This window comes from Lutjanus erythropterus, chromosome 10 (assembly GCF_056507025.1).
Source record: "Lutjanus erythropterus isolate fLutEry1 chromosome 10, fLutEry1.hap2, whole genome shotgun sequence".
NCBI lineage: Eukaryota > Metazoa > Chordata > Actinopteri > Lutjaniformes > Lutjanidae > Lutjanus > Lutjanus erythropterus.
Genome location: NC_139326.1, coordinates 12,634,597 through 12,767,279, shown reverse-complemented (window position 1 = coordinate 12,767,279; position 132,683 = coordinate 12,634,597). Strand labels below are relative to the sequence as shown.

Sequence of the window (132,683 nt, the reverse complement as noted above, 5' to 3'; positions counted from 1 at the left end):
ACTTTTTTGCACTTGAGAGCTCTCCTCCTTGTTTCTATTATTTGCACAGACTTGTTGGTGAAGTTGTTTTCCGGTGATTTTCATGGATTTTTTAATAATTCCGAAAATAATAACTAGGTTTTTGAGTCAACACAAACAATGCAGTGGATATCGTTTCCACTCCTCTGGAGATTCTTGCGGGGCTCGATGTGATTTTGGGCCCCTGCTGGATCGATTAGCCTCCGGTCGCTTCATTACAATACAGCCCAGTGTTGAGGACAGAGACAGCAGCTCTGTTATCAGTCTGTCTCATGATCTGCAGGTGCAGCAGCAGCAAAACACCCAGAACCACAGTGAGACTGCAGCTCTCTTCACCCTCACATGTGACTTCAATTTGATCTTTTAGTTTGATTGCAGTTAAGGCAGCAACTCTTTATTTCTATATTGATTAATCTGCCACATATTTTAATTAATCGATTAATTTGGAGCTGTAGTGCTAACTATTATAAGAATTGCTTGATTGATTAATTATTTTTAGTTTTCAAACTTGAATATTTTCTGGTTTCTTTAGTCCTCTAAATAAATATCTTTGGCTTGTGGACAAAACAAGACATTTAAGTTTTGTGAAAGAGTGATCAAGGTTTTTATGGACCAAACAACTAATAGATTATTTGAGAAAACGATTGACAGATTAAAAGATAATTAAAAGAAGCTCACCCTGGAGTACACGTCTACGTCATCGCAGCAAGTAGAGCTGCAACTATAGACAATTAACAGAGTAGTCAATAGAAAGAAAATTAGTTGTCAGACGTTTGCAGCTTTTCTTTTTCATTAATGATAGTAAATAAAAAGTCTTTGGACCGTTGTTTGGACAAAAGAAGCATTCTGAAGACATTGCTGTAGGCCTTACAAAATTATAATGAACATTTTTCACAGTTTTTTGAGACTAAACGATAATTGAGTAATTGTGAAAATAACCAGATTAATTGATAATTAGGATAATTGCTGGTTGCAGCCATTAGAGGAGTCAGACTGCTGGAGGTTGGACTTTTTTTTAGATACTTAATTGTTTAGTGGCTCTTGAACAAAGATACTGTGGGAGACACACATTTTCTCATCCCAGTGGCAGATACAATCACTTTTAGTTTTAAGGAAAAAAGGAAAAAAAACATTTTTGTTGTATTGTTGTTTAAGTCACAGTTGATGTGAGAATATTTCCAATTTCAAAATTTAAATAGCTTTCAAAATGTCTTATAATTTTCTTTTAGGTGCAATTCATGTCTGCAGTATTTTATGAAGCGTTTTGAATGTCTTCAGATTCCGATTCAGGATTCAGTTTTATAATTTAAAATGTAAATGCACATCAACCGGTTCGGGACCCTTAATGACTGAACAGCAGCCGTTCAAATCACAAAAACCTCCTGATGTTTATACTGTGTTGTGATTGTGTGATCATTTATATAATTTTCTTAGCCTCGGCAGATGTTACGTAAGTGTAATTGGGGTGCCGGTGGATGAGAAAAACTTGATATTTAATTTCTATTTTTGGTCAGAGCTTCCTCGTGATGAACACACAGAGCGTCTGTTCAGTGCAGATTGTTCAAACACGCTGTACCTTTCTGGAAGTCTGTGCAGAGTTCAGTGATTCACTGAGGCTGTGATCAAAATAAAATCAAAACCCCGTGTGATAACAGCCAAATATTTAACCGAGACAATAAGGTGTTTTGTTCGTTTCAGCGTTAGAGGAGACAAAGCGGGCAGTGTTTCTGCTGCAGCTGATCTCATTTGAAACGGACTGTAAAAGTTTTCTGCTGCCATCTAGTGGTTCAGTTAATCTACTGAAATGACAGTGAGGAGCCTCGTGCCACTCTCTCCTTTATTATGACCACTTTTCACTTTTTCTGCCGGTTTCATTTTCTTTCTTTTTTGTTTTTCTTTCCCTTCTCTATGCCATCTTCCCCTCCATTTCATCTTTCCCACTATCTTCTTTTTCTTACTCCTTCCTCTTTACTGCCTCATTACTCTATTCTCTGTTTTGTTTGTCCTGTCTTCCTCCTTATTGGTTCTCATAATTTTCCCTTTTCCTCTTAAACTCTAATTTCAACTACAGCTACTGTACAAAAAAGAGAATGGCAAGAGAGAGTGGGCTATAGGAAGAGAGGAGGAGCAGTGGAAGATTTTGAAGCAAATGAGAAAAAAGGAAAAGAAATGAGAAGGTAGAAAGAAAGGAAACTTTGTAACTGGTGCTGTAATCTCTAGTACTGTAGAGCCACCAGCAGAGGACGCTGTGGTCACACATTAAAACTCAACACCCGCCTGCATTTTCAGACCCTGTGTTTGTGGATTTGTTGAAGCTCAGATGGAAAGAAGGATGAAAGGATCAGCTACTTGCAGCTCTGCAGACAGAGAATAGTAAAAAGCTCTAAAACCCCGAACAATCTCTGTTCTTACCTCTTTTCAAGCCACAGACTAAAGTTTTAGCCTACTGAGTATGACTATATTTCATACATTTTTAAGGTTACCAACATGTCCCAGTGTTTTAGTCTGTTAACATATAATATAGAATAAACGTATTATTACAGAGGTGTAGTGATTGTTGTACTTTACAGTAAGTCACATACTGTGATAGAACAACGTGAATGTAAAGCTCTTTGTCACAACTAAGTGGAGAAAACTAACACTGTCCGTCCGTATAAATATCAGTGAGTCAATATTATTGGCCCAGAATTGGCCGATAATCAGAATCAGCATATATGTTGATGTGTGTATGATTTTTTTTTTTTTTTTACATGTAGCTTAAATTAATAGCAAGTAATGAGAAATGTTCACTGAATGAGTTGGTGTCTGTTTATGAGTCATAAGAAATCTAATCTATGTTCACCCAATATGTTAACAGATCACAGAATGGTGTGTCCTCAGTTTAGTCATGAAATAAAATAAGTCAACAAATATTTGTTCTCAAAATTCGGAGATGCACTTTTGTGTATTCTGGTGCAGGGATATTGATTCAGGTACCACTGGAGGTAACCCAGAAAGTCTTGCTGTCAGAACTGCTTTAATTCTTCATGGCATAGATTCAACAGTGTGCTGGAAACATTCCTCAGAGATTTTGGTCCGTAATGACATCGTATTGATCAGGCATTTGCTGCAGATTTGTCAGCTGCACATCCATGATGTGAATCTCCTGTTCCACCACATCCTAAAGGTGCTCTGTTGAACTGAGATCTGGTGACTGTGGATGCCGTTGGAGTACAGTGAACTCATTGTCGGTTCAAGAAACCAGTCTGAGATGATTTGAGCTTTGTGACATGTTGCGTTATCCCACTGGAAGTAGCCATCAGAAGATGGGTACACTGTGGTCATAAATGATGGACATGGTCGGCAACAATGCTCAGGTAGACTGTGGTGTTTAAGCAATGCTTAGTTAGTACTAAGAGGCCCAAAGTGTGCCAAGAAAATATCCCCCGCACCATCAGCCTGAACTGTTGATACAAGGCAGGATGCATCCATGCTTTTGTGTTGATTATCCCAAATTCTGACCCTAACCACCTGAATGTCGCAGCAGAAATCAAGACTCATCAGACCAGACAACGTTTTATCCAATCTTCAATTATCTATTATGATTTTCTTGAGCCTGTGTGAATTGTAGCCTCAGTTTCCTGTTCTTAGCTGACTGGAGTGGCACTTGGTGTGGTCTTCTGCTGCTGGAAGCACATCTGCTTCAAGGTTTGACGTGTTGTGCGTTCAGAGATGGTCTTCTGTGTACCTCGAGTTACTGTTGCCTTTCTATCATCCTGAACCAGGCTGGCCGTTCTCCTCTGACCTCTGGCATCAACGAGATATTTCCGCCCAGAGAACTGCCGCTCCCTGGATATCTTCTCCTTTTCAGATCATTCTCTGTAAACCCCAGAGATGGTTTTCTGTGAAAATCCCAGTAGATCAGCAGTTTATGAATTACTCGGACCAGCCCATCTGGCGCCAACAACCATGTCACGTTCAAAGTCACTTAAATCACCTTTCTTCCCCATTCTGATGCTCGGTTTGAACTTCAGCAGGTCGTCTTGACCGTGTCTACATGCTGCCATGTGATTGGCTGATTAGATGTTAGCATTAACGAGCAGCTGAACAGTTGTACCTAATGAAGTGGCCGGTGACTGTATGTCTGTCAGCTAACGTTAGCAAACTTTACCTAGATATAACTGTTTAACTGACTAATTATGAAGCTAACTGATGTGCAGTCAGGTTCTAACTCACTTATACTGCTGTTGCCTATACAACTTCTGCCTTATTTTACATCAAATGTGAAAAGACTATGAAAAATGAGCTCAATAAAACATGAAAAAACCTACTAAATCACCACACAGTGCCATACAGCTGGTTTCCTTTTTATTTTTTTACCCATGCCTCTCAAACAGCCTGAGTCAGCCACTGTACTCCTGCTATTAATAAAAATAATGATCAGGTTATATCATCATAAATGTAAAAGCTAAATGTAAACCCGTTTCTCTTATAAGTCTCCATCTCCACAGTGCGATTGTCCTTCAGTCTCTGGGTTGATGTCAGGTGTGTGTTGTGTTGGTGTGAGAAGGTGCAGCTGAAGTGTGTCTACACTGCGTTACATCATGGTCCTGAGTGCTGATATAAGATGACAAACTGCCATCAGTGAGGGCGGCATGTGCCCATGTTGCGTAATCCAACACCTTCTGGCTCCTCTCTCACCGCTAAAAATACCAGCGGGATCTGGACCTCCATCTGATACCATCCTTGCTGTCGGCACTCGCATGCGTCTGCCTCACAAAACACAAAACATCCTTATCAGTGATTTCATCGAACGCAGGGGCGTCGTAATGTCTGAGTTATTTCCAAAACACAGAGAAACAACTCTGCCAACAGGGTGAGAGAACTTCGTTTACTTGTTACACTCGGACAGGATCTTTACGACCGGCCCCGGATCAAGAAGATGCTTCTTGAAATAAGAGATTTTGAAACGGCTTTTCCCTCAGAGTTCATCGTGAAGGTTCATGTCAGTTCACAGTCTGCGGGCTTGGTGAGATCTGATGCTGCCAAACTGTAGGGTACCATTGTGGGTCAGCAGTATGACACTTTCTTTTTCTTTGATAGTGGTTTTAAGAAGCAGCAGCAGGACCGCTGACTGATCAGCGCTTGATGTAAACAGCAGTATATCCAGCCTGGACACTGTCCAGATGCTTCAGTCACTTTCAGCACAGTTACAAACCTTAGAAAGAGCTTGTTTCTGTCAACACTACAACACTAGATAACATGAAAATGACAGCAGTTGCCTGTTTTTAAAGTACTGCAATTTAATTTTCTGGATTAAAAACTCTTATTAGTGTTGCAGGAAAAGTTAATTATGTTGGGAAATTAGCTTATTTGCTGCATGTTGGTGAGAGGACGCTTCTCTCATCAACATTAAATATGAAGCTATCACCAATAGGCTAATCTAGAATAGCTTGGCGCTGACCAAAGGTAATAAAATCCAGTAATTCATTGGTTCCAGCAAATAAATAGAAATAGTAAAACAGCAAGGTGTCGTATTATGTATATTAAGCTCATAAAATGGAGTGTAAAGGCTTTTGTTGGTGTTAAACAAAGGCAGCAGTTTAAACTTTTCATGCTGAACTAAGTTAGCAGGCTTCTGGCTCTGAGATAAGAAATGCAACATCAAATATGTGAAAGCCTGTAAATAATTTCTAGATGGAAACACACCAATAAAAATGGAAAAAAAGAAAAAAAAAGACAATTCATTTTTGTGCTTTTTGTATATGTTAAACAAAAAAGATATAACTTGTTAATTAGTGGATGTTAGATGTGCTGGTAGATGAATGTTGAAATACTTATTACCTTTGGCTTCCTGTTTCCTCCTGTTGTGTAGCCTTTATTCGAAGCTAAAACTTGAAGAGCTACATGTTTACTTATATCTTATAACTTATATCTTATATATAGAACAGCATTAAAAATGGTTGCACATACACTTGCAGATTTGACCAAAAATGTTAAAAATAAATATGTTTAATTTAAAATAGATTGAAGCGCAGTCAGTTGAAGTATTGTTGAGCAGCCCTAATTGAAAAATTATGGTGCAGTAAGGCTTAAAGTTTATGATATTTATTTTTTAGAAGTATGCAAAAGAACACTTGCAGGATTACATTAACTGTCTGTCTGAACAAAATAAGCAGGATGCAAAATGAAAGGAAAGCATGTGACCACACAGGAAGAAATACATGGTGGAAAACCCACACAGAGCCTAAAGAAGAAAGCCAGGGTTAACAAATATAGTTTGATAACCACCATTGTGATAACTGTTATCTTTGACTGGGGTTTTGGGTTTTGTTGAGCCCGCTCGTGCAAAGAAAGCCTGGCTGTGTTGAGCTTCCTTCGGCGTGCAGCCCTCCGGACCTCGCTGAGGTCTTTATCTGGACCTGAACAACTGTTATTCAGTCATATGTGACTAACATGTGAGTCAAGAGCCAGAAAAAAAAAGAATAGTCAGGCTGAACAAGTCACTGCTGTCAGAGAAATGAAAGTTTATTTAATACATGTAAATAAATGTTTTGGTCAAACACCAACAGGGAAAAACATCATAAACTGGATGTTAGTCGTACAAGTGGCACTAATTTGACCCAGTGGAAAATTAGACTGTGTTTAGGCTCCTGTGTTATGGTGTTCAAACTGCTGTGCATATCACAACACCGAGGTGAGATTTGGAGAGTCTCAGAGGGGATCTGGACACCAAATAAGCTTCCTGCAGAGTTACAAACAGCCTTCCTACACATTTTCTTTCTCATGAAGTGCCTCGGCTTTTCATATAAGCAGCTGGTTTAAATGTCTTGTTTTGGGCTGTTTGATTTGATTCGCTCAGTGTGTAATCGGACGTTTCTTTCACTCTCTTTTTGTTCACTCAGATGTAATTAGCTCTGCGGCAGTCGAGTGTGACTGGAGGAACCCTGGGCCTGATGAAAAGGGGCTTAGTTACAAGCCGCACACACATTTCTCAGACTTCTTTCATGCTGCCTCTGTTCCTGTCACACATTTAGTTTTAATTGTAAAGTCTTGAATGAGCGATGACCAATCAGAAAAGCGTTTCTGATTTCACACAGTTAGGACAAGAATCCTGGTTTTATTTGCAGAACCAGACAGACGTATCAGAAAACTGCTGAGCTGCACAGAACTATTAGTATGGAAGTTCAGACGACACTGAGTGAGACCGAAAAAGATTTAAGACTCAGAAGCTTGGAGAAAGAATAAAGACAGGCGGACCGGAAGTGGTGTCTTTAGATTTTAGGAAGCAGTAAAGTTTCTTCGGCTCACAATCTTCAAACTTCCTCGCTCTCTCAGTTAAGGCTGGACGATATGATGATCACATCATGGAGGAGGGATGGTACAGATGTTCTGTGTTATCGGTTATTTAAGATGGTTGTATGATTGCAGATTGTTTCAAAATAGATAACTAGATCTTTTGGGCCTAATCACAGTGAACATGAACTTCAGCTTTAACTTTGGTTGTTGTATTGATGGAGTGAATGTACTTGGTTTATTTGAGTATTTCCATTTTATGCTACTTAATACTTCTACTGAAGTTTGGAGACAAATATTGTACTTTTTATTCCACTATATTTATTTCAAAGCTTTAGTCAGAAGTTCCTTTACTGATTTAGATTATTAATACAAACTATAACTAATAAATTATGGTAGCCTATTTCATTATAGATTGAACTGCCCTTTAGTATAAAGTAAAGCAGCATGATAGTGGCAAAAATTCTAATCAAGATTATTTTGGTCAATATCGAGGTCATGATTATTAAACAAGATCACTCCGTGACTGTGACATGATGTATTTATTGAACTTAAAGGTGAAATATGTAGGACCTTAGCATTCAGAATGAGTCCTGCAGTCCCAATAGCACATTGGAGCCATAGACGGCATCTTAAATAGATTGAAGTGAGTTGTTCAGCCTGCTGCCTCCTCCCCGGTCTTTAGGAGGCTCAGGCAGTTTGGCTGCAGACTGCAAGGACACAACTGTGAAGACTTGCTCAAGACAAACGCAACATTATACTTTGACAATGATGGGTCCTATGTTGATCAGATGTTTATATGTTTATATGCTCAGTTTAACCTTTATAAACATTTACTCCTTCAAAAAGATTGTTTGAGTCATAGCAAATCATTAATAGACTCATTTAGCAAACATTCAACCTTAATGTTAACTCTAATAAATGTGAAACGGGCAAACAATAAAAGATGTCCTGGATAATTAGAATTAGTTTAGCATGTGCCCTTAATCTCTGATGTTATGATTTAGTACAGTAAATGTATATTACATATTTCTCCAAATGACTTTGGATTTCCTTGTACTTTTTCGTCTCCCTGTCCCTGTTATGCTGTGGACCTCTTGTTTAACCTGAGTTTAAATGTCACAATAATCGTTTTGTCTCAGTTATCTTAATCTTTGGAAGCCAAATGTAATTGAAAATAAAATTTGATTAATCACCCAGCAATAATGTAGCGTAATTAAAATTAGCCCCACCTTTATCAGCCACAATGTGATTTAGACATTAATGCATCCATGATTATAATCTAAATATATTCATGATGCTTGCCTCTATTCTGTTTTGGCATCACATGCAAAATGTCAGGCTGCTTCCCGTTGTGCCGTCATCTTTTTCATCTGTGTCCTGATGACACCCCTTTACCATGTTCACATTCTCAATTTAATACCGATGCCTCGATGTGACCTACATAAACACACGGGGCTGTGAGCGAGAAGATCAGATGAAATGAGCCGGGGTTTGATTTTCCCAGGCAAAGGAGCAGGAGGAGATTTTTCTTAAGATAATTTTATTTTTGACATTATATTTTGTGGTTATGGGGGTGGAAACACCATTACTCTCGTTCACAGGGGCCTCCAAATTCAACAAAATATGAAAGTTCCTTGCAGCCACTTAATCAATACGATCTGTCTGCTGAGAGGTGGATGAGAGCAGATCATAAAAACTGAGCCCAAAGTAAAAGTGAATTTGTCTTGTGTGCTCTGCTTGCATAAATTAGAGCTGCAACCTGAGCTGTACTTTTGTTGTTAATGAGCGTCCATACAGTTAGAGGCCAGGTTACAACCTAATAACACAAACCACTTCATGTCTTTGATATTATTCACATCTCCAATTTTTAAACAAATATAGAAGCTTACACTCAGCAGAAAAAAAGGATGCATACTGTTACTTACTAAACCTATACTCTCTTGAACTTTGTGATTTCTGGCGCTGTTAATCTTCTGCAGAAGCAATAACATTTGGTTTTATATTCTACCAGAGACATCCATCAACACTTAAACAGTACAGGATTATTACATAAATATTTAAAACATCCACAGTGGAATTCACATTCTGTCAAGTCATACAGTACAGAAGCTTTATTTATTATTTATTTCTTCATTTGTTTGTGTGCGTGTCACATAATCAGATTAAGTTTGCATTCCCGTGGGTTTTTTTGTGGTTTGAATGTTCCTGAGTTGAATATTGCTTCAGACACTTGTGCTTCCCAGTCAGGCTGCGGTGAGGAATAATGCACCAAAAACATCTTAATCCGATACCACTTCATAAAACTTTCTCATTTCTTTAAATCATATCTCGTCTCAGGGTAAATACACTTCTGTCAGGGGCTGTTGCACAGTGTTGTTGCTAATGGGACTGGTGTTGGAGCTCATTTAAGTTAATTGTTTTTCAGCAGTTTCTTGGCAATTAGGATTCGATTTGATAAATTATCCTAAAGGAAAGTTCCACATTTATCCCAGGCTTTTAGAGCATTCATTAATTTTTCATGTTGTTGTTTAATGCAGTTAATGTCAGGTTTGTCTTAGCAACAGCTGGGAAAATCTGAAACGTCCTGCACACTGTCCTGTGAATTTTTATTCAGAGGGATTCTTTCTTTGTCATACTGAGGTTTTCTGTCTAAATAAATATCTACTACTATAAAGAAAAACAAATGCCTTGTCAGTTTAACCAATATAAATTGTCATCCAACTACAGTTCACATTAGCAATAATCATACTGTGAATGTGCTCTTAAAGCACCATGGGAGCTGTAGTTCTTGAGTGCTGACAGAGAAGGATGCGTCAGTCCCATGCTCAGCATCAGCACTGGTCGGATACTGGCCAGCAGCTCTGTGTACAGTAAATGTTTGCACAGGCAGAACTGAATTTTGTTGCGTTAGCATTTTCTTCTCATTGTTTCTACAAACTGTCCGACTAAAAAATGTTAATGTAAAGCATTAGCATTGCAGAGAAATGTCTTAGCCCAGTTTGATGAGGGAATTTATGATTACTGAACATGGCAAGGCTGTAAATGTAAATGCAGGTAAATGAGGGATTAAGTGTTACAAGAGATTGTATAACTGTGTCAACTGATTTATCTATCCAGTTTGTACAGGGATATCCATCCCTTTAATCTCTCTGGGTGTATCAGACTGTGGCCAGTGTTGCAAAAACACAATGTGCAGGATTTGCTCTGTGACAATATTAGTGTCATGATTTTTTCATCCATGTGATGAAGTTCCTCAACTTGTCAGGCTGTCGATAAGAGTCGCCAAAAACATTCATAAACAGTTTCTCAATGTATTTTTTATAATATTTAGTAAAGTGCAATATGTATCGATATTGCGAATAAAGTACATATAAATATGTAGATAAAGGCTTTAATCCAGAAATGAAAAATACATGTTTCTTGATGAGCATAGATGATGACTAGTTTCTAAAACCCTGCAACTTTTCTTTAATTATCTACAAACATTTCAACCACCTTTTAGCTTGAGAGTCTTTAAAACGAAGAGGAGTCCACTCGTGACCCCTCATCAATAAATAATAAACATAATTGTGTAGAAAGATGTATTCTCATTCCTTTTTGTGTTAATGATTTGTCCTATGACCTCTTGTGGGTGCCCCTGCCCCCGGCTTGGGAACCATCGATTTAAAAGACCAGTGTGTAGGATTTAGAGGCATGTAGTGGCGACGCTGTAGATTGCAACCAGCTACATGCCACTCACCTCACCCTCCCCTTCCAAGAGTGTAGAAGAACCATTGTGTTGTGAAACTCAGATCAAACTGTTAATCAAACATGGATCAAGATTCTATTACTGCGCTGGTTATTTCTCACCTCAGATGTTTCCAAAATGTATTTTTGTGTACGGTTTAGCTGTAATCAGAGAAGCTTTGTGGCCATTATTTCCTATTGAGTGGATGAACCAAAACCAAGCATCACTCAAAGATCCAAAAAAACAAGACCGCAACCCATAATGCAAAACTTGAGGCTTCAAAATGGTACTCCACAAACCAGTGGTTGACGTCACGAATCTGGAGAAAAGCCATATCTAGAGCCAGCGTGTGGTTTGTGCATTCTGAGCTCCTGTAGAAACATGGTGGCCTGCGTGGAAGAGCAGCTCTGTAGACATAAATAACTCAGTCTAAGGTGACAAAACACAATGATTCCAGTTTTCAGGTGATTATACACTAATGAAAACATACATATTATATTTCTGTTTTTGCCATATTCTGACAATAAACCCCTGTAAATCTTACACACTGGTCCTTTAAACTGAAAACCCAACACGTGTGTAACAGCACAATTTCAGAGCTCATTAGTTGATCAACAAATCATTAAAACATGGTACAGTCGAATTGCATCTGATATTCTATATCTTGGTGCCTTGAAATGGAAAATTACTACTTAGTCTACATGTATTAATGTTTAAATAGGGATTATATACCATCAACATACCAATACAGTGTTATAGACAGTTTGTAAAATGTATTGAACTCTGAATATTTATAGATAACATATCTGAGAGTGCTTTAAATATAAAGCTACTTCAGTCACTATTTACATTCAGAGATATATTATAAATATGTTTCTCTACCCACTGTTGGGTTTTACATATTCAAACATATTAACATGTTTATATATTTATATATATATATGTATATTCAAAACTCACATACATCCATATATACAGATAGTAAATATCATATTTACATACAGTAGGTCACATTGTTGTGAATGTGCCGGTGCTGATGGTCTGTTTGACTTCAGCAGCTTGACTGATAAACCGTTTCAGACTCCAGTCGAGTTGCTTTGGAACACGTTGAGATTCCCGAAGGCAGGAGAAGTATTGCTTTGTGTTATATTGACATTTTCTGAGTGCGCCGGGTCAGACTCGGCTGCGGCCTCTTCTTCACTAAAACCCGACCTGCGCTTGACAGAGTGATGCCCGAGGTGTTTTCTCCTCCATATTGCTTTCAATATTGCTGCTGTGTCTCGTGTGGAGGGAGAAACCCGGGGAAGCAGCGCCGCAGTAATTGAGAGGCGCTGACAGAGTTTAATAAGGGTGAGGGATTAAACAGGAGGTCGAGGCTGCTGCCGAGGCCGTTCTGCGTACATCGGCGGGGTCAGAAAAGATCCTGAGGACCCAGGTGGATGATGATAGGTGTGGCTATGGTCTGCGGCTGGTAATAGGCACTGTCGATGTACAGGCCGCCTACAGACAGGAGACAGGAGCGACCGGGGTTAACAGGAACAGAAATAACCATTAGCACATATTATAGATCCTCTGAAGTGATACACATGAATGGATGTGGGAAGTGCTTTAACCACATGATCACATAAAACTGGTTTGAAGACAAAGATGCAGATTATATAATCTGTCGTAGCTGTTGTTATTGTTGTAGCCGTTCTCACGAGGCTTAAAGTTTCTAGCAGCTCCCAGGACTCTTAAAGCTCCAGGGAAATAAGACGATTCAGTGCAGTCTGTCACATTTATTGACCCCCTTATCAAGGACTGTAAAGTTGTTTCTCGCTACTAAAGCCTCGAGCACAGCTGAAATCTGCGTGTTCAGATTTGCAAAAAAGTTATAAACTGTTAATAGCAGCTGTCAATGTGTCAAACAGCCTGGAGCAGCTTTAACTTCCAGTTTATTACAACCCAAGGCTTATTGTCAGGGTCTTGGCCATTGCTTACATAAATTGACTGTTTGCTAAGACCTTAGTTACTGTTGCTATGCCTGTCAAACCTTCTGTGATGAAAATGGCAGTTTGGGAAGCTGAAATTCAGCGTACCTTTTGAAACAATGGGTGCATGATTTCAGCTGGCAAAAGCAGCCATAAATGAGAAACTGCATTCAAATGCACACTGATTTTACACTGTTATTCTCAATATGACAGTATTCTAAATTTGATCAGGGTCATGTAAACAGCATATTTGGTCTGGATACTCTGAATTAGGCCTCACTCCCAATGTAGCATTTTCTTTAGATGTGGGATACACCGATATTATTCAGGTATCATTCAACAGTTTGTATAGCCGTGGTAGAGGAAGGAGAACCAGCCTGAGGCTGCATGTCCCTGGGAAGGAGTCATCACTAGTTGATGATTTATGGCCTTGGAAGTAATGCTTGGTTACTCCTGAAGTTAGTGAACCAAGGCATGATAACAGAACGGATTAACACACAGTTCAATCCATTCCTTACTTTAGTATTGAATTTCTGGTTTTAAAAAACAAAACACACACTGTGGGTCAATGCTAATTGCTGTTTGCTTATTTGAAGACCAAAGTGAGAATGAAAAGCCTGTAACAGTCAAGCACTGATAGGAAAACTACAGTAAATACAGTAGGTTGAAACTCAGGAAGTGGGTCTATACACATTGATGGATAAGTTTACCATTTGCTTTTGTTTTTCTGTTGCTAACCTTTTTTTGTGTCTCTAATTTCTATTAGAGATGCTGTTTACACTCCCAGACCTCAGCCGTTAACTGGGTGAGTACAATGTTATTATTATTTTTGAACATTCAAAGCTTGAAACATGAACATAATATTCCAGTAGTAATAAACGGGAACAATCCCTGAAGAAGATTCATGTATCCACTGAGACCACTCAGTGGTTATATGAGGTTAAAGTATTTTTATGTTTCTGATAAAAGAGGAAAGTAGAAATCACTTTACATTAAAACAGCTTACCCAGAGTAATTACATGGTCTAATAATGTAAAATACTACTTGATGAATCATTATGAAACTTTTACGAAACACAAATTACTCAGCTGTTGACAAAAATATTCATTTATTTAAACAGAGTATAACCTACAAACAGGTCAAAATAAAATCTCTCTCTGAAAAGAAAGTATTTTAACTCAACACAAAATGGCTCAACAGCTCAAATACTCAACAATAACTGTAAACTCGGACATTCAATATCCAAACAAAAGGAAAAATGTTTCTCAGTGCAACCAATTACTGTAAACCTGATTTTTTTTTTTTTATCTCCACAGAAAATTAAAACATCAATAGAAAACAGTGAAATTAAAATACAAAACAGAATTCAGAAACGAGAGATTCTTAGAGGAATAAATAACCTTCTGACAAAGCAGCTCTCTGATCAATTACATTTTGTCTACATCTTATATCATTTTTTTTTATTTGTGTATCATTCCCACAGCAGCTGTTTCTTACAGCTGCAGTTTCAGTTCATTTATTAAACTCCCTACAATGAATATTAAGTAGTGAGCACATTTTTTAATGACAATATACTGCGTTTCCATTCTTCCCTACAGTAACTGGTTTTATTTTGCTATGGAAGATGGTTAGTTCCCTACACTGTATATGTTGTGTGGTAGGAGTTTTTTTTTTTTTTTTTAAGTTCTCTACAGTGGCTGTTTATTTAGTTGCTGCAGTATATGTTTAATTCCATACTAAATATTTAGTGGCTGGTGTAAGGTTAGCAGTTTCTTTAGTTCCCTACAGAAGATATTTAGTTCCCTCGTTTGCTGCACAGTGTATTTAGTAGTCTTCTGTTTGGTAGGTGTTTCTTTAGCTCCAAACAAAGTATGTTTACTTCCTTACAATGGATATATGGTAGTTGGTGTGCTGTTTGTGATTTCTTTAGTTCCCTACATAAGATGTTTAACTGTTTACAGTGGGTTTTAGTTAGTTCCTGAGATCAGATACTTTGTTTATTTGATGTTTTTGAACATTTAGTCAACCACTGTAGGGAACTGTGGGGGAACTTTAATTCGAACAGGGGATGTTTGGCTCCTTATAGTGGATATTAATTTAGTTTTCAACACTAAATTTCTCTTAGTTAACTAGTTAGGAGCTTTTTTGCTCCCTACAAAGGCTGTTTTCTTCTTCATTGCTATAGTAAATATTCAGTTAGTTGCCTATAGTGACTGTTTATTTAATCAGTTCATCATGGTGGACATTTAGTTTAGGGAACTTAATATCGTGTCATTTCTTAAATGTTTGGTTCCTTTTTATGGTTATTTATTTAAGTTTGCATATTGGATATCTGTAGTTGGTGCACTTAATTTCCCAACAGTGCCCGTGTATTTAGTTTGCTTACTTCGTTATGGTTGATGTTTGGTTAGTTCCCCTAAAGAGGATATTTATGATCTTACAGGAGATATTTAGTGGTCTGAGTTGATCTTTTTTATACTTCCCCAGAATAGCGAATTATTTTTAGGTTCATAAAATAACATACAATGTTTACTTAGTTCACTTACTTTGGTATGTGGTGTGTTTCCTATGGTGGGCGATTAATTGTTCCCCAGAGAGAATTTTAATTTAGTACCCTACAGTAGATGTTTAGCTCCCCGCTGTGTAATATTTACCTGACCAGTCTTTCACACACTGCAGCTCACTAAATGCTGAACTCAGTTTTTCATTGCATAATGGTTCAATGATCAAAGAGCTTATTTGTCAAACTGTGTTCACACACACAGCAGTAAAAGTGCCACACAAATTCCTAAAGGCCAATTTAATCTAGCTGGTTTCTAGTGTAGCGCAGAGGGAACACGCTCGCTGTACAACAACGGTACTGCATGAGCTGAAGCTGACTGGGGATTCTGGTCAAACGTTTGTGGACTCCAGTGTTGGTTTTTGAAGCTTGTGTTGTAAACAGACATTTAAAAAGTCAGAAGAGAACTTGAACAAGTGATTTCCTATGTAGTGGGTGGGGTGGGGTGAGGTGAGGTGAAGGTGGGTCCTAATAGGGGTAGAGGTGGGTGACGGGGTATGTTGTGGGGACTCTGATGACTGGGACAACTACTGAGGGCATTCTGGAGGGAAAACCTGAGGAAGAGCAAAAAAGAAAAAGAAAGAACTCAAATGTTGGGATGTAGTGATGAACAAATCAAATGGATGGATTACTGATCAGAGAGAGTGACTGTGAGTTTACCGTAGGGAGGGAGGGCGCCTGCAGGGCTGTAACCATAAGGAGCACCAAAACCTATGAGGGAAACGAGAGAGTGCAATTAATGCACAGAAAACATGAACTGTGATAATGTATCTGGATGCATTTATAAGAATCAGACGATCCATCATCCACAACTTTTGTAATTTCAAGGTCCTCATTACCTCAGCCAAGAAATGTCTGTTTTCAGTCCTGTTTGTTTCTCATAAAGCCAGAAAACAAGTGATTATTTTTTAACACCTTTTAACTTGAACTATGTATTTTAATTCAGATAGTGAGTTCTGCATATTTTTCGCAGTTAAATAACATTTAAGGAAATATACAGTCTTTGGGAAGCTCTGCTGTTTTTTTTTGTTCAAAAACAAAATTTTAATTAGATTAATTTTAGGGTTGCAAGTTGATGCTTATTTTCCTAATCTAATTGTTCTTTTAATAATTGTTTATGTTATAAAATGCTTATGCTAATTAATTTTCCAAGACATTTATCAAGCAAAAAATATCAAACAGGCTCAGTTAAAACATGTTAACGTAGACTCTCCTAAAATTGTAGCAGATAAATGTTTGTTTTGGGGTCATCCAAAGTGTCTTTCACTGATACTGATTTGACAGAAAGAAAGAAATGTTGCCACGACTTATACTTGTACAGAAACAGAAACCTTGTCTTTTAAGAAATAGTTCAACGTTTTGGAAACTGCATGTTTTGCCTTCTAGCATAGAGTTACATGAGAAGACAAGTGCCACTCTCATGTCTCTGTCTGTTTATTCTCAGCCACCAGTTTGCTCAGCTTAAGACCAGCAAAGGGAAAACTGCTCCTTTAGGAAATAATCTGGCTCATAAACCCCCCCCAAAATGGCAAATTGTCTTTTTTTTTTCTTACATCTTTGCACAGATTAAACAAGAGCAAGCTGGTAGCAGAACCAGGCTAACTGTTTCCCCTGTTTCGAATATTAGTGCTAAGCTAACAGGCTCTTATCTGTATCTTTGTATTTACTGTACAGACATAAAATAGTGTTAATTCTCTCAACAAATTAGTGTATTTGTGTAAACTCTTGCTTTAACACTTGCTTAAACTGCAACCCAACCAAAATAAAAAGTTCTCCTCCACCAAAAATTATTGTTCCTACTGTTCAATGTTTGAGCTTCACTGTGCAGAATGAAGAAAGTTGGACACACAAGTCGTCCAGCACTTACATTTTTAAAATTGTCTAATCATATATTCAGAATTTTTCAGTGATGGAGAAGTAGTAGCTATCACTGAAAAGATTCTAGCAAGATAATTGATTTTTCATTCTAAGAACATATCAGATACAGATTATTATTCAAAGTAGAGCAATTTAAATGCATGTGAAAACATGTCTAAACAGGATCTTTAACCAGTAACCCAACATTTCTTCTTTGTAAAATACAGCCTTGAGGTTGCACATGTAGAGCCTTCTGATTATTTTTCTAAATAATAAATTCAGTAGATTTTGGATCGCTGATACCATAAATAATACCTGAACCTGAAATCAAAACCACAGTAAATCTTTCATTATTAAACATTTGTTGTTTCAGTATTTATATGTTAATTAATTTGACTTAAAATGGAAAAGAAGTTCAAACTTATTTTGGAATGAACTACAACATTTTAGTGGTTCTCTTTCCTCCTTTTCTTATAAATCATGTAAAACAGAAAGCAGATTTTTCTGATGTCAAATTGCAGCTGTGTGAAACGTGTGCAGGTAGTTTGTCATGGACTCACCTGGGGGGATGTACCCATGCGTGGGTGGGGTGCTGATGTATGGCGCTCTGGGGATGACGGGGACTCGTGGAGGTCTGGCAGCGAGGGCCGGGAGGGTCAGCACCGAGGCTACGGGTCGCTTTGGCTACACAAACACACACACAAAGTACACATCAGTGCTGCAACATGACGCTGGATCAATTCAGACGGACTATCGCAGCATTATAATTACTCACAGGAGGGTTGGGCCGTTTCTTCTTGTTGGTTGTAGATTTGGCGCCAGAGAACAGGCTGTTCAGGGCGGCTAATGCTGCGCTGGCTTTAGCTACTTTCTTATTGGGACCCGTTCCCCGAAAGACCTGCTTGTCCACCTCCACCTGTCACAACACACAAAGAGGAAGATGTCCTCTGATATAGGTTTATATTGTTTTATAAAGATTCTGCTGCGTTGTTTTTGTCTTACAAAATCGTACATACATAATTCAAACATTTAAGGCTAATGACAATTTATGCCAATTTTTTGCACATGGCTAGCTACTTTTATTTTATCTTATTAAAGAAGTAAAGCAGAAGCACTTTAAGTTAGAAGGAAAAACGAATTTTATACAAAATGCTGCAAACATCAGATTTATTATTTAATAAAGAACCTTTTTTTCCCCCAAGTTGTCGATTTTCTTTGTTTTTTAATAGCATAACAAATATCCTATCATGGACATTTTATTGGGATATTATTGTACTAATGTTATTTCTTTGTCTTTATGTTTGTAGCAGGACTGAAATATTTAATAGATGCAAAGAATTAGAGCTAAAAATGATAATCAATTAGTTGATTGTCAAGAAATTAAAGGAACATTCTGTTTTTCCAGCCTCTAAATTTGAGCATTTTCTGCTTTTCTTTATCTTATCTGACAGTAATTACTATTTTTGGGTGTTAGACTGTTGAACGGACTAAACCATCAACTTTTACAACATGATATTTTCAAATTCTTTCATGTCTTTTTATGCTACTACTGATGGTGCTACGTTTGTCCACTGATTTAAAAATGCAGGACTTTCTAGATACAAATATGAAAATGAAAATCTTAATTTTGATTCCTTGTTAATAAAGTTTTGCCATCTTCTTTGTCTATTCCATCACTGTTGGTATCACTGTTCATGCAAACTATTTTGTTTATTAAAAAAAAACTGGAAACCAAAATGTTTGTCTTGACATTTTTCCTTATGACTGTAACAGAGAAATAATCTCCAGAGGAAGCAAGCTCCTGGTCTCTAATAATGCCAACGCATTTAGGTTGGAAATCATAACAATACATTTGTAGTGCCCAAACTACACGTAAGGAATGTGATTCAGATTGATTTCACTGGATAAAACTGGTTTCATGTTCAGTTGTCTTTCTGGCATTTTCAAGATGCGTGAAGATGTTTTGATATGCAGGAAGCACCGAGGTGCCAAACATCAAACACGTTCCTGCTCTCATCAATTCCTAATAAGACCCTCTGAAAGGAAGACAGAAAATCTATGAAATCTAGTGTGTGTGTGTGTGTGTGTGTGTGTGTGTGTTGGTACCTCTATGATGAAGCGTTTGTCGTAGCTGCTGCCGCTCTCTGATATCAGCTCGTATTTGAGGCCACGGCGTTTCTCATTCAGCTCCATTACAGGGTTTTTTCCTCCCGCCGTCAGGATCGGACCTGGAGCTCTGGACTACAGACAGACAGAGAGAAGATAGTCTTAATTTTGGTTTATATTCCTAAATGTATTAAAGTGCTCATGCTTCCTTAAAGTAAGACAGGATGTCCTAGCACTGATAAATCATGTATCCAGTCTGCTCATTGTCGACAGAAAAAAACCCCCCAGAGAATACTGTTGAAACTGAATACAACCAAATTAATTTAAACTATTAACTGACAGGTACTCATACAACCAAGAATAAATATCACAATATTTTTACTCTCATAACAAATGTATGTGTGTTGTAAGTACAAGTCTACATTTGAAGTGAAGCCCACCTGCAGAGACTGACACAGATAGATAATTTGGTACCACTTTAAAATAAGGCTACCATTAGTTATTAATTAGGTTGTAAACACTTTATAAATCATTAATAGCTTTTACAACACTTTAGATAAAAAGGGCAACAGTGACCTTAGATCGCTTACTCTGTCTTCTCCATCAGCAGAACGTATACCTGTCAGCTTCATCACATATGTTAATAATTATAATTCTAACCACTGTGAGTATAACCTAAAGGTAAAATAAATTGCATTTGGCATCAAACAAACATGCTGCATGCAAAGACGCTTGTTTTTTAACATAACCACAAACATTTGAATACAGAGCCATTAAATTTGGTTATTAAAGGAGCAGTGTAAAGGATTTAGTCCCATCTCTCTGACGTGTCTCATGAAAGGCACAAAAAGTCGTCTCCAAAGTCACTGTTTGGTCTGTCTGTTCTGGGCTACTGTAAAAACATGGCAGGACAAAATGGAAGAGGATCCATGCCCTCTGTAAAGGTCTCATTCTCACAACGAAAAACACAACAACTCTTATTTTCAGGTGATCATACACTTAAGAAAACATACTTATGAATATAATATTCCATTTCTGCCACATTCTGCCAAAATGTGTAAGACACACACTGTATTTCTTGTTACTTGCAGGCTGACAAGTTGAACAATACAAATAAATCTAAAGAGCTGCTGCAAAGGAGTCAAAAAAAAAAAAAAAAATCTGCTGCACAGTTTTGTTTGTTATGCTCTGGGTCTTCATTCTTGTTAATAACTCAACCTTTTAGGTCTCTAAAAATCTCTTCAAATAAAATCATCTGAAAGGGAAAAATCACTTTTTGAACCTCACACATACCCATTATTTATAGAAATGCAATCTGGTCTGACGTTCTCACATCTGAAGCGGACAGAGCTTTTGAAGCTTAATATAATGAGTCTGTTTTAAATCTTTTTATTTGAAATCCTTTGAAATTTATCTTTACTGTGTCTATCAGTATGCTGTTTATTACTTTTTGTTTAACCAAACATACCAACAAGAGAAGGATTTATCAGCTTGTGAAAGTCAGAGGCATTCATTTTACTAGCAAAAGCTCTGAGTATTCAGTGATTCCTGCAGAAGTGTATTGATTCTCAAGCTGGAAAAACCTCATAAACATGACAATATTACATTTTAAGGCAGGAACTTTCGTCCAAAGTGCATTTCATTGTCTGTAGGAACAAGAGCTTAATCATTCAAGCATCTATGTATTTGAGGAGAATTGACTGAAACACAGGCAGATGACTTCATTTGAGGGTTTGCGGCTTGTTTTTTTGAGGCAGGGTGACGCTTCAGCTAAAGAATTTTTAATGAACCTCACTGAAGTGTTCTTGTGATACGTGAGGAATCTCTGTCACATCACAGGTTGGTGACACTGATATTTCATAAAAGGCCAGTGTCCGTCTGTGCACCAGTCTAGTCTCATGTGTACGTGTTAATATTCCCAGTGTGTGCATGTGTGTGTGTGTGCACTCCCCACCTCCTGTGTGTCTGTGGAGGAGGTGATGGAGGTGGAGCTGGAGCTGGAGGACATCCTGTCGTTCTTGCCTTCGCCATCTGACTTCTCGTCAGCGCTCAGCGAGTCCATGTCTCCGTCGCCGCCGAGCACGAAGCCGAGAGCCTGCAGTGCCTGAGGAGGGAACAACACATTCGACACAAGACGACAAAAACACACACAGCGTTCAGACCTATTTCATTACATCTCAGTACACATTTTAACAGGCCAGTTTCTGTTGCACTGAGGCTGGCAAACTTTCTCTAATGGAAATGATTCACACTTTCATCATCTGAGGCTGAGCTGTCCTTGAGCAAGGCAGCGAATGGCTTAACAGCTGCTGCAGTGAGGCTGCAAAGTGGCCATCAACAACAACAACAACAACAACACAGAGACTGTCTGTACTGGGCGGCTCTGACGTGTGAATGTGTAACTCAATGAATAAATGTGTGTGACAAAGAGAAAGTGTGAGGAGCAGTCAAACTTCACAAGTTCAATAAAAGCTTTGTCACAAAAAGAACATTCTCTCGTTTCAGTTCAGCTGTTTCTTTGTCCAAGTTAGCATTCAAGTTTTTCCATCATCTGCCACCTTCAAGTACAGAATGAGAGTGACAAACGACAGTAAAAGGCAGAGTGAAATAACTGCTACACTTTTAACCCTTTGGTCCCTCGCCTTGTTTCTGCTTCCTTCAGTCTCAGGCTCTCAGCTGTTACTACACATCTTAGCCAGGTGTGTTACACATTTTCACTGTTGGCTGGGCTATTTAGAAATACCATCATATGTCAGATGAGTTTTTATGTACATATATGTTTGTCAATATCAGTGTATGAATGCATATACGATATAGAACCTGACCAATATATGCTGCCTGACATATGCATTTTGTTTTAACAGATCATGCAGATTATTTTTTATTATTTAGCTTTATAGGCAGCATTCTGTGCACATTTTATAATTTTTCTTAATCAGGTTCAATATATACATATATATTCAGCTCTATTTGTAGGTTTTCTTTTATAGTTATTTGTAATTATAAAGAATATCAGTGAAAGTTTACTGTTTCAGTGGCCTGACATCATTGTGGTCAATAGTGTTTATTGTTAAACTGTAAAATCTTTTGCCTCCATGTCTTTGTCACACATGTTAACCACTGTTGAGGGATCATTGAAGAAATTGTGTGTCCATGAATATATTCTACATACTGGATATTAGATCCTGTTTAAAGAATATTGGCTGATATATAGACAATGGGATGTTACTCCCTGATATTGGTATTTGCCCCAGAAATATGTCAGCCTAAGATAGAAGAAGAAAAAACAAAACTAATTTTATTTGTCATCATTTTGTCACTTCAATTGTTTTTTCTTATTTTCATTTGTTATGACGATCCTCTGAGCTGTGCCACTTTAGTTTCCATCATGCTTTGAGTGATGCAAATGTGAAGTGTATTGTTCTTAGCTGAGTCTGAGCTTGTCGCTGTAGTCAGTGTTACACCGATTATACGGTAACAGATAACGTTCTTTAAAATAGAACTAAAACCCATTTAGTTGGTTTTTGCATATCAGTGCCCAAAACTTATTATAAAATCTGAAATTCTGCAGTAATGAAACAGCCTGTTCTGTACAGCAGCAGCAGCAGAGCTGCTTGTGAAGTGACAGGAGTAAGGTGAGTCCACCAACCAGATGATGGTGACGGATTTGGTGTCAAGGTGAAACACAATACTTTGGATGTAATCCAGCACTAATAGGGAACCTGATAACCTTAAAGAGGCAATCTGTATACTTTTTCTGATGTAGGTGGCAGCATCTGGACGTACCACCTCTAATCTACACTCACATTCAAGCACAGCACAACAGTGAGGCTCCCTGAATAAGCCCTGCAGCAAAAGCTCAAGCAGAGAGGCCACAATATTAAGGATCAAAGTAAGTGCTCTCTAGATACTGAGTGTCAACAATTATCTTGTGATGTAAAATGTCCGGTTTAATCTGTAACATCTATGTTACCAGGAAGGAAATTTCCTCACAGTGGCCCCAGTTCCCCACTACATCCTAACTCTATGTATGTACTAATTACTACTCATTGTACTGTACTGTATTGGAAGTTATTGTACAAGAATCAACACACTTAAGTGTTTTATACTAATAAACAAAGCTGGAGCACCAGAATGACCACCATTTTTCCCTTGTGCATTAAAAATAAAATCCAATTAAAATATACCAATGAAAAGTACTCAAACAGCCATGCTAGCAGCCCTATGAGGCTGTACCAAAGCTAAATGCTAACATCAGCATGCTAACATGCTCACAATGACAATATGAACATGAATCTGGCTCAAAGTCAATACCATAACACTTCACTTTTATTTCTGCTGTTCATGGACACTATTGTCTCATGACACACAAATTAAATGAAGGAGCTACTCCACATTTAAATAAATTGTCAGTGGTGGAATGGTTCTGGCTGTGATCACTTCAAGAAGACTAAGCTGTGCAGATTTTGATGCAAATCTGTCTTGGAGTTTACAAATATTACATTTTTATTAATGACATTTGGATTTTTCTCCTGCTAGGTTATTAAGCTGCAACTCCCAGATTGATTTTTTTTATGCAACAGTTGAAATTAATAAGGAATGAATACCTTGAGGGCTACTTGGAGCTTGGCGGTTCTCTTGGAGTTGCCGGTGGCCTGGTAGGTGGTTCCCTGGATGTCTACAGACATGGTGAAGACCGGAGCATGCACTGGGCCGGACTGGGACAAGAGGCGGTACTGAAGGCCCGGGTGGATCTGATTCAGACGCATCAAAGCGTTCATGGGGTGGTTTGGATCCGTCATCCTCCAATCCAGGACTGAAAGAGGAGAGATGTAAATATTAGCTGGATATTTTTTAAACATTTAAGTTTACAAGAACCGAAAACATTTATTATCATCATGTTACACAAACAGGTCGACTGTCACAGAGCCACTGTGCAAGGCAGTTGCTGCAGGTTGTGGGTGGGGATTGAGCAGGGCTGTTGTTATTTGTAATGCCCTGTAACTATTACAAAATTTCAATAAAAATTTAAATAAAAAACAACAATTACACACAGGAATCTGAAGGACAGTAATACTCATTATTAAGAGAAACTCCTCACAGTGATATTCTAGCAGAGTTGATGAGAAATGTACAAATTAAAGAAACAATCCGGGCAAAAGATGTCTGTTACCATGTATGTGCTTTTACATTTTAGCTCCGTTTTTTTTTTTCTACAGTTCCAGGCCACCATTGACTGCCATTCATTTCTGCACAATATGAAAATCATTAAGTGCCTCCATGCTAACAAGGTAATCAAGAGTCAGGTGAATATAATGCATGCAGACAGGAAAACAACGCCTGAAGTATAAGACGGGGAGATTTTTTGACAGGTGATGCTCATTAAACAAACGCAGAGGAACATTATGATGAAGCCTGTCTCAAGATCTCTGTCAGTGTGTCAGGAGAGCTTGTTTGTGACTAGTTTAACATTTTTCATTTGCAAAACACTGTAACACATGTAAAAGTTAAAGAAAACATGCAGATTATATTCATAATATTTCTATAAAATAATGTTCAACTTGACTTGTTAGTTACTGATTTCCTCAATATTATTAATGGATGATATAAATGAATTTTCATATGAGGGCATTTAAGTTACATCAGGTTCAATGGGGGCATGATTAAAAAAGTTTGAGAACCGCTAGTATAAAACGGAAATACTAAAGGAAAGTACAAGCAAGAAAAATATACTTTTGTTAATTTTCATCCATCTGCATCCATCTGTCAGTTTTACTTTATTATTAAATGGGAAATGCAGAGCAAGTCTTTGCTGTTACCTAAATATCAACCAAATAACTAATCCCAAACCATAAATACTACATCTCTTTACAGGAAATGATGATAAATGAATGGCAGACAAAATAACAACACTGTGTCAAACTACTGAAGGTTAAAAGAATCAAAAACAAGAACGCTTGAGGTAAACAAGCAAATAAGACTTGAAGTCCTGAGGAGAAATAATCGATCTGAGTGAGTTAGACAAATTATTCCAGTCTGACGGTTCTTTAAAGAAAAAGGGAGACTTTTTCAGTTGAAGGATTGTAGGCACAATAAGACAGGATGTGTTTTTAATGTTACAACCATCTCAGCTCTACATATTACAGCTTGTGCTGACAAACTGACTTTCAGAGCGAAGAAAATACACTTAAAACCTGAAAACATGTGCTGAGCTCTTGTGCACGGACAGCATTAAAGGTCAACCTCCATCAATAAAATAAGACTAATAAGTAATAAGACAGAGCGCTCACTTCCCTCATGAATACAGAACCACGACGTCTCAGAAGCCTTTTCATTGGCTGAGCTCGCTTCACTGCTAATAACCAACTGATGAGACTGAGATGACTGACACTAGCCCTGATGTCGGAGACACTTCACACCTCCACATTGACAAGAGACGACGAGAGCTCTCTTCTTCCCCAGAGCTCCTGAGCAGTAATATTTCACAGATGAATTGAAAATGAAACCGTGACATCTGGTGACATCTATTATAACAAAACTGCAGACAGTCTCCATAATAAACATTTTTTTTTCGCCTGCTTTAAGTCCAACTTTGTCCACTGTGTTTTCAAGATACAAAAGATTTGTTTTACTTTGCTCAGTCTGAAAACACTCTGGAATAACAACAAGACAAACTGAATTAGAATTAGACTTGATGGACCGCCATGGACAGTCATAACCTTCAGTATTACTGTTTTATACAGAAATACCTCTTGCGCACTGCACTTGATAAACTTGATTTCTGTTTTCGCTTTCAAGTCAAGAGAGGTCAGATGTTTCATAAGGCTTCTGCTGCTCTGAGGTTCGAAGCTATTGGGCATCAGATTCTTCTGAAGGTTTTATGATACCTTATTTTTTTTAGATTTATCGTCAAACTGATCAGTATGATTATTTAAGAGGAACTCGATACAGTGGCTCCAAGCAACAACAAGAGGTTGCTGCTGAAAAATCCTGTATTAATGTCAGTATGCTGCACGTAGCACCTCAGTATTTACTAACTGTAACAGAATTTGATGTTTTAGACGAAAAGAAACCAAACAGAAGCAGGGTTAAAACACTATATTTCCAAAAGTATATGGACAGCGTACAGCCAGCACCTTAAGTTCTTTTCATGTCACCTTTCTTGTTTTTAATGAAGATCGAATGCACTCATTAGAAATCATGGTAATATGTAATACTACATGATGTATGGTAATATAGCCCTCTTTTTGAGACCTTACAAATACAGATCATTAAATAACATGCTGAATTTCATGCATGCATGCTAAATTTCTGCAAGGTTTGTGGAGTTCAAAGGAAGGCCTACGTGCCTCCAACGGATTCCAGATTCAGACCACATGAGTTTTTTTTTTGTCTGATGGATACTGTGTCAGATTAGGGGACTGTACTCATACATTCTTGCTGTTACTTTGCTAGATAGAAATTACAAAGGACACAGCAAGAGACATCCCTGACCAATCACAGTTTGCTGTCTTTCATGACCTGCATGATTTCATTGGGACTGATTTCTGGTAACAAGAATGTAAACAAGAACAAACAATGACTTCTGAAGTGATGTATGCTTGTGCTCTGATAAGCCTAAAAAAAAGAAAAAAAACCTGTAATCTTTCCTTTACAGTTCTACCTCACAGCACCAACATCATTCTACTTTCACTTTGCCGTGTTTACAGTTGAAGAGCACTCTGTGCCGCTATAGGTCAAAGTCACTTAATATGTTGTGGAAGAAAAAAAAAAACATCTGTTGAGATTTTGCAACGTGTCCCAGATGCAGCGTTGGTTGTCGTCCACAATGATTCACTACATGGGATAAAACCATGAATAGAAAGACCATTTTTGTTTCTGATGCCCTGCGTCTGTCAGTTTGGACTGATTGTTGTGCTGATGTTGTATCATCTGACCTCTGCATAAATGAGACAAACTGACTATTAACAAATATCTAATGAGATTATTTAAAAGCTTTAGTATTTCAAAGCTCAATTTAAGTTAATGGTTTACAGTCATGGACTTAATTTCTACAAGTCCATCATTGATTGAAGACAGACTTGATGACATTGGACTGGGTGATAATTTAGTTTGTTTTCTTTTAGTTTTAGCAATTTTGCCAAAGTCTGTCACACTGTGTGACAATGTACGACCATCATATTTTTTATTTTTATTATTAACAGAGAAACAACATAGTTGTGAATGCGTTGGTTTTTAACATATCAATAAAGATAATGCTGTGACAATCATTACAACATTAATTCTTTCCACATGTCCACCCGCAGATGTCACCTTCTGTATAACAGGTGTCACTGAGAGAGCACTTCATGCTTTTGAAGCTTCTACCTGCTCTCATCTTTTGTCCTGCAGTCACTGTGTGTAATGACTGTGAGCCTCTGACAGGCACTTAAGCCTGAAGGGTGGTTCACTATGAATATGGATGGAGACGCTGTGCAAGAAGATGAATGTGAAGGTGCTGATGGACAGGTGCTGGGACGAAGAGAGGGGGAGGTGTTAATGCACTCTGTGTGTGGTGTGTGTGTGTCCGTACAGCAACATGTGTGTGTCTGTTCGTGGTAGGAGGTAGCTAGATAATTGCGTGGCAGCAGCCTGCAGTATTAATCCCTCTCTATCTCTGCTTCCCATCACTGGAACTGGAAGCAGATGAGAGTTGCCGGGTACGATCGTCCCAGTGAGGGCCAATTTAATTACTGTGACGCCAACTGACAGGACAGAGAGACACCCAGAGAGAGAGACAGAGGAGTAAGAAGCGTGGAGGCTGTAGTCATCAGTGGAAGGACTGCTTAGTTGTCTTTTAGAGTATTATTTTTTATTCTGGGTGTTTGGGGAGATCTAACGCAGGAATTGTACTCCAGCGTAGACCAAGACAACCCTTTAGTGGAAGAAGTCTGTCAAAAATGAATTATAGACCTGATCATTTGTATTAGGAACGTGAGCTAACCTTGATATGACCAAACTTAGACGCCTACTGGGCAAGTTTGAGCTGAACAGCTCCAATAGCCAGATGTGCTGTGCATGCTGGGATGTAAATGATTGAAATCAGTGTCGCCAGCAGCTAGCCAGGGAGTGGATCGAGGTCTGACCTGGACTAGCATAGAAATACATTCCCATCTAGAGATCTGAGCAGATGGGAGCTCCTTTAGGCTCTGTTGCTTGCACTGCTCCTGTTGGATCTGTCTGTGACTTTTGCCACTATCGATCATAGTAATTTAACTGAATGTCTTAAAAAGTGTCTTTGTTTCTTATCTGTCAAGAATGTCACTCTGTGTAGAAATCAGGAATTATTAATCAGCACTGCTGCTCCACAGTGTTCAGGCCCTTACTATTTTCCATTTATATGCTACCATGTGGTCATATCATTTATCATTTATTCATGTTCATGTAATGACAACAATCAATTAAGCCATCCTCACATGTGCATTGCAGATATTTATCTGCTCCCATCTTGTACCACTCTCAAACATTACTAGCCCCTGCAGAAACCTGAATGTAATCTTTAATAACCACCTCAACTCTGACCAGTATATTAATCATCCATCCAAAAATTAGGTCAATTTAATCTACTAAGAACTCTCCAGATTCAAAAAGCTGAAGCCAGACTCATAACCAGGTTCGACAGGAGAGAACACATTAGACCAATTTTAAAATCACTTCACTGGCTCCCTTTCCATCTCAGATTCTAAAATTTTAATGATGAGCTCGTAGAGGGTTAGCTCCAGAATATACAGCTGATCTCCTGACCCCCTACAAGTCTAAATGCAACCTGAGATCCTCTGGTATGTCACTTCTGGTCAGCCCTCGTCAAACCATGAAACTACAGGTGAACGGCCCCTCAGTGGCGAAATGTTCTGATGGAAGAGATCAGGGACGCGAACACTTTGTCTTCCAGTCACTTTTAAAATCTCATTATGTTAGACTTGCTTTTTGTTGATTTTACTGTTTGATTTTATTGATTTTACCATTATTGATTTCACTTTTTTATTATCTTTCATTATATCTTATTAATGCTCTTATTGTCCCTTTTTAAAATTGTATGTAAAGTGCTTTGTAAATTATTTTTAATGTACTTCTAATAAAGTTTTTATTGTTCTTTTCGTGTTTACCGTAGACACATCTAACCAATGAGTGGATGTATTTCTATGTGAAAAGAAAGCTAGTTCACCAACTCATCCACTGATTCAGATCACAGCAAACCAACACCAGGTTTGAAAACACATGAAATGAATAAAGCTGTTCTGGTATACAGAAAAAATTAGAAAGTGAAACAGCAGAACAGAGCAGTCAGGGGTCCATATGCAACGCTGCATAAATCACAACTTGACAGCACCACATGACGTTGTGTCAGCTGAGAAATATGACGATATGACAACAGCAGAGTTAAGAAATCTGGATCAAGACACTGCCACAACACAGAGTCGGGACTAATGACAGTGCCACACTTCACAGAGGGCTGCCGCTGATTGAAAACTAGTGTACGGAGCCCCTGAAGGGTCATGGTGGGAGATGAACTACTTCTTTGCTCCCTTGCATTAAGTTCTGAGTTCATTCTGGTCCACAGTAAGTGGACCATCACAGAACAGGTAACTGTGTTGATCCTGTCCAGTTATGAACACAGTTTAGGGAAACACTCTGCAAATACTACAGAAAGAAAAGACGACGTGACGCATTCCATGATGCATTTATTGCTCATGACTCCTTTCAAAAGGCAGAGCTCAGACAGTACAATATATAATGTACAGCTACTGGCTGTGTGCACAGCTGCAGCTGCTCTGCTGGGCTGTGCTGGGTGAAGTTGTGCAGATGACTAATGCTTGGACCACTGCTGCATTTGTGGCTGCATCTACGATGCTGTGGATATGGCCACAGAAGCTTTACTGTGGTTATTATTTACTGCTCCTATTGTCATTAGCCAAGAAAGCATTACAAAGGGTCAGCGACCAAGTCTGCTACACAATATTATGTCATAATACAGCTCAGCCTCTGTGAATGAGAAACAATACAAAACATTACTGAGTAATGCCAAATAATGTGGGGGAAGGCAAAACTAGATCAGAAAACAAATTCCCACTGTGACCTGTGGGAGGTTGGTAGACATACAATCCTTTATCATATAGATATGAATATATAGAATGTTACCTCACAATATTTATCTTGTTATTTATCTTGTTTATTCTTCTTGTATCATTTTAGTTTTGCTTTTTATCCTTTCATTCACGTTTTAACCTTTATCTTGTTTTCTATTGCTGTTGTTGTTTCTGCAACACTTTTGACATTCTCTGATTTCTTATTTTTGCTCTCCCTTTTCCCTTGTTCGACTGCCAGTCAACATGAAGGGCTGCAGAAACGCTGAAAATTTTATGTGAGTTTGGTTGATTGGTTCTGAACTGCAGAGCTGCAGCTGTTAAGTGACACTTTAGTATCTCTATAGTGCAGCAACCTGCAAGATTCTGTTCATATTTAGCTGATGATCACTGAACTTTCAGGGCACTCAGTGAAGCCATTTTGCTGATTTGTGGGGAAAAAAGATGCAGACGTGTCGAGGACAGAATTGAAAGTTTTCTAGACATCTAAAGTGACATAACATCAATGTTTCAACATCAATAACTGTACTTCAGTCTATAGCAGGACCTGTCAAATAAAATATACTGCTCCTCAAGCAAACTTAAAGTGTTTAAAATAACTTTACTTTGCAACAGAGTGCAGCTCCTCTACTCATCTTTTTAGCTGCAAATCACCAAGCTTACAGGGCAAATACAGAGCCAGTGTTAACCTTCAACATTTCCTTCTTTAGAACACACCTGCACCTTGTTCCTGATGATATACAGTGCTACAAATATTATTGCTATGGGAGTAGTAGTGTTTACATAACAACACATGATTATATTACTTATATCACTATGTAATAATATAATAATAATCATATAAAGAAACTGGGGTGGCACAGTGGTTATCACTGTTGCCTCACAGCACGAAGGCTCTGAGTTCAAATCCCCCAGCTGTACTTGTGTCTATGTGTAAGTTAATGTACATATATATATTATGAATGTATATTTTACTTATATTTCATACCTGTTGCGGGTAGAGGAAAAAAAAATTTACTCTTAGATGCAGCTCAACTTTCTCTTGAAAGACTAAAAATCAATGCAACCTTCAAAACACCCAACTCTCACAATTATATGCGCCTGCAACAGTTTTAAAAGACCAGGCAGTATGTTCCCTGTAAATTATGTCTAAGTTAATTATGGATCATAACAAATACAATATGTTTTAAAAGCAGCACATAGCCATTTTGATGCATCACACATTGATAATTGTTTTATAATCGCATCGTAGCCCTCAAAATCAGAATTGAATTGAACTGAAGATTCTCTTCTCATCTTTTATCTGTGATTTTTAAGCAGATTTCTGGATGTTTATTCGTGATGGACTTCAGATATGCTCATATATCACTGAAAGAGTAAGTCACACTGACTCTAAAAATAAGCGCATCATGTCTGTGTGTTCAGGTTTGATTGAGTTAGACTGAACTGCAGCAGCTGCTGACTGTGTTGGCTATCGGCCAAATCTGCAGACAAAATAGAGGACATGACTACTTTCCAGGTTTCAGAACACTTTTATCTCTTTTGTATATATTATAATGTATGTCTTATCTTTTCAAACTGACAAGAATCAAAATTTCATTTGACAACACATTTAGCTGACTAAGCCTCCCTGTTACGCCTGATAAAGACGTGGATGGCTGAAAAACACGGCTCTGAACTTAAATCTCACTGACATTAAGATGTGACACACAGACCTTTTCTAACTTGAACACAGGAGCAGATTAATTCCTGATAACTTCACTGAAGACTCGACTCCGGAAGCTTCCTATCCTTCTTTTTTTCTCTCACACTAAGCTACTTGGAAATCAGATTACTTCACACATTTTTCAGCTTCGAGGAAACGTTTCACTTAAAAGCCGCTGCCACCGCAGCCCCTTGAAGAATTTTAACTTCTTTTTGAACCTGTTTCATGCAGCAGGGTGATACGGTGAGATACAGCGATACAGGCTGAGCTGGTGACAATTCAATGCACTGAACTGGATTCTTATTATGATCTAGTGAAGATATGAGACATGACTGCTGAATTTCAAACGCCGGCCTACAATGGATCTCATTCAGGCAAGGTCAGGGTTCTTTCTCTCCTTTGATACAGAGAGATTGAAGTGAATACGGTCTGACTGCAGGATGTCATTTTTTAACCTGACAGGCCATTTTGATCCTCCTCAAACACAGCCCCTGATTTCTAAGAAAAGCTCAGCTTCACTGCTCACTTATTTCAGCTCCGTTGATTCACTTCTCCACCTTTTAGACAAAATCTGTCAGAAAGCACCTTGTTTATGGTCTACTATAGTTTACAGTTGTCCAGCACACACACACACACGGAGAACAAAAGATACTTTTGTCTTTGTCATTAGCTACAACTGAGTGACAAAGTCCTGAATCAATATCCACTTATCTGCTCTTAAGAGATAAACACTTAGTTTCCCCATGGGGAGTCAGTCTCAACCTGGTGACGATATGAACAATATGGTTTCTAATATCTGCCTGAAACACAATATTTTGTTCTTACATAAAAAATATTTGGACATTTCCATACAGAATTCACAGTTTTCAATCTTATCATGGCAGAGAGGCATTTTAAAAAAGCATTTAGAGCATAAGGGGACATAAACTGGGTTATGGAGTAGAGTCCAAACAAACCTAGTCATCGTTCAGACCGACAGGGTCAGACTGCTGACAGCTGCAACAGCTGCATCTTATCAGTTGCATCTTATTCATTTACAACACATCGTGTATACTGTAACTGCTTTGTTTATGCTATTAGTGATAGTGAAAAAAGGCCAAATGTCTCATTTCAAGAGGCAGTCAACTGTAGATCCATAACTAGAAGAGTACACTCAGGAGAGTGTAGATCTCTGCCAGGCAACAGATGGTGAAGCACCTACTGCAGAGACTTTAATAAACTGTTTCTGTATAGTATAATGTCAGTGTTCTTTAAGATGAATAGAATAGTTAACCTGACACGTCAGACGGTTTGTTACACAGAACAATCTGGGAAGTTGTCATTAGAAACTGTCTGGAAATGAGCAGGCACTTTAAAAAAACACTTGTCTTATTCAGCGTTTCCCTACATCAAGTGTCTTGGAAGGGTGAAAAGGAGGAGGGGGGAGGGAGATACATGATAAGCAGCATGACCAGAAAACTAAAAATAAACAACAAAATGGTTGCTTATATTAAGTCTCATCTGTCTGACCACTGAATGAATGAGCAAGGAGTCATTTATTAACTAACGGTATGTGTAATCTGTAATGTCGACCAAAGTTTGCCTGGTGTATCACAACCACAACTAATACGTTTACCAAAAAAGGCATTTCATTACATTACATTATTGAATATTTAGAAACAACCACTGCCTTAAAACCAAGAAGCCACCAATATTAACATGACCCCGCATACATCGCTCTGAGCAAAAATAAGATTTCACACAAGCAGTTGTTGATCACTTGTGGCCCCTCGCTAAGAAGAGTGAGTCAGTAGTCAACTTTTCACTTTGCTTAAGACACAAGTCAGCAAGTGTTAGTGGCATTTAGTAGTTTTTTGTTTTTTTTTAAAAAAAAACAGAATCAACTAAAACAGGGTAGTTGTGATATTATGAAGTGCTGAGGGCAGCTCTGCCGGCAGGTTTTTCTTTTTAAACCATGTGTCTTGGTCATGAACTTATAATCTGTAATTCTGCAGAACTTCGCTCCACTTTCCTGCAGGGCTTTTTCTCCACCAATTCACTCTCTCTTGATCTCTCTTTCTCCTGCATTACCCATTTTTTCCTCAACACTGCTTGGCTACGTGCACCACATGCACTGACTGAATGATGCAAACGTGCAACCAATCACGTGTGATGACAGGCAGAGATACAGGTGGGGGTGACTGTAGCTGCCCTGTGCTGTTTTTGCTTTGATTTACACAATAATTAGCATTCTTAACGCTGGCCTGACACTCTAGGCTGATTCTCCCAGTGGTCCTGATGGCCAATCCAAGCCAGCAGACTGACAAAACTCCACCTCTTTCTATTTCTTCCACTGTGTGAACACAATCTGGCAATAAAATGCAGCTTTGTTGTGTAAAAAGTGTAAGAATTGCAGCAATGCAATACAACACGATCCAACATACTACACTTGCAAATCAAATATGTGAAAGTGCATGTTCCTTAGGACTTTTTAACATCAACAAGGTAATTCTGCTGTTCGTCACCATCATCTAGAGGAGAATAAAATAAGTGCTGCAATAAAAACTTTCCAGAGCGGTAAAATCATGTTTCACAGTTTTATAATATCCATTGACAAAATGGACTTCCTGGATCGTACTTTATTATCTCAACCCTCGCAGCCCGCCTGTGAGCTGACACTAGATCACAGAAAGTTGGTCTTACATTTTGTACAATAGCAAAGTCATACAGTTATTGAATTTCTTCTCTTTGCATTTGTGACTCAGTTCTCCCTCCCACCATCCAAAAAAACCCCACTCAAATTGCAAAGGTGAAGGTATTTAGAGCTGCCACCATAACTGTGTTACTGCACTAGATCAGCGGGGAAGACTCAAAACAAAACTATTAACTTCACTAGGATAAACAAACAAACAAAAACACTGTATTGGCTTTAGAGCTGCAACAATAAGTCAATTAACTGACTGAAAGAAAATTAAGCAAAAATGCCAAACACTTGGTAGTTCCAACTTTTTAAATGTAAGGATTTCTTTGTAACTTATGGTAGTAAATGAAAAGCCTTTGGGTTTTGAAGTCTTGATTGGACAAAAGAAGCAATCTGAAGACGTCATTTTGGGCTCTGGAAAACTATGATGAGTATTTATCATGATTAATTGATTTATTGTGAAAATCATCAGATTATTGTTAATGAATATAATCATTAGTTGCAGACCTATTTGGCTTTACCATTGGTGCAACTGAGTGATCACTGTGTAACTGGAATAATCCAGGTCTCATTTCTATTCAACATAATTGAAATTAGACTGATTCTGTACTCTGATCACAGCATATACAGTAATCTGAGGTCACTATCGGCTACATATATTGTCTGTCTTTGGTTATTTGTAGTCTAACAAATACCACTGTAGTGTTTCAGAGAGAGAGGGAATTTGGATCATCTGAGCTAAATGTGCTTCTTTGAAACAAGCAAGCCGATGGTCAAAGTCACCTTTCATCCTTTTGATGAAGTCTCTGTCATCTGACCCGACATCCTCCCGAAGCCTCTTCTGACAGCCGCCTGCAGAGCAGAAACAAACAGACTGATCACCTGGAACATCAGGCAGACTGAGACAGAGGACACACATGTCATACAAACATGTAATTATTATCTATATTAGGAATGTATCTAGACAGAGGAGTTGCACAAGCTGCTTCACAGGGCGACACAGAAAGAAGAAAAGTAGAATATAGTGTGGAGATAAAAATAGGAAACCAAATACAGAAACACTTGGAATCATATAGATGAAAACAGAAATTCTGCACATAAACACACACAGACTAAACAGCTTGCAGACAAACACAGATTCATATGAAAACACACACACACACAACTGAACACACACCTTCTAACAGCCTTGGTGAGGGCTTGCTGGCGGGGAGAGGATCCATATTCAAGACCTTGTAAAGCTGTCCAAAGGCTAGGAGGCGTAACGCATGCTGAAAACACACACAAACACACACAAACCAGACAGAATAGGGGCACACATCACTGTATTGGTAGAGCAGCAGAACTCTGCACTCGGAGGAGAACAGGCAGCAACGATACCATTTATTCTCCGATCAATGGGCTTTAATTATCGGGGAAACTTGTGCGAACCGCCCAACGTTTGTGTAAACCAACTAATTCTGTTGGGAGAAACTTCATGCATTATAGAGGCAGGGAATAAACACTCAGTCGGCACAAACAAAGGAGGAAAAGAAAGAGAAAGGAAAATATTCCCAAACTGGCAGGAAGGCAGAAACAGAAAAAGAGAGTGAGGAAAAGACGAATTTTCTCAAGACTGCCTACATTTTCCGCCTGGGGGCAGACTTTGTTGTTCCGTGTGCTGTGTGTAACAGTGGCAGCAACAGCGGCGGCGGCAGCGTGAGCAGCAGCAGCAGTAGTAGTAGTGTTGGTGTGGGTGTGAACGGGGAAGACTGTTCCCACGCTCATTAGGTGGCTAATTAGGCTGCCAGTTCGTCAAGCCTCCGCAGCACTGAGGGGCTGCTTATCAGAGGTCAGAGTCCGGGCTTCTGTGGCCGCTCAGCTATTTATAGTGCTGACGTGAGCTTGGGGCTTCACCAGGGTGGCTGAGGACTCACTTTAAATAACCCTCCTTCAATCAGAGGAACACGGGGGAAGCGTTGCTCATCTGATTTCCTGGAAGAAATGCTGACTTTGGTGCAGTGGGTGGCGTGAAAGTACACCCCAGTGGGATGTTTCGCAGTCTCACGAGTCGCACGGCTGAGGCCGAGTTGTTCTTTCTCGGTGCAGCTCATGATTACGCTCAGTTAAGTAAGCTGCGTCTGCGGCTGGTTTTATAGCAGGAAAACAAGGAGGAAAGTTTCATCGTGCTCTGAGGGGGAAGATGTTAAGACAACATCCGAAGCAGCAGCTCAAATGAAAGACTTGCTATCTTGCAAATTAAGTCAAAAGTACGTCTCAAATCAGAACATCTGAGGTTTCACTGCATCAATTCACCTCTAGGGAGAAACGCTGCTTCTAAACTACTCCTTTAATGGTTTGGACTATAAAGATCCCTCAAAATACTTAAAAATCCCCAACTTGGCTTTAAACTTCAAATCACCCAAGAACTCTCTAAATGATTTTCCACACAGAGTGAATCTGTGTTTTCACAAGTCACTCTGTTGTTTATTAAAGATTGCACAGCCATTTAAATGTTTGATCCTAGACTGGGTGAAATTTAGGGAGTCTTTATCACTTTTGGGACCAGTAAAGACCTGGGCGGCTGTGGCCCAGGGGTGAGAGACAAGGGCCTGTTAATGGACGCTTTTAATGGTCGTGCTCCTGGAGCCGACAGGATAATGTTCAAGGGAAATGCTCCAATCTTCCTTAAAAGCTTCTGTCAAAGTGCCCTTGAGCAAGGAATTAAACCTTTAACTGGTCCAGCGGGAGACAAGTTAATGAAAAACAAAAGTGTCTCATAAACTGCCAGAACACACCATCTCTCTGAAACAGGTAAAAATAATAAATAAAAGAACAGAAACAGACAAAAACTTTTGCAGGTGGTTTGAATTCTTTCGAGTAATCATCAAGAGAAGGTTTTACTTCAACCCTCTGAGCTGTTCTTGCTAAATTGAGCCTAGGGTACATTTTATTGTGGAATATTGAATATATTACACATCAACATTTAAAACACACCAGTACCTGGGTGTCTTAACTCAATATTTTTTTGGCACTGGGAAAGAAAACATTCTTCAGGCAGTTTTAGGCACAGCAGAGCAAGGAAAGAAGTTACCTTAACAGCCTTAAAGGTACAATATATGACATTCAGCCTAACAAGATGCCAGCAAACAACTATTTGCTATGTAAAGGTATAGTGGAGTAACAGCATCCTGAGACAGAATGAAGTCACACTCCCTCTGTGTGTGTCTTAGCTTAACAGTACACTGAAATATGTTTTGGAAAACTTTTTAGGTGAGAAATAGGCAACGCAGTCAGATAATCTTGATTCATATTTTCTCAGCAGTGTCTAGTTTGACAGTCTGGGGGTTTTGTGAACAGAGTGTGTTCAGAAGTGGTTTATTTATTTATTTTTTTACTTTTCCTTATTTTTTTCAGTCTGCCTCCATCAAAGTGAGCAAACCTGACGTACACAATTACCTTACTGCATCTTCAGGTTTTGTATTTCAGACATCTTTTTATATAATTAAGACACTTCATCTTGCTGTTTTGGTGATCCATCTTTATTATAAACGTATTACATTACACGTCTCTATTTTGATTGCTGTTTGTGAGAGTTTACCACGAGCGGAGAGAAGTAGAAAGCAGGTCGGTCTTAACTCCACTTTCCAAGTTATTTTATGCTGTTTACAAAGTTCATTATTAGAAAGTACATCAGCTCATTTTATGTGAATTAATGTAAAATCACCCTCTGCTTCCAGCAGTTTTTGGAATGGACAGACTGTTATACCAAAGTCAATTCTAAACGCAGGTGTTTTATGGTAGGGTCACATTTTTTCACAGTAAAAAACTTTCATTACACCATCACTAAGACACTTTTTTTGATTTACTTTGATCTACAGGCCCATTTGGCAGACATGTAACTTCCTCAGTAATCATTCATTGACTAACTTGTGATGAAGACACTCATACTGACTGGCTTTTACAGGGCTTGTTTTCACTCAAAGGGGTTGTGGTCATTTTCAAGCCACAGACGTGACATATGGTTGCTCTCATCCATGATTCATTGAGTATGTGGCGCCCCTCCCACTGTCTTGGAGTCTAGCTGGCCAACCACAGTAGCCAAGTGGTTGACAGTGGACGGTCATCAGCTATTTAAGCTCATCTGGGCCCTTGGACTAAATAAACTGGCCTATGCTTTCTTCCTCCCATCTGTTCCAACGGCTGACATCCACCCTGCATTACTTTCTTTTGGTTTGCACCTTCAGCACCACATCAACCACATATCCATGCACTGCTGTCATTGCTGATCTGCAGGCTGCTTTGTTCATTTGAGTTAGTCAGTTTTAATAAATTACTTGTTTTCAGTAAAACCTTTGCATAGACTCGCTTCTTGTAATATTTCATGAGTCAGTTTGTGACAGTAAATTGAGAAAAGAATAAGCAGAATAACTAAAAATGAAACAAATCATGAGAAACTGTAGAAACGCTGTATAATGAAACACTGGTGAGGCAAATGCTTATAGCATCAAGAAAATCTGATTCAGTTATTTCTAGATTAAGACTTCCATCATTGCAGATGAAGAAGACACTGACAGCAGTAAAAGAGGCTGATGGGTAAAGTGAGCTGACCTGTGCGCTGTCTGTGATGGCGTCAGCCTGCTGTGCGCTGAGGTCAGACAGGACGTCTGTGGGTTCCCTCTCACAGGGGTCATGAACTCCTGGACCTCCTGTAAAGTGAAACCACATTAATGTTTCTAAAGCAGGTTCTGAGTCAGACAGACAGCAACATATACTTTGAACTCAGCTTAACCTTCACTAGACAGGAAAACACACAGAGAAATAATTTACTGACTCCTACTGTGTACAGTCTGACAGCAGCAGTCAATGTTTCAGAGGCATTGAAGGAACATCCTACCGTTTTTAATGCTGAGGGAAGCCCTGAACTACATTTATAAAAAATCCAATCACATTACTACAAAGGCTAACTGGCTGCTCTGCACTGATCAAACGTGGGAGCTGAAGGTTTTTCAGGTAAAAGATTAGAAAAGAGAGAGCGGCGCAGGAAAAAATAAATCTCTGAACATTGTTCTATTTACTAGAGCTGGATAGGAAACATTATTCACACAGCCTTCTCGAGAATAAAAAGGAAATCTCAGAGGATATACTCCAACACCAACTTTTACTGAATGAAATGCAAGTAAAAGTTGAATTAAACCATTAATAATGTTGCTGTTGATCCACTGGGAGTCTCTGAAGGAGCCCTGGGGGAATCTGCACCCCAATTTGGAAACCATTAATGCACTGTAGACAAGTACAAGTGTAGGTGAAACTACACTGCATCATTGTTGACACCCCAGGCCATGAATCTTTAGTACACCCTGTGCGTGCGTGATGAGGTAGCAGTCGAACACCGGGGTTATCCTAAAACACATTCATTAAAGATTTTTCCAAATGATTCTCTGGAGAATAAGAACGCAGTTTCTGTGCATGTTGGCTTGTTAGTTTAATTGCCTTACCTTGTTTTCAGTTCCTGGGCTGGTTCCTGTTTTTTTTAACATGACTTACATTCTTTTTATTTGTTATCAGGATATATGAGCAGTGCAAAGTGAAAGTGGAGCAGAGACGCCTGGAAGTTTTTCTTTAAGACTTCAGCAGTGATTGATAACTGCTACTGCTCGACTTCAGTCATATCATTCTTGACATGTGCAAGTTGAATCTGTTTATGCAAGTGTTATTATAGAAAACATTCTACCTTCTACAGAAGATGCACTAATTAATAAGTCAATACTTGGTCAAATTACAATCCTACATTTCCCCAAATCCAACTACACGATTTCTCATTTTTTTCCAACGTTGATCTTCAAGTGACCTTGCTGCTTTCAATTTGACTGTCTAACTGTAATTTCATTTTGCAGCTCGCTCTGTGCGGAGAGCCTGATTACTGGATTCATTCACTGTGGTCGACTCTTAACCACTTACGACTCACATATATTAATTTCTGGCAGAAAGAATTTAATCACTAACATGATTAAAACTGTTGAATGTATCAAACAGAGGTCATATCATACATTGCCTACATGAGAAACCTGTTCTTGTATCACAATACTGACTAATTTCCACAGTAGTTAATGCTCTAATAAAAACAATCTTTTTATGACTACTTTTTTACCTCATGAGCCCTTGTCAGGAGAGAATACTGTAAAATACATGATTTCCACTGCCAATTACATCCACCATATAAAAATTTATGACTCAAACTAAAACCAAACTTGACTGTGCCTTCAGCATCTCTCCTTGAAAAGAACGTTCCTCAAAAAGCCTCTCGACAAGAGTCAATGTGGTTAAAAAGATCTGGATGGCTTGTAGCAGTAAGCCTGGCACCTCATATTCCCATGGCGCTCCAAACAAGACCTCCTGAGGGTCATCGATAGAGGCCTTCTTCAAGAATAGATGGCTGGTTCACTATTTCACATTCATATAAAACCAAATCCACAAGACTTCTGATTCAGCCTGATACTGTTTTACAGCACATTAAAGAGATCGTTCAGATTATTTGAAGTGGGGTAATATTTTGAATATTTTTACTGCTTTGTTTTGCCATCAAACAGCCTTTTCTGAACCTCCATTATTTTAGGCAAATATCACTCTCTCTACAACAACCAAACTAAATGCAGCATGCACTTGAACTGATGCTGATTTTTTTAGGTGGACCTTTTTGAATGGCTATAATACCTTTGTTGCTAACACTGTTCACAGTAGTACATTGCTAAGCATCCATGCTGCTGCCCGTCATCTATTGTAGCTAAGACACTGACGAAAGATAAGTACTGCATACAACCCTGCGTGAAATGATCTGAACTATCCCTTTAAGCTTGCAGATGGAGTCTGACTACTACAGTACAATACTCTGATACTCTCAGTGACTTCTAATAGAGAGCTGGGGATGCCCTCAACAGTCCTCCAGCTCTGCTTCCTCAGGACTTCCTCAAGTTGTCAAACTGACCAACATTATTTCAAGTCCTGGTCAGAAGTTCACCTCCAGGGTTGAGGATGCCCTGTGCAAAGCCCCGCCTCCCCTTCTAGACTCATCTGACAATTTGCCAGAACCTCTTTGAGGTCAACTGTTCAAATCTGACTGCTGAATTGTTTTTCCACTCTATGTCTTCTAGCCATAAACAGCGTGTTCCCAAAACTGACAGTACAGAGGTTTACGACAACAAAGAGATTTCACTCTGTCAGTTCAGTGAGTTTAAAACTTATCTGGAACTTCTATTTCTGTTTTTGCTCTGGTTCATCACTGAGGAAGATCCATACGACTTGGGATAGTTGTGATTTTTTTTTAATCTTAACAGGAACAATTTTCAACTTGAGCAATTTTTGAGATTTTGTGCTTCTGAACATGTTCACCAAAATCGTTCTCCAAAAACAATGTTAAACTACATGATCTGTAGCCTTGACTTTTGAAATGAAGGGGGAAAATGTGAATGCAAACAACAAACAGAGCTTGGAGGTTGCTGTGAAGGACTGATCACTGACCTGGCAGGAGAATCCCTGAGGCGATGCACTCCATGACGCGACGCAGGGCCTCACCTGGACCCAGCGGCCGGTTGCAGGTGGCTATGGCCTTTTCACAGATCAGCTCCAGAGGCTGCAGAGGGCAGACAGAGAGAGGACACTCAATACAGCAGAGACAAAATCAATTACAGTCATGATTCTGGGCCTGACACATGCACACCCTGCACATACAAACCAGGTCTGAGATATAAACTTATAAAACTCCTGTCACCCTTCTACTAAATATCATTGAGATCCCTGTGCAACAAGCCATTCTGATTCTGTGGCCGTCACCTACCCATCCTTTGAGAGGCTGCCACCCGGGCAGTCTGTTGCACATGTCTCTGAAAATCCTCAAGACGATGACGCAGGACTTGAGATCTGTGACTCTGGCCTGAGGGGACAGACAGACAAAACTTAGTGACAGCATGAGGAGCATTTCAACAAGACAGCAGTCTGGCTGAGCAGCACAAAGCTCCAAAAATATGTGCCCATGACACTTTCAAGGCTCTAAGATATAAGATCTGCAGCACTTGAAGAGGCATTTCACAACCCCTGAAATGTCAATATGCTGCTAATACCATTGTGAGGGACTGAGTTTGATATTTAACTTGATAATATTCAATTCTGTGACAAAAATTGTATCTGCTGGCTGAAATTCTATTAAGTTTAGCCTCTGAGGAGTGTAAACATGCAGTCTGGAATAACTAAAGTGATACTCCATCCAAATATACTGGTTCCAAGAACAGAATATTGATTTTTTTTTCACTAAAGATAATGAACAACCTTTGATGGTGAAGTTTTGTCTGTTACACTTAAGTAAAACAGTTCCAACATCAATTCACTTTATTTGTAGGTTCTTTTGCACTATTCTCACCAGAGAGTTTAATACAGGCAACTCCTGAGGGAACCAGAGCTGCAACGATTAGTGGATCAAAAACAGAACATTAGTTGACAACTATTTTGACAGTCATTTTTCAAGCAAAGTGTGTTTATTCCAGCCTCTTAAATGTCAGGATTTCCTTTGTCATTATGATAGTAAATTAAAGTCTTTAGGTTTTGGACTGTTGGTGGGACAAAAGATGCAAATTAATGACATCACTTTGTGCTCTGGGAAATTGTGATCTGCATTTCTCACCTTTTTTTTAATATATTTAATAGACTTAACAGTTAATTGTGAAAATAATCGGCAGATAAATTGAAAATTGAAATAAACACTAGATGCAGGAGCACTATGACCTGCAAGGTGAAGGTCACATGGCTGATATCTAGCATATTAACTGCCAGATAACCACTGTGTGTGAACTGTGATTACTGTAACTCTTATCTTACAGACCACACTAGTTGTGGGTTTGACAATGTTGTTTGTGGGTTTTTATTCAAAAATGTAACAATGGATAATTTTTAGTTAGAATTAATCAGCAGAAGTGATGTTTGTCGTCTTTTTACTACAGCAGCATTGAGCTGCTCCCTCTTCACTATCTGATGATGAACAGAAGTCATTTGCTGGGTGACAGAAACAAACAAAAGAATTTGAGAGAAATCCTGTGATAAGAAATGTGGTTTTTAAAATTGGATTGACTAGAATGCTTGCATGAATATTCATATGAAGATATAAAATCATATCTTGGAGGGAAGTGACTTGCTGCAAATCTTTATTTAGTTCATTTCCCTCACAATCAGTGTTTTTCATTTGAACATTTTTGACAGTCTCCCATGAAATTTAATCACACTCATACAGTTTGATCTATTCTGTTTTATTTACCAAAAACTCGAGCAGTCTTTCTCAGACACTTGATGTTTTTTTCATGTATGCTGCTGTTCTGTATGAGGATTTCATTTGTGATGTACAGTACAGTATGAAATGCATATATGAATGCCCCCGTTACTCTCTCCCTTAAGTCGTCGCCTCCTGTAGTCAACTGTGAAATGCTTTAAGTAGATTTTTGTGCCAGTTTCTTCAGGCGTCCTAGACATTTATTGCACTTGTATTCTTATTCTATGCCTCAAACTAGTGAAAATAGTTCTTTCTAAAGCTATAGGAGTGGTATTATAGGGATGACCTCATGTGACAAATGTTTCACTGGACATCTCTGCATGTAGTAAAATTGATATAAGTATATGGAATAATAAAACCTGTTGAAATCTCTGGTAAACAAGATGCAATGAATTTACTTTTTCTTGTTCTGGAAATGCTTCACAAAGCTCATCTCAAGGTTCTACTAAAGCTAAAAGGATGTACTTGAGGGGAATAGCAAATTACGCTGGAGATTATTGACATTTCAATTCGCACAGAATGACTATTCACAACAATAAAGTAGGTAATTTTATTCAGGTGCTTTCATTTAAACCTTCCAGACATGGTGGACGGCGGCTGAGACGAACGTCACTAATTGTATCTGCAGTTATTACAGAGCAGTGGAGGTCCTCAGGTCATATTAGCCCTGTGTGAATAAGATGAAACTGAGTCCTCCTTGAACGGCTTCACCTTTAGTCCACAGTGCACCCCCCCACTCTGATATCACTTGGCATTCAGCTCTCCTTCCCCGAGGGAAGCCGCTCGCTGCTTCACCTGACCTTGACTCTCATCTCCCTCCTGCCTCCTCGGGAGCGGAACAACTCTCACTTCAGTCAGGACGACAGAGTTGCAACTCATCTGAAACCTGATTTAGTGAGGAATCTCTTCGTGACCTTCAGAGTTACATCTCACTCTGTCAAGTTTTTCTTTTACTTGCACTGAAAAATAACATTTCTGTTTCCATGCTGGCTTTTCTTTCCCTAATATTTCTTTAAAAATTCAAGATAGCTTAATTCTAATTCTCTTCCTACCCTCTTGATGCACCAGTTAATGTGGTTTGTCTGCCTAATTACTGGATAGTGATACTTTCTGACAATTATGTCAGTGCACTGTTGGTCTCATTAGTCAAGTTTCCATCCAAATGTAGCAAACATTTTAACTGAATTTTCTGAAAATCTGCCAAAGAAATTCTAATTAATGCCACTACTGTTTTGCAAATATTAGGAGTTGAGCATGTTGTGATAAACAGTCGGGTTCCATTAAATCATTGCAGAAGAAGAGGACGCAACACGATGAATTAATTAGAAGTGCTCAAGTCAAACTTCAGACAAACAAAAACCATGTGGAAAACGTGATGGAAATATGGCATTTGTTTGCTTCATGTATTAATCTGAGGAAGGTTAGTCTCTTCATTGATCAGATTTTGTTTGCTGGAATATTTCATCTCTTCTGCAGATATTTATTAAGTCACATGCTTCATGGACATCATGATTTATTTGCTCAGTCCGTTTCCACTGCACCATGTGACATTTATTTTTGATATTTTGACTTTTGTTTTCAAATTTCTCCTGCTGCCACATATTTAACTGCAAAATTGAAAATGTACAACCAGGTGGAGGGAAATGCACTTATTGTGAGCTATTCCAACAGTGACATCTATGTACTACAAAAACTGTAAAATACATTTTGGAGGAATTATGGTTGATGTCTGGATTATGCTCAGTAGCAATGTCTTTCTTTCTTTGTATCTTTCAGACATTTTAGGGAAGTGGTGGAGGTGGATGGTGATACTGGAGATCAGGATTCACACCCTGAATAGAGTGCTGTTATGTTTGGGATACTGAAATACACAGTTCACTAATATTAAACCAAGACCTCAAATCTTCCCCCCAGTGTGCAGATTTAATGGCATCCAGCAGTGAGCTTCCAGATTGCAAGATTACAAACACGTCATCTTGCATCTCTCATCTCTCGATGGCTGCGAAACTTGTGCAAAACATGAAAGGCTGTATCTAGGGCCAGCTTTGGTTTGTCCGTTCTGGACTATTAAGGTAACATTGTGCTGCAACATGGCATTTTCTGTGGGAGAGGCTCCACACCCTCTGCCTCATTCTAAAGTACCAGAAACACAGTTATTATTATCAGGTGATTATACACTAATGGAAACATACTTATGGGTATATATTCATAGAATATGGCAGAAATGGGCTTTAATATTCATAAGTCATCAGTGGCTCTCAAATAGGGGTCTGTGGCACAGAAAAGTACCTTTATAGAAAATGGTTGTACACTTAGATTTGACAGAAAAGCCTCTGCTCTTTGAAGTGAGGGAGCTGTCTGAGAACCTGAGCTGCAACAAAAGACCTAACACATAAAAAAGGAAGTTTGAGATGATGGGAGGAGCTGAAGCAGAAACAGTGTTAGCATGAGTGTATCAGCAGAGTAGAGTGGCAAGAGTTAGGTCATAATGTCTGTGCTATACATTTGTATGAATATATCTGGATGTTACAGGCCACACAGCTGTGAATGAGCCAATCATTGTGTAACATGTATGAAACAGCTGCTGCCAATCAGCTGATACAAAAGCAGCCTCAGTGCTCTGCCTATGCTTCATTAAAATCATGTCTTTATTATGTTGATAAAAACCAGAATCAGAGTGGCATTATGTTTCCTTCAGAACATATTTGCAGATTAAAGTATACAAATGTCCTTTTCAGAGACATGGTTGAATATTCAGGGTAAGACTGGCTGCCAGAGTGTAAAGACACTGAGAGTGATTGTGTCATCAGCACAGCTGTTCTCACCTGGAACCATTTGGCGTGTCGGAGCGACGCCAGCGCATCCTGGCACTTCTGCCTGTCCAGGACATCCTCCTCCGCTTCCTTCTCCTCGTCCTGCTGCCTCTCCTTGTTGTCGTCCTGATGGCCCTCCTCTGGAGAGAGGAGAGAGGATGAGACAGGACAGACTGAGCGTGACTACGCTGACCTCCCACACTCGCACACAGACACACAGGCAGCAGGGTTGGACGACTAATTATTAGGCAAACCCACTGATCTGACCGAATGAGCTGGGAGGGGGGGGAAATTTGAGAGATTCCGTGATTTTTCTGGGAGAGGGGGTTTTCTCATGCACAAGGCAGGATCTTTCATAACATTGACAGGAGGAACCGGAGTAGACGTGAGCGCATGCGTCTTGCTGCCCGGCCGGAGTCTCACTCTAGATGCAGATCAGTGGCTGAAGGCGATGGAACACGCCAGATTAGTGTGTTATCAATTACGGCGCAGGACGAAAATGAGAGCATGGCAACGACTCAGGACCAAAAGCCAGATTAAAGATTAAATTAACACTTTGGAACAAGGAGACGTTTGTAAAATACTGGCTCAGGAATGCCTGAGATATTGGGGAAAGGCAGGGAACAGTGCAGACACATTAGCTATTCTACTTGAAGAGAAAAGGAAGTCATCAAAAAGGCAGCTTGCTCTGCAGTTTTCTGGGGCGCCATGCTAGTATTTTCACTCTTGCGGGGTCGGTCAGATGTTTATGTTTGACTGAAACAGTCTCTCCACACCGGGTTCCTGTGGGGAGCACTCCTGCCATGACTGGAGGCCGAGCCATGGGAGAACGACAGCAGAAGAAGAGTGACAGCAGATGACAACGACAACATAAACATCTGAGAGTGAGAACGCCACCCTGGAAAGAAAGTGAAGGCTGTTTGTTCTCGGGAGCAGCTAAGGGGTGCCCACTGTGGGACAGTCAAGCAGACGAACAAAAGGGGGAACAGACTGCAGACCACACTGCAGAGCTCACAGGTTATCAGTGATCTCATCCAGGAAATCTCAGATAGTGACTTCTCTGCAACTTTACACATTATCTTTACTCTTCGGCTTGCCAAGGTGCAAATATTAAATCTTGATAAATGTCCCATCATGGTGGAATCAGTCTCATTACGGTTCAAAGATCTCTTCCAATGAGCAATAGCCAGCAGAGATTAAATCATGGCTATTTTCTACAAAGCTGACAGTAATGCTGACACAGAGCATTATAAAAAGCTCTTGCTCGTAGGGAGGAGGTTACACTGTAGTCTCTAATTCCAAATATACGCAGTATTCAAAGTCCAATTTATCCGTCTGCGTGTGATTCATCAGCAGTAATGTGAGCTGAGGAGCGGTGTGTGTGGTTTAGCAGTCTGTTGCTGTAGAGACCGCAGTGAAAGCTGAACAGGATGGAAGAGGTGGAAGACAAACGAAGGAGCTGATGAGAGACACAGGGTTCGTCCCGTGTCACTCCTCCTCCAAGACCAAGGACTGAGGACCTTCATGGTCTGCCCCAGGGGACTTCAGGGTAATTTAATGTACCACTCTGACAGGAAATCTGGAGCTAATGGCGTGATTTGTCAAAGTAAACTTTTTTAATCCAGCACTTTTAGGAACACTTCCACAGTTTTGCTTGCTCGGTGCACCTGGAGACCGGAAAACAAATGAATTTGGGAACTGAAGTGAAACCCGACAGAAGCCATTAAATTACTTTTCCCTCTTAAAAATACTTTGTGGCAAGAAACTAAAAACACTAAGAAGTATAGAAGTGGTTCTTGATCGCCAGTGGCTCTAATGTTGCCAAGGTTTTTGGACTGATGCAATCTAAAGACGCACTCATGAAAATGTAAGGCTAAATAATTTTCTTGTGCTGTCATACCTTACATTCTGGACCGGACTCAACTTTTCAATACAACAAATATTAGGCTGAGCTGAGTTGGAGGTGCGTTTACAAACAATTGTGAAAATTCTACCTTTAAAATCTGAACTAATAATTTAATTTTACAGTAGAATTTTAAATGTTATTTCAAAAAGCATTTCAAAGGTTACGTATTAATTCCATTTATTCAACTTAATTCAATAGGGACAACACACAGTGCATATATTACTACAAATATATCAGTAGTCCCTGAGTGAAGGCCACCTCAAATGGGCAGGTTAATGCAGTAAAAACTAGGAAATGCAAAGGACAACTTTAGTTTATTTTAATAGATTAATCATTTGTGTAGCCTTTAACATGTCAGAATATAGTGAAAAATACCAAATATCAAAATTCCAGAACTCAAAAAAGCTTCTTCCTATTTTTAAACATCAGTTTAAAATTCAAAGATCCTGAACTACCAACACTACAAACCTGAGAACCATAGCATTTATCACATTTGAGATGCAGGAGTCAGTGAATGTTACCCTCCTTTCCATCCCCTAATCAAATATTTACTTCGTTCGGCTGATACATAGGCGTGGTTCAGCAGCTGAGCATCTGATCTTTATTTGGGTGAGAGTAGGATTTCAATGGCAGCTTAAAGGTACGTTAGGTCAGGGTTAGAGTGGTGTCACCTGTCAGAGAGTGCTCAGTAGATTTATGACACCACAGTCTGATACCCACTGCACGACCTAATAATGATACAGCACTGTGGGTCAAAACATCATTTATCATCAATACTGGACTTCCACAGGAATGCTCGCCCAACGTTTGACACATTTCACTATGTGTATTGTATGTAAACGTAAATGATTGCGGCTACTTTTTCTATTGCAGTAATTGTTTTTAATAATAATGATAATACTTTAAGCCCTAATTTTCTTGTTTACTTACTTCTACTCTCTGCTATCACATTCAATCTCGCAATTAATGTGTCTCCCGCTTTGACATCTAGTTCCCATTTTCTGATTAGCTTTCATCTAGAGATGATTCTCTTTAATTTAAACACGTATATGCAGAGTGCCACCTACAAATTAAATTAGATCCCATTCAGAGCGGCAGCAGGACTCAGTCATTCAACACCGAATTATTCTGGTGGCATACTCAAAACTCCATAGAAATAATAGTCTGTGGGGCTAAAAATACACGCGTTCCTTCACTTTAGAGGCTTGTATCTTGTATGATTGATATCCTGGTATGCAGATGAATGGTGGAAGCTGTTTCCCAGAGGCAGGCCATGAAGGAAAACCATCACTCACAGGTCAAGACCACATAACAGATAAGGACAACCCCCACTAAATTCTCCCTGACATCAGCTTAGGGGAATTTTGATTAGTGACCAGGACATCAGATTAATTCAATTAACACCGTTTTTACAACATGAAATTATGGGATGTCATTCTGAGCCAATAAAAATTCATCAGCCCCTGTAATTAAAGCAAAAGAAGCACAGATCTGTCCATGGGCTGCTGGTTGATGTTGTCATTTTGTCCTTTTAGTCTACGTGCTCGGTAGAAGACATGGACCAGAATTTCATGGTGACCCAGAGAGAAGTCCAGTCAACAGAGGAAGGGGGGAGGAGGGGGGGTAGAGGAGCATGTCTAAGGCAGAAAGTGAGTGGGTTGGTTTGATTTGGTTGTCGGGGAAGCCCCTTGTACCCGGGGTTTCCTGCTGCTGGGTGGGGGGGGCGCCTCGTCAGCAGCGGGGCCGCAGAGAAGTGTCAATCCACACAGCGCGCTGACCTGCGGAGCTACGGCAACAAAACCAACAGTCAGTGAGCAGAGGCCAGCTACAGGAGGTACACTCTAAAAACCAGGGGTCATCTAAGAGCCAAGGGGAACCAGGTACATGTTACTCAACAGAAATATTCCTGAATGGGTTCCTTGAAGAACCGTCAAATATGAGATGTTAAGTAACAAAGATGGGGTTGGGTTTTGAAAATACACAGCATAAACTGATGAACGTACAAGGACTGAAATTTTGTTAATAAAGTGAGTGAAGTGTCTGACAGTTGTTTTGTTTTTCCACACTCGGGTGTGCAAGATCTTTGCAGTAATTGTGATATGATAGATATGAAAATTTAACTGGGAGATTCCAACTTCTGATACTAATGTCAAGGGATCAACTGATCAGTGGTGTAAGAAGTATCCAGATACTTTACTAAAATGATAGTACTAATACCAGACTTACCAGAAAAATGCTACATTCAAATAATTTCTTAAGAAAAAGCATGTAAATATCATTAATGAAAATTGAAAGTAAAAATACTAGTAGCTAAGTTTACATGAATAATATTTCAGCAATCTGATTCAAATCATTCTGATTAGAAATTCCAACTTAACTGTTTACATGGCTGCTAAATAAAGTGATCTCATTAAACATGTGTGCTTACATGCCAAAAAGAATTAATCAGAATATAACTGTCTTGACATGTGCAAACTGGAGCAGCAAAAGAAGAAATGGTTCCCGCTGCCAACCGTCAGTGAACAAACAAGTTGGTCATTCTCAAGTTGGACCCACATAATATCCTGGGAATAATATTAGTGGGAACAATATTATTGTCTAGAAATCTTTTAAAGTTTCTAACAGAAAAGTTGTAACTGCTACTGACAAACACTTCTGGTTTACTACTGCCATGTTCCCGTTTGTGACACATCACCTACTCTCACATGGGGCAGACACACGGAGAAAGAATATATTTATCCCAACCAGACAGAAACGATTAGAATAAGGGTTTACATGGTTATTATTTTCCTAGATTATCAAAGGTTACACCACCCCTCTCAATACAATTAAAAATTCATTCCAATACCGGAAGATCGGCTCAGTCTCCGATTTAGGTGTTTAGATTAACCACTTTTATTCTGATTCTGCTGTTATTCTCATTACTTAGGGTCCATGTAAATGCAGCTGGTGCTAATTATTATGATGCTTTGATTTATGTTACAGCTGCATTCATGTGTCTGTTACATTTTACTGCTGTAGATGCTTAAGGTTGAGCTCATTTTAACAACTTTATACTGCTGTGTAGTTTAATCTACAGCAATGCATCATATTCTATAAGGTCTGAGATGTTTGTAGCGTCCTGTCCAGTGAGAATCACATATCTTTTAAGACATTAACAAGACAATGTACCAAGTTACATTTTGGAATTGGCATTTATCATTTCAGCCGGTGACAGTAACATTCAGCAATGGCTAATAATGAGGGGCCTGCTACCTGAATGTTTAATACATTTGTCTCTCTACTGAAAAAACATTCAATAAGAGATTCATTACCCTCTGCTCTTGGTGCATGCAGATATTTTGCCAACCAGGAACTGGATCTTAAATGGAACCGGATATTAGATCCACACCCTGAGCAGAGAGTTAATAAACCCTAAATAAAGGGATTCTTCTGGGAACCATCTAGAAGAACCCCTGAGGCTACAATCTTAATAAGCTGTTTACATTCTTCTGTTTTTTTTGAGTGTAGGAAACATTGTTAGGATCATCGGCTCTGGTTTTGTTTGTGTGTTTCCAGCAGCGTGTGAGGGACAGTCTGTGTTTATGGGATTTCACACTAAAACAAACCAGGGTGAGACAAAAAAAAAAAGACACTGTCCTTGTTTGTGCTGACAGGATGTTGAACCTGAAGGAAAAATGGGTTTCTCCTTGCACTCGACAGCTGTGCTCTGGATGCTTCTCTCCTGTTTGGCACAATTCATTTTTCTACCTTTCGTGATGGCTCGACTCAATCTTTCCCACTGGGAGCGGGACCACAATGAGACTCGCTGTTCCATAATGGCAGCTCTTCACTTCTGACTCTGCCTTTCATTCATTTTTAATTTCATTCCCATTCGTGTGAGAAAGCAAACACAGTCGAAAAACTGTACGGGCACCTGACAGAATGGAGAGTTTCCCATCAATGTTTGTTGAATTGAGGTGATTTTTTAACAGCTACTGAGATAATTTGTCTTTAGAGGAAGTGGAACTATTTCACTTGAACAACCGTCTCTTGCTCTTCAGTGATTAATTCCATAAAATAAATAAATTTCTGGCCTAAAATTATGTTTGTTTGTAATCTGTCTGGTCAAAACGAACAACTTACCCACTCTGATTTTTGGGTTGCTGAATCCTTTCACGTCAGATGCAGGATGATGCAAGAGGACACCTGAGACAGACATCTCCTTTTTCACCAATCCCAACCCAACACATCCCCTGCGGAAATCATCCTGCACCGGCCATCTGCTATTTCCACCACACTTGACCCAGATCCATATCATCCCTTCTCCTTTTTCTCCTCTTTGCCTCTCAGCTTTCAGTCCTCTCAGTGTATCATCCTCCCCAATTTTCCCCAAATTATCTCCCATGTCAAGCTCAGGTGTCATCTGACTTTTATACCTTTACATTCCAGTATGACCCTCCCCCCTCTTCCTCACCCTCTTCCTCTCTCTCGGCCCTCTGTTGTCATATAAAGGTCAAATAAAAACGGGGCACACATCTTTCTAAACAGGAGGCATGTAAAGGGAGTGGGAAAGGGCGTTGGGACATACCTTCTTCTGTGGTGCTCTGTGGTTCCTCTCTCATGGCTAAGGAGGAGAGGGTGATCTTCAGCATGAGTTGGGGGTCTTTGGTGTTGCAGACCCGGATGGCTGCCTCAGGCACGCATGACTGCACCTCGTATTTGTCCTCCGTCATTGTCTGCAAGGCAGGGCTGCACGATTAATTAAAAATCGAATATCACAGTGGTAACATTGACTCCTGTTGTTTATAAAGAACCAGGTGCTGCAGTACTACTTTGTTGGAGGATTTGTTTAAGGCATGCTCTCTGAACAAGGTCTTGGAGTGTGCAGAATCACTACATTACATGTATAACACTTCTGTAAATCAATTCTCAAGTTTGCAGAATATTTCCCTACACTGAGGGGCATTTGGGAGTGTTGCATAAAGCCTCTTACAAGTGTTTGTACCAAGGCTTTTCACAGTACTTACTGCCATATATACACAGCACGTGTGCATTTCAGCTACCGTGATTATGCTTCACATCATCTTAAACAGCATCGTTGTCAGTGTTGGCTCACTTCTCCAAAATGGACAATAAAGAGAATACAAAAAGGCAAAGAAAGCCAATCTCTGGAGAAAATGAGAATGTTGTTATCCTCAAAGAATAAAGGAAGCTAAAGCACATAATCCAAAGTAAATTCAACCCAGCCATAACAAATATGCACAAGCATATTTGTCAGTGTTAATGCGAGAAATCTTGCTGTGAAAAAAACAGTAGATGAAGTAATGAAGAAATATGTAAATATTACTATGACAGCAAGAAGGGAGAAACACCGACAGGACAACGACTGTTAATATATGAGACAGTTGAAGTTGCTGGTGCAAACTGATGCTCAAATCTATACTGTCTAACAAGTTACTAACATTGCTCATAGTGTGCCAGAAAAATGAGGCTTGGTATTTTCTCCTCTTCCTCTTCAATCACGATAAACTCAGCTACTGTACCACAATTTATTTCACTGTTAAGGGTAGCTGGTAGCTTTTAGCAATGCATCAGTCAATGCATAAAAGTCGGTTGAACACCCTTTAAGAAATGCTTACGGTAATTTTAAACAGATAATTTTTTCTAGGGAAAATGAAAATTTAAGGTCAACCTTGGCCAAGTGGTTCTATGCAACTGGCCTTTATTTGAAGCAGGCTTATAGTCAGACCTGTAACATTTCAGTATCACATCTAACACGTCTGAATTTTGTCAGACTGACATAAAGGCTGCAGCTGAACAACAGAAAATGTGCAGAGAGGCATTAAAAGCAGATCTCGTCCACCTGATTAAGGTCACTGTCATAATTTTACTTAGTAGACACTGTCTAAGATCATTATTTAAAGTTTCACATGAGCATCATAGCTCTTTTTGGAAATGTCCTGACGTATTTAAATACAGCCACTAGGAAAAATGTTGTTAAAAAAAAAAAGTAACCTGTGCAGACAGAATGACAGAAAGCATCACTTTAACACATAGATGAAGTCATCAATGTTACATATTTCATGTTTGCAAAGGGCGTCTAGAGACAGGCCTTTTTTCTTAATGTTGCTCATTTTAAAAGGTATATTTCATCATATTTTAGTTAAAAACCTGCCTGTTCCTGACCCTCTTTAAGTTATTGGTTGTTTGATGCTGTTTGTCATTGATGTAAACTCAGTACTTGCTTGATGTTTACTTGCTTTCTTGATAAATTCAGGATAATGTGTATTTCCACAGCACTAACTCCACTAGTATCCTCTCAGTCACTCACTATTCTGTTGCTCTGGGTTTATTTACGATTTCTACTGCTGGTTTTTGTTTGCTGTTAAATTACCGACAATGAAACACTTCCTGTACATGTGTTTCATGATAAAAGCCTTCCAGGCGTTCAAAGAATAATCCCTCCCTTTCATGGTGAAATTTTAATATGAGTGTTGGGTTCAGTATCTTAAAGTTATAATACTTGAAATTTTCATAAAATCAAGCCCCATTTTACTCCCCCCATAGTACTGATGGAATTCTATTATTCAGATACTGACTTTTATTTGTGACTTTACTGGATTCGCACATATTAATGATATTTGGGTGCTGAGATGACTAAAGTAGGAATAAATACATAATTTGACTTGAAAACATTTTTTGTCAATACCAAACAGGCCTATTGAAGCAACAAAAGTCACAAATAGCTGTGTTTACATGCAGCTTTTCTCCACATTTCATTCACAGTTTCTACTCCTGTTGTTTTTGCGAGCAAATTCCCAGCACGCCAAACTATCTTGTTTTTCCTCAAGATTTGTGTTACCTCCAGTGGCATGTTTTCAAGTGCATTCTCTCTATCTCGTCTCTGTGAGAAATGACCCCATCCATCACCCCCTCTGCCTGTCAATCTCTCCCAGTTTGGCCCAGGAAATGAGAGCTTCAAATGGTTTCCTCCATTGATGATGAAGCACGCACGACAGCTATGTCAGGTAATTAACTGAGATGGGGGCACAGGAAGCACAGTTAGGCTCTGTATGACGGCACTGCTTTGTTAGCAAGCAGATGCTTGGGGGAAGGGGGGGCTAGACTACGTGGAAACCCAACTGAAGGGTAGAGATCTTTTGATAGAATTATTTGTACAGCTCTTTGGCTCAGAATTTGGGATGTTAAAAACACACAAAACTCTCAAGGTTGCTGGGATGCGTAATTTCCAATTGAAACAGTGAGTCAGTGCTGTAAAGAGACAAGTTCCCAGTGGTCAGAAGTTGGGGTGTGAAGATTATGCTGCATCTCACGGAGGCAGAGTGGCAGAGATAAATCAAGCATATCCTCAGTAGCACAGGCCACTTCCTTTTCATATCATATCCACCTCAAGTCATATCCTGTGCATCCCCCTTTCCCATTGAATAAAAAATAATCCTTTCATCTGGTTTACGAATAAAAAAAACATTTTCTCCCTGAGAAATGATTTATTTAGCCCTAAAACATCTCTGTAATACATGATTATTCTGGAGACAGGAGAGTGTTTTGATCCATTCAGGCTTAAACTTTTCTTTACTGGTTTGTGCTGTTAATAATTTAAACTTGTTCTCTTGTCACACAACTCTGGGTTAGAGGGTGACTTCATGACTATCTTTATTGAAGTGATATTTTTTAATTATAGTGTGTTGAAATATTAATAAAACAGGATGTTTGCGGTTGTTTTGTTGGGGATAAAATAGCAGTAAATCAGTGGTATTTTTGCAGTGGTTATCATTTCATTACTAAGGCTAATTAAGCTAATGCTAGGAGACCTGACTGCTTGTGATAATCATGAGTGTCATTTCAAGAGTGCACTCTTTACTCTGTAACCGCTGGTGTTCTGGAGTAATGGCAGCTGTTAATGACAAAATGCAGGGACAAGGACACAGACTTTAGACACTTGCTGATATGGAGGTGGCTCAATATTCAAAATTCACTTGAGAGGATAATTGTGTGACTCCAGTCCATGTCATGGTGTGTCATTAGTATTCAGCTGGTAGGAGCCAATGTGTTTACATATATCACTTCTCCCCGTGTGGTCACATACTTTCATCATCTCTCCTGCTCATTTTGTTCAGACACACATAAGTTAAAGGTTTAATCTTGTTAGTGTCCTTTCACATTCTTATAAAACTAAATATTCTTAAAACAATTCTGAGTGTCAACTAGCTCTTATTGCTCAAAATATGTTTAAACTGAATAATATTTATTTTTAACCATGTTTGACAAACCTGCAAGCCAATAAGCAACATTTTTTTTTAAACGGTTCTGTTTTAAAAATAAACATTTGGCTGTGTACCATCCTGTTTAGCCATACAGTCAGACAGACCCCAGTGAGAAAACATGCCTGAGTTAATTCTGATATCTGTGTATTTTAGGTTGAAAGCATAAAACGTGCATTTCAAATGAATAAGATGTTTATACTTTGACATAAAATCATGACAAAAGGAGACATTCAGTATGTTGCTGCCATTAGACTGTATGTATGTGATGCAGGGGGTTTCTATCAGTAAGTTCTGGTAAACATTGTGATTGGGGCTATCATGCCATATTATCCTGTGAATATCTGAAGGAATATATTTTGTACCGATTCCAAAACATCTATTTACTCTCATTTTACAGGGAATGCAAAAGCATAGTATATCACTACAATGTGTAAAAACGTAGTGTTGTTCTGTTGTCCAACAATGTAATCTAATCTCAAAGGCTCATTTGTCATTTGTTTCCCATCTCACCCATCACTAATGAAAACACACCCACATATTCCAGCTGACAGAGGATGATTTTGTTTAATGCTTTACAGGTTTCTTTTACCCTCTGGTATTTCTAACTGCATGTAAAAATACACAGAGGCAACACTGATCGGTATGAGTCAAATTATGTTTGTTAGTGTCTGCACTCCTTTATGACCAAATTAAATGTCTCAATGTATATAATGCTACACTCTGAATGTTTTATACTGTTTACAATATGAACTCTATGTATTCAAAATAAATAATGTACAATGTAATATACTGTCACAGCTTTGCAAAGTCTGTACTATTTGTATTATTGGCAACACTTAATTTGAAGGAGTGTGCATAAGACTTGTTTATTATTCAGTCATTTGAGTCATTCATAATGCATAGTTTAAATTGTTTTAGATGTCTTATGTCTTATTACTTTATTATCAAACTTTGCTTAGCTTTATGTTATAACAATACATTATGCTGTCATATGTAGTTGGTTTTGACTTTATAAATGTGTCGTGAATAATTCCTTTGACCTCAACTACAGTGGTACCATTTGGAGATGTCATAAAAATGTCATTATGAGGCTTGTCATAGCAAAGACATCTCAAACTATGTCAACTTTGAATTTAAAAACTACATAACTGACTGAACGACAGAAAATAACAGTCTTTGCCATTCATAAAGACTCCTTCAGGTACGTGACAGGTGTTAAGACATGGTTATGACAGTCTTATACACACCCCTTCAAATTCAGCGTCCCCGATTATTATTAGTATCGTCAAGACGTGCTCCACTTTGGGGTGTCAGCATGTCTTTTCTCCAATGTCACCAGATAAACTCTTTTATCATGCACACAAAGAACTTTTCCTTGTTCTCTGTGGACAAGTGTTTCCACTGAAGCCTGGATTACAAAGATGCTTTTTTTAAAAGCCTCCCCACCCCAAGGTTGTTTCCTCAGCTGTGCTTTCATGGCTCATTTTGGATGCACCGTGCTCAACACTGCAGTGCTGGAGGTGTGGCTGAGTGTACCTGGATCTGCAGGGGGAGGTTGGCGCTGATGGTGTACAGCAGCAGTTTGGTGGGTTTCTCCCGGCACATCAGCACCAGTTCCAGGTCCATGTCCCCTTTGATCAGCAGGCCTTTGGCCACGAGACCGACACGTGTCACCCCGCACAGCACCGGTGTGCCGTCCGGCCTGAGGGCAGGTGGATGACAGCCAGCGTCAGTCTCTCACAGCCATACAGAGGTGGTAACACACAAATATAACCTGAAAATGGGTTCTCAGCTCTTACTGCAGTTAAGAGTATTTCAAAATGTAACCCTTCTATTTTCACTATTTCACAATCATTAAATGACAGATTAGTTTGGATTTTTTTTCAAGTCAGTCTTGATACAAGATTATTGGCTACTGCAGTAATTTCTTCTCTACTGAGATTTCTTCCCAATACACATACAATGTAAGAAAAAGATGACAAAAACACATTTTAATGTTTGGCTGAACCTAATTCTGTGCTTCAGTGATGTGAACTACACTCAGTTGAAATCAACAGAGTCTCTTCATCCTGGTGGTCATGTGAAGGTTAAGAGTTCATGTTCTCAGGAAGAAACCCACATGTGACCACCTGGAGGTATTTTTCAGCTGCATAACAGCAAGGAAACTCCACAAAAACACACATAGGAAGTTTGGTATCAAAAGGACTATAAGTTTGGGAGACGTACCCGCTAACTGAAACTGCTGTTAGTGATCTAACAAAGTAAAGGTAATATATCCTTGTTGTCCATCCGGCTGCTATTGTAGCAGGACATGATTCCACCTTAAAGGGTTGGTTCACCCAAATTATTAAGAAGATATTTTCACTCTTTTACCTATAGTAGCACTCCACTCAATACAATGGAGGTATATTGAATTTCTCTTGTGGTGCTCTAAGTATTATTATACATTTTATATGTGTAAGTAACTAAGAAAATCTACTCAAGTACTTAATCGCAAATTTGAGGCACTGTACTGTGAGTACAATTGGCATGTCTATACCACTGCATCTTATGCAGGAAATATTTTATTTTGACACCCTATTTGTACTAAAGCACCCAAGTAATTCTTCCACCTCTGGATAAAACACCGACCTCACTGTCAGCAGTTGTCACTACTTTCTAGAGAAGTAGAGTTAGACTCGTGAAGCCTGGGGACAGTGTGTTCTGTCGACAAAGAGGATATTCCTGGGACAGTAAGTTGCTGTTTGCTCATTTTTCACTGCTTTGTGCATTACAAACAAAATTGTTTTCCCCTCCACCGTTGTTCAGTCAGTGCCTGTGATCCACGGGTACAGTCTGTGCTGTCAAGAGTTTTGGCCTGCTCATGGATGTCTTTGCTGACCCTCGAGGACACGGGCAGAGACAAAATGCCCCTTGTGGACCATCATACGCAAATGGATGCTCGAAATATAGTTTGATCTTAAGGGAATATATTTGTTTGTAGTCTTGGTAAACTGACCCTTTATTTGAGCTAGCTCTTAAGACATTCTGGATATGAATTCAACTTATCTAAAGACATAACACTTGATGCATTCCTACATAACAAAATAATCTACTTTTCTTTTTCTGTCCTGGTTGTTTTATTTGTATGAAATCTGCTGGGCACTGTATCTCCATATACAGTAGATGCTTTGTTAACACAGAACCTGTGTGTGGATGTTCAGGCCACGAGCCAAATGTTGAGAATTTATGACTGTTTGTTGAGCTTGTTTAATCATCCAATCATCACACGTATCCGCCCGATGAAGATTTACAGCAGAACACATTTTTTATGGGAGAAAAGATCTGGCACTGTGCTGAGGAAACGGCTGAAGGTACAAAAATACACTGGAACAGGCAATAAATTTTCTTCATCTTATGCTCTGAAAACACACCCATTTAGCAGCCTGATGTAACACAACTGTGTGTATGAAAATATAGTAGTATGATGAAAGCAGGGGTGTTCTCAGGACAGAACAGGGTTAAATCATCACAGGAAAAACATTTCAACACCCCTTACAACACAAACTCACACAGCAGGACATACTTTGTTTCAGCAGCATCTCTCTCTGTATTGTCCCCAGCCTCATTATTGGTGGAAGTCTTCCCTGAGGATTTGCTGAGGTCATCCATCCAATCAGAGACTTTCTTGAGGGCTCCCTCCACGGTGGACACCAGTGTCTGGACGGCCTCCAGTTCCTCCGGTGTCGGATAGATGCTGGCATGCTTGGCCATGACATGGCGGTCATCGTTTGCGAACGATCGGAACGACCTCTGGGTTCAGGTGAGAGGAAAGAGAGACATAATCATTTTTATTTTAGACATGTTTTCATTTCAGCTGATGCTCAAATACACTATGAATCATACAGAGTGAGCATGTGGACATTCGAGGACATTCAGAGAAGACACATGTACACTGATGGACTTAAATGGGACTCTGTAGGAATCTAACCTGTGGCCTTTACAACGTATGACCTTTGAGATGGTCTATTTGCTTAATCGTTACCATTAATCAGCATAAATATCATGTTGTATCATGAATGTTGTTGATCGTTAAATGGTCAGTGAGCAAATACTGACTTAAATGAAAAGAGCCTCCTGTTTTTTATGTTGAAATGCCTAAAAACCTAATTTCAAATTAAGTATTTCTTTACAACATCAAATATTTTGGCACTAAAACTAGCTCATAAGTCTATGAGAAGTTACATGTAGGTCAGAGGACTCCTAAGTCTGTAAGAATTGCTCACAGTCAGTCACATGTTGAAGTCTATTTTATCACCTGCCTACCTGATGTCATAGCTGCTACAAATGTCTTATGTTTAAAATGCTATTTCTACAACCACATTAGCATTTCCAGATCATTTTCAGAGAGACCTCTAACCGCACTGAAACACCTAAACAATGGCAAAGGGGCTAAATTTCTTATCTGGCACATTTTATTTTATTTTATGCTCTTGGTTGAAAAACATCAAATCATAATTCTGTGGTCCTGATGTTGCCTGAATAAAATCAACATAAATACAGGTTAAAGACACTGCACAACTTCACAGCCCCTGTGCTGGGCAGGCTCAAATCAATGTTTTGCAAATGCTTGATTTTACCCGTACACACTAAGATAGCATTTTAAGATGTATGCACTCCAGAGGTTGTTTTGGAAAAACGTATTATTATAGGGCGAGAAAAACTGCTTTGGTGTGAATGGAGGATCAAACTAAAGAGAAAATTACATGTTTTTAAACTCAGCCAGGTCATGGAGGATATATACTCTAGCATATTTTTTGGCCTGGAACTGTTCCACTGTTTCATGCTTTGGGCCCCTTAGTTCCAGTGAAGGGAAACCTTAATGCTACAGCACAATATTTTAGACAACAGTGTTTATGTCTTTATGTCAGCAGCTTATGTTTGTCCTGGTCTTGTTTTGCCTCTGTGCAGAAAGCCAGCTACATAAAGGTAGGTTCTTTGGAAACATGTTTAACAATTGATGAGATCTTTTGTCGTCCACATACTTTTGGCCACATAGTTAGCGTTCTAATTTCCTACATATGCATGATTATCTATTTTTCAATGGATATTTCACATACATTCAGCTGATTTTTTTCCCCCATTTTGTCTGCTTTAAAGCAGCACGTTCAGTGACCATGACTTTAAGGTCATCAATACTGAACGACTGGAGGACTGGTTTTATCATCATCTAACACCATCATCAAAGTACAGCTCGCTCTGCGTGATCACAGAGAAACTAATCTCGGTTTGTTGACAGTTAACTTCCTGGAGGAAGCAGATGGAATCCAGAACAAAATAGATTTCTTTGAATGTGAATACGCTGCTTTTAAAATCAACGCCTGGTGTTGTTTTCCTCAACATCCTCCTCAGACGTTCTGGTGCAAACGCAGGAGCATGTTTTCGGTGTCAGAAACGCTCGTCACAGTCTGTACGATGACAGCAACACCTGAAGCGACCTGCGCTGCTGCCAATCTCTACGTGGCCTAGATACAGCGTACCGTTACTTAACATTAACATTTATGACATGTACTTAGGGATACAGCCCCTCTCTCTGAGGGGAGAGGAAGAAAAAAAACGGCTGATGTGCAAAATTAGCTCGCTGCCCGTTTTTACAAGCCTGAGTGCGTGCGTCCGTCCGTCCGCCGGCCGAGCATCACGACAGGCTTTCAGTCCAAGGTCAAACTGCTATCTCTCTCAATCATCTCTTCCTCTTCAACTCCAATTCTCTCTTTCCCCCTTTTCTCCTCTCCTCCATCTCTCCCCGCCTGCAGCGCGTAAGCACACCCTCATTACGGTGAGTTATTTATGATGGTGCTTTAATAATTCATGGCCACAAGTCTCTGGGGCTTGTGCTGGAGTTGCGAGGGTCATTCATCACGACCTAGCTAATCTCTCGCTGAACTGCCGGGGGCATTCGAGGCTGTGTAGCGGCAAGTGTGGGCAGCGTCAACAACCATAACACAGAAACGTACACACAAACATTAACAAGATCTAAATGAAAGATTAAGACTTTCACTGCCTCAGCGCTGATTCTGGATCCCAGCCCGACCCGGCACCAGGCCGCTTTTCCTTTTATTTGTTACCTACAAGACAGCTGGGAGTTCAGGCTCACACCGCAATTAGAGGATAATGACATTCACTGCTTTAATTAATTGCATTGCTGAGTTTGTCAGTGAATGCCATTTACTTAAATCTGACACAGACGTCAGAAATGATTCCTTTAACATTTTGTTTTCCGCGTCAGATCACTGGAGAGGACGACGTCTGACACATACAGGTTTTCATGGTGTGAAAGCAGCCTTGTTTAGATTATATGTTAAGGTTACTGAGCATCTGTGAGGGCAACAGATAAACAGCACACATAAAGAGATTATTGAATCATTCTATGTGTCCATGAAAAAATGTTGTACATTATGAGAGAGGATACTATTTGATAAAATTCCAAAATATTCACTTCTGAGTCCATCCAGGATTCTGCACACCTTCTTTTGGGATTACTGCAGCCTAAATGCTTGATTTTACAGCAGCTTTTCTAAAAAAAAACAAAACAAAACAAAACTGTGATGTGTGTTGCAATGTAATGACAGCCGGGCCAAGTGAAAATTGCAAAAAAAGAAAAAAAGATTTTTTGGGGGGTGGGGGTTGGTTTGGTACAATTTCTTAAAAATCGAAGGCAACTTTTTCCAGTGAGAATAAAACTGCACTCTGTCCTGAATAACATTACCAAACACAATACGCCTTATTTGTAAATGAAAAAAAAAACCTTCTTCACGGTCATCTTTCTGGAGCTCAAACTCAGCCCAAATAACAAACGAAAAAAAAAAAAGAATTCTAAAATATTAAAGTGCACAGAGCATTGATAATGTCAATAACAATGACAAACCTTGTTTTCTTTTCAGTAAGCATGACAAAATAAAAAATAGAAATCCAAAAAAAAAAAAAAAAATAATTAAAAGACTGAGTCACTTTATTCAGACGTGTGCCATTTGTGTGAGGGAGTGCTATGATTGGTGGAATTTATGGTAGGTTACACAACTTTGCAAAAAAAAAAAAGAAATTTGCAGCAATTGGACAAAATTTTAAGGTTGTGCAGAAATTTGCATTACTTGTTGTGACTGCAACACTGCAATTTCCTGCAGGGACTGACTTGTTGTCTGCCAAGAAAGGTAAAATATTTTTTTCTATCCAAAAAAGGCTCCAGATACAGTTTTTCTCCTTTTTGATGGATGTAGGTATGTCCTGGACAGTGCCACCTCTGAAGGTTTTTTGGACGTGTCTATCCCATTTCATCTGCTTATGTATATATTAAGTTGTATCCTTTGTATACGTGTGAAAAAATAAATAATATCATAATATTTGATGATACTTTTCAGAAGATTATGTAAAAGCTCTCAACATTCACTAAATATTCAACATTTTTCCAAATGACTTTTAAATGAATTATTCTGCTTCCACTTTTGCTCTGGTTTTCACTCATGAGATGTCCCCACTGCTGAAAAGGACTTTTCAGTGGGTTAGAACTACTTTTTTCACTTGTTTGTCAAACACACAGTTTCTTACATGACAATATTTTAATAATGACAACATCCAATTAATCTGACTAATCTTGGTCAGAAGCCCAGCAACATTTTTAATATTAAGAACAACTTTATTGTGAGATATTCATCAAGGCCATCATAAAACACATTAACATGGTAACACATCAGTGTGTTGTATGATGATTGTGGTGAAGGCTACGAGCTGAAACATCAAAATAAAGTTTTATTTGTGTCTGAAGTTTTGACCTCCTCAAACTTTTCCTGTCTCCCTGCACTTTAGAAGTCAGATAGACCAATTATTGGACAACTGATTTATCTGGCTAATCATCTGGCACGTTGAGATAATCAGCATCAGCAGATGTCTGCACTCCCAAGGCTGATAGTCAAAAAATGTCTACAGACACATCTGCAAGCAGCATCATCAGTGTGGCTGCTGTGCAATGATGTTAACGCTCCCTCTTGTGAGCTTTGAGAAAGTAGTCAACTCTCACGCATCCTGCTGTAAACGTTTGTCTAAGTTTCCTCAGTCACCCTTGTCTTCTCTAAATGTTAACAAATTTCTCCCAACCAAAATAAAAGCAAATCTGAAACATTTACAGGCTAGTGTTAAATATTTATTATCTTACAATATATAGAATAAAGCAGTTGAATGTTGCTTCTGATATACTGTTCCCTGCTCTCCCTTTAATACCAGTCACGTTCTGAAAGCTGCAGCATAAAATAATGTTCCGTTTTCATTAAATAACAATTCCATTTAAATCATCTTGTCTCTGCGTATGATAACCATGTATATTAAATTATAATGTGCATAATGTAATTATACTAGACATTTCTTTTTTCTGATAATGTCATTATATATCAGCCATCAGCCTCCGCGCTCTCTAAGCCAGCCACTGAAAAACCCATATCAGTCGAGTAGGTGAAATATCTAATCTGCTTTTGGTCTTTGTTGATTGAAAGTCCAGAACCTGAGGCTAAGAAACAAATACAGTTACCCATCAGACATTAAACAACCTGAGGAAAGTTACTGTCCTTATTGATCATGGTAACATTCCAAAATCGCATTTTTACATATTGGCTTCAGTGTTTGTAAAAGTCACAGTTCTCATACCATGACAACTACGGTGTAATGTTCACACAGTGGACTTTTAGGATTCATCAAATTCAAAGACAACTTTGAGACTAAATGATGCAGGCCATGTTGCTGTAGGCATCACTCTACCTGTTTTGAAACAGTCTCCCTCAGCTGAAAACCCGACAGAAGCTTTAAATCAAACTTGGTTGGGATATTTTCAGACCTTGTGTCTGTTGCCAAAACTTCTCATTCAAATTCTTAGGCAATTGTCTTTGTTGTGATGAACTGGGACCCAATACTAAAAAAAAAAGGTGCTTCAGCGCACGGCTTGTTATCCTGCTGCTTGAAACAGTCCAATATGACAACAATTCATTGTTTTGTTTGACAAAAAAAAACCAAACTCTAAAGCTGCCGGTGCACTCCAACCTCCATCATCCTGGGCGGGTACCCAAACAAAAGCGATGGCTTTAAAAAGAAACAACCGCCAAAACAACATTTTCAGCGGTTAAGAGAACACCATCACCAGCAAACTATGAATCATTTTATGCTACTCATTCAGGTGTATTTCTACCTCTTCCTAGGAACTTACTTGTTGTGTCTACTTCCACTAAGGTTGTTTATCTGATGTGATCAGTGAATGATCAGGGTATATGGGTGGATACGGGCATTCAACAGCCGGCTGGCAACATATCAAATATAACTTAGTTTGGTGTCTATTAATGGGCAAAAATACACACAACATAAACAAAGTGTAGACATGCACAGGATTCTCACCATGTCCAGGCAGTGGGGGGGTCGTGGGAGGGGTCTAGGTGAGGACCAGGGTCCTGTCACTCGGCCTCTTCATGCAGTCAAACTTCTCTCAGCTGTTAGTCTCTCAGTCAGAGTCTCACTGTAGAAAGAAAAAAAAAAACAACTCAGGGGAAAAAAAGGTAAACTCCAACTTTCAGAAAATTTGTAACCTTGCATTTCTCAACAAACATACACATATGTACATTTGTTCCCTTGGTGACTTTAATCTTTGTATTTGTACTATTTGTTGCGTATAATGTGGGTGATCCAGGATTTAAAGCTTATTCTAAGCTGCTCTGAATAAACATCAGCTAAATGCTAAAAACGTGGGGCTGCATTATCAAGGCTAAAATGATAATCCCAAATGTCAGATTTACAACCATTGTGCTTCATATTTCACAACTATTAATCATGAACATTTTTCTGTCTACATTTTCACTCAACATCAGTAAAACTAAAGTGGATGCAAAACGCTTGAAATACTATATTTTGGCTCAGATGGGCTTCATCAGAGAGAAGCTGCTAACGAGGTTCCGGCTCACAACTGGAGCTCTAGTTCATCCTACAGGTGTTAGATGTCAGGGCTCTGTGCAGGCCAGTCAAGTTCTACCACACCAAACCGGGAAAACCATTTCTTTATGGAGTTGGCTTTGTACCCAGGGACACACGACATGTTGGGACAGGAAAGGGACTGCAACTCCAAACTGCTGAACATAAAGTGTAAAATATAATATTATCTTAATATCATTGTGTGTTGTAGAACCATTAAGATTTACCTTCAATGGAATTATGGAGCCCTGTCCAAATCATAAAATAAAACCCCCAGACCAGAATTATGAAGAATACATTAAATTAATGAATCCATTAGTTCTGAAACATTTACTCAAAAACCTATGAAAGATTTGCTCTTTTAATATCAAATTAAATATCTTTGGACTTTGATATTCTGATGAAAGAAGCAATTTTAAGACCTCACCTTGGGCTCTGGGGACCTGTGATTTTGACATTTTGCAGACTAAAGAATTAAACAAATGATCAATAATTACGTACAGATTAATCAGCAACAAAAATAATCATTATTTGCAGCTTTATCCACTGTTTGTTATCTACAGGCTCAGACTTTTCAACAGCTGGATCAAAATAAATGCAGCAGAACTAGATAGATCATCTGTTTGTATTCTGGCGCCTACTTTTCCCACAATGCAACATGACATTTTTAAGCTGAAGAATCAGGTTATGCTAGTAGTAGCTAATGTGTTGTGTGGTCTGGTCAGCTCTTCCACACCCCAAGATTTTTTTCAGTTTCAAACTTGCAGTCTTAGACTCAGCTGACAGTGAGGAGTGACATCAGATCTGACACAGCTCCCTCTGAAGTCAGCTTTGGACTTCCCAAGGACCAGAAAGAGACTAGTGTGTGGATTTCCCCTTTGATCATGAATCGGTTAAACAGCTGTAATAACTCCAAACGTCATTATTGTTTTCATATTCAGTTTGTTCACCCAACAAAAGTAATCCTGATGATCTTAGAACACCAATTTGAAACTGTCTGTCACATCTGACCAAAATTTTCCAAAATACAATATTCAACAGTTTATGCAGGGTTAATTTTGGGGTCATTTACAAATCATCTGACCCCTGATTTATTTATACTCAGTAAACTTTCCCTTTGCTGCTCGTATTAATGTGGCTCCATAACCATGTGTCACATCAGTGTAAGTCATTCAGACATATTTATCTGACAACTGTTCATGTTCTTCTGTGATAAGTTTCACTGAACAGATGCTTTATGTTTAATGTGGGACAGTTCAAAAACTTGCTGCTTAAACTGATTAAAAATAAACCAGTCTTTAAACAATACACTATTTGAAAAAACACTTTGATTCTGACGCTGCTGTGAAATTGTTTGAACATTATCTGACCACAGACTTATACACACTAACACATTAATTAAATTACGCAGCATATATTCTCACTATATTTAATACATTAGATGAAGCTGCTTTGCCCACGCGGTCAGATGCTAATGAGATGTGAGCCTGAGCCTGTGGTGTAACCATGTGGTGGTGGAGGAGGAGAGAGCCAGCAGCGCTGCTGTGTACCGTCCCGGGGGAACCTGTGGGGTCGAGCTGAGCGTCAATTAGATTCTCCGTCACCTTGACCTTGTTTTCAATGACGGAGCAGAGCAGGCTGGCTGACGGTGGTCACTGCTACGGTTCTGCCTTTATTCGCTGCAAGTCTTATCTGTGCTGTTTGCAGAATCGTTTTAACCATCCAGTAAGATAAACACGGGGAGCAAATGTTTGAAGAGAAATATCAGGAAAAGGATGTTGATCAATACGGAACAACAATTACTGGGCCGGCTGTAGAGATTTTTTTGCCTTTCAGAGCCCCACGTTCCCACTCCTGCCCTGTTTTGGAACAAAAACTCCCCAAACAGCGGAACTTCAAAGCATTTACAACTGCTCAATAATGGAGGACGTTGCTACGTGTGAGAGACCAGGAACACAACACATGAATGCTAACAAGCCTTTTTCTGACACTGAAAACGAAGGGAGAGAAAAGGCAGAGCTGTGTTTCTGCCACAGTATTCAGTTTGATGATACATCACGTCTTCACGCCACATCTTTGCTGTATCTCTGCTTTAATCTGGTTCACATGTCTGATGAGAAGATGTGACTTAACTGAGGCTTAATGACAAGCTGCAGACAGGAAGAGAACGGAGAGATGAAGGTGGGGGGGTTGCAACTACTTTGTGTGATGACCCTTATAGATTATTTTACTTGCACACAAATGTAAGTGACAAGTTTAGATACAAAATAGTTCAGAAATTCAAAATTCAGACCTTGCACTCGTTGCTATCAGATTAGATATAGATTAGATAATACATTAATCCAGAAATATTCCTCAGGATATTCCACAGGAGATCCTATAAAACATGCAACAAGCTGAAAATGCAATCAGTGAAATATCACTGGTGCTATGATAAATAAAGAAATGTCAGCATTTCAAAATTTAGTTCAGCAAAAAAATCACCAAAACAGCACTGCCTGAGATGTGTGTGACTGAGTTGCACCAAGATTAAAACTTCTAATATGGAAAATGAGCAAAATTCAAAAGCCTGTCATCCATGTAATGATTTTCATTTTAATGAATATTCATTCAATCCTCACGTTGCGTATAAATCCGTACTTCTGCACAGCATGCCAACTAAAGACTGACCAGGGGCCAGTGTGCCTGCACAGGTCCAAAGGTGAGCCGCAGATTTCATGCTAACTGGGAACCTGGGCTGAAATTTTACAATTTCATGTGTTTTAGATTTTTATTCTCCGGAAAGTTGAGTCTCATTCACAGGCTGTCAAACACCAACATTCTGGGTTGGCAACTCAGGTCAAGGCACCAACCCAAATCCCATGTATTTCACTACCTGCATATGAGACTCAACAATCAACTGTTTTTCTTCACCATCGCTTATAGCAGCTTTAAACAGGAAGAAGACATGTGAGTCCATGTAGGGAGGGGTAGGGGTGCTGCTAGGGGATTGCCACATCACTGAACAGGTTTTTCTTTTGACACCAATTCCTTGTGAAGGCACAGACACATGACGTTGTCCTGCTGATGGGAGTGTCAGATCACAAAACAATTTTACGTGTCGTTCTAGAGGGCGTGGACGAAGGTGATGAAGGTATTTTGCCATAGAATTTGGAAGATTTGTTGGAAGAACAACATGTAAATCAGCCAGCAGATTAAGCTACAACCGAATCAATTCCTATTTTAAGCATAGTGGGAGCAAATACACAATGACCTTTCAGCTCATTGATGCCTTTTTCACTTGTCTGTGTTCCCTGATTAAAACAGAAACTCAAATAATTGAATTATAAGAGCATTCTGATACAGTTGGGTGCGCAGACTGAACTCGCTGTTTTGTCAAATCTTTATGATGCGCTATGCAAGTGGTCGAACTTGTAATGAGATCCAAAAATCCAACATAGGCCAAAAATTCAGCAGTTATGTGCAAACAAGCAAGACATGAATGACAGGGAGAGCAGCAGAAAGTTATACAGGAAGACATAATTACAGCCGGAGGAGACATTGAGTGCTGGAACAGCAATCATTTCAGCCAAAATGCCAGTGAATACTGAAACACATGGCACAAGGACAACAGGACCTATAGTATCATCCATGGCTGTATATTACTGCATACAGTATTCTGCTGCACTTTTAATAAATTCCCCATGTGGGCTCATTTTCTAATAACCTTTCATCTCCCTGAAGAGGGGAGGCGATTAAACTAAGATAATTAAGAATACAGCAATGACTTTTTAAGGACGTTGACGGGGCTGCAGTAGCAGCAGATGGTGAGCTCAGCATGTGACAAAAAGACAATGCTGATTAAAAAAAAAAAAACAGTCCAGAGAGTGAGAACACATACGCAAGGATGTTTTTTTTTCCCTCTGAATAAAAATAGACTTTCTACACAATTCTCAAGAGTCATCCTGACATGCTTTTACTTAAATAAAAGCCAATACAGTGAATGATGAAAAAACCGGGTGCTTTGAAGGCATCTACTCCCCATAAGTGAAGTTTATTTGCATAGTCCTTAATCACAGTTACAGTCTCAAAGGGCTTCACAACGCCCACATTATGAGACAATAAATGAAAACGACATACTCCAACCTCAGATGTTCAGTGAGAACAAAAACCCTGCGAGAGCTTTTCATTTTATTTCACCAAACAACAATTAACATCATTAAACTCCAGTCGAAGACAAATGTTTGCAACAATTAAGCCATGAGAGCAAAATTAGCTTCACCACAGTTTAGTGACTTGTTACAAATGTACTGCTTTGTTGTGCGAGCAGTACAAATGAGCTTAGTTGGTTATGAAGAACTGGTTATTTATAACTGTAGAGGAACAGAGCTGGGAAGGGCAGGAAGGGTTTTCAAATTCCTCCATTTACATAATGAATTAAACTATTGTGTCATTTGAAATGTTTTCATACTGTTGCCAGTATGACTTAATCTGAGTTTTTAAATATTGAGTGTCAGCCAACAACCACGATATGAGATTTGTTTCTATATTTTTTCCCAAAATACAGCTGCTTAGTGCATACATAGGTTACAGTAAGTCTACATTCAGAAAATGTAATAAATTAAAGCAAATGAAATCTGTTTTACCACCCAGGTAAATTAAATTAGTTAAAGGGTAACTGGCATTATTTTAATCTGGACCCTATTTCCCCATGTTTTTGTGTCCAAATAACTAATGAATGAAAACAATTTTTGAAATTGGTCCAGTATTAGAGGACAGTGCTGCAGCTGGCAGAAGCAAAACTGACAACAAGGAGCAACTACAACGTAACCCCTCTGGGCAGCTTTAAGTCCACTAAAAGTGCTTGTTTTTGCCAATGACAGGCCCAGATTGTTCCTCTGGGTGTCTGACAACATTATGAAAATAGATCGCTGCAGAGAGAGATCTTGTTTAAAGAGTAAGATACATTTTGTTTAATCAGGAGCAGCTGTTTTATTGCTCTTGGCAAACTAACTAGACTCCCAATCTTCATTTAAACTCAACAGAAACAAAATAAAACTCAAAAAGTTTACTGCAGCAATCATTGCAGTCAGTCACTGGTTTGTTTACATCTACTTCCACACATGATCACTTGAAATCACGTCCCGCGAGATGCCGCAAAATCTCACAGCACTGTGTTCCCTCTAGTACATAATATAATAATAATAGCTGTAATCTGGAGCACATTTGGAGAAAATGTATAAGTTATTTAATAGTCAGAGTAAATTAATTTTACAAGAAAAGTTGCACAAATGTTTGTGAATGCTGTCAATTACAGTTCTTAGACTGAAAATTGCAATCAGCCAAAATCAGAATTGGCGGGTCAAAACCCTTAAAAAAAAAAAAACAGAAATCTGTATCGGCCAAGAAAGTTGGAATCAGTACATCTCTATCAAATTTAAATAAAACTGTCACAAGAAAGTGGGATGCAATACACAATCAAGCAGATTCTGTACAGATATTTGATATTAGCTATGTGAGTTTCCATTCTGTATGACTTCTGAATATGGCTGTATACTGACTGAAACAAATACCTGCAGGGGAAGTAAAAATAAAAAGTAAATCTACTCTTGGACAGAAGGCTGGAGGTTCGCAGTACAACTGGCATTCTGTAAACCAACGTAAGAGATTGCCAGTATTGCAAGAGCAACAGAGCGTCTACAAAGGTATGAATGATTCTTTCAGATCAACAAACAACAATAAAAACACTACTTTTGACTTGAGCCACAGATAGCTCATCATATCTTTTAAATCTGACTGAAATTCAAATGTTAAATTCCCTCTGACAGCCTTGACTGTGATGTTCTCAGGACACTAGTGGTTGTTAGTTCTGCTCGCAGTGGGACTCAGTGTGGAATAAGGCTATAACACCACCAGAGTCAGAGGTCAGACTGCAGTCTTGCTAAAAATGCAACCGCTCGTGCTGCTTTAATGCACTCTGGACAAAAACATCCACCAAATGGCTGTACGCTGCCACTCCAAAGCATCATATCCTCAGGTATTCTCTCCCTAATGCCTCCTCCAGCCTCTCCTGTCCCGAGCCTCCATTTTGAGGAAGGTTAGATGAACCCAGGGAGGGTATTATTCTAGGGCTGTGTTTATTTAGGTCGTTTTCACTGCGGGGAACTTTTATGAGCAGGCTTTTATGTTCACACAAGACTTCAAATAATGCCCTGTGCAATCCTGAGCTTGCACCAGGCAGGATGAGAAGTGGAAAAAAACCAAAACCCTTGTTCTTTCATACAAAGCTTGTGTGACTAACATTTGATCTGACAACAAAAGGCAATACAGATTCTCTCATAATAATCCAAGTGCTGCGGATCACACATTTTTCAACACTTAGGAGTTTTGCTCCGGAATGATGTGACCAAACTAAAAGTGCTCCAACTGTTTATAACTGATGAAACACAAAATCATAATAAATTGGTAGGATTATATAAAAAACAAAACTTGTAAATAGGACAGTAGGTAAGCAGAGATCCTCTTCCAACAGACAATACAGAATGACCTTCAGGTAATGAGATCTTCTTTTCCCAAAATGGACACACATTTTTGTAAATTATCTAATTTATTTGCAGCATGATGCTGCCTCGCCTTACACATTAAGGCTCTACACGGTGATGTGCAGAAATATGAACGATGGATTTTATGAATGTTAACAGCAGTGAATGTATTTCATTGTGTGTGCAGATTGCAGCAAATTAGATTCAGGATGTGTGTCACATTTCTGCAGAGCCAGAATATGATGTGTGGAGTTCAGTGTAGATGAGGTACCATGTGAGAGTATAATGACACTTAAGATGGATTTTCTTTTGGCCTGAACCACAGTTAAGAAGTTTTGTTTGCAGCACTTCTGTAATCCTCTGATGAGGTTCATTACATTATTTGATAGACAATTTTGTCCATAGCAGCACATTGGAGGAGAAATTTGGAGACCAGAGTCTTGCTCAAGGACGCTTCCACTGGTGGACAGGAAGACGCAGGGACTGAATAATTGACCTGCTCCTGAACCGATAGGGCAAGTGCCCAGGGGCCTCTGTATCATGATGACAACAATGAGTCAGATAACCGTGGGAATATTGACAACAGTAAGGCAGAGTATGAAAGTTAGACTAACGTCACCTTAGCTACGGCGTTAAAGTTAACTGCTATAAAACATGGATAATAAACAGTGGCCTACAATCTGCCTTCCCTAATGTATATGTAGCCTTGAGGAAGTTTCACACTTTGCCAGTGACATACTGTGAAGGGAAGTGCTCATTTCAAGATTTTGCACCCAGGGGCCTCTGCATTCTTAATCTGTGCTTGCCTGCTCTACCACCTGAGCTGCTGCTTCTGCCTAAATACAAGGAAACCAAGGTGGAGACATTCTTTCTTATTCTTTGCTGAAAAATCAGCACCTGACACATTGTTAAACACTGGACTGTTAAGGACATCTACTGAGAAAACCCCAAATCACAAGCTTGTCCTGGAGGATTTTACGTCTTCTATCCTTAGACCCTTGATAAAAAAAAAGAAAAACAACAAGATCATTTGTTTACCTCTGTGAAAGGAAACTAATTAGATGCCTGCAACACATTATATGCAACTGCTGGCCAGTTGCAGGACCAGTAAACTGGGTATGGTACATGAGGCTGTGCTTAAGTATACAGAGAATGTGTTCACATGTGACCACACTCTTTTTTTCACAACCAACATTTCACCCCAAACTCAAACCATTTCTTGTTCTGTCTTAAGCACACTACCAGTCTATGTACAGTTAAATTGGGAACTTTTATGGCGTTAGAGGTCAAGGATGTGAAGGTAGGTCAGGAACATAAGAACTACTCCTTGTGCACTTAATTTCAAGAGCAATGTGAGTCCTGACCTGCTAACCTGACCCGCTCTCTCTGGCTTTCTTCTGATGTGTGGGAGCTCACACCAGCACTGCAGAACTGTGAGCGGATCATAATGCATTTCAGTGCAGGTACTGTAACCCTGAACATTATGACTCCTCACGGCGGAGCAACATATTTCATCGGTTGCACAAATTCTCTGTGATCTCCTTGCAGAGCCGGAGATGTCTGACTCTGCTGCAGAGCCAATAAAACTGACTACAAACGTTATATAAGTGAGCCACAGCTGGCAGGGGGTGGGCTGCAGAGGAAACAACACTCAGCAACATGGACACACATCTCAGACAAGAAGGCTGGTACTCATAGGGACATGGTTATCTTTACTTTGAAAAATTTGTTAGACAGCATGCTCTGATTTTACAGCCTGATCCTCAGCAGCAGCTGAGGAGTGGATGGCACTGGGTTAAAATCTGAGCCGGGCTGAAGTGTACCTTTCTGTGACTAGAATGTGAAAAAAGGGAATTTAGTCTTGCATTACATTTTCTATTTTCATCAGATTATCTAAATAAAAAAAGCACAGATGCTTAAGTTCTGACATTATTAGCATGTCAAGCAGCATTCAAAAGAGGGGTCAAGGTTGAGAGCTATTTCTGAAAAACAAGTGTTGAATTAAATAACAGCCAGAAAAAAAGGACACTGCTAAAATGATGAATATGTGCCAGTAAGATGTGATTTAGTTGAGGAAAAAATCCTAAAAATATTCCTGTATGTTTGAGGTGAGTGTAAATAATGTGTGAAAAGTCATCAAAATAAGTTAGGGTGTTAATTAACATCTGCTTGTCTCTTTAAAGTTTCTTAGATCCATGACAGAGCTGATGCAACATCTTCATTAAGGAGTTGTTACCCTGTAACTCGGGTTCCAATCTGCAGATTTTCTACACATTTATTTTCAGATGAGATGTGAGATCAGATCTGAGTCTCTGGAAAAGTGATAATTGGGGAGCTATGGCTCCAAACATCAGGCGCCATCGAGGTTGAAGCAGGCAAAGCGAAGCAGCAAGGGTGACAGTCCTGATGTCGGCTTTAACAATCTAACAAACAACAGTTAAAGCAGATCAACCATGAAACATGGGCTGCTTTAGCTCAGTTCTTCCATGTTCAACTTTATGCCATTCTCTCTATAGTGGAGTGTGACATACTGTTATTTTAAAACAGGAATTGGGATAGACATGTTTTGATAGAAAAATTGTGGAGAAGTTTTATCCAATTACAGTTTTTTTTCCTGTGTTGATTTTCAACACACAGCAAATGTTTGTATATGAACATATACGAACACGTTCACACGTTCCAAGGATATAAAAAACATGTGGATGGGACATTCAGAGCCCTAGAAACCAATTATTTTCATTGCACTATTGTGTTAATGCAAAAAAAAAAAAAAAAAAAATGTAATTTACAACTGGGATGAATATGTTTTGAGTTCTGGTTGTGCAGTTCCCAAACATGACATGTAATGTTTCCATGGAGTCAGTGAAACCTCGTTCACACATACAGAGTCAAAAGTAACAGGTTGTCTCTCACTGCCTTTCATGTATCTGTATCTCTTGGGTATGTTTAAAGCTGTGAATTTCCACTCGAGTCTCGATACCAGATTCAATACTACGGTAAGAAACAAAAACAAGAGTTTTTTTCTTTGCCACAAAACTCTTCTGAGCTTTAAGGACAAAAGACACAGGGGGATGTTAATTATGGCACACTGTCAGGGGATTATGTTGCCATATCTGGAAAACAATGACAAAGTGCAGCAATTTTTTTTCTCCTCTCTTTTTTCTCCAACTCTGAATACAAGTTGAGTGCAGCAGTAAGTCAAATTTACTGACATGGTGAGAGACAAAACGCTAATGTGATATTTTCTATATTCTGATTACAGATGACAGGATGGTAGCCTACCAGCTATGTTTACATGAAATACATTAAGTTAGCATTTAGCGATCTCATTTATCTAACTGGCAACACAGCAGTGCAGCTGTCTCAGACAAAATAGATGGTAACGGGTACATCAGGAAAACGAAGCAAACACTTTGGATAGGTTGTTAATGTAACGTGAACATGAAGTGAAACTCACTCGCCCTCTGGATGTCTGTCTGTGAGCTGCTTCACTAAGTTTGTGTTTCCTTCTTTTGTCTGAAAAGTATGTTGGCACTGTTTTCATACTGGATATTACAAATGTATTATTAGTCCCTGATGACTCGCTTCAAACACATAGTCGCCTACTTCCATAGACGACTCCGAGTCAAGGCGGAGCTGTGGCTGCAGCTGCACGTGTCACTATTATACTCATGAAATTATTATTCCACCGTGTTTTCTTCTTCCTTTGACATTTGACAGCAGACTACAGCACCTGTGGGCATATATGTTCTGGCTGTCAGGTCAGGAAAAAGTGCATCTCCAGTCCCTCCAGTATGTTCAGTACTATAGAGAAAAAGTACCATCACCTTTTCAAAATTTTGGTAGACTTCATACCAAAGCGTCTGTTCTCGTGACATTCCTATTTGAAACATACAGGGTCTTACTGTCATGTTGAAGGCCAATATAGCCGAGATCATAGCCTTCTCCTGGCTGCATTGCAGTGCCTCCCTGATCTCTCTCTAACAACCCTGTCTTTTTTGTGACTTTGTAGTCCCAACACCATAACTTGCACAAATGGGAATAACAAGACACACAACGTTGTACTCAGTTGTACAAACAAGAAGTGACAGAAGTAGTATTGTGGAGAATGAAAAAAAAATAACTCCACACACCTGACCAGTCACAGTGCAAAGTGGCTGTAATTGTTGGTTTCAAAAACTTTACTTTTTTTGAAGCATACTGAGGCCCTTGACTTGTGTACAAATGATCTCTTAGCTTTGCATTATATTTACACTGCACAGAATGGTTTGTGCTTCAGTTCCCTGTTGGACTCAAAATAAGTGCTGTTGGTGTCTACCAGGGATGGAAGAAGTCCTCTGATGCTTAACTTAAGTAAAAGTAAAGATAACATGGAGTAAAATACTTCAGTACAAGTAAATTGTTCTAAAATGTCAGGCTTGTTTAACTGCTTATGTCTGCCACTGGGTTAGATTCTCTTGAAATCAGGTTAAAGGATATACATCATACAGAGCACAGGAGCCTATGTTTACATCTTCCCAGGAAAAAGTTAAAAAGGTTTTTATCTAGATAATTTGATTTTTGGAGTTATATTTGGGGGTAATGGCAGTGGGAAAACTAATGCTTTGTCCACAGGGGCCTCCAAAATCAACATAATATGAAAGTTCCTTGTAGTAGCTTTAAAGTAATGCACAACTACAGCTGTCAGATAAATGTAGTGGCCTGAAATGTAGAATAGTAAAAGCATTAGGTAAAATAAAGTGGAAAGAGTTAAGAATCATGTACATAAGCATTACTATACTAAGGCCTGTAGTGTTGTTTATCCGTCTAGACGGTTTTTGTTGTGAGTTTTGGAGACATTGGCCATAGAGTTGTCTGCTTTTTCTCAGTATAATGGGACTAAATGGCATTCAGCTTGTGGTGCTCAAAGCACCAAAAATTAGATTTGAAAAATTCAGAACCAGTGTCTCTTTCCAAAAGTCATCACCCAGTTACTCAAGGTAATCCACACATATTGTTGTGAGCAGTTTTATGTTATTTCTAGTAGAAAGACAGATTCTACTGCAGAAAGAAAGTAGTTCTTAGATGAAACTGCTCACAACAAGGTGCGTGAATTATCTTCAGTAACTGAGTCATGATTTTTCAAAAGAGTTAGTCCCATCATATTGGAGAGAAGGCAGACATCTCAACGGCCAATGTCTCCAAAACTCTCCAACTCACACCAAAACAGTATAAATCGATAAACAGAACTACAACTCAAGAGAAAAATATGTATTTTGATTTTGGAGTGAACTGTCCCTTTAAGAATAAGTCTACATCTTGTGGTTATGAGGCAAGATCTGTAGTCGTGATTCTTTTGATGTGATGTTTTCAGTGGATTTATGGATGCTTTTCTTCAGTGGAGATACTGATATCACTGAGCAGAGTGAGCTGCACCGATTCCAGCATTATGTATGTGATGTCTGTCTGTGTGTTCTGATTCAACAGACGTACAAAGTGAAATAGGGGTGCAATTTTTGAAGGCAAAATTCATCAATCAGTCACAGAGGGCTTAAACCAGGAGACAGAATTGAATAAATTTAATCTTTCCTGTTTTTAGAATGCACAAAAACTCCACGTGATAGGAGGAATGGACGAACTGCCAAATCTGAACATAAAGCTTTTGGCGGGTGACTCATGGCTTGTTTCCACCCAGTGAGCGGGCCATGCCAGAGCTCTCCACAGACTGGTTAGCGTCTGATCATTACAACAGCTTTACCAGCAGATTGAGACAGCTATCTGCATGTTCACCTGCAGTCAGGGGTCTCTGGAGGAAGCTGCAGCAGAGGTAAAGGTTGGGCGGGCCCCGAAGCGAGTTTATAAAGCCCAGCTGGGTGACGCCCACACAGAGGGATCAGGAAACACAGCTGCTTTGTTATGAAACAGCAGCTCCAGTGTTTTTATTTTTTCAGTGGAGGATTAGGCCTTCATTAATGCATTAATGGATCAGTGCTGCACTGTGGGCCTGAAAAAATCCAAGTAAGCACAACACTCTCATCCCTGTCTGCTACTAAAAGCAGCAGCAGCAGTGTATGTGTGTGTGCCTCAAATTGAAGACTTACATTGTGTGCTTTAGTTGGTTGTTTTTGTGTATCAGATGTGTCACGTTGAGGGGACACAGTTTGTTGTTGATCCTAAAATAGATCTTTAGTTAAGACATGAAAAACGTAACCTGGTGGCTTTAGCTAAAAATCGTCTGGTTTGCTGTCGTGCTAAATGACAGCTGTTTCCCACATGTGAAAACAACTGAGCCAATCAGAGCTTTGTAGGCCAGATTAGGGACAGAGATGTCATCTTCCTGTGTCAGAGCCAGTGCCAGAAAAATGGCAACAGAAAAATGGCCACAAAATGACAGCAAGCATGGACAGGTTGTTGTAAGTAGAATCGACTTACAGAAAGAACCATTTTTAAATCTGCATATTTATTCCATTGGCATGAAAAATGTAATCTGCTCCTATCCACCACTGCTGGAGCTACTGTGCTGACTGTCACTGGCTGATGATTGCTTTGGGCAGAATAACCCCTGCTAGTACTGATCCAGTCCTGTACGCTATGTATCCCAGTCTTGTATGGTTATCTCCCAGAACTTGGACACACTGATGACTAATCTGCTTGAAAATGCAAACTCAGAAGATGGTAGCATATCTTATTAGCAGCTACTCAATGTTTAACAAGGGATCAAATGACTACATGTACCATGAAAGGTGTCACTTGTAGTGACAAACCAACTGAGATTTCTCACCATCTCTGCACCTTTCCTCTACAAAACCTTTCAGCATCTTCCAACTAATTGTTTTTTTAGTTTTACCGCCCACCATTTGACCATTTCGGCTCACACTCTTCTTACTCTTATGAAGCTCTTTTACAGGCACAGCAGGCAACTCTTTCCAGCAAACAAGCCCTGTGTACACTACTAGCAAACCAAACAGTGGGGCATTTAACAACTACAGCTCAGTAAAGCAACTCCTTGCAGTGCATCCTCTTGAACATTTTCATAACCAGTCAGTGACGGTGTATCATCAGCTCTCTGTAGTTCAGCCACAGTAGCTGCCGGCTGCTCAGGGTTTTTTTTTGTTACTGGATATAATGAGTAGCATCTAAAAATATGAATGAGCACAGTGATTGCAGTTTTAGTATGAAATTAACAGCGAAAAATAAGAATTGTGGAGGTATAGTTTAGCACAGCACCATGAGCAGAGTGAGGGACAGACAGACAGCGTGTAGCTATGAGTGATCAGGCAAAGGAACGCTGGTCACAAGAAAACTGGTGAATCAGAGAAATAAAATGTTATTTCCTGAGTATTTCTGTTCACAGGGATTATGCTCTAAATAAATACATCTGCACACCCCTGAGACTGCAACACAGTCCTGCACCAGTCGCCTAAAGCCTTGTGTCATACAGATACTTACTGACTTGACCAGCTGACTTTGCTATGAGCTGAATGGCTGTTGAAACAGGAGACTTTCTAAAACCAGCAACTGGTGATTTGACATGCTGAGTCACAGGTGATGCAATCTTGAGTCCGACTTGAGTCAAGACAGTTTATAGTACTGCAACATCTTCCCGCAAAATTTTAAAATGGTTTTCATGAACCTTTGCTCTGAACTGGGCTTAAAGAGCCTGATACCTTTTTCACAAGCTGGTGGAGACCAAAACAAAGCTAAAAGGAGTGAATATTGGACTTGCATTCATTAGGTAGATATAAACACCACACAAACGTGATCATGTTGCTCTCTGTCTGCAGGATGTGTAACTAGGCAAATGTTGTGCTGACACATTTTCCAAATGAACTTATGAGGTGAAATAAGTCAAAGTTGTGTTTACAGCTTGTTGCACTGCCCTCAGGTGGCAAGAATATATCAATGCAGGTTTGAAGCTTTCTTCCATTTATGTCAATACAATGTTAAATTAAAGTTGGTGCACAATCTGCTTCTCACTTATAAGCAGATCAGTGACTTAAATCTCCCAAGTTCAGGAATAGAACCATGCAGGACAGTGTCTCACATGATCAGACTGAATGAATGAAATAAGTTTGATTATCAGCTTTTCAGTGAGTGTCACCCACTCAGTAGATAGGGATTTTAATGGGTGACCTTAGAGACAAAATCACATTCTGTAGTGATGTGTAACAGTTAACTAATCAATCAGCCAGTGAATACAACACAAACGTGAAAACTTTTTCAAGCCAGTTGAAAAGTTTCTCTGCGAGGACATATAAGAAAACTGAGTCAAACTGGGAATGTCAGGATATTGTCATAAAGTAGAAATGTAACCGCCGCTCTCTGCATCTCCCAGATAAAACCATCTTTGTATCGATGAAGACTCAAAGGAGGATTTCTGCCAGGAAATTATGAGAAAGAACAGAGAGCTGAGAGAGCTGCTGCTGCCTCCTTCAGACCTGCTTTATTATTCTAGTCCACAGAAAGAAGCTTGCGCTGCATTTTTATTGCTTGCCATACTATCTTCTTTATTATCCTTATACTGTTTGTAAAGCACTTTTGGCTCTGCCCAGGAAAGTTTTATATACAGCAGATTAAGTTTACATTTCCTGCATGTGGGTGTGTTTCTGTTTACAAGTGCGTGTCAGTGTGAATCTCGGGAAGAAATGATCATTTTTACTGTGGATGTTTGCTGACAATAAGGGGGTTTCTGTCAAGCAAAAGACAGATCTTTCTCATTTTAAAGGACCATGTCAGTGTGTTTACAAGCTTTTCCTCTTTAACTACAAATCATGCAAACTTTGCACGTTTGCTGACCATTTTAAATGCATGCATTCAAATACAGTGTTTCATTTCGGATATATTTCTGTTTCTACTGCGTCAAACATCATTGGTTTTCTAGCCATTTCTGTACAGTATGAAAAGCGAGTTGTGTACTTTTGAAACTTGATGTTCAATCCATTGCAATGAACATCCAGTTTGCAGAGATTTTTTGTCAAATTTCATTGGTTTGCCTATAGATTTTCAGAACAGTAAAAACCACTGGTACGATCCTTTAAAGATGACTAAGCTAGTAGGAGTAGTACACAAACATTACAGATATCTATTTATTTTGTTCATAATTTCTAAAGTTGGAACTACATCTGACATAAATAGAGACAAGCTGTTATTCTTGTTCATTAAGTTGAGCAGTTGTTCATAACAAGATGTTCCATTTAAACCCGAGTATCTGTTCATCATGCTTTGATTACAAGAAAAACAACATTTTGCTTATACTAAACAATGCCAAATACGTTTATTTTTCCCCTCAATCAAAACTTTATTTCCATAGCAACATATTGCATATTCTCCGACAGCATTACACAAACTATAGCACATATAAATACATAGAGGCCTACATATTAACCACATATAACTAAACGAGCACACAGACTAAAGCGAAAAAGTTAAACTAATATTTTAATGCAGGCTGCATCTTCATTGGAGGCAAACAACACTGAGACTCATAACCTCTTAAATAACCTCTAATTACACAAACATTCAGCACAGGGAGGGGACAAAACACTGCACTAAGACGTGTTAAATATTAAATATGTCAACATTTGACACATTTAATATCCCTATTGTTCTAGTCTGTGCTGTATGAGTGTCTAATTAGAGGAGGTTATTTGAGAGGATGTGAGTCTCAGATATGTCCAACTCTGATTAAGACACAGCTGGTGTCAAAACGCTAGTCTCTAAACAAAATTTTTTAAACTTAACATTTGTGCTCCAGATTTTGAACCTTTTTTCCGTGTCTTTAATGTGACAACAGTATCCTGCCCACCAGAGTCACAGACAGCCCTGCAGTTCTTATGAGTCAGTTGATGCACATATAATTAAATATCAGATAACATGCAGTGAATGTGCATAAAAATAACTGCAGCTGTTTCAGATCTATATTTGGTAGAAGATAGATTTGTTTCTATGTGATTGATGACATTCTTAAAGACCAACAAATCAATTGTTGATTAATTGCCATCATCCCTAATCTATCATCCTAACATCTCTTCACATTCAGCTGACCTGCGGTGCAGCGACTAAAACACTAGTTACACTAGTTTAGCAACTGATTGGACTATTATCAACTATTATTGATTACTTCACCGGATGTATACCAATTAATCATTATCAATATTTTATCTATAATTAGTTCCAAATTACATGGGGAGCTTCCAAGGAAATTATTAATTCTTCAGTAGTGGAAGTAATTAATTATAAATACTAAAATTACTGTAATTAATTCGTTTTTGGGGGTACTTATACTTTTATGAGTAGATTTTCAAGTCTGTACTTTTAGTTGTACTTAAGTATTCATTGTGCCATGTAATCTACTTAGTTACTTTTAAAATCATAGTTGAGTACTGAGTACAATTTTAATTAATATCCAGACCTTTTATGTGCATTTTTGTAGCCAATAAGGTGATTTGATAGCAAACAAGCCAATGAAAACCAGGACATATGGATGACAAACAAAACAAAAAAGGATGTTAATAATTGATCTTTAATTGATTTTATTTAACCAGTTAGAAATGTATTCATGGATATTTAATCAATAGTCATGGCAGTAACTGCTCCTTATCTAATTTTGTTCTTTGTCTGCCGGAGACTTTTACTGAATACGGAAATAAAAACTTAAAATGAGGAAAAAAAAAACAAAAAAAAAAAAAAACAATCAAAATGATTACTTTAGTTTTAGTATTACTTAAGTATTTTTCTAACACCAGTACTTTTACTTGTAATTTAGTAATTTTTAGAAATGTAACAGTACTTGTACTTAGTACTTTCCACCACTGTAAGTCTTAAGTACAGTGTTAAAAACAGGATCAACAACATCAAACAGAAGTTTATCAATTTCCTTAATGGAGAAACAAGATTTAAGCTCCATAAACATTTATCTGAATTTTCAATATTTCGTCAGCTGTCAACTGCACATAATGTGTTAAGGATCAGCTTGAAGATGCAACAGACCACAATAAGGATCGAAGATGAACTAGCTGTAACAGAGCAAACACAGTCAACTGTAATCAGCTTCCAACAGCAACAGTCAGGACATCCCACTATTGACTCATTACACCACAATAACCAACATAGACAGGAGACTTTAATATGCGTGTAGCTGCAGTTCACCTGCTGGATGCAATTTCAGCTCCGTGTGCTGCCTACAACCAATCAGAGCAGAATGACACATGAAGTGAGTTGCCTGCGGTGTGTACCAGCAGCAGGTGGTGTGTGTGCATGTCTGTGTGTCTCAACCAGGTAATAGAGACATCATGTGGCCGCGCACGGCTGACCACTCGGTGCTCAGAGCCAAGCAGCTCACAAGAGAGTAAACCTCAACTGAGACTTAAAGAACATTTCCATTTCAAAGGTCTGTGCTTCTTCCCATCAGGCCTCTACATCTCTATGCTGCTGGAGGAGTTTATATTTGGGAAAATGACTGCCCGCCTCACAGGTTTCTTTATGAGATGCTGTCACTGATTACCGGCTATTCTTTACGGCAACAATTTCCCATTTGGCAAACAGTATGTTTTTGTTTTTATGATGGCAGTGTTTTTATGATGGTGATGTTACATAACTGACAGATTTTTAGACTGACGACTGAATGCAGCATTAAAGGGACAGCTTGAATTATTTAAAGTGGGGTTGTGTGAGGTACTAATCAATAGTCAGATAGTCCATAATCAGTGTAAAAATCTGGTGGGTTTGGTGAGAGCAATAAAACAGCTGTTTCTAGTTAAACAAAAAAGATCTTACTCTTTAATGAAAAGGTCCTTCTCTCTAGTGATCCTTTCCATAATGTTGTCAGACCTTTAAAATAACAATTTCTGCCAGTCAGTGGCAAAACAAGCACTTTTTGTGGACAAACTTTGTTGATGCACATTTGCCCATAAGGGTGGTCTTACTCGGTACTGGATCAATTTCAAAAATTGTTGTACCCATTAGTGACAACATGGGAAAGTAGGGTGCAAAGCAAACTACCAAAGTTACCCTTTGACATCGCAGCTATTTGAATTCATAACAATGGGTTTCGACAAAGGAGAGCTGCACTTTCTTAAGAAAGGGTTCCAGGGGTTCCAATTAATAAATGCAAAACATTATTTCAATTTTTTTTTTTCAAAGATGAAATTCTTCACGAGAAATATCATCAAAAAAACATAATGCACTAATAAATCAGTATTAATTCAGCATATTTTGTTAATAGAAACATAGCAGACACAAAACTTAACAATTTGGGTTAGTTTATCTCAATGTAGAGCCAGGGTTAGTTTTAGTAAAGAGGTTTGTGCTTGATAGAAACTTACCTAAGGTGTTACAAAAGAAGTATAAAGAAGTATATAGAAGTATGTCCAGTCGACAGTGATTTGATAAAACACTAATTTTTGGAGACTGACCATGCTATGTTGCCAGTCCAGACTTTAACTCCTTGGTTTATCCTTCCTTACATAGGATTCCCATCTTTTTTTAGTGCAGTAGCTGTGCATATTTGGACATATGTGGACAGAATGAAATCTCTTTCCCAGACTTGCCTGGGAGCCCAGTGTGAGCGCTGAATAAAGTCCCAGTGTAAGAAGCTAATTATAATATCCAGCAGCGTAGTATTGGGCATCGGTCCAGGCAGCCTTCATGGGCTGAGGCCAATTCACTACATCCATTCACCTCATACAATCCACAGCCTGGGAGGGGAGTTATCACAGCGGTGAGACTTCACTTCACTGTACCCCAGCAGACCTGCTGCCACAACACCTGAGGTATCAAATAAAGCTGTGAACTGCACTTTTAAATCCACTATTGAAGGTTGGAGAGGACAGAGGGATGAACCCACAACCCACACTGGCGTTTTAAGGGCTGCTTCTGTCTTTATATACTAAAATATGGATGATTGGGCACTTTTTAAAATGTTAACTCTCCCAACACTAGATACTATCCTGTATGAGTCAAGAATTAAGACACTGACTACTTTTTGACATTTGCAAGGGTTTGGCTTCAAAATACATTAGAAAACAGCTTCCCTGGAGTGAATGTGTTGTTAGTGTTGTGAAGAAACCTCACTCAAATTCACAGTTTTTTTTATGTGAAAAAAGTGTGATAGGTAAGATTTTACAAATTCCTTACTGTGTTGACAAAGTTTCCACCATCACCACCTACGGTGCTTATGTAACCCTTACAAAACCCTGTCTGGATAAACACAAAATCCACGGTTGTCAAGTTAAAACCAAGGTCTGTTTTGCTACTGAGTCACTCTTCCCCATTATAAGAGGAAATTTGGTGTTAGAAGCCAAATACAGCATCCAAAAACATATTAACAACGATGTTTTTTTCAGTAAAATTACGGATCAACAACCTCAGCAGCTTTCTCGCATCAAAAGGTTGCTCCCCAAATCCTCTCAGTTGACTCACAATAGAGATATTACAAAACACAACCCAGGCAGCTTTGTAGGTTATGAGTCAACTCCGTCTCTCTAATTCAACTGCCACTATGCATTAAAGCTACTAATTTTCTTTTACAAATGAACTCTGGGAGTTTCAGCCAGAAGACAAGAGGAGGATGACGTGAAACAAAGAACTCACATAAGACTGAAATACCAGGCTAGTACTTTAAAGACACAATCAACTGGATGATTTAACTTGCTGAAAAACAGTGGATCTGCAACAGTGACCTCATCCTGTACTAGAAGATAGTAACATACAATATTAAGCTCTAACACTGGACCAAAAAAACTATTAACACCAACTATCATCTGGCTTTGTCTTCAATGGGAAAGAGTATAAACAGCCGTCATTCCCGGGTCAAATAACCCTGCATTCATCATGGGTATTTATAACCCCAAGCTCTGATAGGATAACTGTGTGGACAAGCTAATTTTTGCCCCTTTTTGGCAGAGGCAATGAGGGTTAGTTGCCTCTGTTGTTAACGTCTGCCACTCTTTTTCCCCTTTAACAAACCAGCTAAAAATGAAGCGAACATGAAACAGTAAAATAAGGCAGATAATTTAAAGTACAAATAAGGACGCAGTAGAGAAACTTCAAACCACAGAGATTCGGTTAGAAGCTACAAAAGTACAGATCTGAACACACAGAGACTGTTAAAAATGCCTTTGTCTCAGCTCTCCTGCATAGATATAAGTTGAATCTAGGCTTTCCAGCACATATCAGGTCAATCGCCTATTTTAGCGTGTTTAAAAACCCTGCATAATTTTGGTGTAAAACAGTATAACCAATAAACCCAACACAGATTTTTGAGCAGTTCCACCCTTCATATTACAGTTTCTTTCGTCTTAAATGATACTGCGAGCATTCGAGGCATTAACTGTATTGTGCATTAAAATTCTACCAGTGCATTTCCATACAGCTTGCAGCCCGTCGCCATCTTGACAAATAGGCAGCAGATGGTCTACAGTTTGGAATATTCTCTCACTCCCAAGCAACCTGTTTCATCAGCAATCAGATCATATTAAGAAAGTAAAGACTGCATTTCATTTGTCTTTAAATTGTAACTCCTCACTGGGTTTTGGAGGGACGTAAAATGCAACAGTACAAGTAACAAATCCACACCTGGTGAGCGACCTTGCCTCCTTAAAAAATTTGGTGCGAAGTCACTCTTTAAGGCCACATCCACACTAAGCAGGGAAAATCTGAAAAGGCATCTTTTCTCTCCATTTGGCCTTCTGTCGACACTAAGCTGACATATTTCGTGCTCAGAATTGGAGCTTCTGGATAACGGCATACAGAGTGGATAAATCTGAAAATGCCGGTCTCACTTTTAGGTGTGAGTGAGGAAAACGGCCTCTCTGGTCGAGGCTGTGTGCAAGAAAAGTTCAGAAACCCAACTTCTGTTGCCTCTAATCCTCACTGTGATCACTCATTTTAAATATGAAAATAGCTGATCACACAGTAACTTGTATCTATGTTTAATTTGCCAGTTGATGTCACAGTCATAGTGATTTGATTGGGATATGGACATTAATGATTAATTAATCACAGTTAAAAGTTTAATGAATAAAAAAAAAATAACCATACTTCTATGTCACTAACCATAATCTATATTTCAAGTAACATTTTGAATTGCAAGTGTCTGGGCGCGTCTTGGCACAGACACTGTCATGTCTATAAACTGACATTTTCAGACATGGCAGTAACTGCACCCCATGTGACATGGTTTTGTTTGGCGTTGCCTTTGTTGAATTAAGACAGGCAGACAAGAGGAGCTGTTTCATGTGAAAGCCTTATTGTTTCTGTATTCTGTTTATGCTTCATGAATTATTTTTAAAATAAATAATGTGCTAGAACTGTTCAAATAAAATTTCAACTGAGGAAAAAAAAGTGTTGTGTATTTCATTAATTGTTAATGATAATTAATCAATGAAAGTGTTTAAGTATCAGTTAAAGAAAATGAATGCAATGTTAATATCAGTAATCACTAGTTGCTGGACTGACGGGGGCATTTGGAAAACAACATAAAATAATATATTAGTTCAGTTTAGACAGACACTGTCACTGACCTGTCTGTCCCACTCTCTACACAATTTTGTTTTGAGCATTAAAATTCAATCTTCACCTTGGAAACTAAACAGACTTTTCTAAGCTCAAAAGTCAACTTACTAGCTGTCAGTGCCATCATCTGTGTCTTACTGCCAAGAAAGATTTGTCAACTAAGGCGAGAAGAACAAGAAATGTAACTGGTTTTATATTGTTCAGATGTTCAGAATGTGCTGAGATTTGACCTGAAGTAGCAAGTGTGTTTTCACATGTAAAGAGCATTTTCAGATTTAGCCTGCTTTGTGTCGATGGAAACTTAGCGAGCTGAACCACCAGGAAAGCCCAAAACACAGCCTGAGTAAAACCCCCTCAGTGTCAGAACCTAAATACACCACAAGAAACAAAGAGAGTTGAGCTTTTATCTCCTCAGTTGAGCCCTGGCAGCTTTTGCGGGTCATGATGCAATTCCAAGACTCCAGCGAGCTCAGGTGAAGCTGCAGGAGAGTCTCGTCTGAAGCAGCACCGTCCACTAATGGCTTTCATTAGTGCAACTCTGGATGCACACAGCATTCTTCCAAGACCCCACCTGATCAAGCTCACAGCTCACGTACCGCTTCACAGCACTCCTGCTACCAAGTGTAAAACAAGACAGATCCTTTAACCAGCCATATCATCCTTTCCACCTGACCTGCAGCACTTTAACCTGCCCAGGTGACCTCAGAGTTGACTTTCAATACATCTTTTTTTGTATTTTCAAGTGTTTCTTCTCTCTTCAGACTTAACCTGGATTTGAATTGGCGTTCAGCAACAAACAGAAGCCTGAGACAAATATTCCTTGCAACAGCATGTGATGTGAGATACCGCTCAGGATTTACACTCATGTAATGTGTAGTGAAACCCTGCAGTCAAAGCCATTTAAGTCTGACAGTGGCCAGTATTGATATTTTTAAACTAAAGGGTCACATGAGTCCTTCCAGCTAGGGTAGGGTGAAATGAGGTACATGCTGTCACACATTTTTAATGCTGCTTATACTGAGGCATCCATCCCATATTGGACGTACAGGATTGTTGCCTCAAGGAGATTAATTTGCCACATACTCACTTCCCTGGAATGAATCAAAACAGTCTTTACTATACGCTTATTTTATGTATTAGTTTCTGCACATAATTTCCAAACTACTACATCACCACAAATACCAATATTGCGGCTGTAGTCAGACCAACACTCAATTTGTGAAACAGAGGCAATAAAAGACAACCCCAATTCCAAAAAAGTTGGGACATTGTGTAAACTGTAATAAACACAGAATGCAGTGATTTGCAAAAAGCTCTTTGGCTTATATTCAATTGAATGCAGTTTAATGGCAAAGGTATTAATGTTCAAACTGATTAACTGTATTGTTTTTTGTAAATATGCACTCATTCTAAATTTGATGTCTGCAACATGTTCCAAAAAAGTTGGGGTAGGGGTACGTTCACCACTGCCTTACCTTTTCTTTTAACATTTGATTCAATTTAATTTCAACATTAACAGCAGGCCAGACCCCACATCACTCATACGAGGAAGCCCTGTTGGAGGCAAGCATGGCGGATGGGAAGAAAAAAGCTGATATGTCCCTGAATAAACTCCTAGTAGTCATCCAGGAGACCAAAGAGGACCAAACCAAACATATTGACAAGAAAACAGCCAATATTCAAACTAACTTGACCAAAATAGAGTCCTCACTCTCTACGATACTGGAACAGGTTCAGGAGATGGAGACAAGATGACAAGATGGAGAAACAAATAACACATTTGAAAGACAAAACTGATGATCTGGAGAACCGCAGCAGGAGATCGAACGTGAGAATACTGAACATCCCAGAGCAGTCAGAAGGCCGAAATGCAGTGGGATTTTTGGAGTGGCTCATACCACACATGCTGGGAAAGAACTTCATATTACCTGTTACCAGCCCATCATCGCCAAATTCCTGAACTTCAGGGGCAAGGAGAAAGCCCTGAAGCTCAACAAAAGTAAAGGAGAGATCACATATGAGAACGAGAGGATATCCTTTGATCCAGATTATAGCGCAGATCTACAGTGCGGGAGACACATTTCATACATGTGAAGAGGATGCTGCAAGAGAAAAAGGTCAATTACACTCTGCTCTACCAGCACAGCTCAGCATCAAACAACAAGGAGCCTTCAAGTTTTTCTCTAGTCCAGCCAAATCACAAACTTTTCTGAAAGAGCTAAGTGAGCGATATTAACAAACCAGTGACAAACTGTACACTGCTCGGTCCTATAGAAGAAAAATCTGTGAACATGCTGTAATATACTATCTCTGTTGTCTTCTAGGGCTCATAATAATTTGGACTATGGTTGTTGGACAGACTGCCTTCTCTAACTCACTGACGCAAAATAACAAAAGCCGATCTCCTATACATGCTTTGGAATAGAGATCTCAAATAGAGCAGGTTCCAAAAGTATGGATACTGGGGCATGAGCTGCCTTAATGTGAACCACTACAAGAAATATGTTATTCACTGGTACTGCAGTGAAAAAATGCATCCTAACCAAATGGAAATCTTAAGTCTCTCCATCAATAAGGCAATGAGTTAATGACCTTGTGTCTTAGTGCGCACCTGAAAACATACTGCATATTGTAAGAAAGAAACCTGCAACCCTTCCTTTCGTGAAAATTTGATGCTATACTTTTATTTGTTCTAATTTTGCTTATATCTAGTTCATGCATGACTTTATATACATGTATACAGTCCCTTGAACAGGGGCATTTTTTATTTATTTTGATTCTGTTTTCATTGATATATGTACATGTGTACGTGTCTATGTGTGTATGTATATATAAATTATATATATACACATATACATATATATGCACAATTCATGCAGAATTGGTTTTGTTGCCGTGTTTTCTGTATTGCACTGAAATCTGGGCATCATTCAATAAAAATATCTTCATAAAAAAAGAGAACCCTGTTATAGTTCCCTCTTTAAATAAGTAAATAATTGACAATAATCCAAAAAACGTGAATACAGGAAAATTATTTCAGGTTTCTTCTGACTTCATGTAGTTATGTTCAGGGAATGTTGGCAGCCGACAAGATGATACTCAATAAAAGGCCAAATTTGACTGGATATATCAGTCTAACCCTGAAATCCATTTTTATGCTTACCAGACTTGGGAGACTTGTATACGAGCACTGTCCTTCACCTGGGGGAGCTGTCTGAATGTGCCAGCACAGAAGAGGATGTGAAGACCGTCCTTTCATGCTGCCAGAGCAGAAACGCCTGCGTGAATATTTCAGTCCCTGTGAAATTGCTGGCAAAGAGCTCTGCTTCTCTGTGGGTCTTTTTCAGCGAGCCTCAAACAAGCGGTGCTCGTCCGCCACGAGCCGAACAGCACTTAAAGATATGCGAGGAAGATCTTAAGGGGAGTGATGCCGCCTGCTGCGGGGATTCACTTCTGGGTTGACAACAATCAGGTGGGCCTGCTTGTCCCGAGTGGCACGACAACTACAGAGCCAAAATGAGGCTCAGGAAAACAGCCTGCAGGAAACACACCGAGCTGTTACTAAACTGAGCTCGCAGTTTTAACATGAGATGTACTGACTCTCTGGGTGAGACTGAAGCCTCGAATTAAATACCACCATGAAGTTACACAAATTAAAATATTCCTCTATTTATATCACCATCAAGGATGTTTAAAATTACAGCGTGTCATTTTCCTGCCTGCAGATACTCAGCAGGTGTTTAGCTGTTACTTCCTGCATTGGCGGTAAATAGCTGAAAAGCAGTTTCATCTGTTGTTGTTGTTGCTAGCTTGTCTATTCAATGCTTACTGCAGCAAAATATTCATGAAAATGTTTGATTTGAATGTTTTCTTGGACTATCTGACCCTGATCCTGATAGACTGACTTGCTCCTCGACTCACTAAACTGATCAGGAAGCAGCTCACAAAACTCCACAATGCTAAAACTTAACAGGCAACATCTTAGTGTGGGTGGGAGGTCAGTGCAGACCTGAACTACAATTAAACAGACTGTCTTCATTTATTATGAAAACGGAGCATTAGGAGTGTAGAAACTGTGACTGATTCATCCGTTGCTGCTGCTGACTAGTATCAGTGTGAAATGTGTAATGTGAAAAAGGTCGCTCATAGTTTTTATACCCGTAGTTTGGGTCATTCGCCCATTGTTGTAGTTTCATTCTGGTCTAGCTCATGTTCAGGCTGAATTTTTTACAGATGAACCAAGAGGAGTAAACATGATCTTAACTGCATCATCAGGACCCATGTGCAGAAATCAAATTGGTGACTGACAGAAGTTTATACAGCACTTCAGTGCTTCTGTTGTGCATATTTAGGTTCTTTGTTGAGAAGTAACTGATTATAAGCAGTGTTAGTGTTATTAAAATGTAAATCAACCGCATGGATAATTACTATTATGTTTCAGAATAAAAACTAAAAGCTAGAGACAGGACGAAAAGGAGGGGTCTTGTACATTCATGCTAGAGGGTTTATTACTGTAGGATCACTGTCATAAACTATATGATATAATTAAAGAACAGACACGTATACAGAGTAGGATACAAGCACAGCAGTTTGGACAGCTTTTGAACTATTAATCAGGAAAAAATACCCGTGGCTGGTGTGCATACATGTTAATAAATGATTTGAATAAACATATGCATGGTTTATACAGATCAATTCTTAGCTTGCTTCCTGAACAGATTTCCATCAGCTGATATATTTATTAGTAGATTGGCTGCTAAAAATCACTTATCTGGTAAACAGGGGAATAGTGAATTTTCCAACCAGTCACTGTCAGCCCATTAACTGGTGAGTGTCGATATACTATACTGTTGATATATCTTTAACGGATGCTGCATCAATCTGCATAAAGCAGACTGAGCCGGCAGGAAGTCAGACACAGAGAGAGCAGAGAGAATCATCAGCTGGTCAGTTTTCAAAATAAAAGACCCCATGCAGACTTGTGATCCTGAGGACAGACAGAAAAGAAGCTATGTAACTATGGAGCCTGCTTGTCCACAGTAGGAGCACAGAAAGCAAGGAAAGAGGGCCAGATCAACAAAATCTGAGCAGGACGACATAATCAGGCCGGCAAAACACTCCACTGCAGGAACTGAGTTACACACCAGCCCCAACAAACTGCACTAACAAATGTGCTCATACAATACACTTATTATCACCTTAGTCACTTCCACCCTTAGTCAGTCACAGCTTACATGATCAATAATTATTGTTATCAACCGATATGAAAATTCATTCATTAGCTTGATAGTTTTTTAAGCTATCCTGCCCAGGTTTACTAAAGAGTCAGACATTTTTCTCTGGAGTTGGTGGAGACCAAAACAGAGCTAAAAGGACACTTAAAATTGCATTTACAGTAATCAATGATAATGTCGCTCTGTATCTGCTGCTTGTGTAAATAGCCAACTGTTTACTAACACGTTCACCATATCATCCGTATAAGAAGGTATAGCAAACTTCTTGAATGACTCAGGATACATCAATTAAACTGTGTTCAAACCGACATTGGCGCTGTGTAAAGAAACACACTCTCCTCATTCTTTTCAATTAGTCCGCCATTGGAGCAGGCACGCCGACATACTGCAGAGGACTCCACAAAAAAGGGGATTCAGTCTGCTAATTAATTCAGTAAACACTCTTTTATCCAACACCACTGATTTGCAAAACATTATTTTTTTCTGTCCTTAGTACATAACAACTAGGAAATGATAAGTGGCACAGGAGGCAAAGCTTAAATAGTGTTCTATGTTCACAGCCTAGACATAAATGATCACTCAACATGACTTAAAAGGTAAGTGCAACATTTGAGCTGATGGCCCTGTGATGGAAGTCCATGAGGGGTTTGGTAAATGAGTCCCCGCTCTGGCAAAGGCATTCGACTGGCAGCTACCACAATTCAAGAACCAAGAGTGCTGTAGGGTTTCTGTTTTCAGAGCACATCAAACGGCTCAGGAGAAGAGACATCCTCAGGGACTCTGTTAAAAAACACTGTGTCCCGGATGATGAGGTATTTATTTCAGTCGGGCAAAGTCAGAAAGATGTCTGGTTCAGATTGGATTCCCTCTCTCTTAAAACGAGGCTACTTTCTGAGGTTTATGGCGCAGGATGAGTTGAGCTCTTCAAGCTCTTTGGGTGGGTGAAATAAGGGGAAGGATGAGCTGAAATGAGAGAAGATGGAGCTGATGGCAGCAGGAACCTCTCTGCTCAGGTTTCACTGCTTTACCTCAACAGACTTGTTCAGTTACACTGAAAAGATGCAGCTACTGCAGTCGAGCGAATACATGAGAGGGAACTAGAGCTTGATGCTCAGACTTGGCAGCAGGATGAGTAAACAATATGCTGATGCAGGTATCACTAAATATTAATATCAATTCATAATTTATGTAGGTGCAATGTCATATGGGGTTGATATTATGCAGATGGGTGGTCAACTGTGGGTGATGTTGACTACTGATGAAACTATTAATGTGCCAAATGTATTTTCTTTGTCATCAGGTCTTTTCTATAAAGCAGTTTATACTTTGAAGATGGTGACAGATGCTAGACTTTATGTATCATATGTCGGGTCACTCTGCCAAAAGACATAAAGTCAGAAAGACAGAAAAAGCATCTTACTGCAATTCATGGGGTAGATTTAGCAACCCACAATGGCCTAAATCCTGTATCAATTTGATTTAAAGAGGTCCTATTAAACAAATAATAATATATCAGTCTTCAAAAAAAAATCTGATTGACCTATTATCCTCTACTGTATATAAACTGAATAGTTGCCATCTGTGAGTCTTGCTGATCAGTTAGATTATATAAAATCTCACTCTAGTTCGCACAGTTTGTGGATTTCGGGTTGCCAAAAAATGCTCACAGTCAAAAATCCAAAGAATGTATTTATGATGACATAAAACAGAAAAAAAAAACCTCACAGCTGAGCAGCTGTAACAAGAAAATGTTTGGCATTATTGCTTGATGATATCTGCATATGACTGCAGGATCTGTAGGCAAGGAACAAGATTTTGGATCTGAGACGCTCTGGTTTCCGTTTGTAATTCTAGTAGTATTGACCAATCAATATTAAGCTTTCTATTAGGATTATTAAAATTAATCTACATTCATATGTAGATATCTAGAGATTAGCCTCCAACTCCATTCTCATGTCTCAAGTTGCAATGGGACTATAAACAATGACCAGTGCACAGAAGAGGAAGTCTTGGCTCTGATATATGTTACGCAACTAGGCAAAATCATCATAGATGATAGCAGATGTGCTCTGAAACTGCGTGAAAAATAACTTAGTTGCTTATCAAAATTGTTTTGGATTAATTTTCTGTTGTTGGACCACTTGATTAACCAACAAATCATTTCTGATCTAATATCAACAGTTTGTATTTGTTCCTTTCATGTCACTGTACTTGACAATGTCCTCAAGTACAAATCCAGCTTCATCAAGAAATGGCTTTCCAGGTTTGGTGAGGAAGAATCTGATGGGCCTGCACAGAGCCTTGATTTCAACCCCACAACTTTAGGAACAAGACCTTATCACCCAGTATCAGTGTTGGACCTCACTAATGCTCTTGTGTCAGAATGGGAGCAAATCCAAAATCTAGTCAAAAGCCTGCAACCATAAGGCTGGAGGCTGCTACAGCAGTAGATTAACGCCCATGGTTTTGGAATGACCCCATGACTGCAATGTTCGGGTATCGAGATATATTTGACCATGTAGAATCCATTTATGTGGTCCAGTGACAATAGTAATTTGTTTTCTTTGCCTGTTTTACGTTAATCCTTCATATACCAAGAAGGTGTGGTGGGACACTCGGCACTTAAGAGCCTCTGACATCAAAGAATTTCATCACTCTGGTTACCATGGAGAGTCTTAGTATTCCTATGATCCTCTACTGCAAATGTGTTTTAGGGCCTCACCATGCTGAAAAGAAAGAAAATATATGGAGAAACTCAGAATACATGTTTTTCATCATGAAAATTGAAGAGTATCAACAGGGAATATCAAACACCCTGAGATATTCACTTAGTGGAGATAGCTGTGCCATGAATACGCTGTGTGACACTGCTGAGAGGGCGAATCAAAAGGACGGCATCGCAGCCATCGCTGCACGGACTGCAGAGCCAGACGTGATCCACAGCAGCCAGGGTTTATTTAAAAACCTATGTGATGGTGCTCCAGAGTAGCTCATCACAGCGGACGTGTTGGAAAATGACCAAGCAGAGGAAAACTGTACAGCTTCACCAACATGTGACGACAACACATGAAGTAGAACCACAGAAACAGATTTACTGTTGTAAGACTACGATTACATGAGTGCCAATTGCACGTCACAGTTAGGTAGAATAATATTTTGTTTCATGATAAAAACAAGACTCGGCTCTGTGGGGCTGACACAGCAAACATTTGAGAAAAATGCTAAAATCATCATGTTAACGAGCTTATGACAATGCTTACCTTTTGATGTCAAGCACGCATAATTTTCGCTTTGTCCACCATCTTTGTTTAGCAAGTTAGTAGGAGTGCCACAATATCAATATTAAATCAAAGATCTGTCAAAATGAGTGAAACTGAATCAGAATCAAAGGCAGCATCGCTGTTCTCCAACCAGCTTGTGTCCGTAGAAAAAAAACAGCTCTTCAAAGATGACAGAGTAGCTTACCAGCTGTTAAATCATACTTGATGTAAGTGCATTTCTTTGAGTTTCTAAAACTCTAAAAGATTCAAGCTTATCTACAGAAGAGTAAAAAAAATCTATTGCAGTAAGTTGCCTTGAAATTTTGAGTTGTCTCAACTTTTTTACAGTGTGGGGAGACCATGAACATACAAATCCTTGTGCCAATCCATTAAGCAGATGTTAAGATATTTAACCGAATAGGTGACATCAAAATAACAAGTTACCCTGGCCAAAACTAATGCCATAAAACTGTTAATTGTGCTGTGTCAAGTAGTCAAATTCAATCGTCATCAGTCAGCATTTACCTAGTTTATTTTGAATGATAAACTATAGGGTTGGCAAACAGCAGCTTGTGGGCAGAAATCTGGCCTTCTTCCAAAAAACTTGTTTCTAAAGTTCTAAAAATGAAACTTATGTAACTCTACATCGAAAAATGGCCTAATGCATAAATTTATTTGTCTAATAAATACTGGAGAGAGGAATCAAACTAATATTGTGTTTTTGTCCATACCACATTCCTGATATAGGCTAGATCACATGATGCTGAACTTAAGCTTTTATTGTCCACTTGTCATTTGTTTTCACATCTCACAGCTGGAAAACACATAACCTTATTTCATCCCTACATTACCTGGCTGCAAACCACAACCCCATGAATATACAAAAAGGAAAAGTCTCATCTCAAACTAGAAAATCATATTCAACTCATCTTGACTCCAGGGACCGATTCTTACTAAGACTACAGAAACTGAAAATGTCCAAATACGCTAATTGATCATGCTGAATTACTGGAAAAGAGGTCTAAATAAAACATGCCGATGACTACAATTGTAAGTTACCTCACAGGACACAAAAACATTAAAAACACTAGAGTAAAAATCATACACAACAGGAAAGTCCTTGGTCATGTTCATCAATTAGAGTGAGAATATTCAAGTAATTATAATATTGTGAGTAAGGAAAAGGAGAAGGCACCGCAGCCTCAAAGGCTCAAAAGCTCTTAAAAGGCTGCTGGGAGCTCTGTTGTGGTGACACTCAAGCCTGAGCACACTGGTCAGTTCCTCTGTCAGTGTCCATACTGAGAATTTACTCTTACGAAAACATTTGTGTATTCCTTACACACAGCACAGGACAAGTCTAATTGAAAACAAAATGTCACACACTTACACTCGAGCTTCATTTACAAGAGCAGCGTTGCATCCTCGTCAACACTCTTACTTGCAGCTCGTCCCAAGGCGGCCATGGATGGACATTAGGCTCGAGTTACCATTTCTATTTACATTCCTCCGGCTTAGAGGAGCCACCTGCTCTGGCCGGTGCTCGCTCTGCTTGCAGAGCACACCGGGTCTAAAACCTGAACTGGTGATGAACAGGACAGTGATTATCAGGTTCGAGCAAATGTGGTGAACGCAGATACAGAGGCAGCTTTAACAGACAGCAAGTACAGAGTTGCCTTTTGTTCCTAAACGAAAATCCTTTCACTCATTAACCTGGTGGTCTTCCAAACTGCAGTTTATGTTACAGGAGCAGGTGGGGGTGGCAGGGTCTTAATGGCACTTCACCAGATCACACAGTTATGTCACGGGACAGTCTCATCAACCATCTTGCCAACAACCTACCCCGTCAAGTCATAAAACCTAAACAGGAGAGCCAGTGTAACTGTTATACCCCCAGATCTGCTTTCATTTAAGACCAATTTAACTGTAACTATCACGTTAACGGTGTGAAACATCAGAACTTGGGCTGTTAAGTTATTATGAGCTGGTTTGTATCAATTGGACTTAGCTAGGCGTTATAGCAATGCCATTTTGACATGGTGATTAGGGCATCAACTGATAGCAGGGCTGATAAAAATACATCTGAATGACATCTTACTTCCCAGAAAAAATGAAAAAAAGCAACTGAATAATTGACCCAAAAAGGGCAATGAGTGTGATGAGACTGACACAGCTGTACAAGCTGTTGGAATTCGACTCGCAGAAACAACAACAACTCGTTACAGTTAACAGGTTCTCTGTCAACTGTAAATGAAATCAGCGGGAATAATCGCAGCCCACTGATTGGTTTGGCAAAATAAACCAAACTGAACCCCACCCAAGCACAAAACAAGCTAATGTGAACACACTGTCATTTCTCGTCTGTAGTAACACAGAACACACAGCCTTTCTGTGACTATTATTCTGCAATCGCACATTAATTCTACATTTGGTTACCTTTTCTGTATTGTCATGTGATGAATTGCAGGCTAATATTTTGCTGGCAACATCCTAAACTTGATGTTTTACAGTATACTGTTCATGCTGCATACAGGTTTTAATGATGTAGCAAAAACAGACGACCAGCATAAACAACACGGATGTGCAGCACTGAGTGAAGTTACAGTTTAAACAAAAGATAGAGTTCATGATGATTACCAGTGAACACAGCACTGACCCCTTTCAGAATAAAGATCAGACAGGTCTGGTTTAATGGTGAGCAAAATGCAACCGACTGTCTTTGCTAGATTTGTAATTTTTGATATTCCATGCTGACTTCACGAAGCCTTTCAGTGGGCTGCATCCAGCCCACAAGCTGCATTTTGCCCAGGTCTGTGGCAGGGTACTGGTATTAGCAGATATCAGAATTCAGGTCAGAACTGGATTGGACCTGAAGAAAGTGTATCAGTCAAAATTCAGTCAGCACCCATTAAAGCACTGAGGTCTGATACCCAGAACTACTTGAGAACATCGGTCACAATAATTTAATCATGATTTAGTTCACACTGTCAATATAAACAGCCAGTAAAATGAGACTGAGACTGTCCATTCATCATCAGCTGGTTTAGTCTGACAGTGTCCTTTGGAGCAATGCAATATAGCAATATCATTTTCATATCTTAATATCAAACAACATACTGTCAGATTTTAATTTTGTTCCTTTTATGCCCTGGTCTTAAAGGATAAATTAACATTTGTTTTCAAGATGATCTTAAAACAATATAATATACACATGTCCATGTGTACAATTTACAATTTCATTTAGCAAATGCTTTTATTCCAAAGCAACATACATCACATACATTAGTGGCTGCTCACTGAAATCATTCCCTCTGTCCACACCAGCAAGTAAGAGATCCCTTAGTATGAAAACAATGGGACAATAGCCAGTGTCCCTTCTGTGCAAAACTCAATTCAAATAATGACGAATTTTAGACAGTACCCATTTGATTTGACCAACTCAGACAGAAGCCACATATGAGCTTCAAATTAACTTTACGATAACATCAATTACAGAGGGGAAATCTAAGTATATATAAATGGGTATGAGAAGATTTAATTACGACAGACTTGAACCCATGATTCACTTCAGTTACACAGAAATGTAAGCTTATCAAATGATACTGACAATTTAATTTTTCTTCTCACACAGTTGTGTAAACGTAAATGTCCTCTATAAACACCACCAGGCTGTATAAATATTTATTATATATAAGTTATTTTTTGCCAGTTGCACTCCGGGCTCATCAAAGTTAATTAGGTTGATTATGTTAAGTGGAAACCTACATGTCAATATGTGATCAATCACTCAGGTTACAGGTGCATCAGCAGCACTATGTGGCCTCCCTGTACTTCTGAATTAGTAGGAAAAACAGAACAGGTGCTGTTTTGTCATTGGCCAGAACTTCAATTCAAGACAATGGGAACTTAATTTAGGTAACAGGTAGTCACCTGAGCTACCTGTAACAGCAGGTGTCGTCTCGAGGAAGATAATACGTTGTTTTTTAACGGAAACGGAAAACTTGCGGTTAATTTGCTCCTCTCGTTAACAAGACTAAAGTGAATTCACACAGAGACGGTCCTGAAGCAGAGCTGAATGGAGGCTAAAGTTAACCGAGCCGCGCGGGACAGAGACACGGCAGCAGCCGCCCGTTCATCCCCTCCTCTTCCTCCGCACAGCAAACTGTCACAAAAAGCCGACACTTACCTCCACCGACTGTCCGTTCACCGCCGGGAAGAGGACGGGAGAGGAGAAAACTCGGCGGTCAGCGTGTCCAAAGCCTCCGAAAAACACTTTGTCGCTGTTGTTTTTGCGTCCCGCAGCAGAAATTAAGTCCAGTTCTCTGGTGTCAGTTTGTATCCGGACAGCGGCTCACAACGTGGAGCGGCAACAACAACAACGGGAGCAGCAGCCTCGGTCTCCGTCCAGCCTGCTGTCAGCGCTCGGCGGCGCAGGGGGGGAGCGGAGGTTGCGGCCGCGCATGCGCCCACCAACTGCTACTGCGAAACAAAGATCGTCTAATGACAAGATGGTGCTCTCAAGACTTTAAAGACATGCCAAGTGGCAAACTAGAACTAAAATTTGATATTCAGGCTACAGTAAAATAAGGAGGACCTGAGCTTTCCACGGTAATACTTCTGTGAGAACAGCAGATTTAGGTGGGTTAGAGGGAAATTAACATAAGCATTATGTATACTTTTGCATACATCCAGCACCTCTTAAACATACTGTATGCTCACAAGTCATTGCATTTGCCCCATCATCCACACACACACACACACACACACTTTGTCACACACTACACTAGCCAAAGTGTAACTGGACTTTTTAGACTCATAATTTTGAGTGTAATTCACTTGCCAAAATAGTGAGAAAACAAGCAATAAACAAAGTTTTTAATTTAACTGATAGCATTGTTTTTCAGGTTTTCCATAGATATCATGATAATACAGTTATCGAGAATTCTTTTGGCCACAATAATTGTCTGGTGAGAATCTCATCTGGCAAAACAGGCCATTTCAAGATAAACTGTAGAATTATATAAAAATATAACTGTCAATCCACTAAATAAACAAAAGAAGTCGGTGTGCAAAAATGCAAACAGTGTAGCACAGCTGATTAGTGTTGTTGATTGATCAATGAATTGTTTGATCAATAAATGTCACAGAATAATGTACACATCACAGCCCAGGCTGATACATTCAGATTTGTTGTTTTATTCAACCGGCCAAAGAATAAATAGCTTGTAAATTTGATGAGGTACCAGAAGACAAGACCAAATATTTACATTTGAGAAGCTGGAGCCAGAGAATTTTTGCCATTTTTACATTTAAAATATGAGTTGGGAATTTCCTGTAGATGTGGCAGTGTGTGGAGGTATTCTGATGAACTCTTTGACATTGAGCTAAAAATAGACATCTTATGACAAAACACAAAAATTACAACTTTAATGCAGCTGCATCAGGAATGCCAGTAAAGCTGTCTCTGCTGAGCTCAAGATTAATGGCTGACTATCCACGACTATTTTTACTTTGTATACAAGCTTTCCCGTTGATTGAATTCCTGCAGCCAACTGAAGGCAGCAGGACAGATATGTATGTCGTTCCATCTGTAGCCTCTAATTTGAAAACTGCTGTGCCATTACCCTGTGTGTTTGCACATTGTTTACTTTTAAAATGTGACCAGCCGAAACCAGACCGCTGCGAAACAACCACTCCAACCTCTGTGGCTCCTCAAACTGGTTGATTTGGCATCTTGGACGTACATAATTTACGAGGTTCAGACAGTTTAGACAAATTTCATTATAACCTAAAAGAAAATCATCCACTGCACCTAACAATTATTGTGCGGATCACTGTGAACACAAAATAATAAAATACAACATGATTCCCAGAAAATGTAAAGTTTTATTTCCCGAAACTTAAAATCTACTTTGAAAGCCACATCGTCTGTCTTTGAGAACTGTGGAGATCTGGCTATGCAAGACTCTTTCCCTCTTGGTTGTTTTTCATCACGCACCACTGTAATTGCACAGCAGATTAAAATATGAGACCAGTGATGTGACTGGCCAGCTAAGAATTATATTTATGTATTCCAGCATGTGATTAGGTTTAGGCTGCAAAACGTCTTTGGTAAATGTCAGGAAAAGTTTCAGTTTCATAGTTAAATATCTGCAAGTTAAAACTTAGTTCAGTATGAACATAAGTATCCATATAATATTGATAAACATCTAGGCAGCATTAGGGTTCTTTCTAAATAGCTTTAGACCAGTTGAAATGACCATTTCAGTTTACATATTAAGACAACTAACGTGTGTGTGGGGATACACCCCCGTTGACCTGAAAGACCTTGTGCTATATTATAAATAGGCACTCACCCATGCCATAAAATGTGTACGTTTTGGAGTCAGCATGTACCATCAGCATGGATAGTGATGTCAGTATCCTGTTACTCAAATGTGCTTTCTAAGTAATACATTAACCATGTGTACTTTTGCATTAACTAAAATCTTATTCTAGAAACAAACAAGTGAAAAGTAACTCAAGTACCTTGCTTAGTACAATTTTGAGGTACTTGTTTCTGTGATTTCATTTTCTGCTACTTCTACTCAGCTGTGTTTCAGAGAGAAATATTGTACTTTTTACTTCACTATTTTGGTTTTAAAGCTTAAAGGATCGGTGGTGAGCTTCCAGCCGACCCATCTCCTCCTCCAGTTCTAAGCGTGCAGGAGAACATACGGCGGCCACGGAACTCACAAAAAATGCAAAAGGCCATAACTAGAGCCAGTGTTAGGTTTGTCCAGTCTGGGCTACTGTAGAAACCCGGTGATACAGAATGGCAGACACCATAGAAGAAGACCTGCACCCTCTGCAGATATAAACAACTCACTCTGAGGTAATGAGGCCTTGGAGGAAAAAAGCAATAATCAAAGGAATTTGTTTAATATCATGCCTTTTATATTGAATTATGTTAAAAACTTAAGTGATCTAATAGTATTGTTCAAGGCTGAATTTTGGAGCTTGTCAATAATGTTTCACTCTGATTTTCAGTGCACTGCAGTAATCTGTAAAAAGATAAAGATGTCCTCAGTTCTTCAGTTCTCCTGCTGTGTGCTGTAATGTAGAGCTCATTTGAATACAAGAAAAGAACAGCGGGATTTGTGTGAAAATTCACAGCTGAGGTGTGAACATTGTTGAAGTTTCATTTTCACAGACATGCAACTATTACATGCCTTTGTTGCTTAGATTCCGCTAAATTAAAAGCATGTGTTTTGTGGAAAAGAAAACGAGTTCTGAACACTCTGAAATGAAAGTATGAAGTGAACTGCCTCGTAATCTACTGAGACTCCTCTGACTCTTTTTTTTTCAGCTTTCAACTGCCTCTCACAGTCTTCCTCAGCAGATGGAGTTGGTAGGAGGAGGGATGCTAAAAAGTCCCTTAGATCACTTATTGACAACTGAGCTGTCTCCATGACAACAGGGAAAACCTCATGTGTTTGGAAAATCATAAGACGTGGTTAAAAACTCAAAACAAAGCAAGTGAACCTTAAATTGAAGGACCAGTGTGTAGGATTTAGTGGCTCTCAGACTGTAATTGACTCGTCTCGCTCTTCCTTTCCCACCGCAGAAGAATCTATGATGGCCACGAATCTGGTGCAAAATGCAGGAGTGTGTACAGAGCCAGCGTTTGGTTTGTCCTTTCTGGGATACTGTAGAAACATGGCGACCATCGTAAAAGAGATGCCACTCCCTCTGCTCTTTCAGGCAATGAAAACACAATGTTTCTTATTTTTAGGTGATTATTCACAAGTGAAAATACACATATGAATATTAAATTATATTTCTGCCATATTCTGCCAATAAATTCCTGTTTAAGTTACATACTGGAACTTTAAGTACAGCGCTTGAGTAAATGTACTTTGTTACATTCCACACTGCCCAATAAGGAAGGCTTAATCAGACTGAATAATTAAGTTGCAATAATTTTTTTTACCACTGTGTGCAGAGTAGAAAATTATATATATATACATATACACATATATACCTGGCATGAGTTCTCTTTTTGGTACCAAGAATCAACAGCAGAGTGACACCTCTTACTATTTTTTACTCCTCTCAGGTGCAAAAACAGGAAAGCTGTCCCCCAACAGACAGAAAGGCAATTCAGGTAACACCAAGTAAGCCTGCTGGTGAGTCACCGCCACCGTGCAGATTAACGCACTATGAAGTGCAACATATTCAACATCACAAATTAGCCAAATGAGCAGAACAGAGGTTTGTTCACATTAGTTCATGTCAAGTCATGTCAAAAATTACAGTAATTGCAGCAATTTACACGCTTAGTTGGCTTTTCTTGTTAATTAAACGCCCTGGAGGATAATCAGGCACAGTTTTAGCAGAAAGTTGCACTTAAGCCAACCTTGATGAAGATGACACATAACAGCAGATCATTAAGGTTTCTGTGCTGTTTCAGCTGATGTGTGTGCATCTTCATCATCATCCCTCTGGTGTCTTACATGTTTAGTGACAAATATGTTGCATAAACCAGTGCCACACATGACAGCATTTCTAGCCTAATTTAACTGGCAATGCCTGTTCCTATAGCTTTTAAATGTGTGTTCTGAGTTTGTCACAAAAATGAGCAGGTTTCTCTGCTCTGAAACACTGGGGGTGTGTCTGCTCCACTGTCTCAGTGTCACCACTATGACCTAAAGCTGACCTGAAACATGGATACTCCATTCAGCAGGTGTGCCAGACATGTCTATACATATATGAACCACCAGAGCCAGAGGACATCGCCAGGATTTTTTTTTCTGTCGTGTCATTGAAACTAAAGTCACTAAAGTCACTTAAGGTAAGTTTGTAACTGACTGCTGGGAGGGACAATGTCATTCATTCATTTGAAATACATAAGAGACAGTACAAAAACTCCCAAAGAACACAAAACTCAGAACTCACAGATAAAATACAGAAAAACCACAAGACACAAACTATGACACCATAAAACAACAAGCACCAGATTATTCATAACTCCACAACTGGTTCTTCTTCAAAAATGGTTTCAGTTTGAGTTTACAATAATCTGTTCATCCAAATCAGGAGGGGTGGCATCATACAGGACCCATGGGATTCTCCACCTGTTACTGAGTGGAACCACAAAGTCACTGAGCAGCTGAGGAGTCTGATTGTGTCGGCGTCTATGGTTTAGAATGAACAGATTTTTAATTTAATTTTTGATCTTATTGGCTTCCTGTCCAAAATTTTCACTTTTCAATTGTTTACCATCATAAGAGGCTTGGTTGTCCTTGACCAAGAAGTTACACAATAACTTTTTAACCGTTTTTGCAGCCTTGCTCACCATTTTAAAAATTTTAGGTGGGAATCTAATATGAAGCAGAAATATTTTACCTCCAAGACTTGTTCAATATGTACCTTTAAGATTCAACTCATCAGCTTCTTCTGATGATGAAGCCCTAGAAAGAAAAGCAAACTGACACAATTTTCTTAACGTTAAGTGTAAGGTATGTTTCAAATCATGCTGCTGTGTGCTATAAATGACACGCCAGCTGTGTTGAAACTGCCAGAGCAGTTCTACGAGATACATATATAATGGTTTCATCTGTATGCAGCTGAAAACCTGCTCCAAAACATGATTGTGATAGTCATTTATTTATGAACTGAAAATAAGCGGACCAAGAACAGAGCCCTGTGGTACTCCTGCTTTAGCCTTCTCATTATTAATAACAGATTGTTCTTTGTTGGACAGATACGGTTTAAACCACTGTAAAGATTTATTGCAGAAATTAAAAAATAATGATGCATCCTGCAAAACTGCACTGCATTTTCTCCACTGATACGGCATCAAAAGGGACACTTTATCATGTTTTATTTACCATAACAGCATCCATGAGGTCACTTTGCAGTGTTTTTTTTTATTCTATTCTGTTCTACTTTTTTTTTAATTTCTGTTTTTCTCACATTGAAACTGAATGCTGGGTTCCTCTTCTTACACACACAATATCACTCTTTCACACACACACACACACAAATGCACACAGTGCTGACGCTCTCCATCTGGCATGTGCTTAACGCCACAGACGTCAGGTCCCCCACGTCTATCTATAACGGCGTGCATCAGCAGCCGTCTCAGCCCTTCAAAGCGGCGAGGAGGACGACGCTTATCTGTCATGTTGCACCGCTCCGTGGCTCTGCATGCTCAAGTAACCCTGTTTAGATGGAGAGACACACTGGCTGTTGTTCTGCTGCATCAGCAAAGTGCTGGGTTACAGGGGTGAGCGTGTGTGTCTGTGTGGGTGTGTGTGTGTGTGCGTGCGTGTGTGTGTGTGTGTGTGTGTGTGTGTGCATGTGTGTGTGTGTGTGTGTGTGTGTGTGTGTGTGTGAGCTCTATGTACGTCACTTAGCAGCAGGTGGACCGGAGAGTGAGAGAGCCTCCTTCCTCTCTGCAGCAGCCCTCCAGCCTGTTTTCATACGAACACACACAAGTTTAGTGTGTGTTTTTCACACTCGACGTCTCTTTTCACACCTATTGCAGTCCTGTGGACATATGAAAGTTTTGCAGAGACAAAACTATCGAGCTTCTGGCCCGGTGTTTAGACTCAGTGGCCATTTTGTTGTCACTCCATTATTCAGTGTGACCTTACTTTCCTTGTTAGGCAGTGGTGTAATGTAACAGCTAATTAAATGAAGTTTATTCACTCAAGTAATGCACTTAAGTACAAATTTAAGTTAGTTGTACATATCTTTTCTTTTCATACTGTTTTCTACTTCACTACATTTGACAACTTTAGTTACAACTGACTTTACAAAGTAGATTAAATTAGATTAATTAGATTCTTTTTAACTATAAAACATATGAAGAGAGTATAAAATATGATGCTCTGTTATAAATTAAACTACCCAATAGTTTATACATCTACAGCTGAAACGATAAGTTAATTAATTACTTATATGATTGACAAAATTAATTGTCTGTCATTTTTCATGCAAAAATATTTTATGATCTGTCTTCACAAATGTGAGAATTTTCTGCTTTTCCTTTTTGTTATTTCAATATTTTAGGGTAATTGTTACAGCATTTCTCAGTATTTTCAGAATTTTTTAAAACCAAACAATCAATTGATTGATGGAGAAAATAATTAGCAAGGTAATGCATAATGAAAGTAATCATTAGATGCAGTCCTATACAAATTAATTTAAAATGAGGTCCACCCAACCTGGCGACCCCAGAAATTTTTCATATGGGGGTGCGGATGGGACCACCAGAGTGAGGGTCGAGTGTATGCATTTGTTTCATTCAGAAAAATAAACATTAGCCTATTAGTCTAAAGCTATAAAATGTGACATTTCCACATTAAAATATCTAAAAACACTAGACGTATGTTATATATTTAGGACCCAAGCACCGAATGGTGCACGGACCCTATCAGATTTGCTCAGAGTGTTTTTTGTTCTTCTTCTCTGTCCCCAATTAGCCCTTCTTCAGTCTGAAATGTGTCCCCAAAAATAGAGTCACAGCGTCACATACATGCCCACTCGCTCAAATCAACAGGTAAACATGTCATTCAGCCATCAATCACTGATACTGAAACGCTGAGCTTATCTCTGGTTTGACATGTGACATGATCAGAAACACGACGAGTCTGAGACTGTCGACTGTCTCAGCATTTTATGCAGCTGAAGCAGTGAAATACATCGCAGAAGATTGCTCCAGGGGGTGTTCACATGTTCAGGCCCAGAGTACTTTAATTGCAGAATTTAATCAATTTGGAGCTGGAGTCCCACTATCAAATTAAATAGTTTTACCCCTTTAATCAGATTTTCGGGGGCACTTTGCAGTGGTTATTAATCATGTGTGGCACCAAAGTTTGGTTTAACTTCTGTCCTGTTGCTGAATGCTGATTGCAGACCTTCTAGGACTCTCTCTGTCCTCAATCAATACTTATAAAACCTGTCCACGGGAACAGTGCTATAATATTTTAAAAATGAAATTGTTTTTGTGCCTTTAAGTGCATTCTGGTGTTTGTGTTTTCATGTTGCAAATCAGAGTTACCTCCGAGTCTGTATTGACAGGCTGCCAGTGTTGTCAGTGAAGTTCCCTTTTGTTGTTGTTTATCTTTCCACCACATTTTGTTTTGTGGTGGAAAGAGTAGTGATAATTTGTACTCCAGTACAATTACTGTTACATACTGAAAAATTACTCAATTACAAGTAACTACTGGTGAGTATTAGTTGCTTTCTAACCGCTGATGATTAATGTAACAGCAGTAGACGGCATTCAATCAAAGGGGTTTCTGTTACCTGTAAAATTGTCTAGTTTTAAATATTTTTAAAAATGAAGTCAAATTTTTCTTGACTCTAATGTCCTTCCCTTACCCAAGATACAGACACATTTTGGGAAAACTCAATTTCTGCAGGAAACAGGAAAAAATATTTGAACAAAGATAGATGTTTGCTTTTTTTTTCCCAGGAAAAGTTATTTTACAGCTCAATTTAGACATTAATTACTTATTAATATTGCATTTTTTGTGGTTTATACAAAAAAAGTAAACAAACAAACCAAAGACATGAAAAAAGCATAATGATCTAGACCATTGTGGGTTGATAAATTTGTATAGATATTATGATTAAATGACCACAAAATGAGTTAATAAATATGAAAGAATTGACAAAAATCAGAAACCTTGTTGATTCTTTAAAGAAACAGTAGAACAAACAAAAGAAACAAACAAACAAACAAACAATAGAAGTACCCAGAAAATGACTATTGATGTTAAAATCCTGGATGTTTTATATTCTCACTGAACCCATGTATCTGTTCTTACATGTAAATTCTTCATGCAGTATGTTTTTCGCTGGTTTGTTCAGGGTGCTATAAAAAGAATAAGACAATAAGATAAGGTGATATCAGCCCATTCATCAGTGGCTTTATGCTGAGATAAAAACAAGATCACAGGGGACTGAAACCTTCAAATGAGACTGTGGAGGCCTGCGTCGTTTTACACTCACATCATAAAACACACCACTCCACTCAGCATCAGTGCCGTTTGCAAACACGGCCTCCACTCTGCAGGAGGGTGAGAGACAGAACAACAGTGTCTGCATGAACATGTAGCAGGTTACAGGAGGGATAATGAATTGTATGCAAGAGGAGATACCACATAACATTATTGGACAGTAACAGGAGGATGGACCTCATTCATTTCTTGATACCACAAAAGTTTTGAAGAAATTACATAGAAAATGAGATGTAATTTAAAATAAGGCCGGTCTTTCCTGTATTATTGCTTCAATATCAGTCAGCTACATAGTCGCCGTCCATGAATACTGTTAGTTAGGTGCTAAACTGTGATGGCAAGATAGTGAATGGAGGTAAAATGAGGAGACTGAAAATGTATACTTCAAAAACACTGTGGCTTCAAACGAGAACAATTACGCAGAGAAGCACAGATCAGAAGGAGAATATTTCAAGCAGCGGAGTTATAAATGAAGCGGATGACAGTGAACGGAGACCAATGAAGTGTCCACAGCACCTGCTAGCACCAAATGGCACAAAACAGCAAGGCGATACTTGGAGAGCTCAATGTTTTCTGAGGTGGTATATATTGTAAAAACTGGTTTAGAGAATATTATTGATCCAAGAAAAAACTGAGAGAAAGAGGGGAACTCAGAGGAAAAGTTGCAATCCCAAATTTGTCTGCTACTTCAGCACAACGGACAGCGCCTTAGATTTATCAGTAGTTCGACTGCTAATATTTCAGAGCCATGGTCGGGAGAATAGATTCTTACATGCACAAACCTCAGTCAGATAAAGGATGAACGAGTCAGGCTGACTAGACCAAAATATTCAATTTAACAAGCCCTCAGCTCCTGCACTCTCTCTGCTGAAAGGAGAAGGGGGGGGGGGGGGGGGCAAGTTAACAGAGGAGATGCAGTTTGGTCATTTTGCTAACAATGGGGATGGTGTCCCTCCTCATCCACCCTCAAATTGCCTACAACAATTTGACTTGCAGCTGAGCAAGGAGTCCTGAACCGTCTTTGGGAAGGTGGAGTTGTGGCGGGAAAAAAAAGGGCCAGTTAATGAATGCAAAGAAACCAATAGAAGTTCCCAACACATGTAATGACTGGATGAATGAGACGAAGCGAGAGGTGGGAGGACGTGACCAGAGTGAATCTCGCTCAGCGGTAAACTTTAAAAAACAGAACACAGAACAAGAAGAGTGTTTTCATGTGTTTACTAAAGCAGAGATGTTCATCAGTACTTTACAGCGATATGTGAAATTGCAGGTCGAGGCAACAGAGTGTCTGCAGGTGTACAACCAGTACAGAGTCGGTTCGTGCCAGCAGAGAGTGATTACCTCTCCATTTCAATACTGCACAAAACACTACATGCTGCTTATGCCAACCAAAATGAGGACTGTGCAGCAAGTATGCAAAATATCATGGAAGGTAAACCATAGTGACATGTTTATTTAACATGCCTGAATCCATGCATAACCTACAGTAAAAGGCACTGCACGTTTAAAGGCTGTGAAAACATTACATTTACCCTTTCAGTCCAGGGTCAAACACTGCTTCTATTTATGTGCATCTCAAAGTCTCTTATTAATAGTTCAAAAGTACCTACAGTTTAATGTCCCCAGATTGTTACCCTCTTCCTTATATGTATGAATTTGTATGCACTGTACTGGTACACCATTAGTACAAAGAGTTACGCTGTAAATTAAGAAGAAGTTGCAGGCTGTAAAGTCTTACCAACAAATTTTTATTGAAAAATGTATTTATATTAGAATTCTGAAGGTGTCAGATAAGATAGCTCATGCAAGCAGCATTTTCAGGAGCAACTGTGGCCTTTTAACTACCTCATAATCAATCAGAAATAAAAAACACAGCTGAAAAATCATAAAATGCAACAACAAACATTTCTAAAAGTAAGTTTTACTCAGATTTTACTCAGGTCAAACTACTTTTCTGACTTTGGACATGAAGACTGAACTCCTAGAATGTAAATAGATTAAAGCACCAAAATCTGTGATTAACACAAGCACCTCTTTAGTGAACTCACATGTTTATTAGATTGTCATAACTACATACAAGGAGGGTTTGAACCAAATGCGAGAGCTTATTTTGCCTGTAAAGACCAGCAAGCTCCTTTCTGAGTTATGATGCAAAGTCGACACTAGATGCTGCTAGTCACTTTATAACTAAATCAGCTACTAAAATTGGCAATTCCACTAATTTTGACTCAAAGTCATGACTACGTATCGTTATATTGCCATTTTTCTTCAATTTCCAATAGTTTCGAGCACGCCTCACTAAAACGGTGGACGGTGCGGTGCATGGATAGTGGTTTGCTTGTGGCGTTTATATTGCTGCACCTGTTTGATAATCCTGACAAGTGCATCAGCACGTTCCGTCGATAGAGATTCAACGTGATACCTGCTGCCTCACAGGCCTTTGCACTGGTTTCTCCAGTCAAATGGAGCACAGCCACTGAGACGTTATTGACGTGTCACATAAGCTGGATGCTTTAAGAGCTCCGTGTCGAACCTTGTGTTTTTCAGAGGCACGTTCCTGCGGCTGGCACACACACGCTGCTGAATCATGCCTCAGCGCTCTCTCAGTGAGAACTAAATGGTTTTATACAATATTAAGCAATTTGCTGATCAAGTGAAGGCGGCTTTATTGAATGACTTTATTTGAAGAGCTTGAATAGCCAGTGTCTTTATTGAATACATGAGTGGGTCATTACACGACGTCAGAGCAAAGTCAGCCACGCGCACACACACACACACACACACACACACACACACACACACACACACACTTTGGAAAAGTACAACTGAGTTTATAAATGGCAAATAAACAAAGGACCTAGTTAATGGATGTCTAATCCTGATAATTCAAATGCAAATTAGCAATTAGCATTTAGTCTTCATTTGATGAGCACAAAGAACAGACAGACAGAATTTACATTAAAAAAAAAACATTATTTCTCCTCTTCTGCCCTTTCCTAATGCTTTACTATGAACCTCCAAGGAGTCAAGATTTTGTTTTATTTGTTCGTACAAACTCATTGTTTACTCATTTGCATATCTTCTTATTCATTATTTCCCACCTTTGACTCTACTAAAGATGATTAGTGCAGCTGTCTAATGATTAATATGGGATTGCAGGTATAATTCTTTCACAGTCTCAGCTGACTTTTATTCTGAGTCACCGCTGAACGTTGTGAATCTCATGTTCAGTCACATGAGCTGCAGTAAAAACACCTCAGACGTATTCACACCTCCTTCAACACCCTGCCTCCTTTCTCTCAGATCACGCGTTGAACTTCCATGCATTCTTCTGTTTGAATTGCAAAACCAAAAACTTATTTCTGTTTGTGCACAGAATGGATCAAACAAGATACGGTGAGTTTATTAGTGAGTGAGTTTTGTGTCTTTGTGTCAAGCTAATCACTTCTGAGTCTCAGCTCTGTAACAAATTCCAGAGATGGGAAATAACAAAGCACAAATACTTTGTTACTGTACTTAAGTAGAGTTTTTATGTATTTATTTTTTTGACAATTTTCTATATTTACAAAATGAAAAGTACATAAATGACGTAAAAAGATAAAAATGTCAGTGTCTAACAAGATGAAAACAACATCAAAGATGTAAAAAGAAGAAAATGACGCCAAAGATATTGCAAGATGAAAACTATGTAAAATGACCTAACAACTTCTGGACTTACATTACACTGCTTTGAAGCCCCCTGGTAGTGTTTGGGACCCTATGCAACTGCATAATCCACATGTAGCAAGAAACGTCCCTGCATTCAGGACACTATAACTGTGTCTTTTACATTTTGGCCTGTATGTCGTGAACTATGCTGAATATCTTCAACAAACAATATTAGCACATCTGGCATTTTCTGTCTTGTTCATGTTATTGATCCTATACTTTCAAAATATTTGCATGCGCGTATGTTTCCTCGCTAGACTCCCGTCACAAACCAACCACATGTTAGGTGCCAGGTTTTAACTACCTGAGTGCAATGAAGTGCTCACTTTTGCCATAACTTTAAGGAGACATAAGTAATATATTCACCATGCTTAACCTTAAAATGACCATTAGATGTCATCAGAGATTAAGCAAACACGCTATCTGGGTTCTCCAATTGCAGCTGCACATGTTCTCTTTTGACATTTTCATTCCAGTCCTGGGCTATTTTTGTTTGCCTGTTTCATGTTTAGAGTTAAAATTAACGATGAATGTTTGCCAAATGATTAAGTTTCTGTTTATAAGTCATAAGAAATCATGAATAATATTTTAGAAGGAGTAGGTGTTTATATGGTTGGTGTCGCAGGTCGTAACACAGGCAGTCATTCAACTCCAACTCCAGAGTGTGTATTTTCAGAGCAGTGAGCTTACAGTGGAGGACTCGTTGTCGCTCATCAGTGTCTAAGTAAACTGTTGCACTCGTCTTGCGCTCATGTCCCTGCAGCCTGCAGGCAACCTGCCTGAGGTTTGAGTCTGGAGAGGAGGGGGCTGGAGGAAACAACTCGCTTCAACCATAGATTGTACATTAAATAGGGATTCAACCTACCGTCTGTGGCTACAACTCCCTGATCTTGGAACACTAGGATCTTATATTTTGCTCCTTTAATGTGAATAAATTAAATATAACATAGTCTGGTGCAAAATTTGTCCAGTCCACAGCAAACAAAACCTAAATGCAACTGGGCATTTTTGAAATTATAAAGATTTATCTACAGTAGTGCTCCCATCTAGGGAAAATTACTTTTAAAAGTTGCCTTTTAAGAGTCACTATCTACTAATTGATGTACATAATTGTTAGGTGTTGCATTTGTCAGTTATGGCTCATTTGATATAAATTTGCTCACTGCCATAAAACTGATCAACCCTGAATCTAAAGATGATTGGATAAACCGTTTCAGAGATGTTTACACAAACAGCAGTTCACAAAAAGCTCGCCAAGCTTATCTGAATCCCACCAGGAAATCTAATGGAGATAAAATGATTCTGTTTTTAGAAGCCGTTGGGGCGTAGCACCTCCAATTTGTTGATCAGTATCATTTATTTTGCCTGACTTGTTGTGATAAAACACTTTCATCACAGAAGCTTGTAATAGAAAAAGTAAAATAAAATCTTGGTTTTGCATCAGCAGAGTCCAGCGCAGATCTGTCAACTTTTGTATCCTCGTTTCAGCTCACATAAAAAAAAAATCACGATGGTACCAGCAGCGACATCACCCCCCTCCTCTGCCTTTCCCTTTCACACTTTCACTTCCCCTGCCGCACAAATGTTCACACCGTCTCAGTTCCCTCTTTGCTGGAGTCACCTTCAGCCTCGCTGTTAATCACTGCTTTCACCTGAGGGAAACTCTTCCTCTGTTTCTCCACGCCGCGGATCTGCTCATCGCCTCCATCTGCCCTTCACCTCCGCTGCTGAATTACAATCAAGGGATCAGGGCAAAAAAAAAAAAAAAAAAAAAAAAAAAATGGAAAAGAAAAAGAAAGAGCCGAGCACAGCGGTGAAATAAATCAACAAACTGGTGGTCGCTGTGTGCCTGTGTGTGTGTTTAGGTGTTGAAGGGATGTTGCAGTGACAATAGGAGGACACATGCTGGTCTTTGGGCCTTTTACTGTGCTCATAATGTAGTTCATGACAATGATTATCAGCAATACTGACATTAGCTGCAGTGCAATGTACTGTATATACTGTTAAGTGTATACAATGAGGCAGCGGAGGCATCCTGCACAAATTAAAGATTCACTTGTCCCATCAGTCTAAACCACAGAGAATCCAATTAACACAAATTCAGACACAGTAGACAGTTGATAAAAACGCTGTCTAAATATTTCAAAAGCCTCTCTAAACAGTTAATTGGGATGTAAATAAGATTATGTAAAAAAAAAACAAAAACAAAAAAAACAGTCTCAATTTCCAAATAATATTATTAGAGCTGCCCCCCCGACTGAACATTTTCTGAGTTGTCTAGTAGCTGTTAGTTCACACCAATAGTTGAGTAGCTGTCACACATTTATTTCATTATTTAAATGTCTGTTTTGGGGTCATGAAGTGAGCTGCCTGTTAAATGAGACTGAACATTTTGCCAGGTCGTTTCAACACAGTAAGTTACAAGTGTCGTTATTCAAAAATAATAACACAAAACCTGAAAGAATATTATAAATATTATATTCCATTTTTGCCATATTCTGCTAATAAATCCCGGCATAACCAATGGACCTTGGTTAAGACGATAACATAACACAAATGTTAGCATATCATAGCATGGTCAATTTTAGCATGTTATTGTGGCAACAACTGAGTAATGTTTTTAGGTACAGAGATTGGCTTGATGAAGGTGTTAAATGTAAAGTTATAAGGATTCATCCTCTGAGGACCATGAACGTCTGTCAACCAATCGCTGTTGAGATGTTTTTCAGTCTGGACCATTTTTGTGAACTTACAGACATCCTAAGAGGTAGAGTGAAATACAAACCGTCTCTTTCATGTCTGCCCTCCAGCACTCCGTCCGGAGAACTCTGGACTCATCAGCGTTAGATCCTTTTCCTCTTTTATCCCCTCAGTTATTTTAGGTTTGAAACTTCACCGACGTCACCTCGCAGTATTTCTGTCTGTTGGAGCTGCGAACATGAGAAACAGCTTTTATCTCCATCTCAAGCTCAGGTTGACTCTGTATCTGCTGAAACTGGAGATAATGATAGCACCTTTATATTTGGATGGAAACAGTGTCAGAACACATTTACACTCCGACTAGGAGCAGACTGGGTGTGTGGGAGTTCTGCCTATTAAAGAACAACACACTCCACGGACCCACATGTTGTTTTCACACTTTAATTATCCAGCAAAGGTGGAGCACGAACGCTGCTTTACAGCAACACACTTTACTCGCGCACATGCACAGTTACACTGGGATTTGCCCAGTACAACCACAGCCCTCAGGATTTATTTAGGAAGGAGAAAGTTTCATTTTCATTTTCATTTTCTCTGCCCACAGCTTCTCAGTGGTTTCCTTGAGAAACAATCCACCACCAGTATCTCCAGCCACGAGGCTGTCCTGGATAATATATCTGATTTAAATCTGCCCCATTTGTAATTTGTAAAGTACGAATAGCTGCACAAATTACATAATACTTTATAACACAAAGGCCCTCATAATTCCAGTAATACTTAAAAATACTGACTCAAAAATTTCTTCAACATTTTGATATAGTTACATGATTTCTTTTTCCTCCTTTTGCTCACCCAGTGTCTGTTTTCCTCCTAAACATATCGAAGAAAAATTCTGAGGCATAATTTTAATGCAAAATAGGAATTCAGTCTTGCATAATCAGCAGGTGATGAATAGCCCTGAATACTAAATTATGCCCCAAACTCTGCTTTTGACAAAAACAAACTGTGCGGGGCAAAATTCATTAATTACATGAGGTTAAAATTAATATTAGTCCTGTGAAAGCAGAACTTTTGATCCAACACTGATAAAACTTAAAAAATAAACACAATTCCATTCTGCCACAAAAGTGGAACAACTTGTAAGTTACATGTCCAGTGGTTTAACACTATTCCAGTGACCTGCAGTTGGGGGTAATGTGCCAAGAAATGCAGCAATGGGAAGAGGAAGACTTTGAGCTAGTTAACATAGATGTTAACAATGCAGGCTTTAAAATATATATATAAAAAAAAGAAGATCTAAAAGGAAATGCATGAACATGATTTCTGCTTGAGTCGTGTCAGATGGATTTTCATGAGCTGCGTTGTTTGTTAAAAAGGGATGAAAACAACTCCCATTATCCCGCACCACTTTACAATGTTGTAAAACTATGTATTTTAATACTGTTGTGATGTGAGAGAGAAACCCTAGTGGCAGATCTTACATTGGTTTTGTCCCTTTATTTTGAAAGGTTGCCCAGATGTTGCATATTTATGATTGCTAGAGGGGTACATACCCAGGTATAAGCTTTAATAAATATCATGTTCACCATCTTAATTAAGCACATTAGCTTGCTAAGACTTGCTAATTAGCAATAAACGCAAACCACAGCTGATGCTGCTGGGAATGTCATTAGTCTTGAAGGTATTTGGACATAAACCAAAGTCTTGGACAAACTGAATACTTGACCTGACGATGGTGCAAGAGGAGAAGTCAGTGGATAGCTGAGGTGATTACGGTTCATCTTGAGAGAAACATGAATGTTCACGACAGTCCATCCACTGACAGTTTAGACATTTCATTAAAAGATAAAAATGTTGAAATGTTGAAGTTACATTTTGTAGTGTGTCATGTAATATTTGCTGAGACATTTTATTTTGGATCAACACGGTGGAGGAGTGTGACATCACTGAAGAGGATAAATCTTCTCTGGTTCTAGCCTCTCAGATGTGAGAATTTGCTGCTTTTCTCAGTTTTGTCTTTCTAAACTGAATGTATTTAGTTTTTGGACTGTTGACAAAACGAAGCAACACATTTGAAGAAATCACCTTGGGTCTTGAGACATTTTTTCAATTAATGTTTTTCACTATTTCTGGGGATTTTTTGTAGATTAAAAGAAAATTAATTAAATTAAAATTAAAATTAAATTAAATTAGTCGTAGTAATTATAATTATAGTTACACGTTTCATGCCTAAATCAGACATTTTTCATTTATTTCCATTATAAAACCTTAATTCAGTAACACAGGCTGGTCCAAAGTTCAAAGTGTTAACGCTGAAAAGCTTGTGTAACAGCTCATTATGGGGTGAAGTGTGAACCGTGCTTTTCATGTGTTTATGGCGAGTCTGGACTTGGGTGCTGATGTGTTTTCCTCTCTTCTCTGGCAGCCTGCGGCCAACAGCCCGAGGCCAGAGGAAGAAAGACCACATGAAGTCCTGAATTAGATGGAGCCGTAAATATTTGATGAGCTGCTGTGTGTTTCCAGCAGCTTAACGGGCGTCCAAGGTCAGAAGAAATCTGCAGTCTCTCTCAAACACACGCACACACACAGTAAAAAAAAAACATGCGCACAAACCATGTACACAGGCAGATACATATGCTTGCAGTACATAGAGAAATATGGACACAAACAAACACTTTCACTAGCAATCACATGTCTGTATACAGATTTGTGCTTCTATACTTGTGAGGACTTTTACTGAGATAATGTACTCCCTAGCCTCTTACCCTAACCTTCACTGAAACCAAAGTCTGGCTTTAACCTTAAACCAGTTCACACTTGTATAAAATCCCCAAATGTCCTCACTTTTAAAAAAAATGTCCTCTTTTTCCAAAACGTCCTCAACTTAAAGGGATAGTTTGGATTTTTTGGTTACATAAGGCACTTAGCCATAGTCGATGTCAGCGTGACCCCAGTTTGGGAAATCAGATGGAGGAAGCTAAGCAATGCACTGCTGTTGACAGGTTCAACAGCAAAATTTATTTTAGCCACCCGTTTACCCAGGTTCACCCCCAAAGATCTGCACCAGTTTAAGGGCACACTAACTTAACTACAGGATATTTGCACCACTTTACTTTGCCGCCAGACAGTGTTTTGTGATGGAAAACCACCTTAATGTAAGCCGAATATAGCTCTCTCTCATTCAACCACACTCCACACACAGAAACCTGTTATTTTACCTTGCAGATCACAGCAGTTGCTTGTCTACCTTGCTTCTGTGCTGGTGCTCCTCTCTGCTTCTCCGTCTACTGTGCTGACTTTTGATTAGCACCTCATACAACCTCACCTTAAATAATCTGAACTATCCCTTTAAACTGTCACTGCTTTTCAATCATGTTGTGAATTTAAAAATGTCCTGAATTCCACTTTCCGAAAAATGTGCTCACATTTTTAAATTAAATTTGGGACAGTTAATTCATATTGTGCTGCACTGTGACTGCACTGTAATGTTCATTCTTCAGTGTTGTTCTATTTTAGCATGTATTTTTTTTTCTGTTTGATTTTACTATTTTCAAATATGAATGAATCTTTATATTGTCTTCTTATATTGAAGGCACTCCACACATTGTTTCTTATATATATAACTTATCTTTGAGCAATTTATGTTACAGGTGCTATGAAGACAAACTTACTTTACCTTTCAAAAATGTCCTCACTTGCCTCTTTCCAAAAGTGTCTAAAAATGTGCTTGATTTCTACAAATGTCCTCATTTTACACCTTCCAAAAATGTCCCATCTTATTCAAAATTATTCATTTTTTTTTCCTTTTCCAATAACTATCCTCCAATTCATTCATTAATTCATAAATTCATAACTTGCACTTGACTGCACAGTAATTTTAATTTTAGCATATTTTATCTTCTATTTTACTTTACTCTTTTTTTCTGTGTTTGAGGTATTTTATATTGGCATGTATCTTTTATCATATCTTCTTAGAGCATTTTATATTACGTTGTTGTTGAAAGGTGCTATACAGATTAAGTTGTCTTGCTTTTCAAATATATTCTCACTTGCCTCTTTCCAAAAATGTCCCTGCTTTCTAAACAGAGGTCCTCTGTAGAAACTACCACTGGTCCTCACAAAGAAAGAAGTACAAAACACTAATGTCCTTACAGACAGCATGCACAAATATGTGAAGGGCAAACACACACATACAGACGCTGCAGCTTCTTGGCTCATCAACTGTATGAAAAATGGCTGATCAATTCATCGATACATGTTGTGCTCTCATACATCATTAAAGCATCGTCAATACTTAACTCATTTATAATTAAAAGCTGCCCAGAGAGCTCTGTGGGATCAGAGAAAATAGCAGCGCACTAAACATCCTCGCCTCCGTCTCTGTGCTGCTGCTGGCGTCAGTCCATCTGTGCTGATTTATACATGTCGCTGCCACTCACATCCATCTGCTGCATGTTCACTGAGACGTGAGGTGGCTGATGGATGGAGGACAGGATGCAGCTCTGCCTGCTCAGTTCACAGTATTGAGAGCAGGGATCAGCCTTTAAAGATGCAGTATTATTTGCCCACCAGAGGGCAGAAAGTAAACCTATTTGACACAATCTGGAGCGTGGTCAGAGCAAGGGCATCATGCATGTGGAATGCCTGAACTGTCATAGAGCTGAATTATGTTGTATACTCCATCAATCTTCATCTGGAAACTGGCAAAAACAGCTGATAAGAAGTTTGTGTTCATTTCCTGTGCGTGCTGGTTCACCCCCCCACTTTGTGTGTGGTGATCTGTTACAGCTGGCTTTGCACAGGCTGAAACTAAGAGGCTTCTTGTTCTTCAAACTCCATCTCTGCACCTTTGTCTTGATAATAGATCATCACAAAACAAAGAAAATCACAAACAAATAACAACTACAAATAAACAACGTTTGTGGCTTGTTCAAACACTTAAAGCAAACTTTATTTTTTGACAAGTATGCCTTGTGGCTCTCCAAATAATGAGTTCTGTCTCTCAAGGGAAACATATGTGTCACTTACACCCATTGTTTATTGCCATGCTTGTCAGTTGGTCCATGCATTGTTGCCAACTTACCAACTTTCTTGCTAAATTTGGTGACTCTTAAGATTCCTTAAAAAAAAAAAGATTCAGTGGAAGATTGAAGAGAGTCACCAATAAGTAAGTCATGTTTTCTGTGCTGTTTGTTTGTATGTCTCTGTCTGTCTGGCCCGATTTTCATGAAACTTGGTGGAAGGGTGTGACACAGTCAAAGGAAGGTCCCATTAAATGTTGGAGTGGATCTGAATCACAAGGCAGACACACCAGTTGTTTAGCACTTTTCTTATTGGTGCACCGCAGATGGGTGGAGGGGCAACAGAACCAGGATCAGCAGCTGGACCAGTACCGAACACATGATGTAAGTCAGACAACATGACATACGGCGGCTCCAACAAGGACTCTGATTCCAGGGATGACAAAGACAACAGGTGGGGACGGAGAGGTGTGAAGCGAGAGAGGAGCAGCGGGGAGGGACTGCTAATTGGCACATTTTAGCATGCTAACACACCAAACATGGTAACATTATTCCTGCCTTTTCACTGTGAGCCATGAATGTATTATAGAGAACTGGCATTGGAGGCGTCTATGAGAGCTGCTCGGTGGCGCATTAAGCCAGCTTCCATGTTGGAGCTTCCCATAGAGCAAACACAGTACAGACTTCCTCTGCTAACTTCCAGTTTTAACATAGTAAAACGTGTCATTTTGTGGGGGTTGTGATGCCATTTTGCAATCGCTTCTTTGACAATGTAAGTCTATGGGGTAAAGGTATCTTTGGGCTGCAGAGCATCATGTGATGTTGTCATTGCACAGTTTGGCCACTATATCAAAATCGCTTCAAAGCCTGGTTCTCTTCCTTGGGGCTTGTTGTCAGCATGCTAGCCTATTACTGTTAGCATTTAGCTCAAAGCAGCCCTGTGCCTAAGTACAGAGTCGCAGTGCTACTAGCATGATTGTGGACTTGTGGTTTTGCAAATAACCTGTTAGTCTTTTTACTGAATAAAAAGAAGAAAAAATGACTTACACCCAATGCAGAGAAAGAGAGGAGAAAAAAGAGGATTATACTTGGTCCTACTTGGTTGGTAGTTTAAATGAAGACATTTTACATAGACCTTTATGCCTTAACTGCAACGCTTTCACAGTCTTAATCAGGTTTTAAAAATGGCTTTGTGACCACGCTAGATACTGCAGCTACAGGGTACCTTCTGACTCAGTGTCAGTCGCAGAGAGGCAGTGATTTTTTGTCCGTATGTGATGAGTTGGGATGAGAACCTGCTAAAAATACACTCCATCGTCACACCATAGCTCATTTGCTCTTCCTCTCCACACATTGTTTTTGGAATTGTTGTCCCTGTAATTTTTTTCCCCCTTTTATTTCTGCGAAACAAGCGATCTGCCGTGTTGAATGTTTTGAATGTGATATCGGCAACATGCAGTTCGTCTGTACGTGTCAGGAATGAAACCTCTGAAAAAACGACCTTGGTCTGGAAATATAAAAGCCACACAATATCATTCAGCGAAACCCTTGCGGTGGTGTGAAAGTTTGCAATAGCTGCGTACACTGCAAATGTGCAAATTAATCACACGAAAAAAACATCTGGTGTGAAAAGGCCTTAAGATGGTTAATTGTCCCGACTCCCACTCTGTACTTAGATTGGTATCGATCTTCTCATCTCTGCAAGAAAGTGAACAAGTACATTTCAGTGTATTTCACTCTGCAAAAAGTATTGTAATACCATTATCCATGGCAGCAATTTGGAACAAAGAAAGTGAAGTGTGTTGTTAATATAGACATTTATGTGAACTGATCTGAGTTTTGATCTGATGGATGATCACAATCAGGCTTATAGTGCCCCCCATAGCGTCAAAGCAAAAATTTGTTCTCTACCCTTTACGTTCAGCTCAAGTTGAAACTGATGGCAATGTTATTATCGCAGTGAAAAATCAGATGACTTTCCATAAAGAAATATTAAGCTATAGATTTACAGAGCCTGTGGTGAGAAAGTAATCATCTGCTCCTGAAGAAAAAACCTTTTCTTACTTACGACAAAGCCCATATTTGATCCAGGACGGTATGTGCACCTCACTGAGTTATCTACAGTATTTGCTATTTCACATCACGCTGAATGAGATTATATACTGCAGCAAAATCTAATCCAGCTCAGACTCGTGTGCCCTCATTTGTCTTTAAACAAGCAGAGAAACCCTTTAGTGGGGTGTGAATCAGCTCAGCAGTGGAATAATGTGCAGACGTACACATTGTCTCAGGGACCAGGGGAGGGAACACTCGCATATCCTCTGTAGCCTACTTCTGGGTGATAAGTCTTCTATTTTGGGCGGTCGTTAAGACAGGTAGCATCACCTGGGAATCAACCGAAAGCCACAGAGCGGTGATAAATCACAGCCGTGGAGATGTGTTCAGCAAACGAAGCACAGGGGGAGAGGGGATGAAATTAGCAGCAGAACGCGTCTCTTCCAGCCTCCAGAAGGTAAAAACAAAGACGGCATATAAAGCAGCTCTCGAGGAAAGCAGCAAACTGGGCACGGATCATAGTGAGATGAAAATAGTGACAAACTGTTCACAGCGCAGGATGGTTACCCATCCTCTCCCCGCGTGGTTTTTAAAAACACGGCCTGCACTGCGGCTTTTGTTAACAGTAAACAGTGCTGGTTGTTTGGCAGGAAAAACACCACGGCGTTCATCAGTCAGAGGCAAATATCTGAGACAGCGACGGCGTAAAGGGAGCCTCATCAATATTTCAGCGCGTACGATAACAAAAAAGGAGGCCAGTGGCTTTAAGCTGACATTTCTGTGTCATTATTCTCAATGAGACCTCTGATGTTCATTAATGCTGCAGAGTGAGTGTGTAACATGGCTGGCTGATACTGTGTTTGTTGTGTTTCACTCACAGTTTTGGCTATGTGTGTAAATATACAGTGCTTTAAAAACACAAACTTCATGGACCAGTGTGTAGGATTTAGTGGCAGTGAGTTTGCCGAAACGTGAACATGGCAATGCAACATGGCGGCCTCCATTGGCGAGTACACACAACCTCAGTCTAAGGTAAAGATCATTATCCCTTCCACACAGCCAGAGGTGAAAAAGTACACACATTCTGTACATTGTAGAGGTACTGATTCAACTTCTTTAGTCAAGTAAAAGTGAAAAAGTACAGGCTCTGAAATGTACTCAAAGTATTCAAGTAAAAAGTCACCCTTTGAGGGACATTTCTACTTCCTGTTATGTATTGTTATGTCATTCTCTTTTTGTTACACCTATCATGTGAGGTTCCTCTTATTTGTTTTGTGTCATTTTTGTGTTGTGAGGTTCTTTACATTGCTTTCCTCTTATGTCTTTTTCTTCTTCTTCCATAGTTTCTGCCTCGCATTAAAGTAAACTAAAGTAATGAGACTGTTTTGAAAATGTAAGGCGTAGAAAGTACAGATATTAGTGTTAAAATGTAGGGTGTAAAAGTAAAAAGTTGTCAGATAAATAAATACTCAGGTTAAAAAAAAAGCTGCAGTAAGTAAAAACGCATAGAAATGTTGATTGTTGAGTCTCATCTGAGTTACTTTTCTTTTTCTCTGTCCTCAGCCTCTCTTACCGGACGAGTTAACTGAGGCAAACGTGAGCGAGCACAGACCGACAGACATCAGCTGTTTGTAATCAAACAGCTATCTGAGAGTACAAACGCCTTTTTACTTCAGTTTGAAGTTAAAGATGCAGCCACGTTGTCGCAGCTTACTGGATCCTACAGTTTGCACAAAGCAACTTGATGGCGCCCTTTGTTAGATCGTCTCTGCTTTGACTCGTGTCTTTGAAACACGGCAGCTCCAAGCTGCTTTGTTCGTCTGTAGTCCTTGACATACTTACTGTAAGTGACATCGTTTTCTCATGACTTGGCAAACTTCTTCCAGACCCACAGCAGACATTATACAAATGTTTCACAGGCTGAACAGCGCTCCTGTCACGGTAAACTGACTACATGTCAAATAGGTGTGTCAGTAGCCAGGATCAGGTCAGAAAATGCTAATTTATGCCTGTTTTGATCCACTACTGTTATGTGAATATTAAGAATTGGTTTTCTGAGATAAGTGCTCCACTGAGATGCCAATATCGCACGAATGAGAGCAGTCATATATCACTGAACTACTATTGTTTGCGTGTTAATGTTGGTGATGTAATTAATTTACCATAATGCTAGAGTGGACAGACTAGCAGACTAAAACAGAGAGATGTCAGCAATGTATGACCTGTGGATTCAGTAATGTAGTTTTCTTCCACTTTGAAAGAGGCAGACTGAAACGACATTCATCAACCCCTATTTATTTATTTTTTTATATGTAACACATAGCATCATTGTTCACCTGACTGGCCACAGGATTTGGGCTCCTAATATCTCAAAAGTGATGGTTTTCTTATTTCTTATATGTGTTTAAACTGGCAAAGACCTCAGAAATTGTCCTCACTCTCTGGTCAAATTAGGGTGCTTGTTTTCACGCAAAAAAGTGTGGATGCAGGCACAAAATACTGAGACGAGCTGCTCTCATTCATTCTGTTTTGTTGACATCTCGAGCCCTTTTTCTTTCTTTTTTTTTTATACTTATTTTATATCCATTTCTTTTTTATATATATTAGAATTCAGGGTTTGTGTATGCAGATTGAAAATGCTCATAAAACTGGTGGATGGAAACTCATCCAAACTCCACCCAAAGGTTGAAGTAGGTGCCCCTGTATGAGCCAGAGAAATGTGGCTCAGGTGATATTTTAGCAGTGTTTTATGCAGTGATCCTGAGTAGAGGAGACAAATGGTGATGAAAAGGAGAAAGAGTGGATCAAGATGGAATCAATCCATGAATAATGCTCTTTTCACTTCCTAATCCTCCATGATTGATCAGGATCTGATCCTGTATTTCATTCAGAACTTCCACAGCAAAGTGACAACGTGTGTTTAATTAATGTGCAGTGATTTAGCATTTATTCACTTGAGTGTAGTGAAAAAAAAAAAAAACATCATAAATTAGCGAGTTTACAGCTCAGCGGACCAGATGGTGCTGTTAGTTGAGGGACACATTTTAATTTGATCAACCAGATGTCCTCATATTCTTCATGTTCATCTGTGGTAAAAGAGACCTTGACAACATCATGTCAGACGTCATGTTCCTTTACTGGCAGATGGTTCAGACAGGCAAGTCCTCCAGCGATCACAGAATACTTTCAGGGATGCTTCCGAGTTTTAGGGAAACTCTCCGGTGACTTCCATCCTGAAGACATTTTAAACCAGAAACAGAGATGTCCTCTGATGGGTTCAGCTCTCCAGCAGAGAAAATTCATGTTATACTGCTGTTTTTATTCATCGTCACTGCTGCTGAAATTGTGCTGCACTGACACACTACATTTTGAGTTTGAGCATGTTTTCATTGATTCAGATTACAATTATTAGTTCTAGGCTCACTAAATACTAGTCCTGATTCTTTTCACAATCTTATTACAGTTATTAAAACCAAATAAATAAAAGCACCTTAATTTTCCTTTTACACCTCTAACATCTAAATATTATTTCCATGCACATGTTAAATGTCTGATGTTTGTCTCATCTTTGATCGTGTTGGACTCGTAGCCTCAACTTATCCTGAGCTGCAGTACAATACAGTATTGTTGTTTTGCATGAAGAACCTCTGTAGACACATTTAAAGATAAGGCTCAACAATCAGGAATCAGAATCCGATGATATAATAAATATCCAAGTGTTCAGGGCCTTTAAGGGTCCACTGTGTATAATATTCATAAGTATGTTTTCATTAGTGTATAAAGTAGCAGCACTGGTGGACACAAAGGGGGGCAGGGAGGGTGATTGCCCCCTGGTGTCCCCATACTCAAAATAATGCAGCAAATGTGCTGTCTTGGTTGCCCCTATAGTGGATAAAATATGCCCTCTACTGTATGGGTGCAGTTCACTGAACTCCAAGTGGCCTAAAATCCTCATGGAGATTTAAATATTATCTCTAGTTTTTATAACACCTATCTAATAATTGATTGTAATGCCTTGTTCTAGAATAATAAACACAATGGGTAAACAAATTTTATGAATAATAATTTTCATAAAACATTAATTCTGGTTTAATTAGTGGTATGGTAGTCGATAGTAATGCATGGGTCAACACGGGACTGTGCGCTCACTTACTAGAAAACACCTTGGTGAAGGCGGCGACAAAGCAAGTTAATAATAACGTACAGAAAAATACATGCTATAGTCCACCTACCACCTTCTCGTCCCCCCTCTCTGTCACTCTCTGCCTCTCAAACACACACACACATGCTGGCTGTAGCAGTGTGCACAGTGCATGCAGTGCACACTGTCAGTTCAACTGATCAGTGCTTAAAACACATGATAAATCCTGGAATTGAGGAGCTTGCCTAAAGCCTAAAAGCCTAAAAAGGACAGTATAGACCTAAGCAAGCTTAAGTAAGCTAAAATAAACTAAAATAGAAAAGTCATATTGGCAACACACCAACAGTAGTATTGCACATGATAATGAATGTAATATTGCACTCTGGGTATCCAATGTTTCAGCAGTCTTGAAGGACAGAGCCTGTTCACCCTGCTACCATCTGACAAGAGATACAGAAGTATCCGCTGCCATACCACGAAACTGAAGACCAGCTTCTACCCTGCTTCATTCATCCTCATCATTCCTCCATGTAAATTAACTCAATCAAATCATTTCTGTACAATCTTGTTGTAATTTAATGAAAAATCCTAAATAAATCCTCTTGCATCTTGATTTGAATTAAAATTATCATCCTTTTGGACTCGTTCAACATTAACTGTGAGTTAGATGCCTGAAGTTACTGTCTGCCGCCTGCAGGTCAGGTAACAGCAGGTGAACTGACCCCAGCCCTGCCCTGGTAGTCCAGAATCAAACACTGATCACATCCCAGCAGAGAGAAGAACCACTTTGTCCTTCAGAAAACCAAACTGACTCATAAAGGAAACAGGATTATCTCACCACACAGGCTCTTTTTTTTTTATAACTTGTTTTTAGGACAAATGAGATTTGATGAGTCAGTGACAAATTAAATGACATGTTAAAGCAGATTTTCTTCTGCAGAGACTAATCTCATTTAGCAAAACATCTGACAAGAGAGCCGACTGTTTGTGGTTCAATACGTCTGCTTTCAGATGGAAATGGAGGCGAGGGGCCACACAGCGTTTTCACTTTGATTTCGTTAAAGACAGAATGTGTCTGTCTTTACCACAGCATACAGTCCCAAATCTAAAATCCCACTCCTGAGCTACATGTTTTCATTCTGCTTCTTATAGCCGCTTCTACTTTTTCTTTCCTCCACGAAAAGCTAAATTTTATGTTCCTGATTCTCTTCCTGCAGATTCCCTCTGAGAATGAAATGACTGTATGAACCTATGCATGTTAATGTGTTCATTTCTATGAGTCCTGTCTCCAGCAGGGTCGGGATCAAGGCAACAGTTGACATACTTGTGTTCGCCTGTTGTATTGGCACACTCAAGAATATTGCTAAACACATTCTGCTTTGTAAATAAAACTAGAATTTGACCTTGCGGTTGTTTACCGCCGCCAGCCATAAAGTTGCTGTTTACATCCATGTCTGTCCAGATTCATAATAGGTGTAATGAAGATATGGAGAAGTAGAGGAATTCAGTAAAATTGTAATTTTTTTGCCCATTCTGTTCTTTTGAAGTCCAAAACAAGACAACAAAACAATAATGCATACACTAATATTGACAAAAAATACACACGAATATCTACTAGGATAAAATTATTAGGTGATGACATTTTATATCCAAAAGGTCAAAGGTCAGCTTCACTGTGACATAATAATGCTCAGCTCTCTATCAGTTCTTTGCTCCTCTGTAAATATAGTCTATAAGTGAAGACAGCATGTTTCTATCTAGAAATTATTCACTGGATTCACACATTTAAAGTGATATATTCATTTTGGAAAGAAATACACTGGATACCTTTTATTAAACTCTTTCAAAGTCACAGATCAATACAGTGGTAAGTTCCTTATTAAATTCCCTCAAAGTCTTCACTATATACTCTTCTATAATGCATGAGAAGTTTTTCAAAATGTGTCAGATAGTCGGTTCCTCTGTCGAGACTTCCAAAGCTAAAAAGCCTCTCCACAGGTACGCTATAGTCTGTGTTGACTCGAAGAAAGATTTGATCATGGAAATTTCTCCTGTGAGTCTATCTCAAGACCTGCATCGAGATACTCTGTGACTTCTGTGTCTGCTGAGACAGTAAGCTGTGTCTGTCCCTAAAAATTCACCCTCAGAGTCTCCAGACTGCCTATTTGAAAGCATAACTAAATAACAGAGTACTTGACTTGCAAGACTTATGTTGTGTTGCGTAATATAATTAGTCTAGTACCCCCAGTATTGCTCAAGAATCAACCCATCCCAGAGCGTCAGTGTTTGATGACCTGGGAGTGACACTCAACAGTCATGTTTAAGAAAACAGTCCTACGCAGGGCTCTGGTATGTTGGTTCCCTGATCCTGAATCCAAAACCCGGGATGAAATTTCAAAGTGCCATGAACATCAGCACTGCAAGGTGTGAATTTTGAACTCAGTACATCTGTTTGATATTCTTACACTGAAGTACAAGAACCTTGAAACTCAAAACTGAACTTCAGTTCTAACATTTGTGAGACTTTCTTCTTTTCCTCCACCACATCACAAATGGAAAAAAAAAAGATTTTTTACTCCACTACATTTATTTGATGGCACAAGTTGCTTTGCAGATTTAGATTCTACATTAACATTTATGTACTTCTACTTCAGTAATATTTTAAATGGCAGGACATTTTAATGGGGCATTTTCCGAATCAAAATCAGGTTTATTGCCAAGTAGGTATTCACATATAAGGAATTTGTCTCATTATTTTAGTGCACAACAATATCATCAGGAAAATAAAATAGAAAGAAAGATGAGAAGCCTGCTGCAGTGTGGATATGAATATTTCTCCCACCACTGGAAATAGATGACAAAAAATGTGAACTTACCTATTACCCAGTATCATCCTCTATGTTAAAGACTTAAAGAAAACAACAGAATGAATAATTTACATTTTCTTTCGATATATTGTAAAAAAAAAAAAAAAGTTTTTCTCAGTCTATAGAAGAGAATCATGAGTCAAAGAGACAAACCTTTGGCACACAATAATATGAGGAAGTTTAAACTCCATGAACTAAATTATTACTCCAACAATCCATCTGTACTTGAGTACATTTGCAGGTAAGAAATATCATGAGTTTTCACCACTGACATCCTCACTCTCTCCTATAGCCTCGCTGTATTTGGACTTCTGCTGCCACCTAGTGTCCAAAACCACAACAGCAGCCAGGATACAGTCAATTTCAATCAGTCAGTTTTATTCATTATTATATCATTATTATTATTGTTGTTGTTTTAGCAGCTGCAAAATTAAAGTGATCAACACATTGATGCATCACTTAGTAAAATCCAGTGATTTAATATTTATGATTTTTAACTGGGCCATTCTGAATAATGACTACTTTTATTTTTGGTATTTCACTACTGGTCAAAAGTTTTAGAACACCCCAATTTTTCCACTTTTTTATTGAGAATTATGCAGTTTGATGTCTCATTGTACTCTGAAATGAGAGCATAGAACAAATAAACAATTGAAGTTAAAAAATAAATCATGGAATCAATTTATAAACAAAATGTATTCTAAACTTTTGACTCGTCAAAGTAACCACCTTTGGCAGATATAACACCTGAACACACTCGTGGCATTTTTTCTACAATGGAAATCAAATATGGCACTTGTAGGTTGCTTTGCTTTTACTCTTCTGTCCAGTTCATCCCAAACCAGCTCAATGGAGTTTAAGTCTGGAGACTGTCTTGGTTACTCCATGTTTTCAAGCTTACCATCTTGTTCTTTTTTCCTAAGGTAGCTCTGGCATAGCTTGGACTTATGTTTTGGGTCATTATCTTGCTGTAGGATGAATTCCTGACCTATCAGGTCCATACCAGAGGGTACTGCATGGCGCTGCAGAATGCTGTGGTAGCCGTTTTGGTTAAGGGTAATTCTCAGTCTGTACAAGTCACCGATCCTGGATCCAGCAAAACAGCCCCAGACCATCACGCTTCCTCCTCCATGTTCGACAGTTGATGTCACACACTGAGGAACCATCCTTTCGCCTACTCGATGGCGCACAAAAATCCTGTGTGATGAACCGAAGATTTCAAATTTTGATTCATCAGTCCGTAACGCCTTCTTCCAGTCTTCAGTAGTCCATTGGCAGTGTTTCATGGCCCAGGCAAGCCTCTTTTTCTTATTCTGACATCTTAGCAATGGCTTTCTTGCTGCAACTCGACCTGTCAAACCTACAACTCAAAGTCTTCTCTTCACAGTTGAAACTGA

At 39.1% G+C, this 132,683-nt stretch overlaps 1 protein-coding gene across 2 annotated transcripts; it reads right to left on the bottom strand.

The window, feature by feature from the left end:
- Positions 1 to 11,532: 11,532 nt before the first annotated feature.
- Positions 11,533 to 102,230, bottom strand: LOC146320112 (spermatid perinuclear RNA-binding protein-like). Of its 2 annotated transcripts, none has more exons than XM_084728231.1 (18): positions 101,968 to 102,230; positions 66,711 to 66,828; positions 60,868 to 61,094; positions 58,839 to 59,004; positions 53,606 to 53,753; positions 47,142 to 47,269; positions 42,838 to 42,933; positions 42,522 to 42,633; positions 39,615 to 39,712; positions 36,202 to 36,295; positions 35,808 to 35,876; positions 24,124 to 24,332; positions 21,471 to 21,620; positions 19,517 to 19,651; positions 18,186 to 18,326; positions 17,971 to 18,094; positions 16,214 to 16,264; positions 11,533 to 12,523 (listed from the first exon to the last, which is right to left on the bottom strand). In XM_084728231.1, the coding sequence occupies exons 2-18, from the start codon at positions 66,711 to 66,713 to the stop codon at positions 12,435 to 12,437; spliced, it is 2,040 nt and encodes a 679-aa protein (XP_084584357.1). In that variant the 5' UTR covers positions 66,714 to 66,828; positions 101,968 to 102,230; the 3' UTR covers positions 11,533 to 12,434. The 2 variants fall into 2 exon arrangements, with proteins under 2 accessions (XP_084584357.1, XP_084584358.1); XM_084728232.1 differs by lacking the exon at positions 11,533 to 12,523 and adding an exon at positions 15,410 to 16,107 and having other exon boundaries at positions 101,968 to 102,229.
- Positions 102,231 to 132,683: the final 30,453 nt, after the last annotated feature.

What these genes read in the sequence shown, in the direction of transcription:
- LOC146320112 (XM_084728231.1), bottom strand. An exon ending in ACCTCCCCCTGCAGATCCAG is followed by an intron (nt 53,754 to 58,838) that starts GTACACTCAGCC and finishes CCTGCCTTGCAG; the next exon opens with ACAATGACGGAGGACAAATA. An exon ending in CCTCCACAGACACACAGGAG is followed by an intron (nt 19,652 to 21,470) that starts GTGGGGAGTGCA and finishes GTCTGTCTGTAG; the next exon opens with TCCAGAGCTCCAGGTCCGAT.